At 39.1% G+C, this 144,179-nt stretch overlaps 10 protein-coding genes across 13 annotated transcripts in view; 4 read left to right on the forward strand and 6 right to left on the reverse strand.

Moving 5' to 3' along the window:
• Positions 1-6,662, reverse strand: part of LOC131929969 (uncharacterized) — a 15,386-nt gene extending 8,724 nt beyond the window's left edge. The window contains exons 1-2 of the mRNA XM_059286355.1: positions 6,595-6,662; positions 4,720-5,658 (exon numbers count right to left, since the gene is read on the reverse strand). Coding sequence (XP_059142338.1) covers positions 4,720-5,658; positions 6,595-6,642 — 987 coding nt within the window. The 5' untranslated portion in view covers positions 6,643-6,662. The remainder of the gene's footprint in view (positions 1-4,719; positions 5,659-6,594) is intronic.
• A 3,608-nt stretch (positions 6,663-10,270) lies between these two features.
• On the reverse strand, positions 10,271-28,477 carry LOC131929980 (protein dhs-3-like). The gene is made up of 8 exons (XM_059286367.1): positions 27,680-28,477; positions 22,893-23,045; positions 22,249-22,433; positions 20,539-20,670; positions 16,714-16,862; positions 16,467-16,562; positions 12,258-12,383; positions 10,271-11,496 (listed from the first exon to the last, which is right to left on the reverse strand). The coding sequence occupies exons 2-8, from the start codon at positions 23,032-23,034 to the stop codon at positions 11,403-11,405; spliced, it is 924 nt and encodes a 307-aa protein (XP_059142350.1). The 5' UTR covers positions 23,035-23,045; positions 27,680-28,477; the 3' UTR covers positions 10,271-11,402.
• Positions 28,478-30,943: 2,466 nt separating this feature from the next.
• On the reverse strand, positions 30,944-41,207 carry LOC131929983 (aplysianin-A). 2 transcript variants are annotated; one of them, XM_059286370.1, is made up of 10 exons: positions 41,075-41,207; positions 40,571-40,647; positions 39,843-40,079; positions 38,242-38,401; positions 37,841-37,942; positions 37,493-37,627; positions 34,389-34,475; positions 34,156-34,267; positions 31,945-32,030; positions 30,944-31,655 (listed from the first exon to the last, which is right to left on the reverse strand). In XM_059286370.1, the coding sequence occupies exons 2-10, from the start codon at positions 40,641-40,643 to the stop codon at positions 31,073-31,075; spliced, it is 1,575 nt and encodes a 524-aa protein (XP_059142353.1). In that variant the 5' UTR covers positions 40,644-40,647; positions 41,075-41,207; the 3' UTR covers positions 30,944-31,072. The 2 variants fall into 2 exon arrangements, with proteins under 2 accessions (XP_059142353.1, XP_059142354.1); XM_059286371.1 differs by having other exon boundaries at positions 41,001-41,160.
• A 2,822-nt stretch (positions 41,208-44,029) lies between these two features.
• Positions 44,030-51,391, reverse strand: LOC131929977 (L-amino-acid oxidase-like). Its single transcript, XM_059286363.1, has 10 exons — positions 51,283-51,391; positions 50,112-50,187; positions 49,056-49,292; positions 48,311-48,470; positions 47,643-47,750; positions 47,351-47,485; positions 46,805-46,891; positions 46,591-46,702; positions 46,248-46,333; positions 44,030-44,683 (listed from the first exon to the last, which is right to left on the reverse strand). The coding sequence occupies exons 2-10, from the start codon at positions 50,182-50,184 to the stop codon at positions 44,101-44,103; spliced, it is 1,581 nt and encodes a 526-aa protein (XP_059142346.1). The 5' UTR covers positions 50,185-50,187; positions 51,283-51,391; the 3' UTR covers positions 44,030-44,100.
• Positions 51,392-56,338: 4,947 nt separating this feature from the next.
• On the reverse strand, positions 56,339-62,864 carry LOC131929976 (L-amino-acid oxidase-like). Its single transcript, XM_059286362.1, has 10 exons — positions 62,741-62,864; positions 61,472-61,550; positions 60,748-60,984; positions 60,142-60,301; positions 59,722-59,826; positions 59,269-59,403; positions 58,085-58,174; positions 57,786-57,897; positions 57,548-57,633; positions 56,339-56,986 (listed from the first exon to the last, which is right to left on the reverse strand). Exons 2-10 carry the CDS (start codon positions 61,548-61,550, stop codon positions 56,410-56,412), a joined length of 1,581 nt encoding a protein of 526 aa, XP_059142345.1. The 5' UTR covers positions 62,741-62,864; the 3' UTR covers positions 56,339-56,409.
• A 6,184-nt stretch (positions 62,865-69,048) lies between these two features.
• Positions 69,049-76,952, forward strand: LOC131929975 (L-amino-acid oxidase-like). Its single transcript, XM_059286361.1, has 10 exons — positions 69,049-69,118; positions 70,416-70,522; positions 70,791-71,027; positions 71,619-71,778; positions 72,223-72,327; positions 73,162-73,296; positions 73,447-73,533; positions 74,139-74,250; positions 75,904-75,989; positions 76,165-76,952. The coding sequence occupies exons 2-10, from the start codon at positions 70,423-70,425 to the stop codon at positions 76,739-76,741; spliced, it is 1,599 nt and encodes a 532-aa protein (XP_059142344.1). The 5' UTR covers positions 69,049-69,118; positions 70,416-70,422; the 3' UTR covers positions 76,742-76,952.
• A 3,993-nt stretch (positions 76,953-80,945) lies between these two features.
• Positions 80,946-92,292, forward strand: LOC131929979 (aplysianin-A). Of its 3 annotated transcripts, XM_059286364.1 has the most exons (10): positions 80,946-81,047; positions 82,666-82,744; positions 86,078-86,314; positions 87,309-87,465; positions 88,382-88,489; positions 89,107-89,241; positions 89,863-89,949; positions 90,418-90,529; positions 90,962-91,047; positions 91,492-92,292. In XM_059286364.1, exons 2-10 carry the CDS (start codon positions 82,666-82,668, stop codon positions 92,072-92,074), a joined length of 1,584 nt encoding a protein of 527 aa, XP_059142347.1. In that variant the 5' UTR covers positions 80,946-81,047; the 3' UTR covers positions 92,075-92,292. The 3 variants fall into 3 exon arrangements, with proteins under 3 accessions (XP_059142347.1, XP_059142349.1, XP_059142348.1); XM_059286366.1 differs by lacking the exons at positions 80,946-81,047; positions 82,666-82,744; positions 86,078-86,314 and adding an exon at positions 86,350-86,401; XM_059286365.1 differs by lacking the exons at positions 80,946-81,047; positions 82,666-82,744; positions 86,078-86,314 and adding an exon at positions 86,442-86,495.
• Positions 92,293-94,762: 2,470 nt separating this feature from the next.
• On the forward strand, positions 94,763-116,008 carry LOC131929970 (sushi, von Willebrand factor type A, EGF and pentraxin domain-containing protein 1-like). The gene is made up of 10 exons (XM_059286356.1): positions 94,763-94,899; positions 97,250-97,813; positions 99,283-99,537; positions 100,426-100,623; positions 106,248-106,463; positions 108,763-108,971; positions 112,026-112,260; positions 113,546-113,710; positions 114,245-114,406; positions 115,806-116,008. The coding sequence occupies exons 2-10, from the start codon at positions 97,540-97,542 to the stop codon at positions 116,006-116,008; spliced, it is 1,917 nt and encodes a 638-aa protein (XP_059142339.1). The 5' UTR covers positions 94,763-94,899; positions 97,250-97,539.
• Positions 116,009-117,838: 1,830 nt separating this feature from the next.
• Positions 117,839-124,756, forward strand: LOC131929971 (hemicentin-1-like). Its single transcript, XM_059286357.1, has 8 exons — positions 117,839-117,951; positions 118,968-119,182; positions 119,768-119,953; positions 122,972-123,145; positions 123,450-123,629; positions 123,892-124,044; positions 124,306-124,378; positions 124,615-124,756. The coding sequence occupies exons 1-8, from the start codon at positions 117,839-117,841 to the stop codon at positions 124,754-124,756; spliced, it is 1,236 nt and encodes a 411-aa protein (XP_059142340.1).
• Positions 124,757-129,349: 4,593 nt separating this feature from the next.
• The window catches only part of LOC131929966 (uncharacterized), a 61,681-nt gene continuing 46,851 nt past the window's right edge, over positions 129,350-144,179 (reverse strand). The window contains exons 23-32 of the mRNA XM_059286351.1: positions 142,031-142,204; positions 141,721-141,879; positions 139,772-139,945; positions 139,226-139,435; positions 138,008-138,199; positions 137,598-137,675; positions 136,714-136,899; positions 135,177-135,287; positions 134,327-134,470; positions 129,350-130,789 (exon numbers count right to left, since the gene is read on the reverse strand). Coding sequence (XP_059142334.1) covers positions 130,203-130,789; positions 134,327-134,470; positions 135,177-135,287; positions 136,714-136,899; positions 137,598-137,675; positions 138,008-138,199; positions 139,226-139,435; positions 139,772-139,945; positions 141,721-141,879; positions 142,031-142,204 — 2,015 coding nt within the window. The 3' untranslated portion in view covers positions 129,350-130,202. The remainder of the gene's footprint in view (positions 130,790-134,326; positions 134,471-135,176; positions 135,288-136,713; positions 136,900-137,597; positions 137,676-138,007; positions 138,200-139,225; positions 139,436-139,771; positions 139,946-141,720; positions 141,880-142,030; positions 142,205-144,179) is intronic.

The following is a 144,179-nucleotide window of genomic DNA, read 5'->3' on the forward strand; positions in this document are numbered from 1 at the left end:
TGGCTGGAATATACACCACCGGGTGGCTGGAATATACACCACCGGGTGGCTGGAATATACACCACCGGGTGGCTGGAATATACACCACCGGGTGGCTGGAATATACACCACCGGGTGGCTGGAATATACACCACCGGGTGGCTGGAATATACACCACCGGGTGGCTGGAATATACACCACCGGGTGGCTGGAATATACACCACCGGGTGGCTGAAATATACACCACCGGGTGGCTGGAATATACACCACCGGGTGGCTGGAATATACACCACCGGGTGGCTGGAATATACACCACCGGGTGGCTGGAATATACACCACCGGGTGGCTGGAATATACACCACCGGGTGGCTGGAATATACACCACCGGGTGGCTGGAATATACACCACCGGGTAGGAAATGAGTTACCTCGCACCAACAACAGCGTCGAGGGTTGGCACCGTAAAATGCAAGCTGCAGTTGCTGCTGACCATCTAAATATCCGGCGCTTCATCAATATTCTCAAACGCGAGCAAGGTTTTCACAAAGTGGTCATCGGTCAGCGGCTGGGCGGACGACCAGTAGAACACCAAGAACAAAATAACGTAACACGAATTCTCGTATTTTTAACATCGTTAATGACTATGCAAATAGAAATCACATAGACTATTTACGAGGAATATTTTTCAATATTCAAATTTAAATGTTTATCAGTTTTCCTCCGTTTTCTAATTCAGAAATTTATATTGTACTAGCCGTCCCGGCCAGGCCCTGCTCTGGCTTCTGTGAAAAACCTTTCTGTTAAAGACCATTACCTGTGTGTTTAGTAATCATCATAAACCCGGCATTGCCCACCCAAACCACAACCAACCAAAACCAAAACAACAAAACGCAAACATAACGCTAACACAATTACAAATACAAACGAAAACAAAAACCTAACAACAAACCCAACCACAACCACAAACACCAATACAAACACAAAGAAAAAACAAACAAAAAAGCAAACGAAAACAAAAACCTAACAACAAACCCAACCACAAACACAAACACCAATACCAACACAAAAAAAAAAACGAAAAAGCAAACAAAAACAAACCAAATCCAAAAACACAAATACGTGGAAACCCAAAGAAAAAAACACAAACAAAAACGAAAAAAGAAAGAACAAAAACAAACCAAATCAAAACGCAACCACTAACGCAAACCCACCTAAACACAAAGAAAACACGAACGCGAACATAAACGCCCGGGGCGGAATCACCTGTTTTAGCTTAATAAACGACTATAGTACCCCAACTTATTCATAGTCTTTTGCACTCACTTAAACGAACGCGCCTGTTTCAATTTAATGAACAATTATAATACTCCAAGCTTATCCGTAAAATACCTACAACATTTACACTTGATCAATCCCCGCTAATTATGTAATTATTTTTTTCCCAACACCAAAACAAAGTAATTAAAAAGTAAATTCTTTTCCACTAATGCAATGGTTTTATAAAGGGAAGAAATTGTGTTTTCCTAATTTATCAAAGGGAAGTAAGTGCTATAGGACTAAATAAAGACATAATTAGAATTTTTGTAAAAGGTGATGCTTTTTTAAAACTTGTGTTTAATGAACATGCCGAAAATTATTACTTTCAGTTTGATAAATGAAAATTATTTCCCAAAACTTTTAATATTAATTTTTTAACTCATAAATTTAGATCATAAGGACTTTAATTATCTAACACTTAAATCCATCGAAGTATGTCAACGACAAACAAACAAACTTATTTTTACATACAGAACTGAGCTTTATATATTAGATTTTGTTCTTTTTTCCATTTTATTTATGTTAATATATTTAGATTTTTTTGGTATACATTTTTGGAATTTATGTAAGTTTTCCTTTTTGTTTTTTGATTCAGAAAATAATTTTTTAAAAAATATTTTATATTGTTCATTTTTAATTATATTGATGTTTGTACATTTAGATTATGTTGTATATAAAGTTTTTAGCGGGGGCTTGGATGGAAGGGGGGAGGGGGGATAATTACATAGGGGATAATTGACAGGGGTGTAATTGACAGGGGGTAAATACGGGAGGGAGAAGTGAAATGTGCTAGGGATAATTAGCGGGGGGTGGGGGTAATGTCCTAGACACATAAAATCAACGTATGTGTGTATCTGTTTGTTTTTCTCTTATGCATTACTACACCCTTAGTCTGAAAGGTTCGAAAATGGTTAAGAATACTCCTAGGGAGGTATTTGCATATTACGAAAATTTCAAATTTTAGGGACGGCACCCCGGCAGGGCGCTATTTGATTCTTCTTTATATCAGGTTTATAAAAATAAAAATCGATTGCGGTTCGACACCGTTCATCCGATCGCCATGAAACTTTGGGGAGATAATGGGAATAATTGCAAAAAAATCTTTTTTCAATTCCTCAAGGGCGTAGCTTCGGGAGGTTGCCATTTTTCTCTATATATGGTATGAAAGACACCGTTCATGCAAGTGTCAATAAACTTTGGGGAGTTGATGAGAATACTACCGAGATGGTTTCTCTAAAAAAAATTATTTCTTATGGGTGGCTTCCGGGAATGTGCGATTTTCGTCAATACACGGCTTGGTGCCCAGAGTTCCAGAGCGGCTATCTTAGCACTTGGTATCCATTATAGGGCGTCCTGCATAGAGGGTAAGGGGTTATACCACTCACTCGTCAGCCGATGTCATAAAAACAGATGAGCTCAGAAATCTCTAGAGCCTAAAACAACATACCTGTAATTTATTTCTAGAAATGTTGACCGTTAAATGTTCTAGATGGTTACAGGACACTACACCCCTCCATCAATTAACCCTCCCGGACATCCCCCCCAGTATTTACCCCCCGGCGAAATTACCCCCGTGTCAATTACCCCCCTATCAATTACCACCCCCCCCCTAATCAAGCTAGAATTCTTACTCTAGCTCAAATTCTATACCTATATATTACCTTAATCCTAACCTTAAAATAGGGCCAAAAACTAAGCATTCACCTCAGCCTAAAAGATAAAACAAAATCGAAACCAACTCTAGACATTTCTTTAAACCCAACCTTAACCCTAACCCTAATTCTAAAACCAAATCTAGCCCTAACCCTTACCCTAAAGCTAGCCCTAACCCTCACCCTAACCCTAATCCTAAATTTAACCCTAGCCCTAACCCTAGCCCTAGCTAGCATTAACATTAACATCAACATTAACATTTAACATTAACATTAACATTAACATTAACATTAACATTAACATTAACATTAACATTAACATTAACATTAACATTAACATTAACATTAACATTAACATTAACATTAACATTAACATTAACATTAACATTAACATTAACATTAACATTAACATTAACATTAACATTAACATTAACATTAACATTAACATTAACATCAACATCAACATCAACATTTAACATTTAACATTAACATTTAACATTTAACATTAACATTAACATTAACATTAACATTAACATTAACATTAACATTAACATTAACATTAACATTAACATTAACATCAACATCAACATCAACATTAACATCAACATCAACATCAACATCAACATCAACATCAACATCAACATCAACATTAACATTAACATTAACATTAACATTAACATTAACATTAACATTAACATTAACATTAACATTAACATTAACATTAACATTAACATTAACATTAACATTAACATTAACATTAACATTAACATTAACATTAACATTAACATTAACATTAACATTAACATTAACATTAACATTAACATTAACATTAACATTAACATTAACATTAACATTAACATTAACATTAACATTAACATTAACATTAACATTAACATTAACATTAACATTAACATTAACATTAACATTAACATTAACATTAACATTAACATTAACATTAACATTAACATTAACATTAACATTAACCTACGCATACGCATAGGCATGCGCATACGCATACACATACTCATACGCATAAGCATAAACTCACGCCATAACCTCAATTATGAACATGAACACGAATCAACCCTCACCACGAGCTTAACCACTAACATAAACATAAACTCTCTCCATCCACGGACTTACTAATACACCTAAAATAAAAAACGACGGATATTACTAAAAATTTGAAAGAAAGCAGAGTATTAAATATTTGACTTACATGTGAAATTTCATCTATCAGAAACAGTACTCAAGTTATAGGCTTTTAAAAAACCAAAATTAGAATAAATTCCACTTATTCCACCAAATATCGATTTTACTTGTGTACGATTACAATACTTTCTCTATATTATGTCGCATACGAGAAATTAAAAGCAGTTTAATATGCTTTGATAAAGGCAAAACACTTTCTTTTTTGCTTCAAAATGTAGAATTACATCACTAGAAAAGCAAAATTATGTTTGAAAAAATTGTTTGCAGGTGCCATTTTGTTCTTGTTTAATTTGAATTGTTGCATGTCGAATTCGTGAGCTAATAAAATCAAAACAATACCAACGTTTCAAAAAAGAATAAAACGTAATTAGAATTTTATTTTAAAATCTTAAATTAATATAGTATTATTGAAAGCGAAATAATAAACTGATTTTAAACAAATTAGATATAAAATAAGGAACATTCGAAGGACTGAAAATAAAAAGGTAACGAAGTAAGCTATGGCTGTTGATTTATCAAGCTAGTGTGAGTATTACAGTTCAACATGTTTTGTTTTGTTAATTAGACTTCATTACCGTGTAAATCCAATCAAGAAAAGCATACACGGATTCTGCAACTGAAGGAAAATCTGCGTTATCACACAATAATCCTGCAACAATGACGCCAACGACATAATATTTTCCATTTTCCTTACAGAGAAGAGGCCCGCCTGAATCACCCGAACAGATGTTCTGGCCTGGTTCGGTGTCGAGACAAATGTAGGTGTTATAATCAAACGTCGAGTTATACAGTTTAAGGATGTACATACACAGATTTTGATTCATGGGGTTCGTCTTGATTTGCATCAAATTGTTGGAATCTGGTCTATAATCTCCAGTCTTTCCAAATCCAATACTGAAACAGGTCTTAGAGTCGGACATGTCCTTATCAGGCAAACAGACCGGTCGTACATCATCTGTAAAAGTTATTGGAGCTTCAAGCTTGAGAAGCATTATATCATTTAGTACCATTTCGTCTTCAAGAAGTTTTGCGTTGTGAATACGTTTGACAGCCTTGATGTAATGGGTAGAGTTTATTTTAGATTTGCTGTACAACCCAAAGTAAACGAGCAGTGTAGCATTTCTATGAAGTAAACAATGGGCGGCAGTGAGAACCCACCACTCGTTAAGGATGGCACCCCCACAAAATGCCATGCCCATTTCAGGAACGTGTGTTTCAATATAAACATTCCAGGGCCAAGACTTCTCGGGAGCTTCCTCGCCCATGACAATAGTCTCCGACTGGTCAACTAAAGTTTGACCACACAATGGACTTTGTTCCAGCACGTTGTTTGGGTCAGGTTTTGGAATGTTTGTGTAGTTTACCCCACCGATCAAACTTCTATACTTTGTTTGTAGCTTGTCAAAACTCTCTATGACCTTTTCCAATGTGCAGACATTTTTAGTGATGGATTTTGTTTTTATGTTCCATGGACAAACAGCAGCAAGCATAAAAAATACCTGTGTAAAAAAATATTAGTTTTTATAGTGGTTTTTTTTTGTAATATTGCTTTTACATAAATGTAATTAATTAACAGTATTAATTACAAAGAAATTACAATTTCTTCACTGATCACGAAAGAGGTATTTTTTTTCTTGAAGATATCCAGATGTTTATTATTACATTCGGATGTATAAAAACAGTTGATTTGTAACTGCCCCATGTAGGCTACCTCTCACACATAGATAGATGAGTGCAATCTTAAACGTCTTACATTATATTCGAGTCATGAAAGATGAACGTTAGCAAAACCTGGACAATCTAGTTCATAAACCATACCAAATAAGTTAATCTTCTGTATTTTACATCATTTAATTTAGTAGGCGGAATACGTATAAAATAGTTTTTTTAATACGGACGTTAGATTCAATATAGTGTTTTTGAAATTTAATTTTAGAATAATGTATAAATACATTTGATATGTTTTCCTTTTTAGAAAAATGTTTTGTACATTGGAAGAATAGTAAGTTTAAAAAATTATTTGTACATTGGAAGTATAGTAAGTTTAAGACTGAACGTAGATGCGTCACTGAGTTCACCCAGCCCTTATTGGTACTTAGCATATGTGTTTAAGGTCCCTGAATTCATCCAGCCCTTTTTGGTACTTAACATATCTGTTTAAGGTCCCTGAATTCATCCAGCCCTTTTTGGTACTTAACATATCTGTTTAAGGTCACGGAGTTCATTCAGCCCTTATTGGTACTTAGCATATCTGTTTAAGGTCCCGGATTTGACCCATCTCTGAGTGATGCGGCATACTTGTGGTGGTGGAAAAAAAAGACAGCTGACTACAAACAGCAAGTTATACCACTCACTCGTCAGCAGATGTTATAACAACAGATGAGTTCACATGGGACTGTTAGAAACAGAAAATTCTAGAGCCTAATACAACATACCTTAAATTTATTTCTGTAAATGTTGACCGTTCTATGTTCCAACTCCATTTCTTGGGATAAGATCAAAAAAATTCTAATGAGAAGTTAAATTAAAAAAACAACAACAACATATTACTAGTGTATGTTCTGGTATAATTGTGTTGATAACTAATTTTGTTCTTGTGTTTCTGACGTTGTTATTTTTTAAAATTATTTTATGTTTGGTTTGTATTGCACTTCTCAAATAAATCGATATTATTATTCCATGTTTGATTTGTATTGCTACTCCACAAATCGATTTTATTATTTGCTGTTTGATTTGTACTGTTACTACACAAATCGATTTTATTATTTTATGTTTGATTTGTATTGTTACTAGTTCACAAATTGATTATACTATTTTATGTTTGATTTGTAATGTTACTCCACAAATCGATTTTATTTTATTTTTTGTTTGATTTGTATAGCTACTCCATAAATCGATTTTATTATTTTATGATTGATTTGTATTTCTACTCCACAAATCGATTTTATTTTATTTTTTGTTTGATTTGTATAGCTACTCCATAAATCGATTTTATTATTTTTTGTTTGATTTGTATAGCTACTCCATAAATCGATTTTATTATTTTATGATTGATTTGTATAGCTACTCCATAAATCGATTTTATTATTTTATAATTTATTTGTATAGCTACTCCATAAATCGATTTTATTATTTTATGATTGATTTGTATCGCTACTCCACAAATCGATTTTATTATTTTATGATTGATTTGTATCGCTACTCCACAAATTGATTATACTATTTTATGTTTGATTTGTATTTCTACTTCACAAATCGATTTTATTATTTTATGTTTGATTTGTATCGCTACTCCACAAATCGATTTTATTATTTTATGATTGATTTGTATCGCTACTCCACAAATCGATTTTATTATTTTATGATTGATTTGTATCGCTACTCCACCAATCGATTTTATTATTTTATGTTTGATTTGTATCGCTACTCCACAAATCGATTTTATTATTTTATGATTGATTTGTATCGCTACTCCACCAATCGATTTTATTATTTTATGTTTGATTTGTATCGCTACTCCACAAATCGATTTTATTATTTTATGTTTGATTTGTATCGCTACTCCACAAATCGATTTTATTATTTTATGATTGATTTGTATCGCTACTCCACAAATAGATTTTATTATTTTATGATTGATTTGTATCGCTACTCCACAAATCGATTTTATTATTTTATGATTGATTTGTATTGAAGTTCACAAATCGATTTTATTATTTTATGTTTGATTTGTATTGCTACTCCACAAATCTATCTAACGAGAAAAATGGCCCGTTGAGGAAGGGTACAACGGGCGCTAGGCTGATAGTGCTGTCTCTTTTCTCTAAACTAAAACCAACCCACCCCCCCACACACCACCCCCACCCCCCACCACACACCACCCCCACCCCTCACCCCCACACACCACCCCCTCCACACACCGGCCCCCACCCCCCACCCCCCCCCAAAAAAAAAACATGTCTACCGTCCCATTCAACGAAATATAATTATATACTTTTTCCAGTGTCCGCCCCCTCCCAGAAAATTCTACCCCCGCCCCCGAAAATTTCAAGTACCCCCACCCCTCTCCGGGGAGGAAAAAGTCTGAAAGAAACACTGAAACCAACCCACCCCCCACCCCCCACCCCCCCCCCCACACACCCCCCACCCCACCCCCCCCCCCCCTCCACCATCCCCCACCCCCAAAAAAAACATGTCTACCGTCCCATTCAACGAAATATAATTATATACTTTTTCCAGTGTCCGCCCCCTCCCAGAAAATTCTACCCCCGCCCCCGAAAATTTCAAGTACCCCCACCCCTCTCCGGGGAGGAAAAAGTCCCCCACCCCCCCCACCCCCACCCCTACACCCCCCCCCCCCCCCAAAAAAAAAAAACATGTCTACCGTCCCATTGCAAGAAAACCACTTTTTAGATTAGACACATTAATTAAGCGGTAATTTTATTATAGAGTATCGATGAGGAAATTTCTTTTGAGTTGGGGAGGGGGGGGGGGGGGCTCAGACGTTCTTACGCGGGGGGTGGGGCTTCGCCCCTACCCGAAGAATTGTATGCAAGAAACTCTTCACGCAAACCATTTAGATTAGACATTTCCTTTTTTTCAATGTTTACGCGAGAATCAATGACGTCATTACATTACTGTGTGCACTCTCTGGTTTGAGATTATGTTCTACTCTACGCTAAATGTGTCGACGTCATATTTCGTTTTTCGAATTACTGTGCATGTTTTTAAATTGCTTGTGTTTTCTCTAGAGCGTTCTTGTCAGACAGAGCGTTCTTGTCAGATAGACAGACAGCGAAACTATTAGTATTAATTATTTTATGTCTGATTTGTATTGCTACTCTACAAATGGATTTTATTATTTTATGATTGATTTGTATCGCTACCAATCTATTTGTTTCCCATCCAGAAACGAACGGTGAAGTACCAGATAGAACAGCTATAGTTAGCCCCATCAATATGTGAACCTAAATAAATCAGTGATAAACAATAGTAAGGCATTCACCGTACCGAATCTACTCTAGCTATCTTTATTATCCCTATCTTTATCCCTATCGCTGTTTCTATCCCTATCTCTGTTTCTATCCCTATCTCTGTTTCTATCCCCATCTCTGTTTCTATCCCTATCCCCACCCTCAAGCTCCTTCGATGTAACTCAAATCGTTTTGGGATAAAATACTCAAAAGCTTATCAGAGGCGTAGCGACCCTTCCCGGCGCCCGGGGACATACTTTCAATTTGGCGCCCCCCTCGGGAGCAAATTTTCGATTTGCACCCCCCCCTCTCAAACTTTTGATTTGCACCCCCCCTCGAACTTTCAATTTGGCGCCCCCCCCCCCTAAGGTCGGCGCCCGGGGACATATGTCCCCCCCCTCGCTACGCCTCTGAAGCTTATATCTCGTACTTCTACCTATTTTAAATTATATAATATCTGGTAAATTTTAATTTGCTTTTGTTTTACTTTAAATATATTATTGATCTAGAATTTAGTAAATTTTATTTCCTGTTTTCATATTTTCGCGGGCATTTTTTACTTTGTGAACATTTCAAAATCTTGATCCTTATATTTATCAATTCCAATTGTTTACACATACAGTTGTGTTTTAATCTAAATTAAAAAATAATGTACCACTTACACTTAGATCTAGGTTTAAACTTACCTACAGGTACCGAGAACCCGAAGTTTCAGAAATCAGCCTGTTCGAAGTTTGGTGCTACTGGGTGCAGTTTAGTGCGTTTAAGTGTACGCACTTATCACAATAAAGCACACGCTTTTTCAATTTTGTACCTTTATCGTTCTCACAAAAAATGTGGGCTACAAACTATAATGGAAGGATTATATTCGTGCGAAAAAAAAAACCGTGGTAGATTGTGACATAATTCAACGTTTGACATTTTTCTCAGTCGGATAAACTTAGTCTAGCAATATAGTCTTCGTGTATGTCAGTGAATACAATATCTTGAGAATAGTTTCAGTAACGTTGACGAAATTTCATATAAACACTGAATGCGTGTCCACAAGAATTCGTTAAGTATAGTTTATGGGAAATCTTCTGAACGCCAATGCAATATAAAACACAACTATGATAGGATAAAATATCTTTAGAAGTAGTTGTTAGTTTTATTTAATAGATGTGTAGGCCTACATTTTTTACTTACACATTAAAACACGGTGTCTGTTTTATGTATTTAATTTAAGTGTTGTAAAACTTTTCACTATAAATATACAGTTATAGATGTAGTGACTTAATGATGAAAAATACAATTTGTGAAATGAAAGTCTGATCAGGTGTATTCCACTTGGTAATAAATAATAACAATAACTGCCTGTACATTGCCAGAAATGCTATAAGTATAACAGTCACTGTTTACAAACAATCATGGCAATACAATAATGTGATGAGCAATAAACAAACAGGTAAAATATATCACCAATAGAGCAAGGTAATGAAACTTAGTATGGAATACCATTTCATTTAATATTACATTTACAGTGATCATTAGATTCAAGTAAAGAAAATAGTATGGAATACCATTTCGTTTAATATTACATTTACAGTGATCATTAGATTCAAGTAAAGAAAAAAGTATGGAATACCATTTAGTTTAATGTAACATTTACACGGACCAATAGATTGAAGAAAATAGCAGGGTGAGGATTTCACTACAATTTCCTCACCCCCCCCCCCTTCCATTTCTGGATACTAAAGGAGTTCTGCTTCCCAAGTTACCACAAACCAACATAAACAAAATACTTGACAGGGTCACATTGTTTAATTAAAAATTTTATTACACCAACAGCCACATGACAACCACTAGATAGACTGGGACAACTTTTACAAGGTTAGACATAGACTTCAATAACACTATACTGACTGAACTATCCTTCCCTAGCAACTATAACACTATACTGACTGAACTATCCCTTCTTCCCCGGCAACAATGACACTTCACTAAAACATCACATCCTTTCTTACACAACGTCATTATCATTTATTTACACACAAATATTTTACAACACACATGCCCTCACAATCATTCGATTAAATTCATAACACCTAAGTTATATTGTTATGAGTTATTTTGTCCATGTTATATTGGTCCAAGCATTTAATGTCCATGTTATGTTGGTACAAATAATTTAGGTCCATATTCTATAGGTCCAAGTGTTGAATGTCAATGTTGTTATGTTGGTGCAAATAATTTAGGTCCATATTCTATAGGTCCAAGTGTTGAATGTCCAATTATTTCTCTTTAGAGCGCCCCAAAAACTCGTCCATGGAGTCGTTGACCCCAAACAGCCTTGACATTGTTTCCTGAACTTTGACTGGTACTAGCCTGAGAGAAATTATATGGAAATTAGAGTTTCCTGAACTTTGACTGGCACTAGTCTGAGAGAAATTGTATGGAAATTAGAGTTTCCTGAACTTTGACTGGCACTAGTCTGAGTGAAATTGTATGGAAATTAGAGTTTCCTGAACTTTGACTGGCACTAGTCTGAGTGCAATTGTATGGAAATTAGAGTTTCCTGAACTTTGACTGGCACTAGCCTGAGAGAAATTATATGGAAATTAGAGTTTCCTGAACTTTGGCACTAGCCTGAGAGAAATTATATGGAAACCTACAAACATGTTCACTTCAGTTTGTTTACAAAGACCAGTAGAAACAACATTCCCCTACCATTTAAAGGATTTGTGACAGTATTAAATTAACAAAAAAAGATGTATACATTTTTAGAAACAAAATTCCTTAAAGATGAATTGATTGTTTAATCTGGTTGATATCTTATCTCACACACGTGATTTTATTTGAAAAGGGCTGTTGGCAACTTACAAAACTTATGTTTTATCTATTTGATTCTTTTCCTAACATTGTTTGAAAAAGCACAAACGCAAAGTGTCTGATCAAAGAGAGGTAACAAAGGAAAACAAAAACTACTTTCAATTTCTAAGTTATTTCCCTTGGGTATATTTTTCTTCAACTTTCAATGAAGTGTTATATTTGTAATTTTGAGACCATTTATGTTATGGTCATAAGATATGGAAAGAATAATGTGATTATAATTGATCGCTAAAGAGTGAACAAAGTAAATAACTAACCCTTTCATGTAGTAAAATAAGTAGGAAACCCTTGGTATAATCAGCATCTCCTGATTGGTTAGAACAGCATTTACTATCCTGTCAACAACTTCCTCAGGGTTCAAGATTGGCAGGATGTTGGGGAATCTGAAATATTTCAAACACTTTCAAGATTAGTGACATTTTTGGGAATCTGAAATATTTTAAACACTTTCAAGATTAGTGACATTTTTGGGAATCTGAAATATTTCAAACACTTTCAAGATTTGTGACATTTTTGGGAATCTGAAATATTTCAAACACTTTCAAGATTTGTGACATTTTTGGGAATCTGAAATATTTTAAACACTTTCAAGATTAGTGACATTTTTGGGAATCTGAAATATTTTAAACACTTTCAAGATTAGTGACATTTTTGGGAATCTGAAATATTTCAAACACTTTCAAGATTTGTGACATTTTTGGGAATCTGAAATATTTCAAACACTTTCAAGATTTGTGACATTTTTCAGAATCTGAAATATTTCAAACACTTTCAAGATTTGTGACATTTTTGGGAATCTGAAACATTTCAAACACTTTCAAGATTTGTGACATTTTTGGGAATCTGAAACATTTCAAACACTTTCAAGATTTGTGACATTTTTGGGAATCTGAAATATTTCAAACACTTTCAAGATTTGTGACATTTTTGAGAATCTGAAATATTTCAAACACTTTCAAGATTTCTGACATTTTTGGGAATCTGAAATATTTCAAACACTTTCAAGATTTGTGACATTTTTGGGAATCTGAAATATTTCAAACACTTTCAAGATTTGTGACATTTTTGGGAATCTGAAATATTTCAAACACTTTCAAGATTTGTGACATTTTTGAGAATCTGAAATATTTCAAACACTTTCAAGATTTGTGACATTTTTGGGAATCTGAAACATTTCAAACACTTTCAAGATTTGTGACATTTTGGGAATCTGAAACATTTCATGGTTGCTAATCCCAAACGTCCAGAGTTTGAACCCTCGGGCAATTGAGGCTAAATAGTAGGGGACAACAAAAAACCCATTTAGGAGCAAAACCTCAAAAATCAAACAACAGCTGCAAGGTAGTTTGTTGTGGATAGAAAAAGGCTATGGAAGCAAATCCAAAAAGAAAGCAGGCTGAAAACTGAGTCAATGGCCAAAATTGTGCATAACAATTTGACATGTAATAGTTAATTGTGTTGGAGAAAATACCTGGCCTATTTACAAATATGAACGAAGAGGCCATTGGAGATGTTTGTACCAGGTGAAAGATGTTTGTACCAGGTGAAAGATGTTTGTACCAGGTGAAAGATGTTTGTACCAGGTGAAAGATGTTTGTACCAGGTGAAAGATGTTTGTACCAGGTGAAAGATGTTTGTACCAGGTGAAAGATGTTTGTACCAGGTGAAAGATGTTTGTACCAGGTGAAAGATGTTTGTACCAGGTGAAAGATGTTTGTACCAGGTTAAATAATGTTTGTACCAGGTGAAAGATGTCTATACCAGGAGAAGATTTTTGTACCAGGTTAAATAATGTTTGTACCAGGTGAAAGATGTTTGTACCAGGTGAAAGATGTTTGTACCAGGTTAAATAATGTATGTACCAGGTGAAAGATGTTTGTACCAGGTTAAATAATGTTTGTACCAGGTGAAAGATGTTTGTACCAGGTGAAAGATGTTTGTACCAGGTGAAAGATGTTTGTACCAGGTGAAAGATGTTTGTACCAGGTGAAAGATGTTTGTACCAGGAGAAAGATGTTTGTACCAGGAGAAAGATGTTTGTACCAGGTGAAAGATGTTTGTACCAAACAATAGATGTTTGTACCAGGTGAAAGATGTTTGTACCAGGTGAAAGATGTTTGTACCAGGTGAAAGATGTTTGTACTAGGAGAAAGATGTTTGTACCAGGTGAAAGATGTTTGTACCAGGTGAAAGATGTTTGTACCAGGAGAAAGATGTTTGTACCAAACAATAGATGTTTGTACCAGGAGAAAGATGTTTGTACCAGGTGAAAGATGTTTGTACCAGGTGAAAGATGTTTGTACCAGGTGAAAGATGTTTGTACCAGGTTAAATAATGTTTGTACCAGGTGAAAGATGTTTGTACCAGGTGAAAGATGTTTGTACCAGGAGAAAGATGTTTGTACCAAACAATAGATGTTTGTACCAGGTGAAAGATGTTTGTACCAGGTGAAAGATGTTTGTACTAGGAGAAAGATGTTTGTACCAGGTGAAAGATGTTTGTACCAGGTGAAAGATGTTTGTACCAGGTGAAAGATGTTTGTACCAGGTTAAATAATGTTTGTACCAGGTGAAAGATGTTTGTACCAAACAATAGATGTTTGTACCAGGTGAAAGATGTTTGTACCAGGTGAAAGATGTTTGTACCAGGTGAAAGATGTTTGTACCAGGTGAAAGATGTTTGTACCAGGTGAAAGATGTTTGTACCAGGTGAAAGATGTTTGTACCAGGTGAAAGATGTTTGTACCAGGAGAAAGATGCTTGTACCAGGAGAAAGATGTTTGTACTAGGAGAAAGATGTTTGTACCAGGAGAAAGATGTTTGTACCAGGAGAAAGATGTTTGTACCAAACAATAGATGTTTGTACCAGGAGAAAGATGTTTGTACCAGGTGAAAGATGTTTGTACCAGGAGAAAGATGTTTGTACCAGGTGAAAGATGTTTGTACTAGGAGAAAGATGTTTGTACCAGGTGAAAGATGTTTGTACCAAACAATAGATGTTTGTACCAGGAGAAAGATGTTTGTACCAGGTGAAAGATGTTTGTACCAGGTGAAAGATGTTTGTACCAGGTTAAATAATGTATGTACCAGGTGAAAGATGTTTGTACCAGGTTAAATAATGTTTGTACCAGGTGAAAGATGTTTGTACCAGGTGAAAGATGTTTGTACCAGGTGAAAGATGTTTGTACCAGGTGAAAGATGTTTGTACCAGGTGAAAGATGTTTGTACCAGGAGAAAGATGTTTGTACCAGGAGAAAGATGTTTGTACCAGGTGAAAGATGTTTGTACCAAACAATAGATGTTTGTACCAGGTGAAAGATGTTTGTACCAGGTGAAAGATGTTTGTACCAGGTGAAAGATGTTTGTACTAGGAGAAAGATGTTTGTACCAGGTGAAAGATGTTTGTACCAGGTGAAAGATGTTTGTACCAGGAGAAAGATGTTTGTACCAAACAATAGATGTTTGTACCAGGAGAAAGATGTTTGTACCAGGTGAAAGATGTTTGTACCAGGTGAAAGATGTTTGTACCAGGTGAAAGATGTTTGTACCAGGTTAAATAATGTTTGTACCAGGTGAAAGATGTTTGTACCAGGTGAAAGATGTTTGTACCAGGAGAAAGATGTTTGTACCAAACAATAGATGTTTGTACCAGGTGAAAGATGTTTGTACCAGGTGAAAGATGTTTGTACTAGGAGAAAGATGTTTGTACCAGGTGAAAGATGTTTGTACCAGGTGAAAGATGTTTGTACCAGGTGAAAGATGTTTGTACCAGGTTAAATAATGTTTGTACCAGGTGAAAGATGTTTGTACCAAACAATAGATGTTTGTACCAGGTGAAAGATGTTTGTACCAGGTGAAAGATGTTTGTACCAGGTGAAAGATGTTTGTACCAGGTGAAAGATGTTTGTACCAGGTGAAAGATGTTTGTACCAGGTGAAAGATGTTTGTACCAGGAGAAAGATGCTTGTACCAGGAGAAAGATGTTTGTACTAGGAGAAAGATGTTTGTACCAGGAGAAAGATGTTTGTACCAGGAGAAAGATGTTTGTACCAGGTGAAAGATGTTTGTACTAGGAGAAAGATGTTTGTACCAGGTGAAAGATGTTTGTACCAAACAATAGATGTTTGTACCAGGAGAAAGATGTTTGTACCAGGTGAAAGATGTTTGTACCAGGTGAAAGATGTTTGTACCAGGTGAAAGATGTTTGTACCAGGAGAAAGATGCTTGTACCAGGAGAAAGATGTTTGTACTAGGAGAAAGATGTTTGTACCAGGAGAAAGATGTTTGTACCAGGAGAAAGATGTTTGTACCAGGTGAAAGATGTTTGTACTAGGAGAAAGATGTTTGTACCAGGTGAAAGATGTTTGTACCAAACAATAGATGTTTGTACCAGGAGAAAGATGTTTGTACCAGGTGAAAGATGTTTGTACCAGGTGAAAGATGTTTATACCAGGTGAAAGAACTCACCTTGTTTTGACGCCCTCAAACATCCCTGTATTGATGTAGAAAGGGCAGACAACTGTTGTGTTGACGCCATCTTTACCCAATTTGGACAGCTCGTTTCTGATTTGTGATCATACATATTTTAAAGATGAGAGAATTCAATGGTGAAAACCAAGTATGTGAAATGTAAAAACTTATTTTAAACATGGCTTCTCGCTTAAATTCATTTGGCAAATTCACATTTTCTCACCTGAGTGACACTTCAACTCACCTGAGTGACTCATCAAATCCCACAGCAGCAAACTTGCTGGCACAGTAGTCGCTGAGGCCACTGACACCAAACAGACCTGCAGAGCTGGCGATGGTCACTATATGGCCGTGGTTGTTGGTCAACATTGAGGGCAGGAAACATTTGGTGGTCTGGGGAGGGATGGGTCCAATATTAACATGTGGGCAGGGTTTCACAAAATGGCTATGGTGTTCATTTGCTTGTTGTTGTAGCCCAGGGGGAACATTCACATTTTTATTCAGTGGGTGGCGAAAGTCATGTGACTGGCCCACACAAAACCTTAGTCATAGACCCACACAAAATCTTAGTCATAGACCCACACAAAACCTTAGTCATAGACCCACACAAAACCTTAGTCATAGACCCACACAAAATCTTAGTCATAGACCCACACAAAATCTTAGTCATAGACCCACACAAAATCTTAGTCATAGACCCACACAAAATCTTAGTCATAGACCCACACAAAACCTTAGCCATAGACCCACACAAAACCTGTCATAGACCCACACAAAATCTTAGTCATAGACCCACACAAAACTGACTGGCCCACACAAAACCTTAGTCATAGACCCACACAAAACCTTAGTCATAGACCTACACAAAACCTTAGTCATAGACCCACACAAAACTGACTGGCCCACACAAAACCTTAGTCACCCACACAAAACCTTAGTCATAGACCCACACAAAACCTTAGTCATAGACCCACACAAAACCTTAGTCATAGACCCACACAAAACCTTAGTCATAGACCCACACAAAACCTTAGTCATAGACCCACACAAAATCTTAGTCATAGACCCACACAAAACCTTAGTCATAGACCCACACAAAACCTTAGTCATAGACCCACACAAAACCTTAGTCATAGACCCACACAAAATCTTAGTCATATACCCACACAAAACCTTAGTCATAGACCCACACAAAACCTTAGTCATAGACCCACACAAAACCTTAGTCATAGACCCACACAAAACCTTAGACCCACACAAAACCTTAGTCACCCACACAAAACCTTAGTCATAGACCCACACAAAACCTTAGACCCACACAAAACCTTAGTCATAGACCCACACAAAACCTTAGTCATAGACCTACACAAAACCTTAGTCATAGACCTACACAAAATCTTAGTCATAGACCTACACAAAACCTTAGTCATAGACCCACACAAAACCTTAGTCATAGACCTACACAAAACCTTAGTCATAGACCCACACAAAATCTTAGTCATAGACCCACACAAAACCTTAGTCATAGACCCACACAAAACCTTAGTCATAGACCCACACAAAACCTTAGTCATAGACCTACACAAAACCTTAGTCATAGACCCACACAAAACCTTAGTCATAGACCCACACAAAACCTTAGACCCACACAAAACCTTAGTCACCCACACAAAACCTTAGTCATAGACCCACACAAAACCTTAGTCATAGACCCACACAAAACCTTAGTCATAGACCCACACAAAACCTTAGTCATAGACCCACACAAAACCTTAGTCATAGACCCACACAAAACCTTAGTCATAGACCTACACAAAACCTTAGTCATAGACCCACACAAAATCTTAGTCATAGACCTACACAAAACCTTAGTCATAGACCTACACAAAACCTTAGTCATAGACCCACACAAAACCTTAGTCATAGACCCACACAAAACCTTAGTCATAGACCCACACAAAATCTTAGTCATAGACCCACACAAAACCTTAGTCATAGACCCACACAAAACCTTAGTCATAGACCCACACAAAATCTTAGTCATAGACCCACACAAAATCTTAGTCATAGACCCACACAAAACCTTAGTCATAGACCCACACAAAACCTTAGTCATAGACCCACACAAAACCTTAGTCATAGACCCACACAAAACTTTAGTCATAGACCCACACAAAACCTTAGTCATAGACCCACACAAAACCTTAGTCATAGACCCACACAAAATCTTAGTCATAGACCCACACAAAATCTTAGTCATAGACCCACACAAAATCATAGTCATAGACCCACACAAAACCTTAGCCATAGACCCACACAAAACCTGTCATAGACCCACACAAAATCTTAGTCATAGACCCACACAAAACTGACTGGCCCACACAAAACCTTAGTCATAGACCCACACAAAACCTTAGTCATAGACCTACACAAAATCTTAGTCATAGACCCACACAAAACTGACTGGCCCACACAAAACCTTAGTCACCCACACAAAACCTTAGTCATAGACCCACACAAAACCTTAGTCATAGACCCACACAAAACCTTAGTCATAGACCCACACAAAACCTTAGTCATAGACCCACACAAAACCTTAGTCATAGACCCACACAAAATCTTAGTCATAGACCCACACAAAACCTTAGTCATAGACCCACACAAAACCTTAGTCATAGACCCACACAAAACCTTAGTCATAGACCCACACAAAATCTTAGTCATAGACCCACACAAAACCTTAGTCATAGACCCACACAAAACCTTAGTCATAGACCCACACAAAACCTTAGTCATAGACCCATACAAAACCTTAGTCATAGACCCACACAAAACCTTAGACCCACACAAAACCTTAGTCACCCACACAAAACCTTAGTCATAGACCCACACAAAACCTTAGACCCACACAAAACCTTAGTCATAGACCCACACAAAACCTTAGTCATAGACCTACACAAAACCTTAGTCATAGACCTACACAAAATCTTAGTCATAGACCTACACAAAACCTTAGTCATAGACCCACACAAAACCTTAGTCATAGACCTACACAAAACCTTAGTCATAGACCCACACAAAATCTTAGTCATAGACCCACACAAAACCTTAGTCATAGACCCACACAAAACCTTAGTCATAGACCCACACAAAACCTTAGTCATAGACCTACACAAAACCTTAGTCATAGACCCACACAAAACCTTAGTCATAGACCCACACAAAACCTTAGACCCACACAAAACCTTAGTCACCCACACAAAACCTTAGTCATAGACCCACACAAAACCTTAGTCATAGACCCACACAAAACCTTAGTCATAGACCCACACAAAACCTTAGTCATAGACCCACACAAAACCTTAGTCATAGACCCACACAAAACCTTAGTCATAGACCCACACAAAACCTTAGACCCACACAAAACCTTAGTCATAGACCCACACAAAACCTTAGTCATAGACAAACACAAAACCTTAGTCATAGACAAACACAAAACCTTAGCCATAGACCCACACAAAACCTTAGTCATAGACCCACACAAAACCTTAGTCATAGACCCACACAAAACCTTAGACCCACACAAAACCTTAGTCACCCACACAAAACCTTAGTCATAGACCCACACAAAACCTTAGTCATAGACCCACACAAAACCTTAGTCATAGACCCACACAAAACCTTAGTCATAGACCCACACAAAACCTTAGTCATAGACCCACACAAAACCTTAGTCATAGACCCACACAAAACCTTAGTCATAGACCCACACAAAACCTTAGACCCACACAAAACCTTAGTCATAGACCCACACAAAACCTTAGTCATAGACAAACACAAAACCTTAGTCATAGACAAACACAAAACCTTAGCCATAGACCCACACAAAACCGTAGTCATAAACAAACACAAAACCTTAGCCATAGACCCACACAAAACCTTAGTCATAGACCCACACAAAACCTTAGTCATAGACCCACACAAAACCTTAGTCACAGACCCCCATACAACACAATAGACCCACACAAAATAAGTTATGAACATAAATCTCGCCCACACAAAACCTCACCCAAAAATGTGCGTGAATGTTGACCTGCATTGTCTTCTCACACAGCGCATCGGGACAGTCCAGGAAATTTTTGCCTGTCACAATCCCAGCGTTGTTGACTAGGATGTCAACATCACCAACATCAGCTTTCACCTGTAGGAAACATACATCAACCATCATGATGTCAACATCACCAACATCAGCTTTCACCTGTAGGAAACATACATCACACATCATGATGTCAGCAGCTTTTACCTGTTTGGGTCAGCCCATGGTTATATTTACATACAACCATTTCTCCACTATTTACTCAGAGGCTTTGAAAGAAGATCCCTCCAACGCATCCTCAGGATAAAGTGGGACGACAAAGTCCCGAACAAGGAAATATGGCGAAGGACAGGATTAAACGACATTGTCTCAGAAGTTAGAACGAGGAGATGGAGATGGCTGGGCCATGTCCTACGCATGAGCAAAAAAAGACTCCCCAACATGGCGCTGAAGTGGAACCCACCCGGAAAGAGAAGTAGAGGAAGACCACTGGGAACATGGAGGAGGGAGATGGAAGAAGAAGTACAGGCTACTGGCAAAACCTGGCATGAACTAAAGTGGCTCGCCCAGGACAGGGTGGAATGGCGGAGATTTGTTGTTGCCCTATACTCCACAGGGAGTGATGAGGATTAAGTAAGTAAGTAATTTCTCCACTATTTACTTACAACATTTCTCCACTATTTACTTACAGCATTTCTCCACTATTTACTTACAACATTTCTCCACTATTTACTTACAACATTTCTCCACTATTTACTTACAACATTTCTCCACTATTTACTTACAACATTTCTCCACTATTTACTTACAACATTTCTCCATTATTTACTTACAATATTTCTCCACTATTTACTTACAAACATTTCTCCACTATTTACTTACAACAATTTCTCCACTATTTACTTACAAACATTTCTCCACTATTTACTTACAACAATTTCTCTGTTATTTACTTACAACCATTTCTCTTCTATTTACCTACAACAATTTCTCTGCAATTTACTTACAACAATTTCTCTGTTATTTACTTACAACTATTTTGGTGATGGTATATGACTTTTATTTAGTTTGTTTCAATCTATTTAAAAATAAATTGTACATCACATCAACTTTGGATGACAGCTGCTAGACATACCCCCCCCCCCCCTACTTTGGATTATCAATCAAAAGTAATTAACGGAGCACTGATGTTAATTAGACATGATCTGAGGCTTGAGTGCCAACATGTATTAACAGTCACTAATTAATAATGTATTTGCTAAGTGATTAATTAGTAGTGTGTTAGTTATGTTTGATAACTAGTTATGTGTAACTAAGTCAAACCCCACTTTCAGACCTATAGAGCATGGGGCAAATGGAGTTCATGTTTCTTGCCTGCGCTACACCCAGCCACCTTTACATTCTCCACTGTAAATCAGGTACCCATCAGGGCTGGGTGGACACATGCATGTACCACAGTCCCAAATGTGGACAAAGATCCGAACCTGAGACCTTTGAGCTAGTAGCAGAATGCTCTATGATTCAACCACACTGTCCTCTAATGCTTAGCTACCTGACTAATAAGTAATAAGAAACTATTTCATTAAATTGTAATGTGTTAGTTTTGTTTCTTAATTAGTAATGAGAAACGCTAATTAGTAATAATTAGCTATGCCACTAATTAACGAGCTCATCATCGTTTACCTGGTCGGCCACCTTGTAGATGTCCTCCCTCTTGGACAGGTCCACCCTGTAGGCCTTGACCTTTGCCCCCATGGACCTGACCAGGGACTCTGTCTCAGTGTTCCCCCTCTCGTCAACGTCCCACAGGACCAGCTTGCACCCCAAAACTGCAAACCTCAGACTCATCAGACGGCCCAGACCACTGCCTGACACAGTTCATTCACAGGAAATTAGTTTTTAAAACCGTCCTGATTGATTACATAATCTGTCTAGAATCTTAGACTGAAATCTACAATAAACTGTGGTTTGGTTGCTATGGACACCCTCAAGCCTTGATTGAAGTTACATACAGATTTCTATTTTATAAGGTGCTAAATTAACCTCCAGAGAAAGTTATGTAACATATGCTACTTTATTTATGGTCTTAGCCAGCAAGAAATTACTTCATTTCAGTCAAATTTTAAAATTGATATGTAGTAATTTTACAATATTGCATTAATTTAATTTTATTTTCTCATTATTATGAACTAAATTAAACAAGTATCTTTATTTTTTTTTAAAGCCTTGATATCTTAACCACTAAGTAGTGAGTTTAACTAGATAGTAGGTGGTTGACTTAAACTTTTAACCAGTCTAAAAACTGAACCCTAACCCACACAACCTACCTGCCCCAGTAATGAGAACCACTTGACCTTTGACATCCTTTTGAACCTGGAACCTCACAGGGACGACGGCCTTGTAGATGGCCACGAGCCAGAGCCAGATGACCTTGACTAAGGTCAACAGTACCTCAACAAACAGTTGCATGTTCACTCACACTGTTATAAGGACAGGTAGGTGCACTGTTACTTGTGTTATAAGGACAGGTAGGTGCACTGTTACTTGTGTTATAAGGACAGGTATGTGCACTGTTACTTGTGTTATAAGGACAGGTATGTGCACTGTTACTTGTGTTATAAGGACAGGTATGTGCACTGTTACTTGTGTTATAAGGACAGGTATGTGCACTGTTACTTGTGTTATAAGGACAGGTAGGTGCACTGTTACTTGTGTTATAAGGACAGGTATGTGCACTGTTACTTGTGTTATAAGGACAGGTATGTGCACTGTTACTTGTGTTATAAGGACAGGTATGTGCACTGTTACTTGTGTTATAAGGACAGGTATGTGCACTGTTACTTGTGTTATAAGGACAGGTAGGTGCACTGTTACTTGTGTTATAAGGACAGGTATGTGCACTGTTACTTGTGTTATAAGGACAGGTATGTGCACTGTTACTTGTGTTATAAGGACAGGTATGTGCACTGTTACTTGTGTTATAAGGACAGGTAGGTGCACTGTTACTTGTGTTATAAGGACAGGTATGTGCACTGTTACTTGTGTTATAAGGACATGTATGTGCACTGTTGTGTTATAAGGACAGGTATGTGCATTGTTACTTGTGTTATAAGGACAGGTATGTGCACTGTTACTTGTGTTATAGGGACAGGTATGTGGACTGTTACTTGTGTTATAAGGACAGGTAGGTTCACTGTTACTTATGTTATAAGGGCAGGTATGTGCATTGTTACTTGTGTTATAAGGACAGGTATGTGCACTGTTACTTGTGTTATAAGGACAGGTATGTGCACTGTTACTTGTGTTATAAGGACAGGTATGTGGACTGTTACTTGTGTTATAAGGACAGGTAGGTTCACTGTTACTTGTGTTATAAGGACAGGTATGTGCATTGTTACTTGTGTTATAAGGACAGGTATGTGCACTGTTACTTGTGTTATAAGGACAGGTAGGTGCACTGTTACTTGTGTTATAAGGACAGGTATGTGCACTGTTACTTGTGTTATAAGGACAGGTATGTGCACTATTACTTGCGTTATAAGGACAGGTAGGTGCACTGTTACTTGCGTTATAAGGACAGGTATGTGCACTGTTGTGTTATAAGGACAGGTATGTGCACTGTTGTGTTATAAGGTCAGGTATGTGCACTGTTACTTGTGTTATAAGGACAGGTATGTGCACTGTTGTGTTATAAGGACAGGTATGTGCACTGTTACTTGTGTTATAAGGACAGGTAGGTGCACTGTTACTTGTGTTATAAGGACAGGTAGGTGCACTGTTACTTGCATTATAAGGACAGGTAGGTGCACTGTTACTTGCGTTATAAGGACAGGTATGTGCACTGTTGTGTTATAAGGACAGGTATGTGCACTGTTGTGTTATAAGGACAGGTATGTGCACTGTTGTGTTATAAGGACAGGTATGTGCACTGTTGTGTTATAAGGACAGGTATGAGCACTGTTACTTGTGTTATAAGGACAGGTAGGTGCACTGTTACTTGTGTTATAAGGACAGGTATGTGCACTGTTACTTGTGTTATAAGGACAGGTATGAGCACTGTTACTTGTGTTATAAGGACAGGTAGGTGCACTGTTACTTGTGTTATAAGGACAGGTAGGTGCACTGTTACTTGTGTTACAAGGACAGGTAGGTGCACTGTTACTTGTGTTATAAGGACAGGTAGGTGCACTGTTACTTGTGTTATAAGGACAGGTATGTGTACTGTTACTTGTGTTATAAGGACAGGTAGGTGCACTGTTACTTGTGTTATAAGGACAGGTAGGTGCACTGTTACTTGTGTTATAAGGACAGGTATGTGCACTGTTACTTGTGTTATAAGGACAGGTATGTGCACTATTACTTGCGTTATAAGGACAGGTAGGTGCACTGTTACTTGCGTTATAAGGACAGGTATGTGCACTGTTGTGTTATAAGGACAGGTATGTGCACTGTTGTGTTATAAGGTCAGGTATGTGCACTGTTACTTGTGTTATAAGGACAGGTATGTGCACTGTTGTGTTATAAGGACAGGTATGTGCACTGTTACTTGTGTTATAAGGACAGGTAGGTGCACTGTTACTTGTGTTATAAGGACAGGTAGGTGCACTGTTACTTGCATTATAAGGACAGGTAGGTGCACTGTTACTTGCGTTATAAGGACAGGTATGTGCACTGTTGTGTTATAAGGACAGGTATGTGCACTGTTGTGTTATAAGGACAGGTATGTGCACTGTTGTGTTATAAGGACAGGTATGTGCACTGTTGTGTTATAAGGACAGGTATGAGCACTGTTACTTGTGTTATAAGGACAGGTAGGTGCACTGTTACTTGTGTTATAAGGACAGGTATGTGCACTGTTACTTGTGTTATAAGGACAGGTATGAGCACTGTTACTTGTGTTATAAGGACAGGTAGGTGCACTGTTACTTGTGTTATAAGGACAGGTAGGTGCACTGTTACTTGTGTTACAAGGACAGGTAGGTGCACTGTTACTTGTGTTATAAGGACAGGTAGGTGCACTGTTACTTGTGTTATAAGGACAGGTATGTGTACTGTTACTTGTGTTATAAGGACAGGTAGGTGCACTGTTACTTGTGTTATAAGGACAGGTATGTGAACTGTTACTTGTGTTATAATGACAGGTATGTGTACTGTTACTTGTGTTATAAGGACAGGTATGTGCACTGTTACTTGTGTTATAAGGACAGGAATGTGTACTGTTACTTGTGTTATAAGGACAGGTATGTGCAATGTTACTTGTGTTATAATGACAGGTATGTGTACTGTTACTTGTGTTATAAGGACAGGTATGTGCACTGTTACTTGTGTTATAAGGAGAAGTATGTGCACTGTAGCTTGTGTTATAAGAGGTGTCACAGGTAGTGGTGTCACAGGTAGAGGTGTCACAGGTAACTGCCACAGGTGGATGTGTCAAGGTAGAGGTGTCACAGGCAAATGTCACAGGTAGAGGTGTCACAGGAAGAGGTGTCACAGGTAGAGGTGTCACAGGTAGAGGTGTCACAGGAAGAGGTGTCACAGGTAGTGGTGTCACAGGTAATGTCACAGGTAGAGGTGTCACAGGTAGTGGTGTCACAGGTAGAGGTGTCACAGGTAGAGGTGTCACATGTAGAGGTGTCACAGGCAAATGTCACAGGTAGAGGTGTCACAGGAAGAGGTGTCACATGTAGAGGTGTCACAGGCAAATGTCACAGGTAGAGGTGTCACAGGAAGAGGTGTCACAGGTAGAGGTGTCACATGTAGAGGTGTCACAGGAAGAGGTGTCACAGGAAGAGGTGTCACAGGTAGTGGTGTCACAGGTAATGTCACAGGAAGAGGTGTCACAGGTAGAGGTGTCACAGGTAGAGGTGTCACAGGAAGAGGTGTCACAGGTAGAGATGTCACAGGTAGAGGTGCCACAGGTAGAGGTGCCACAGGTAGATGTGTCACAGGTAGAGGTGTCACAGGAAGAGGTGTCACAGGAAGAGGTGTCACAGGTAGAGGTGTCACAGGTAGAGGTGTCACAGGTGGATGTGTCACAGGCAAATGTCACAGGTAGAGGTGCCACAGGTAGAGGTGCCACAGGTAGATGTGTCACAGGCAGAGGTGTCACAGGTAGAGGTGTCACAGGTAGAGGTGTCACAGGTGGAGGTGTCACAGGTAGAGGTGTCACAGGTAGAGGTGTTACAGGTAGAGGTGTCACAGGTAAAGGTGTCACAGGAAGAGGTGTCACAGGTAGATATGTCACAGGTAGAGGTGTCACAGGTAGAGGTGTCACATGCAAATGTCACAGGTAGAGGTGTCACAGGTAGAGGTGTCACAGCTAGAGGTGTCCCAGGTAGAGGTGTCACAGGCAAATGACACAGGTAGTGGTGTCAAAGGTAGAGGTGTCACAGCTAAATGTCACAGGTAGAGGTGTCACAGGTAGAGGTGTCACAGGTAGAGGTGTCACAGGTAGTGGTGTTACAGGTAAATGTCACAGGTAGAGGTGTCACAGGAAGAGGTGTCACAGGCAAATGTCACAGGTAGAGGTGTCACAGGAAGAGGTGTCACAGGAAGAGGTGTCACAGGAAGAGGTGTCACAGGTAGAGGTGTCACAGGTAGAGATGTCACAGGTAGAGGTGTCACAGGTAGAGGTGTCACAGGCAAATGTCACAGGTAGAGGTGTCACAGGAAGAGGTGTCACAGGTAGAGGTGTCACAGACAGAGGTGTCACAGACAGAGGTGTCACAGGTGGAGGTGTCACGGGTAGAGGTGTCACAGGTAGAGGTGTCACAGGAAGAGGTGTCACAGGTAGATGTGTCACAGGTAGAGGTGTCACAGGCAGATGTGTCACAGGTAGAGGTGTCACAGGTAGAGGTGTCACAGGTGGAGGTGTCACAGGTAGAGGTGTCACAGGTAGAGGTGTCACAGGTAGAGGTGTCACAGGTAGAGGTGTCACAGGTGGAGGTGTCACAGGTAACTGTGTGACAGGTAACTGTCACAGGTTGTTAAGTCTGAGGTAGAAGAGTCACAAAATGTATTATTCTAACACACCTCTAAGTCATTTAATTAAAATTATTCAAGTATTAAACATGCTCATTTAGATTTGTGGAAAAAGAATTAAAGCAGCACTTACAGATACAAGTTCGCCTACTCCAGAGTGTGAGGACTAAACAAAATATACCCAGCCACCCCTGAACAGTGTTTTCACTGTACAGCCTAGGTGAAAACAGGACAGCTTATCTGAAAGGTTCAAAGGTCAGAATATAATTCTACTTTTTTATCTGTGAGATTCACAAACCATAACCCAGGTATCTGGCCTTGAGACTCAAGTAGGGAAGGCTATGATTAAGGAAAAACATTCAATGACAGCTATAGTGAGACTGAAGTAGGGAAGGCTATGATTAAGGAAAAACATTCAATGACAGCTATAGTGAGACTCAAGTAGGGAAGGCTATGATTAAGGAAAAACATTCAATGACAGCTATAGTGAGACTCAAGTAGGGAAGGCTATGATTAAGGAAAAAACATTCAATGACAGCTATAGTGAGACTCAAGTAGGGAAGGCTATGATTAAGGAAAAAACATTCAATGACAGCTATAGTGAGGCTCAAGTAGGGAAGGCTATGATTAAGGAAAAAACATTCAATGACAGCTATAGTGAGACTGAAGTAGGGAAGGCTATGATTAAGGAAAAAACATTCAATGACAGCTATAGTGAGACTGAAGTAGGGAAGGCTATGATTAAGGAAAAAACATTCAATGACAGCTATAGTGAGACTGAAGTAGGGAAGGCTATGATTAAGGAAAACACATTCAATGACAGCTATAGTGAGACTGAAGTAGGGAAGGCTATGATTAAGGAAAAAATATTCAATGACAGCTATAGTGAGACTGAAGTAGGGAAGGCTATGATTAAGGAAAAAACATTCAATGACAGCTTTACAGAGGAGAATTATTGAAAGGGCTGTAGCTCTACACAGAGGGTTATAGTATCAGTGGTCTAGAGAGCCCTTGTTGTGAAAGTTCTAACGTACAAATTGTCTAAGGCAGATGAAAGCAAAACTGTGATAGGTGATAAATCCTGCAGTGGCTGTTACTGATTTTAAATGTATTTTTACACTTTACAACACTTCAACATTAGCTAGGAAAGAATTTTTCTTTTGAACATGAGACACAAAAAAAGTTTATGATTTGGCAACTTGAAATAAGTAGATGATGCAGATATCAAACCCATAAATAACCCTGGCCCTTACCTTACCATCTTGTAATGTATAAATTAATTAAATTAACCACTAGTGTTATTCCACCTACCTGGTAATTAAAATAAAACCATAATAGAGATACCCTAACCCAAAAGGTAAAAACCTGACAACTGATCATAATAAAAAATAAAAATGTGCATGGCCTACTCACTCGAATTTTCCGATTACAAACCAAATATATGCAGACACAGTAAAAGAGTGTCTAGTAGGCTATAAATGTATTTTTAACATAAGCATAGGCCTATGTCATTGTGTATTTTTAACAAAAGCGAAGGCCTATGTCATGTGTGTATTTTTAACATAAGTGTAGGCCTATGTCATTGTGTATTTTTAACATAAGCGTAGGCCTATGTCATGTGTGTATGTTTAACATAAGTGTAGGCCTATGTCATGTGTGTATTTTTAACATAAGCGTAGGCCTATGTCATGTGTGTATGTTTAACATAAGTGTAGGCCTATGTCATGTGTGTATTTTTAACATAAGCGTAGGCCTATGTCATGTGTGTATTTTTAACATAAGTGTAGGCCTATGTCATGTGTGTATGTTTAAGTGTAGGCCTATGTCATGTGTGTATGTTTAACATAAGTGTATGTGTTAGCAGCTGACCATTAAAGATGTGTCTTTACTTTACAAAAAGTGGAATAATGTAGGCCTATTTTTTTTGGTTAAGCTGGGTATGTAGGCATAGTATAGCGGCTATAGCCTATAGAAAAAGCAAAGATCCATTTGGGATAAGACATTGTTACTTTTGTAGATTGTAGACCTATACTTCTTGTTGTCTGACTAACTTGGATACTAATCTATTCTATCAGTGATAGTATCACTCAGTATCATACTATACTACACCCACTAGAGTCTAGATCTAGATCTAGTAGTACTAGTACACACTGTACTGACTCCTGTGACTGTACTAAGTAGTGTAGGCTAGATCTAGACTAGTAGCTTCCTAGATCTAGAGGTTATTGTTACGATTCTAGATCTAGTTACTAGATCTAGACTTTACTTAGATCTAGATTTCTAGTTTCTAGAGTCTAGATTCTAGATCTACTGAACTAGAAAGTTTGAGCACAATTGCCGGTGGAATTCTATTCTTCAATTCTACATTCAAGACTCTTATTAATTTATTATCTTATAGGCTGTCTAGACTAGTCTAGATTCAAATTACTTATAACTTAATTAAGCAAGATCTAGAGATTTGCTCTAGTTAAAATTCAATAAATTAACTTGCTTTTTGCTAGTTGGTAGATCTAGATCTATCATATGTCTAGATTTAGATAGAATTCTAGAGATTGTATTTTCTTCGGCTAGATTTTAGTCGAATTGATCTTTTGTTTACAAGGCAGAAGGGAATGTACTCTGAATTTTTATGTAATTTTAAGCTTAAAGCAGTAACGTCCCTTGAAGATCTGACTTGTATTATTGCATATTAAAAATCAACATTAGTCCTTATATTGTTTCAGCGAATTGAAAATAGTAAAGTTCCCCTTACAAACCTGACGGCAAGTGAAGTAGAGCTCGCTTGTTTCTGTGACCTCGGCATATGAAGAGATAGTGTGGTCAGCATTATGCACAGCCGCCTTTACTTTCCTTAACGGGAGTTAGGTACCCATAATAGCTGGGTGGACTCAGGGACAGTCTACTGGCTTGAACCCGGATTCGAACTCGAGAACTGCTCCACGATAAAAATTACATTTTATTTTAGTTAAAAAACCCCACACAATTAGAACTCTAAAATTACATTTCACACCGTGATTGTTAAAATTGTCAAATGACAAAAATGGTTGCAGATTCTATAAGCTCTGAGCTTAAAACTCATCCAAACCCTAACACTTAACATCCAAAATCTTTGCGCCTAAGCATGGTAAGTGGGCTGATGCTCTGTAGAAGTCCCATATCACCCCCCCCCCCCACACACACACACCACACACACACACATACCACAGATCATCAGTCTTTTTAAAAAGACTTTTTCTCCGAACGGGGAAGGTGGGGGGGGGGGGGGAACTTTAAATTGTTGTGGGGGGGGGGGGGTATAAGAGATTAGGGGAAGCCCCCCCCCCCCCCCAGAATTTTTTTTACATAAATACTGTGTTGTTTAATAAAAAATAAACCTCCAAATCTTGTAAAAAAAAAGTATGTTTCGTAATTTTTAATGTGAAGCATATATCTGATTGATACAACTTTTAGACAACCTGGTACTCCAGGCGCCTATGTGGGTCGGGCATGGCCCCATGTCCTCACCACAGCCCAGTTGCTATGGCAACTACGGTTTGACCACGCCCAGGTACTTGTGCAGGACGGTGTCCACCACCTCCAGCGCCCCCTCCGTCGTCCAGACCAGGTTGCCGAACGCGAAGTCGCTGTTGGCCACGTACACCTTGTCCACCAGGGACGGGCGCTGGACTACGGCGATGACGTCATCAAAGTTCCGGCGCGCCCTCCAGGTCGTGGTGCCCCCGGTGTGGGGCGGGAGCGTCCAGATTTTCCCAAGGGCCGATGTGGGCTGCAGCAGGGATTCGTCCTTGACCCCGTAGACCAGCTTGATCTGCTGGAGGATGTGCTGAGAGAGCGCGCGGGAGATGTTCATCCCGCGCCTGCCGTCCTCCTCCCCCACGTTCAGCCGCTCCAGGTCTCTGACGTCATCGCCGTCTGCTGCGCTGGTCACCACGATGTACTTGCCGGAGATTTCGGACCTGCCCATGACGTAGGACATGGTGATGTCAAGGTCGGTGAACCTGGCAACCTCATCGTCCCCCTCCTTCCAGAACGGCTTGTCGAACTCCATGGCAACGACGGCGGCCGGCACCGTGCGGACTGCGTCCAGCGCCTCGGTCACTCTGTCGGTTCTAGATCAACAGGCAGGACAAAAATGGCTTTAGGTAAACAAGGCGAGATCAGGCTAGTAATCAGTTCAAGAATAACTAAACAAATTTAAAAAGTAAAAGATGTAACTGTATTTTTTTGAGTAAACAAAAGATAGTGTTTTTTAGTTATAATTCTAATGATGCTAAACTTTATTTTTATTTTTCGTTTTGTTTTTGGTGGATTATAGTTGGAAAGATATCTGACACTTCAGTTGGAGAAAAAAATTGATATTTGAGATTAAATTTTTTTAACCGGCTGACGTGAACTTACTTGAGCTCTGACCACTGCAGGTGATCCATCGAGTCTTTTGGCAGGGTGAGGATGACCTGTTTGGCACACAGGAACTCTTCTAGACCCTGCGGACACAAGGCTGTGGTCAGACTCTGGCAGGGTCGGGTCGTTTGAAGGTCGGGTCATCTGGGTCGGGTCTTGTGGGTCGGGTCTTCTGGGTTGAGTCTTGTGGGTCGGGTCTTGTGGGTCGGGTCTTGTGGGTCGGGTCTTGTGGGTCTGAACTAGTGGGTCGGGTCGGGTCTTGTGGGTCGGGTCGTGTGGGTCGTGTCTTGTGGGTTGGGTCTTGTGGGTCGGGTCTTGTGGGTCGTGTGGGTTGGGTCTTGTGGGTCGTGTCTTGTGGGTCGGGTCTTGTGGGTCGGGTCTTGTGGGTCGGGTCGTGTGGGTTGGGTCTTGTGGGTCGTGTCTTGTGGGTCGGGTCTTGTGGGTCGGGTCTTGTGGGTCGTGTCTTGTGGGTCGGGTCGTGTGGGTCGTGTCTTGTGGGTTGGGTCTTGTGGGTCGGGTCTTGTGGGTCGGGTCTTGTGGGTCGGGTGGGGTCTTGAGGGTCGGGTCGGGTCTTGTGGGTCGTGTCTTGTGGGTTGGGTCTTGTGGGTCGGGTCTTGTGGGTCGGGTCTTGTGGGTCGTGTCTTGTGGGTCGGGTCGTGTGGGTCGTGTCTTGTGGGTCGGGTCGTGTGGGTCGTGTGGGTTGGGTCTTGTGGGTCGTGTCTTGTGGGTCGGGTCTTGTGGGTCGGGTCTTGTGGGTCGGGTCGTGTGGGTCGGGTCGTGTGGGTTGGGTCTTGTGGGTCGTGTCTTGTGGGTCGGGTCTTGTGGGTCGGGTCTTGTGGGTCGGGTCTTGTGGGTCGGGTCTTGTGGGTCGGGTCGTGTGGGTCGTGTCGTGTGGGTCGTGTCTTGTGGGTCGGGTCGTGTGGGTCGTGTGGGTTGGGTCTTGTGGGTCGGGTCGTGTGGGTCGTGTGGGTTGGGTCTTGTGGGTCGGGTCGTGTGGGTCGTGTGGGTCGTGTCTTGTGGGTCGGGTCGTGTGGGTCGTGTCTTGTGGGTCGGGTCGTGTGGGTTGGGTCTTGTGGGTCGGGTCGTGTGGGTCGTGTCTTGTGGGTCGGGTCGTGTGGGTTGGGTCTTGTGGGTCGGGTCGTGTGGGTCGTGTGGGTTGGGTCTTGTGGGTCGGGTCGTGTGGGTCGTGTGGGTTGGGTCTTGTGGGTCGGGTCGTGTGGGTCGTGTGGGTTGGGTCTTGTGGGTCGGGTCGGGTCGGGTCTTGTGGGTCGGGTCTTGTGGGTCGGGTCTTGTGGGTCGGGTCTTGTGGGTCGGGTCTTGTGGGTCGGGTCGTGTGGGTCGTGTCGTGTGGGTCGTGTGGGTCGTGTGGGTCGTGTGGGTTGGGTCTTGTGGGTCGGGTCGTGTGGGTCGTGTGGGTTGGGTCTTGTGGGTCGGGTCGGGTCGGGTCTTGTGGGTCGGGTCTTGTGGGTCGGGTCTTGTGGGTCGGGTCGTGTGGGTCGGATCTTGAGGGTCGGGTCTTGTGGGTCGGGTCGTGTGGGTCGTGTCTTGTGGGTCGGGTCTTGTGGGTCGGGTGGGGTCTTGAGGGTCGGGTCGGGTCTTGAGGGTCGGGTCTTGTTGGTCGGGTCTTGTGGGTTGGGTGGGGTCTTGTGGGTCGGGTCGGGTCGGGTCTTGAGGGTCGGGTCGTGTGGGTCGGATCTTGAGGGTCGGGTCTTGTGGGTCGGGTCGTGTGGGTCGTGTCTTGTGGGTCGGGTCTTGTGGGTCGGGTGGGGTCTTGAGGGTCGGGTCGGGTCTTGAGGGTCGGGTCTTGTGGGTCGGGTCTTGTGGGTCGGGTGGGGTCTTGAGGGTCGGGTCTTGTGGGTCGGGTCTTGTGGGTCGGGTCTTGTGGGTCGGGTGGGGTCTTGAGGGTCGGGTCGGGTCTTGAGGGTCGGGTCTTGTGGGTCGGGTCTTGTGGGTTGGGTGGGGTCTTGTGGGTCGGGTCGGGTCGGGTCTTGAGGGTCGGGTCGGGTCTTAAAAGGTCGGGTCGGGTCTTGTGGGTCTGGACTTATGGGTCAGGGGTTGTGGTTTATGTATTTTCGGAAGGTATCGTTAGGATTAAGAGTTGTAGTAGAGTTTAGGGCATTTGTTGATGATTGTCGATTATTTCCGTTTGATGTCGGTATATAGTTTAAACGACATATGTATGTATGTGTAAGTATAGCTGTATCTCACCGTCTCCCGAATTCGACCATCGACTGTTTTGGTCTCCTTCAGTTTGAGCAGGTACGTCATGTTAGACAGTCGCTGGATGGCTTCAAGTTTTCTGTTGAAGGTCAGCTTGTTCCTGGTCATCCAGATATTAGAGGGTCAGGGAGTTTATTCATTAAGAGATTATCAGAGAACATGACATTGTCACTAAGGCCTGACATGACATTATCTACTTGTGACTGACAAAACGTACTTACATTTCACTGGCTGCCAAGAAAAGTTTGACCGCTGTCTTAGGGATGGACTGCATGCCGTCCTTCACCTTGTAGAAGGAGGTTGATTCGCTGGAATAACAGGAAAATTGTGTGTACACGTGGAGAAATGGTCGTGTGTACACACGGAGCAATTGTCGTGTGTACACACGGAGCAATTGTCAAGTGTACACACGGAGCAATTGTCAAGTGTACACACGGAGCAATTGTCGCGTGTACACACGGAGCAATTGTCGTGTGTACACACGGAGCAATTGTCGTGTGTTTGTGTAGATACATCTGTCTACAATGTATGGTTGATGATGGATGGATGGGATTACTATAAGGCTAATAGGTGACGTTAACCCTTCATTTCATGTTGTATCAATTTTGATACAAAGTGAAATAACCCCCATTGAATCTACACACATGTTAAAATCTGAGTTTTTAATATGCCATACTCTAGCTTGATCACTTTTGACCCAAATTCATACCCGAAACAGATTATAGGTGTGTTTCGTATCACACAATTCGAGTTTGATTCCGTTTTTTTACACTGGTCGGACAGCTGAGATCGAGGTGTTTTTGAGAAAATAATAAAAATTCACAGGCCGTGTTTTTCTTCTTGAAAAAAATATTCACCAATCTCAGGTGAGTAATTTTACGTAAAAATAAGTTGTTTGCATACTATTTCTTTATATTTGAGCTGATAATGTCCAATTACGGTATGTAACAGTTTTGATACACCATGCAACGGTATGACCATGACATTAGCTGGGACTACTGTGTAGTGACTTTTCTGTAGTATAATAATTAGTTGATAGAACAATTCCTAACATCTAGTAGGTAGACTTTAGTCAACTGTTGGTTCTTACATTAGCTTAGGTTTGTTTTTCTTTCATATTTTTACAATAATAATATGTAAATTATAGAAGAAAAATAGTGTCAAAATCTGTAACAATAGTAACATAGTCAAGCTGTAGACTATTGTATACTAATTTTACTTAGATTTAGCACTTACTCAGTACTATATATATACAGAAGATCAATGTGCTACTATAATAAGCCTATAATAAAGGGTGTACAGTGTAGTGCTGCTATTGAAGACCAAAAAAGGTGTCATAATGTATAACAATAATAATATAGTTTTAGACTGATATTTACTAGCTGCTGCTTAGAATAACTTGCATATAATTCTCTAATCATACTAATTCATACACAGAGACAGTGTTTGGGTCTAATAAGCTTAGAAAGTAGTATAGTAATTATTATGGAAGAAAAATAGTAATAATATTAGGCATAGGCCTACATACTTAGGCTACTTATTATTTACCTCATACCGGTACGCAAACAGTAATAATTACCATAGGCAGTGGTGCTTTACTTATGTTTATAATAGTAATTAAAACTTAATTTATAAATCCATGAAGTTCATGAATGATTAGAGATTGTTTTGGTGCTGACATTGTTTTATTTATTTTTACAGGATCTCTTTTTGTCTAGAGCGAGCGATAAATTTGGTCGCAAAACTGTTCTGAATTAAATAGATGGTAGACCTCAAGGAGAATGTAAATGAAAGTGAAGTTGGTGTTATATTTGATTATTCATCTTATAAAGTTACAATCTAATAACTAGGCCTGTAGTAAATATTGTACTTATTACTTGCAATTATTGTTTTTAAAAAAATGGCATAATAATATTTGAATGACATTCTTGCATATAGTATTATAATAATACTTGCAAATAAAATCCTAATCCTCTAGTATATAAAAAGTAGCAGTGATACATTATTTATATTTAAATTATAATTTAATTTGCGCATGCATGAAGATAATGTAAATAAATCTAGAATAATATATAGTTTCTTTTGTAGTGAATTTTTTGTTTACAGGATGGGTAAAGATTCTCACAAAAGAATTCTGTCTGAAATAGAAACTGCATATTTCTTTGGTCACTAATGTCTAATTATTCATCTATTTATTTACCTGATGTTGAAGGTGTTACTGTAACTGAAATTGAACACTTAGAAAGTGATGTAGAGAGAATAAAGGGATTGGTTCGGAGAAAGTAAAGTGGTAGACTTTATTCTGATATACATTCATAAGCTGTAGGCCTACATTTATAACATGTACATTCATAAGATGTAAGCAGATGCTAGTCCAGCAAAGTGGTTAACTAAAACACATGAATGTTTTCTATTATTTGTGAGGAATAGGAACTGACCAATATAGTTTTTAGTGCAAGGCCTTCCGGCTGTTCAAGATTATTTTATTTCACACCATGGATAAAGACTATCTTAGTATACTGGGTGAAAGGATTTTCTAGATCTACATTGCACAGAGGAATCCAGATAAAGCTTGAAGTCTTTGATATAACAGAAATAAATCAATTCATTGGTTTCTAACAGTCATGTCTCTGGTTTCATTGCATAGGAAAAAGTTCTAATAATGGACAAATATCAGCATTGTAGATATATTCTAATTTCTTTAATATCAACAAGTTTGAGTCATTAAAAACTACTTTGCATTTAAAACAATAACAATTTCAAATTATACTATATAGAGGTCCTGCTGAGCAAAGTGATGCTGCTTATTTCACTGACACAATAAAAAGATGCATGATTACTAAGAAATATGACATAACTGGTAATAGCAATATTGTAAAAAAAATTAAATTACTATCTTGTAAATGAATTTCTGATGCTCCAGATTTGTGATGAATAAGTGTTTTACTCAAATTAATAATTACTCAATAAATTTTCAATGATAAGTAAAAAATATTTTTTTGTCAATTTTAACAAATTTTTACCCACCGTTGCATACTGTATCAAATCTGATACATACTGTTATTTTGCAAAATAAACATTATTTGATAAAATAATTCAATTTCCTCATTATTTATGCTCTCTACACACCTCAGCCCACCTTGTAAGATTTTTTTTTCTCAAAAAGCTTTCACAAAATTAATTCATTACGAAGTATGTAAAACTGTATGCATCTTTAGCCTTTCAAAAACGAAATAATTTAAACTTTTTAGATTTCTAGTGAGCGGGGGACTGTTCTGACCGGAAGTGAGGTCATGCATGTGACCGGAAGTTGCCAGAGACTTACTTGTTGTATTCCAGCTCGTTGGCGAAGATGAGGACAGCGCTAGAGTCTCTGTAGACGGCGTACCTGGTCTTGACGTAGTCCAGGAAGTACTCACGACCCTCGTCACTCGCCACGTAGCTCAAGGCCTCGTCGATGCTGCAGACAGAACAAAATCCGCTTCAGTGCCAGTAACTCAAAGCTAATGATCTACAGAATCCGCTTCAGTGCCAGTAACTGAAAGCTAATGATCTACAGAATCTACTTCAGTGCCAGTAACTGTAAGCTAATGGTCGTTGCTATGAAAGCTGCGATACTGGAGATGATCTAGTTACTATGTTGAGCTCTCTACTCAAAGACGACAATACTCACGTAAGCTCATAAAGGTAACGACCATCCTTGACCTTCAGAAGAAGGATTTGTTCTCTGGGTAGTACATCTTGGTCCCAGTCTGTCAGTTTCTTTAGGTAGTGCCTTTAATTAGTCAAATCATTAGACATATCTATATATGTATATAAATAAATAAATAAATAAATAAATAAATAAATAAATATATATATATATATATATATATATATATATATATATATATATATATATATATATATATATATATATATATATATATATATATATATATATATATGCCAAGATTTATATTAATATATCCATGAATGTCAACTTAAAGTCTCAACGACACATGGGAGTGTGAATTGCCACGTGACAGTCTGACCAGTCACGTGATTGCTTGACCAGTCACGTGATCTCCTGACCTGTTGATTTGTCCCTGGTTGTCCCTCTCCTCCTGGGTCATGTTGTAGGGCAGCCTGACCCCCCTCTGGATGTCCTCCTCTTGGAAAAACTGACCCCTGAGGTAGTAGCTGCTCTTCATCTCTATCGGCCGTCCTGAGGCTATCGGCAGTTGGCCAAGTCCTGGGGACAGACGGTTGTCACGTGATAAGGGTGGGCTCGTCCACTGGATACTGGTGTAAGAGTCAAGTGATTGCATCAGATCTATCCGTTTTTAAACCGTTGCACCAAGAAAGACGCGGGCTAACCTCACTATTTTGACGATTTTGTTTTAAACTTTGTTTGTCTGTCTTTAATTAGATGAAACAATTAGCTTTAATTTACCGATACAAACGGCAGACAAGATGTAATTAATATCGCAATGATGAAACTTACGTAACTAACTGACCAATTTAACATCTTCACCAAATGTATCACATCATCTGGTTTAGACATGAGCTGCTATTTGGTCAAGGGACAAATGACGGTCTTAAGAACAGGTTCCTACATCACGCAGACAACTCGACCACACAGCCCCATACCTACCTAGCTAGTTGACCAGTCAACATTTGACCTAGCTAGTTGACCAGTCAATAACTGACCTAGTTAGTTGACCAACAACTGACCTAGCTAGTTGACCAGTCAACAACTGACCTAGCTAGTTGACCAGTCAACAACTGACCTAGTTAGTTGACCACACTCTAACTCACCTAGCTAGTTAAGCAATAACTGACCTAGATAGTTGACCAGTCAACAACTGACCTAGCTAGTTGACCAGTCAACAGCTGACCTAGCTAGTTGACCAGTCAACAACTGATCTAGCTAGTTGACCAGTCAACAACTGACCTAGCTAGTTGACCAGTCAACAATTGACCTAGCTAGTTGACCAGTCAACAATTGACCTAGCTAGTTGACCAGACAACAACTTACCTATTACATAGCTAGTTAACCAGCAACTGACCTAGCTAGTTGACCAGTCAACATTTGACCTAGCTAGTTGACCAGTCAACAACTGACCTAGCTAGTTGACCAGTCAACAACTGACCTAGTTAGTTGACCAACAACTGACCTAGTTAGTTGACCAGTCAACAACTGACCTAGTTAGTTGACCAGTCAAGAACTGACCTAGTTAGTTGACCAGTCAACAACTGACCTAGTTATTTGACCAGTCAACATTCGACCTAGCTAGTTGACCAGTCAACATTTGACCTAGCTAGTTGACCAATCAACAACTTACCTAGCAAGTTGACCAGACAACAACTGACCTAGTTAACCAACAACTGACCTAGTTAACCAACAACTGACCTAGTTAACCAACAACTGACCTAGTTAACCAACAACTGACCTAGTTAACCAACAACTGACCTAGTTAACCAACAACTGACCTAGTTAACCAACAACTGACCTAGTTAACCAACAACTGACCTAGTTAACCAACAACTGACCTAGTTAACCAACAACTGACCTAGTTAACCAACAACTGACCTAGTTAACCAACAACTGACCTAGTTAACCAACAACTGACCTAGTTAGCCTGCAACTGACCTAGTTAACCAGCAACTGACCTAGTTGACCAACAACTCACCCAGTTCTTGCAGGAGACGAACGACCCTGGAATGGTGAGCAGCGTACACGGTCCTGCCCAGTTCTATGGGGATGTCAGGTGAGTCTGGGAATGCCGTGGTCAAGTGCCGGCCTCCCACCTGTTCGGACATCTCCACCAGTTCAATGACCTGCTGGCTGTCTTTGAGTCTGTAGGCGGCATATGCCCCTGATGCCCCCGCGCCGATGATGGCGATGTCTACCACACGTTGACAGTCATCTGGCAGAAAGATATGACATTTGACATGTGACATGTATAAAGGGATGTGGCATCAAACTGGCATATGAAACGACAAATGAAATTTGACACGTAAAGTGACATGTAATATTGAAAATGACATGTGGATCGAATGTGACACAAATATTGATGATTGTCTGACACCATAAAACAACTGACCCATGACAGTCAGACACCCTAAAAAAACTGACCTATGACAGTCATACACCCTAAAACAACTGACCTTTGACAGTCAGACACCCTAAAACAACTGACCTTTGACAGTCTGACAACATAAAACAACTGACCTATGAGACAGACAACATAAAACAACTGACCTATGACAGTCTGACAACATAAAACAACTGACCTATGAGACAGACAACATAAAACAACTGACCTATGAGACAGACAACATAAAACAACTGACCTATGACAGTCTGACAACATAAAACAACTGACCTATGACAGTCTGACACCATAAAACAACTGACCTGTTTGCCTACTGTTGGGGATACTCTGAGTCAGTGCTAGGCCAATCAGGCCGAAAAGTATCAGGGCTTTCATCTTCCTGGGAAGGTCAATTCAATCTTTTAAACTCCGTTATACAGGGTCAATTCAATGTTTTTTTTACTCCTTTATTTAACTCATTTAACTCATTGTCTTAAAAGGTAAATTACAATTTTAACAAACCGATTACTCTGCTTTAGTTAGCATTTTAAAAAGCAATGTCTTCATCTAAGATAAATGATCTATGACCCCCAAGAAGAGGCAATAATAAGCTAAACAAAAAACACTTAAAATGTTTGATTAGTTTAACAACGACCCCAAATAAAAACGAAACGAAATATAAGCCAGCAAAACGCTAAAATTGAAAAAAAAAAACATTCTATTACATATTACATATTACATAATATATATTACAAGGCTGTTGGAATGGCTGACACATCTTCCAGACGGCACTTGCAGAAGTAAACTGACCTCAGGTAAATACTCACCTTCTGTAAGTCTAGCACCTGTGGCAGACGACAGTGATACAGAATATCTACCACGTGGCAACGAGTGAATAAAAAAACTTGAACAGAACGAAACTTCTAAAATCTAATTTACTTATAGACTCTAGTTACTTACCTAATATCTAATTAACTTATAGACTCTAGTTACTTACAAACGGTTTTAGAAAACTTGCTGACACTATTAAAACCTAATTAATGAACGTAAACTTCATTGTCAGGTTTAATTAAGTTTCGAGATAATCAATACAAAATTAGGCAGATGGTTCTCATCCTTATGTTTGTATCTCACATCTCTTTAGCCCAGTATCCTGGTGTGTGCTCTGTATCCTAACATCGTGATGTCACACATCTCTATAGCCCAACATCCTGATGTGTGTGTCTCACATCTCTATCGAACAAGCATGACGATATTGTGGACAAGCCCTACGGTCAGCGTGAGTATTTCAAACAACATGCCATCACAAGCAGTGGCGTAGCGAGGTCGGGTGTCACCCGGTGCGGCACTTAATGGTTTCACCCCCCCCCCCCCCCAGAGGCGTAGCGACCCTTCCCGGGGACAAATTGCAAAATTTCGATTTGCATCCCCCCCCCTCTCAAACTTTCGATTTGCACCCCCCCCCCCCCTCAAATTTTTCTCTATATATTTTGCTATTTTTTGCTTTAGTGTCACCCCCTAAATGGTGTCACCCGGTGCGGTCCGCCCCCCCCCCCCTCGCTACGCCTGTGATCACAAGTCTCTAGTCAACTTGACGCCAAGTTTATCATCGATCGTTAACTGCGTGTTTCAGTGTTCCCATCTCCGTCATGTGGCCAGTACACTTCAGTGTTGAGAATCCCTGGATCATTTTGTCAGGTTAGATCAACACAAACACATTCACCCCCGCATTTGATCAATTCGATCGTGTGTCGGTGAAATACGCATGCGCAAGAACAGCAGTCATGCACAGTGAGGAGGGTTACATCGCTTACTGTATGTCGATTGGTCAACAAAAATCTTGTTAGCTTACACATAGCACTTACTCTGATCAACACGTACGACTAAGAAAATGTCTTAACAAAAACAAGAAAAACAGAATTCTTCTTTGAATTAGTTTACAAAAACTTTTTTTTTTTGAGAAAGGCGTATTGTTCGATTGTTTAGCTGTTCAAAACATTTTCAGTTTTGCTTACCGGAATGACCAATTCCTATCTCTAAACAATATTTACATGTCTCTGTCTAATCTACAGGCATGGGGATATTCTGATCATAACTTAAGCTTTGCTGGGAGCTAGAAACTAATTAAGTGGGTAGAATATATCTTAGAAACTATTGTAGTGGGCATAACATATCATAAACTTAAACTAATGTAGTGGGTGGAATATATACACAACTAATGTAGCAGACAGACCGTACCCTATAGTTCAACTAGTACCTACATCCTAGAGGTGTGATGCTATGTATTCTCCTCAACATTAGCTAAATTGAACTTCTGTGTTGACCTCTTGACCATGTGTGTTGAACTCTTGTGTTGACCTTCTGTGTTGACCTCTTGACCATGTGTGTTGAACTCCTGTGTTGACCTTCTGTGTTGATCTGTTGAACATGTGTGCTACCTGTTGACCTGTTGTCTAGATGTTGATCGTGTGTGTTGACCATCTGTAAAGATCAACAAAGCTGCCCCCCCCCCCCATGGTCAGGTTGGGATAGGTCACACAAGGACTGGGTCGTTGAACAAAAGACATGTTGTACCCAGCCATCACAGATGAGTACTCACGTTCACGTGACTGTACAAAGTTTATGGAGCCATCGAACATACATTGTTACAAATACAAGCTCTGGACATGGAGACAGAAGCAACCGGTTTTTATAAAGAAAAAAAGTTGATATGAGTCTACACGCCTACACTGTCTTGTTCTAACGTAACAAATTTGACGAGTAAGGACGGTGTCTAAATTTAAATGTGTAAAAAACTGAAGAATACGGAAGAACTCTGAAGAAAACCTAACGACTAAGGAAAGAAGACGTGATGTGGCTGTTTAGTGGAACAAACATTTATGAGATGGTTCTCGTCTAAAGTTGAAAGCATTTTAGTTGCATACTTCACAGCCAGTGTATGATTCTGTTTACACGGGTAAGCCACATACGAGAAGCCACTACTCAGAATGAGCCACATACCAACAAGAGTGATGTATGGCTCCTCTAGTAGCACATACCTTCTACTAATATAATGGGCCACATACTAATATGAGCCTCGTGGAGACTTTCTTGCCGGTGTTTACTATTAGCGTATTTCTTAAACTTACAACCCCAAAGGTTATCATCGACTCGACAAAACGTAAGGTATCATTTTACAAATATTGACTGTTAATATGGTACCTCGATTATTACTTCCCTTCAACAACTAAGTTCTGAGTTACAGATTTCACTCCCTTATTTATAAAAAAAAGTCCTGACAAAGACTTATCTTAAATACGCCATGAATATTTTGTTGGATAATTCAGGAATTGTAAAAATATTTGTTGTGATCTATTAAAATCGTATCGGTATTATTTTTCTTCTGTATCTAATTATAGGTATAGCAAGAAATGGATTCACAAACATCGCAGAGATGTATTGTTGGTTAAATCAAAGCATTCAGTATTTTCAACAATTTTTACCATTAGAAAGTTATAGAATTAAGATTCATGTGTCGCATCTTCGAAAATTGTGATCTCAATTTGTCGCTACTAGGTAGACATGATAGCGAATTATTTTTAAAATACTTTGGTATTTGTCTTAGCTAATGAAACAGCAATAGACTGGCTTTGTACATGAATAAATATTTTTTAAATATTTTGAAATATTTCACGTGTTTTAGAACAGAATTTTACAAATTTTGCTAAATTATTTTAAAAATATTTTACAGGAAAAAATATTTATAACAATGCATTTACAATACAAAAAAGAAGGAAAAATAATATATTTATATTTTTTTTATTTTTCATAAAATATCTGAATGAATTATCTCAAGAGGCAAGGCACTAGCTGTCTACTGGAAGTAGGTAGAGATAATGCTCTGGACATCGATGAGACCTCCCTCAGTCCAGGCTTGGCGGGCGCCGAAAGCGATGTCAGGGGTGGCGATGAAGACCTTGTCAACGATGGAGGGGCGCAGGAGAACCTTGCGGACGTCTTCGTAGTTGTAGCCGGCCCTCCAGACGGTGAGACCGCCGGTGTGTGGGGGCAGGGTCCAGATCTTGGAGACTGAGTACACGGGCTGGATCATCTTGTCGCGGCTGACGTCGTACATCTTGCTGAGGATGTCCAGGAGGGTGTCCTTCAGGACCTCGGAGACCTGGTAGACGCCTTGAGCTGAGCCGGAAGTGGAGTTACCCTGGAGGTTGAGCCTCTCAATCTGGCGGACCTGCTCGCCGTAGTTCAGTGAGGCCAGGAGGATGTACTTGTTGTTGGAGGCACCCAAGTCGTGGGCGGAGCCGAGGATGGTGTCGGTGAACTTGACCTTGGCCTTCTCGTTGGCGGTGGCCTGCCAGAAGGGGTAGGTGAAGGTCATGGCGACTTGGACCTGGGGGACTGTTCTGAGAGCCTTCAGGGCCTCCCTGTTCTTGTAGTCTCTGTCAGAGAAACATTGATTTCAATTAATCAACTGCCAAAAATTTCGTTCTCTCAGTATTAGATTGTAAAATTTCAATTAAACAACTGCCAAATATTTCTTCTTCTGAGTTTTAGATTGTAATATTTAAATTAAACAACTGCCAAATATTTCTTCTTCTGAGTTTAGGATTGTAATATTTCAATTAAACAACTGCCAAATATGTCTTCTTCTGAGTTTTAGATAGTAACATTTCAATTAAACAACTGCCAAATATTTAGTCTTCTGAGTTTAGGATTGTAATATTACAATTAAACAACTGCCAAATATTTCTTCTTCTGAGTTTTAGATTGTAATATTTAAATTAAACAACTGCCAAATATTTCTTCTTCTGAGTTTAGGATTGTAATATTTCAATTAAACAACTGCCAAATATGTCTTCTTCTGAGTTTTAGATAGTAATATTTCAATTAAACAACTGCCAAATATTTAGTCTTCTGAGTTTAGGATTGTAATATTACAATTAAACAACTGCCAAATATTTCTTCTTCTGAGTTTTAGATTGTAATATTTCAATTAAACAACTGCCAAATATTTATTCTTCTGAGTTTAGGATTGTAATATTTCAATTAAACAACTGCCAAATATTTCTTCTTCTGAGTTTTAGATTGTAATATTTCAATTAAACAACTGCCAAATATTTATTCTTCTGAGTTTAGGATTGTAATATTTCAATTAAACAACTGCCAAATATTTCTTCTTCTGAGTTTAGGATTGTAATATTTCAATTAAACAACTGCCAAATATTTCTTCTTCTGAGTTTTAGATAGTAATATTTCAATTAAACAACTGCCAAATATTTCTTCTTCTGAGTTTAGGATTGTAATATTTCAATTAAACAACTGCCAAATATTTCTTCTTCTGAGTTTTAGATAGTAATATTTCAATTAAACAACTGCCAAATATTTATTCTTCTGAGTTTAGGATTGTAATATTTCAATTAAACAACTGTCAAATATTTCTTCTTCTGAGTTTAGGATTGTAATATTTCAATTAAACAACTGCCAAATATTTATTCTTCTGAGTTTAGGATTGTAATATTTCAATTAAACAACTGCCAAATATTTCTTCTTCTGAGTTTTAGATAGTAATATCAGAGGGGATCTCATGCAAACCAAATAGATATTGCGTGTCAGCATGTTACTTCCAGATAATTTCAACAAGCATTTCTTGCTGGATTACTTTCAAATACAAACTGCAAAGCAGTAGATGTTTTTTTTTATGTCTCTCCTGGATGGGATGCTGTCAATAGCTAGCGTGGTTTATCTGCCCGAGGGTTTGAACGTGGGACTTTTCAAGTAGCGGTCTGGTTCTCACTCACCCCACCGAACCGTCCCTACTGTCGGAGTTCGAAACTTTCTCGATCGTGTCTCAGAAGTAAATAGTTAAAATAATTTGACATCATGTTTAACGTTTATTTGCCTTTAATGCGTCCTTTTTTGGGTGGCAGTGGGGTGGGGTTGTGGGTGGTGTGGGGTGGGAGGTAAGTCTTACTTGGTGACGAAAAGCTGATAAAAAAGTCTTACTTTGTGACGGACCATTGCAGGTGCTCCAGTGAGTGTTTGGGGATGGCCAGAATGATCTGTTGGGCACACAGGAACTCTTCTGGACCCTGGGGGAGGAGGAAATGTCGGGGGTGAGTCCAGGCATGAAAGTGGTTGTGTGCCGATTGTGTGAGGACTGTTGTTTAGAGTCACTTTGTACCATTTGTTTGAAGAATATTGTTTAGAATATTTTCCTGACGACATTTGTTACTGGAAACATTATTCCAGAACATATGTTTGAAAACTTTTGTCATAATAAAAAAAAAACAACATTTATCAATGAAGAATTGTCGGAAATTGTTTTTGGTTTAAAACGAGTACTCACGAGCTCAAAAGTTCTGCCATCGACAGTCTTGGTCTCCTTGAGTTTCAGGATGTAGGTCATGTTCTGGAATCGCTGGATGGCCTCGACTTTACGGTTGAAGGTCATGACGTTGCTGAGAAAAAGATTCGAGTTCGACAAATTAGTTTCGCTGCTAATCACAAAATGCATCTCAGTTTTTAAACTGCGGCAATTGTTTGCGTCTATAAGCACTCACCGTGGGCTGACATTGGTGAATTTCTCAATCAGTTTCTTGGGGATAGCGTCCATACCTTCCTTGACGCGGTAAAAGGTTGTGTTGTCCCTGAGATTTTACAGTTACAACTTAAATTGTGAGAGGACAAATATGAAACACGTTTTATATTGTTTATTTAAAACAAATTAACCTTATATAAATACGAACCAATGTTTAAATTGACGATGGATTATAAATTTTATTTTAACCGCTGGATAGTGGGTCTTCTATACTTATATGTAAAACACCGTGTCTGCATTCAAGTTAATGCATAATCAATCAATGGCTAATTATAAAAAAACCCACTGAAATAAGCCACACATTATAGCCTTACGGCAATAAAAGAATATTGGTTTGTCACCCAAAGTTTGTTAAGCTTATCTCCGTCACTACCCTAAAGCTGCAACCTTGAACTATCTACAACCTTAAACTATCTGCAACATTGAACTATCTGCAACCTTGACCTATCTACAACCTTGACCTATTAGCAACCTTGACCTATCTGCAACCTTGACCTATCGGGCTCACCTGTTGTAGTCCATCTCAAACCCAAATGGCAGCCAAGCGCTGGCGTCCTCAGACAGGGACCACTTGCCCTTGACGATGGCCTTGAAGAATTCCTTACCCTCGGGGCTGGCGACAAGGTCAAGAGCCTCGTCAAGTCTGCGGAGAATACAATCAGCTGATTGGGGATTGCGGTTCTAAAAAAACGTTCAAAGTTTAATTGAAATGGTAGCGTAGGGTATTTCAGACACGTGACTCCATCTTTTAGACACGTGATTCGATCTTTTAGACACGTGGCTTTTCGTCTGCTACTCACTTGTGCTCGTGCAGTGGGCGGTTGGTCTTGATGACCTTGACTTGCAGGCGCTCTGGCATGGAGAGTTTCTGGGTGAGTTCAAGGCCAGTCAGCTTCTTGTAGTAGTGTCTGTGAAATGGTTTCAAAACAAAAGGTGTCTGTTACATTTTTATTGAATGCTGAAGTTAATGTTTCTTATCATTATAGAATATAAAACAACTTGAAATAAAACATTCTTAAACCTTAATATTTTGTAAACACACTATAAACGAGCTAGCACAATAAAACTGTTTTAAAGGGAAATTGTTTTTTCTGTTCAACGTATATTTTATTTTGCTAAAATTTTAGAATAAAGAATCACAGGAAGTGTGTTATAGCTTCAAAAATATACGTCTTTAAGTGCTTTATTACGTTTAAATGTTTTTATACATGTTTTTATGGATGTTTTTATATATGTTTTTAAAAATGTTTTTATAAATGTTTTCATAAATGATTTTATAAATGTTTTTATAAATGTTTTTACATATGTTTTTAAAACTTTCACCGCAAAAAAAGAGAAACTATTTTTTAAAATTAAATTTGGACAAACTAAAATAAACAACATTTTCGGTCCCCTCATTAATTAAAAAAAATATTTAAACTTAATGTTAGACTAAAAGCTATACGATAGCAGCTAAAAAAGTATTTACTGGACGATTCTGCCCTGGTTCTGCTTCTCCTCTGGGGTGAGGGTGTAGGGCAGCTGGATGCCGCTGATGATCTCCTCCTCCTTGATGTTCTTTCCTCTCAGGAAGTAGCGCCGACTGCCCTGGATGCCGAGAGCCTCAGGGAATTCCAGGGGAGTCAGACCTGTGGGGGGAATTCCAAACTATTTACATACATACACACAGGTATGATCATAGGTAAAGCAACTAAATATTTATGAATATCACAGTATTTTGGTATAAAGTTGACCAGGTCACGTGGGAGTCATAGGATCACTCATCGAGTGTTGGAACTGACCATGTCACAAGGACGTCACTGACCACGTCACAAAGACGTCACGTGTTACGAGAACGTCACTGACCACGTCGCAAAGACGTCACTGACCACGTCACAAAGGCGTCACGTGTTACGAGGACGTCACTGACCACGTCACAATGACGTCACTGACCACGTCACTGACCACGTCACTGACCACGTCACAAGGACGTCACTGACCACCAGTGTTTCTTCCAGACTTTTTTCTCCGGGGGGGCACTTGAAATCTTCGGGGGGGGGGCGGTAAACTTTCTTCGGGGGGGCGGACACTGTTAAAAGTATATATTTTCTATATAAATTATATAAATTTCATTTCGTCCGGGGGGGCGGTAAAAATTTTTCGGGGGGGCTTTGCCCCCCCAAAGAGATGCCTGGAAGAAACTCTGCTGACCACGTGAAGGGGACGTCACTCACCGAGCTCTGGAACAATCTTCTGCATGATGTCGTGGATATCGGCGTAGGCCCTCTGACCGAGCTCAACTGGGACATCCGGGGCGCCGGGCATGTAGGCGGTCAGGTGGCGACCTCCGATGCTGTTGGACATCTCAACCACCTCTACGGCCAGGTTCTTGTCCTTCAGCATGTAGGCGGCGTAGGATCCAGTCGCTCCGGCACCGATGACGGCAACGTCAACATTTCGCTGGCACTGGTCTGTGGAAGGGCAAGGTCAGAGGTAATACTAACAAGGTCAGAGGTCATACTAACAAGGTCAGAGGTCATACTAACAAGGACAGAGGTAATACTAACAAGGGCAGAGGTCACACTAACAAGGACAGAGGTCACACTAACAAGGTCAGAGGTCACACTAACAAGGTCAGAGGTAATAATAACAAGGGCAGAGGTAATACTAACAAGGGCAGAGGTCACACTAACAAGGTCAGAGGTCACACTAACAAGGACAGAGGTCACACTAACAAGGTCAGGTAACACTAAACCAATTGTTAATACATTTCACAAGAAGCTTATCGGGAGACAATAACATCTCCACTTTTAAAGCACAATTTTGTGCATACACAATCAGCACGAACTTTGTGTGTTTTGTTTCGTAAACTTTGAACACGTCGGGCACATTAAAATGATGAGAATAAATCTACTCAGGCGGCCAACAATAACATAACCTTTTAAATGGGATCGTATGGTTAAAACTTTGATCTAATGAATAGATGATAATCACCCGAATTTTCCCCTTTTTGCGCAAAAGGCCTACTCATGGTGTAGAATAGTGTAGATAAAGTAAAGCTAATCAGCCACAATGAGCTGGGTATATGATGGATAATGTGGTCAGCACAAAGCCCAGCCGCCTTTGTTTTCCTAACGTGACAGCTACACATCCAAGTTGGGAGGACTATATCCTCTAGCCCGGGACCCGAACTCGAGGGTTAGTAGTCGTAAGCTAAAAGGTTAGGCCATTCAATATTTGATCCAATCGATAATTGACCAGGTAAATAAAAAGTTCGATGATAACTTTACCTGTGATTCTCCAGTTGGGATCAAGTTGCCCGAAGGCAAGGCCGAAAAGACACAAAAGAATAGTGTACTTCATTATCTGTAGAGAGAAATTAAAAGTGTACTTCATTATCTGTAGAGAGAAATTAAAAGTGTACTTCATTATCTGCAGAGAGAAATTAATAGTGTACTTTGTTATGTGCAGAGAAAAATTAATAGTGTACTTCATTATCTGCAGAGAGAAATTAATAGTGTACTTCATTATCTGCAGAGAGAAATTAAAAGAATAGTGTACTTTATCATCTGAAGAGAAAAATTAAAAGCTAGTACAAGATTGCTGCTAATGTTTAGTGTTGAATTACGGTTCAACCAGAATATTCTATGACAATATTTTATTGCTAAATGAAATAATTCGAAATACTTGGAAATAAAAACCCTAAACACTGGCCCCTACAAACCCCACTCAAGGAAAATCTATAAGGGACACCCGCTGATCTGGAGACCTCAGTCCAGTTCATACACGAAGTTGGGCTTGTTGTTTAAATCCTCCAACATATACTTAATATGGAGAAGAAGAAGAAAAAACCCCCAAACTGCTTATACCCGTTCGTTATACACCAAGCTATTGAGTTCATATTATCTTCAGCAAAACAAGAACTCGTCTTGATTATGCTTTCACATTTAGGATTTGTCCAATCCCAGTTTAAATTACTTGAAAGAAATTTTTTTAGAATCTGCAATACAATACTTATGAAAAACAAGCTTTGGAAGTATATTCCTAACGGGTAATTTCTTTTTGTTTTCATTTTTGGCACAATAAAATTTTATTGGAACTTGGCGTGCAAATATTAGAAGTTGACAGAAAGGCTTGTTATCTGACAGGTAGGCTTACTGTCAGACAAACACGATTTACGCCAGACAGACAAGATTTCTGTCAGACAGAGAGGTCTGCAGTACATCGGACATTGGCGAGACAAATGAATCCACAGCAAGATAGAGACAGGACAGCACTGAGAGAGAGACAGGTAAGCAGTGAGGCAGACAGCATTGAGACAGGATAGCACTAAGACAGGACAGGACAGAGACAGACAGGAACGCAGTGAGACAGGACAGCGCTGAGAGACAGGACAGCACTGAGAAAGAACAGTACTGAGATAAGCAAGACGTGCAAGCACGTGCTAAACAAAGTACTCACGTTTATTCCTGCAGATGGTCAAGCCGCAAAGTCGAACATGGCCTGACGGTCAGAACAGGGGGCTTTTATAGTCTGATGGCCACGAGAGTTAATTAAAATCTCATTAAAATTTTGCTGAAGATTGCAACATTTTCATATTCGTGTTTTATTCGGATATTTGCATGTCGTGATCAAGGATGTAAGATGTTTGGTAAGGGATAATGTGTGGGGTGAGGGGGGTGTTGATGACTTCACCGGGGGAGGAACATGTTTGGTGAGGGAGGGTGGTAATATCGTAAGGTGTACCATACATTTGTTGCTCATGGTTCTGCTGGTTTAAAAAAGACCCTAAACTAAAACGGGAAAATTGGGAAAAAAAAAAAACATTGGTGAAAAGCCAAAAAAGCAACTACGGGACCAAAAATTTATTCCATCTCATAAATATGGGACGTGCCAGAACTCTAAAATTAATTAAGTTTACGATAGAACTAAGTATATATTTCATTTTATGAATTGGCATTTATTCATCATGAATAAATCTAAAAATAAGTATTTTGCATGTTCCATGTGCTAAATAAAAAGTCAAGTCATAAGTTTCATTTAACAGGATGCTCTCAACCCGAGTCAAAAAACCGCAAGCCAGCAAAAGCTGACTTGGCCAGCATGACTTAAGTCAATACTTGCTGTCCGCTTGTTGCTGTATCCAATTAACTTGTGCTGAGTTATTGCCCTGTTTACCCCGTCCAACCTGCTCTCGCTGACCTCTCACGTGATCAACGACAGAATTTAAACTTTCAACTTTCAACTTTCAATTTTTAAACACTCATTCGATTTTATGAAGAAATATATAGGCCTACATGTAGAAATTATTTCAAACTATTTCTTATAATCCGATCATTTAACAGCAATTTAGTTATTAAGTATTTAAAATAAACTTGTAAACAACACTTCTCCAGATATTTTAGTTCAGTGAGCGATGTTCACAAATAATCAACAAATATTGATCAGTGAATGGATGGTACAGCAGCAAGTTTAGTTTCGTTGTACTTTTTGTTTAAACGTTTTAACGCGCTTTTAATGAAGTTTGTTGGCCAATACAAAAGTAGGTTTAAAATATCATCGTTGGTACGCATGTACTGATAACTCCATTTTGCTAGTCAATAGTACTACTTTGCTCCAGTGTTTCTTCCAGACTTTTTTCTCCGGGGGGGGGGGGGGGGGGAACTTGAAATTTTCGGGGGGGGGGGGGGGCGGTAGACTTTCTTTGGGGGGGGGGGGGGCGGACGCTGTTAAAAGTTTATATTTTCTATATAAATTATATAAATTTCATTTCCTTCGGGGGGGAGGGGGGGGGGGGGGAGGGAAGGGGGGCTTTGCCCCCCCCCCCGAAGAGATGCCTGGAAGAAACCCTGCTCTGCTCTAACTACTCTGCTAGGTTAGGCTAGGTTAGGCTAGGTTAGGCTAGGCTAGGCTAGGCTAGGCTAGGCTAGGCTAGGCTAGGCTAGGCTAGGCTAGGCTAGGCTAGCGTAACCTATGCAATGTAACGATCTAGCACGTAGTGAGCGTGACGCTAATTTAGAGTTACTTATTGATTGATAAAATATCTGTTGTTAAGGATAGGCTTATTAACACATTTCTGGGTGTTTAATAAGTTCATATGTTTATAGTTGTTAAACTATAGACAAAAATATTATATATCCGTCAATAGCAGTACTGGTTGCCATGGAAACCAAGAAAATGTGTGAAAACTAACACCTATTCAAACCTCTATAACTTTGTTCCCATAAGAAATTTTTAAAAGCGGATGAAAGATTTAGATTTCTCAAACCAAACTATACATTTCTTCTTTTGTTCATTGCGATAGCTAGTACTCAATTTTTAATACACATTTTTACGTAAATTTATGTACAAAAATTAGGGGGTGGTGCCACATAAATATCAATATTTTCTAAAGTATTGTAGTAAACTTAATCTAAAGTGTCAAGTAGGGTAGCCCATATCTCGTATTGAAATATAAAATATAAATATTTCAAACGAGTAAATTATTATATCGTTAGTTTTACATTTAACCCAAAACAGGCAGAATTTATAAATTTTTTTTTTCGTTCTTCTTATTACAGTCAAACTTATATTGTTATTACGATAGGCACCATTTGGGTATGAATGATTTATTTTTGTTTTATGTAATTATGTAAGGCTTGTGTAATGTCCCCTGGCTATCTAGCAGTTTATAATCAAATACGCTTGAAGTTTTTAGGAACGATAAGTATATTATAAGTGTCTCGCCCAATGGATTTAAGTAGGGGAAACAATTAAGTATATTACGGTTGATCTGGCTTGTCTCCCTTGAAATAAAATTGCTAAAAAAAATAACGCTAATAAAAAGCGCGTTCTGAATGAGTATTACCATGTTTATCGCTAACACGGTAATTTCAAGCAACGAAAGCGCCAACTCCTTCCAGAATACATAATTAGTTACATCCGGATCATTATTTTACACTTGACAATCCTAGATTGAGGCAAACAAATCGCTTTGGTCTGACGATATGGACCCGTTATTTACATACATCTTCTCATAGCCTTCCCATAACTTACTCTGACATCTAATCTGACATATATCTGAGAATAAATGTATAGTTTACACAAAGGTGGGTGTGTGTGGGGGAAGGGGGTCACTGTTTACATGAATAACCTGACATAGTTCTAGAAAGGACAGACTGAGTGAAGTTAACTCTTTGAGTCGCAAACAAATTGTAAATGTTTTTTGCATTTATCGGCAACTTTTTTTCACTTTTTAAAAATATTTTATTGCTACTGTTAAAAGAGGCAGGTATAAAAGGGGTGTATTTGAATTGGTGACCACTGGTAAACGCTGATGACCGCTGGTGACCACTGGTGACCACTGGTGACCACTTTTGACCACTGGTGACCACTAGTGACCACTGGTGACCACAATGACGAATCTAAAGATCATGTAGGGAACAAAACGAACTTCCATTTTGTTAATTCCAATACTGCTTTAACAAAAATATATTTGTTAAAGTTGCTATAAATCTTTCTTCTTTCATCTTACGCGTTCTTAAGTGAGTATTTCGGAGGATTTAAACGTCCAACTTCGTGGATGAAATTGGCTGTGGTCTCCAGGTCTGCATTTGGGATTGATTGTTTTTTATTATTCTTTTGATTTCTTTTGGATGTAGCGAGATTTCTGGTTGTTTTTTCTTTCCCCAATTTTTGCCAGTTGGTCCGCGATCTCATTTCCTTTGTGTCTGGCAGTGGCCCGGGATCCACTGCAGCACAATTCTGCTGCAGGTATTTTTTAGCCTAACAAGTGCTGTCCTGAATGATTGAGTATAGGATTCTGGATTTTTTAGGGACTGCAGGACATATTTTGCATTTGTAATAAAGACTATCGATTTGAAGTTTGCTGCATGTTCTAAAGCTTCCCTCTCTGCTCTTAAATTGTCAGATAGGCTGCCTGTGGCTATTGACATTACTAAGCTCTCTCCGTTTGGCCCCGCCATTTTTTGTGGCATCTTCAGCTGAGCCATCTGTGAGTACTCTTATCAAGGTACTGCTGGGGTACTGATCCTTAATGTGCTTACATGTTATTTACTTTAAATCTTCTTGATCGTTGTCAGATTTTTTTTCTATAGTATCTATTGAGTCACTGACGGTTATGAACGGTGAGAGATCCACGGCAGGGAGAGGTTTTGAGTTTTGATTGTTTCAGGAATGATATTTTCGATTTCATATTTCTTTTTTAGATTCTTTGCTTCTTTGATAAAAATGTTCTTTGAAGTCTGTTTGATTGGCTGGGCTTCTGGAGTTTGTGCTTTAGATTATGGTTATCCAGTGTCTTCAGCTTTGTGTATTGGGTGATGATTTTTAATTCTTTTCTTTCTTCTATTGAGCTAAGAGCGGCTATACCCCCCATAGCTTTTATAGGCATTGTTTTCATAGTTCCTGTCATTATTCTAAATACAATGTTCTGGACTTTGTCAATTTTGCTAATATTTGTTTTTGCTGCTGAGCCCCAAGTCGAAGCACCATATTCTAACGTAGGTCTCACATAGCTGGTGTAGGTTTTTTTCAGGATGTGGTGATTTGCTCCCCAGTCTGTTCCTGCCAGTTTCCTCAATAGTGCAAGTTGTTTGGTTCCTTTACTTTGCGATGAAAAAGTTGATGTTTATCAATATCGATAAAAAATTGAAGTTTATCAATTTCGATGAAAAAGTCGATGTTTACAAATATAAATGATAAAGTTGATTTGTACCAATATCAACGATGGTTGATGTTTATCGATAAACATAAACAGCCATACTACTATACTGTTACAACCCGTGTGATGGTAGATATTGATATAGCTGGTATGGCAGTGTGAGTCAGCATGATGTGTGCAACATCTTGATGTGATGATGTGTAGTGAGATGTCAGACATGATGTAGCTTATAGCATGTAGTCATCAATTTGTTTCAGTGTACAAAATATAACTCTCCGTTGTATTTGTGAAACTATTCTTGTGTGGGTGTCGTTATGTTTTAGAAGTCCTGTTGTCCGGCTGTTAATTAGAAGGACGGGTTGACCACTATCCGGTTGTATGGTTGTTTAGGCAAGTCGCTGACCACACACTTTTAGGTATTTCTCGATTGAATGGTGGCTGCTAAATCACATTTTGTTTGTATATTGTGATAGTTGGTCACTAAACCCACTGTAAGTAAAGCTAACAGTTTCCTCTAGAATGCTACTTTGTTTCATGTAATCGTTAAGGTAGTCTTAATAACATCTCTAGTTTGTGAGTTGTGGCGTTGCTGTTGAATACAGTTGTACAATTACTCGAGATTCTTTATTTATAGTTCTAAATTTCTGTGTGATTATGTGTTAATTTTTGATAGCCGAGGAATTAAAGCAAATTAACTAATTGCCCATTAGCTAGGTAATTCAAGTCAAATAAATTAATATTAATCTTACTTCAAGTGTCGTTACATTGGAATTTTAAAAAAAATATTTTGAAATGTATTACAGACATTCTACATAACGAGACAAACGTAGAAAGAAAATGTAAAAAAAAAAATAATTAATTCAGGATAACTTTATTTATCGTTTTGCCAAACAAAAAAAACATTGAACCACGAACATGTCGGCCATCTACAAGATGTACTTTTCCATGATAATCTCGACGTTCTCCAGACCACCCTCAGTCCAGGCCTGGCGGGTACCGAAAGCAATGTCGGGGCTGGCGATGTAGATGTTGTCAGAGAAGGATGGCCTGAGGAGGGTGTCCCTGATGTCCTCCCAGTGGTAGCCAGCCCTCCATACGGTCGACCCTCCGATGTGGGGAGGCAGGGTCCAGAACTTGGACACACCCCCGAGAACGCTGATCTGTTCCTTGACGCTGAAGATCTTGGTAAGTTCACTGACGACGCGGTCCTTCAGATCCACTGTGACTTGCAGGAGGCCCGGGACGGAGCCGTCGATGGCCTTACCCTGGAAGTTGAGTCGTGACATCTCGTGGACCTCCTCGCCGAAGTTGAGGGAGGTCATGAGGAGGAATTTGTTGTTGGAGCTGCCCAAGTCGTGGACGGAGCCGAGGATGGTGTCGGTGCACTTGACCTTGGCCTTGTAAGGCTCTTGTTGAAGCCAGAAAGGTTTGCTGAAGCTGAGGATGATCTTCTGCTCGGGGACGGGTTTCAAGGCGTTGAGGGCAGTGCTCAGTTTCCAGTTCCTGGGGAAGAAGTCAGTCTTAAGACACATGGCCAGTGGTAACGTTAGAGACACATTGGCCAGTGGTAACGTTAGAGACACATTGGCCAGTGGTAACGTTAGAGACACATTGGCCAGTGGTAACGTTAGAGACACACTGGCCAGTGGTAACGTTAGAGACACATTGGCCAGTGGTAACATTATAGACACATTTTATGCCATGAAAATTCACCGTTTGTAAACCTGCTAAATAAATTTACACTTAGAAACTTTCATTTTGTCTATCGTTTTATAACAAATAATATAATTTTTTTTATAACTAGTCATGTTCAGCAATTATCTGAAATTTTGAACTAATGTAGATACATAATTCCGTCTGGCTTTCAGTGATGAATACAATTGGTTTTATATTAAACTAAAGAAATATTGAAAAATGATATTTTGTTGTTCATATATTTGTCATGCAATTATTGGCTACTTTAGTTCTTCCTCAACAAGGATACACCTCGTTTAGGGTCAATACTTGGTAGGTAAGTAAATGAGAGATTAATGAATGATTAATGAGTAATTAATGATGTCATACTTGAGGATGGACCAGTTCAAGTGGTCAAGAGAGTCCTTGGGTAGGGCGAGGATGACGCGTTCAGCGCAGATGAACTCTTCTGGACCCTGAGGAAGGAATATTAGAGCAGATAAGAGCAGACGTCACTGTGACAGTGAGAGTAGGATCTGATGGGTAGCAACTAAATGAAAACTTGGGCGACAATCTGAACAAAAAGTTAAACAAAAATTGTTGACTGGATTGTAACTCTTGTACCAACCAGTTCAAAGGTTCTGCCACTTTCAGTCTTGGTCAGTTTCAGTTGCAGAACGTAGGTCATGTTCTGGAATCGCTGAATGCCTTCCAGTTTTCTGTTCAGGGTCAAATAGTTGCTGGAACAAACAAAAAATGTGGTTTATTTTTTTTTAAATTTCCTTTTTGCAAAAAGTTTAACCTACATCTATATCAACAATATAAAAATGTAAAAGTAAAACATATATTATGAAATATTTGATAGCATAACAACACGCAAACAGGTGGATTGAAATCTAGCATGTAAACACAAACTAATTTACTCACCGCTGGGGGTCAGACTTTAGGAATTTTTCGATCAGTTTTTTGGGGAGGGAGTCCATGCCTTCTTTGATCTTGAAGAAAGTGCTGTTGTTGCTGTAAGAACCAGACATAAATTATTTTTTAATTGAAAGCTTTAATTCAACGTAAGGTTTGTTACATCTTGTAACAATTAATGTATATGCGAGTACTATGACGTTATATGTGTACCATCTTGTTGTGTGAGTACTATCTTGTCATTTGAGTACTATACTGTTCGATAAGTACTCTCCTGGTACAGTACTGGGGTTATACACTACCAGAAGTCAGCAGTTCGTTCTAAATGTTTCCCCTTACAAATATCCCTAATGGGTTAACCGTTTATCATTTTATCTATAAAGTTTTATTGTTTATTATTTGTATTTACAGTTATGAGTAAATTGAGGTTTGAGTTTAAAAAGAAAGACATAGGCCCTACTAATTTTAAACCGTTATAGCTTTGATTTAGCTACATCTAGTACTATCGAACACCACCGATGTGTAGGACTCACTAAAGCATATCAGATCTACCTATAGTAGCCATACTTAGCCAGTCTCACTATAGCTACTTATAGTAGCCATACTTAGCCAGTCTCACTATAGCTACTTATAGTAGCCATACTTAGCCAGTCTCACTATAGCTACCTATAGTAGCCATACTTAGCCAGTCTCACTATAGCTACCTATAGTAGCCATACTTACCCAGTCTCACTATAGCTACCTATAGTAGCCATACTTAGCCAGTCTCACTATAGCTACCTATAGTAGCCATACTTAGCCAGTCTCACTATAGCTACCTATAGTAGCCATACTTAGCCAGTCTCACTATAGCTACCTATAGTAGCCATACTTAGCCAGTCTCACTATAGCTACCTATAGTAGCCATACCTAGCCAGTCTCACTATAGCTACCTATAGCAGCCATACTTACTATAGCCTAGTCTAACTACCTATTCTAGTCACACTATGGCCTATCAGACCTACATGTTGTAGTCTACCTGTACCCTACCTATCTAGTCTGGCCTACCAGTTGTAGTCTACCTGTAACCTACCTGTTTAGTCTGGCCTACCTGTGTAGTCTACCTGTAACCTACCTATCTAGTCTGGCCTATCACATCTACCTGTTGTAGTCTACCTGTAACCTACCTATCTAGATTGGCCTATCAGACTTACCTGTTGTAGTCCAGCTCGAAGGTGAAGGGCAGGAGAGCGCTGGAGTCCTTGTAGATGGAGTACTGGCCCTTGACGATGTCCTTGAAGAATTGTTTGCCCTCGGGGCTGGCGACCAGGTCCAGAGCTTCATCGATACTGGGGGGGGGGGGGGAACATCAGATTTATAAGGGGATCACAAGGTGGCAGAGGAAACACGGGGGGGGGACATCAGATTTATAAGGGGATCACAATGTGGCAGAGGAAACACGGGGGGGGGGGGGGGTTATTTCAGGTTTGTGAGGGGATCACAATCATTTTATTTTAAATTTGCAGTAACCTTTTGGGTGTAGACAACACTATGGACGATGTTGAGGACAGCTTTTGATAAATTATTCAAGGATTAGATTTGAAATTAGATTTGAGATTATAAGATTTAAAGATTACAGACGGCCGTCTCTAGGGAGGGATACTCACGTGTGTTGGTACAGGGGGCGGTTGGTCTGGATGACCTTGACACGGAGACGCTCCTCGCGGGTCATGTATTTCAGGGGACTTCCGGTCAACTTTTGGAAGTAGAAGCTGTTGAAAAAAATGTGGAGGAGTCATGGTTTTAGAAGTCTTGTACGGATTTCAGATTTGTGACATTAATCAGACACGAACAAACGCAACACACACTCGAAATTTTTGCTTGCAGCTTTTGAAGTTTTGACAGTGATACATTCCGTCTATCGGAAATAGTCGTTTAAAATGTGTCAATTGAATATTGCCAAAACATCGTCGACAAATGTATTTAAAGAGTGGTAAATTATTTTCCAAAAAAAAAAAACAAACAAAATAAAAAAAATAAATAAAAATAAAATAAAAACAACACACAAATAAACAAACAACCGTTACCTGACAATCTTGGCCTGGTTTTGTTTCTCCTCTGAGGTCAGCTCGTAAGGAATCTTGACACCCCTCTCCAGGTCTTGCTGGGTGAAGGTCTGGCCTCTAAGGTAGAAGCGGTTGTTTCCCTTCTCGCCGAGGGCGTCCAAGAACTCCTCTTGAGTCAGACCTAGTTTGGGACAAGTATTCTTGTTTTAACAGAATCGGCAGTTTGTTGAAAGAATCAAATCTAGTGGTGTATGAAGTGGAAAATGATAACTAATTCAGTTGTTCGTTAAAAGTGAATATCTGATGTAAGAGAAAAAACAACAAATCAAATCAGGATATTTTGTTTTTGGAAAACCATATAGAACAAAATGATTGTCTCAAAGAGAAAAATAAATATTGATAAATATTTAATTTAATAAATATTTAATTTAATTTATATTTTCGTTTAGTAAGATACTACCTGAATGGTTTAATAAGCCGAAATTGTTCATGTACACCAAAACTGTGTGAGTACACCAAAAGTGTGTGTGTGTGTAGATAAAAGTGTGTATATACCAAAATGTGTATGTACTAAAGGAATTGGAGACCTATGTTAGCTCTGAAGTTCCCGAAAGTCTCGTCACTTACCGAGCTCTTTGACGAGTTTCATCGAGATCTCGTGGAGGTTGGAGAAGACGCGCTGGCCCAGCTCGAGCTTGACGTCAGAGACATCTGGCAGTGTGGTTGTCAGGTGTCGGCCACCGATGCTGTCAGTCAGCTCGATGACCTCAATGGTCATCTTTTTGTCCTTCAGCTTGTAGGCGGAATATGCACCACTGGCACCGGCACCGATGATGGCTACATCTACAGAACGTTGGCATTTCTCTGTGGACAGATATCAGGTGTGTAGTCACGTGACTAAAGCAAGTGTGTATAGCGACGTGAAGTTAGGAATCTTTAAGAAGATTACATCTATGCGTTAACAGATGTGTATTTTTAGACACGGGTTTATAAATAAATAAATATAGATTATCCAATCGTTATTTTTAGATTACAGCATTAATCATTATTTTTAGAACGGAAGTTTTATTGGTCAAAGGGAAACAACCAAGTAAATATGTTTACTAAATCTTTTTAGCCTAGTTAGCTCCTCTGAATATTCAAAATTCAATATTCCTTTTTTTATTCTGTGGCCTTCAGGGGTCGTTTTGAGCCCCCCCCCTTTTTTTTTGGGGGGGGGGGGGAGGGGCGCTTTCCAAGAGCTTCTCAACAACTCGCCGAAATTTCACTTTTATATCGATAAATATAGCGTGAAATAGAGAGCCTCCCACCTGTCCAAAAAAAAAAAAATATAAGTGAAACCAAAACCTACCAACGATTCTCTTGGATGGGTTGTCTTGGCTCTGCCCGAAGGCGACGGCAAAAAGACAGAGAAAAGCGACGTAAATCATCTGCGGACGACAGGAAATCAAATAAAAAACATCGAATTCAACACACTTGCAATCTTTGCTAGCAGGTTTTGAGGTTTTGGACCATGATACAATCTGTCTGCTGTCAATATACTTTCAAAGCTGTCTAATTCGAGTCATTTTGTTCAAGCTTTCAAAAGATTACATCTGACGTTGTAGACGTACTAAGTTCAACTATGATTGGATTATTAAGACAGTACAGGTTTTTTGTTTCAAGTGTGATCGAGATGTTGAGGTTACTGCACGATTTTGTTGTGTTGAGAGCAAGCAGGTTCAATGTAGAGCTTCATCTTCTTCTTCTTCGTTCTTAGTTTTTAATGTTGGAAGGGATTTTTTCCAACAGAATTTACTATTAAGTGTCAAATTGTTATGCGCCATATAAGCCGTTAACTCCGATTTCAGCCTGCTTTTCTGTATAGATTTGTTTTCCATAGCGTTTGTTTAATCAATAACAAATTATAAGGCAGCAGTTGTTTTGACAACTCGACAACAAAGACCACTGAATGTAGAGCGGAACCTGGGGATCTCTAGGACACGAGCACCTAGCTAGTATTTTGGAGGGACACCTGGGTAAAACCTGGGGAACACCTGGGTAACATCTGGATAACACCGGGTTAACACCCAGAACACCCGGGTAACACACAGAACACCTGGGTAACACCCAGAACACCTGAATAACACCTGGGTAACACCCAGAACACCTGGGTAACACCTGGGTAACACCTGGGTAACACCTGGGTAACACCTGGGTAACACCTGGGTAACACCTGAGTAACACCTGGGTCATTCTCGACAAAAGTCCTGGTAGGCTGTTGGCTACACTTTACACAGGTATCCCTGTCAATACTAGTCGCAGGTAGCCCTGTTAATAACTGTCGCAGTTAGACCTATACTCCGGTTAGATCTGAACTTCTATCATCTACTTCTAGACCTATGATGTCCTACAAATCAACTGTTCATTAACTAAAAGACGTCCACATTATAAAATCTCTAAATCTTTCTACAGAAAACTCACAACATTATCTCATAAGTCGGCAATACCTAATAATCCCCTCCGACTAAACACTCTAAATAAATTAAACTTTATTTCCTCTAGAATTTGCTCAACAAAAACTCCGACACAACAAATCAACAAACCGCACATGCAAGCACGTGCTGAACAAAGTACTCACGTTTATCCCTGCAGATGGTCAAGCCGCAAAGTCGAACATGGCCTGACGGTCAGAACAGGGGGCTTTTATAGTCTGATGGCCTCGAGAGTTAATTAAAATCTCATTAAAATTTTGCTGATGGTTGCAACAAAGGTTAATTTGTTTTTCAAACATTGTTCGGTTAAACGAAATTTCCGTTAAACTAAATTTCCGTTAAACGAATCTAGAATACAATTTGTGTTTTATCAATCGATTTAGTATTTAGAAAAAACCTTCGTTTCATCAGAGAATTTCGCTGGATTTTAAAATGATCAAATAATGCATGTAAATATAAAACGAAAAAACTTCATGAAATGTATTTTCATGTCATTATAATATCCCTTATTGGTGGATATAATATGTCCGCATAAACCAGACAGCAGCTACACAATTATAAGCTGCATAAACTTGACAGCTTTCAAACAATTATAAGCCGAAATTTTGTTAGCAGACTCTGTAGTCTTGGAGTAGAAGAAAACTGCTTCATAAAGTAAGACAAGCAGACAGAAATGTGTTGACAACGCTCTTGGATTCTGTGAGACAGCAATGTTACAAACACGAGCGTCTGTGGGCTGCGGTTAGATCTGGAAATATGACTGATGTGGGTTGTGTAAATATGACTGATGTTGTTCTATATTTTACTTTAGAAGATGAAAGTAAAACAATATCCCAAAGGTACAGGGTAATAATTTTAGAACCCTTGACAGAAGTTTTCTTATATCCGTAGATCCGAATATCCGTATATCCATAAACTGGCTTTGAAAAGTGCTGGATAGTGAAAACTTTTGCCAAATTTGTAAACAAAAACGATAATGTGGTGGTCTCTTTGTTTCAGCAGCAAATTAACCTTTGGTCAGCCATGCATTGATCCCATCCTGTTTGGCCCTGCGTCCAATTAAACTCCTGCCAATTAGTCCTACCAATCAACCCCCGATAAGTTACTACTTTGTTTACCATTTCTAGCTTGTATCTGACCGACTTTTATAAAAATAAAATTAAAAAAGGTCGCTAAAATTCACACAACTTGTACCATAAAAAAATGTGTTTTATCAATTCCTTATGTCTCCTGTATATTATCATTTCTGTCTTATTCTTCTAAGTTTATATTTAATATTATTTAAATTTACCCACGACAAGGGGAGGTAAGAAGAAAAAACTGGCAAAAGCAAAGGGAAGTAATAATTGTTTGTAACATAATATAGGTTCATGAAGAAATTTATTAAGCTACATTAAAATGAAGCTTTTCATAAAATCTACTTCATCTACTTTATGGAACGTTAGGTCTGAAAAGTGAACTTTATTAAAGGTATGTTCTAAAGCCCTAGGGGTGGTCGTTAAGGTATGACTGGAACCCCCAGAACTTGTAAAAATACCTGGTATATTTTGGCTACTGTAAGGAATGCAGTTTTTTTTAAAAATCTATAATAAATTCATAAATAAAAAAAATTGAAAAAAAAAATGCTAATGGTGTAAATTATTTCTCGAACAACTGAATTTACAAAAGCAGTAAATATTTCTAGGGTCGAGTGTATTGACTTGATGCGGTTAGGGTTAGGTTAGGGTCCCGTCATAAATCTACGGACTTGATGCAGTCAGGGTTAGGTTAGGGTCCCGTCATAAATCTACGGACTTGATGCAGTCAGGGTTAGGTTAGGGTCCCGTCATAAATCTAAATTTGGCCTCATCAGTTACATTAAGGTGACGTTTTGGTGACACGGTTGGTGGGGGTCGACCTGAGGTCACCAGTGGTGAGCACGTAGGCCGCACGTGCGAGGTGGGTGAGCAGAATGACGCGCGGCTAATTTGTTATAGATTGGGTGGGCTAAATGGTGGGTCTCGTAGAGGTCGGAGGTCGGAGGTTAGATGTATAGGTCTAGGTTTACACCTACTGATGACGTGTTGATATGTACACATACAATTCTGATGATACACACATACAATTTTGATGATACACACATACAATTCTGATGATACACACATACAATTTTGATGATATACACATACAATTCTGATGATACACACATACAATTCTGATGATACACACATACAATTTTGATGATACACACATACAATTCTGATGATACACACATACAATTCTGATGATACACACATACATTGGACATTTACGCTAATTGATACATAGACTTAGATGTGTCCTATCTAAAAATATAGGTCCTATCAGGATGTGTGTCCTATCTAAACATAGGTACGATCAAGACATGATACTCATACAGGACATGATACTTTAGGACATGATACTCGTGTAGGATTATCCCGTACGTCATGATACTCTCGCGCGATGAGCTGTATTGATTTTATAGCTATTCTATGTACGTGTTGTGATGTATATATCGCGTAAAGCATATACCACCTTCCCTCGAGAGTTCTAAAACCTCTGTACCCACAACCCCGCCAACTGCAATGGTTAAAAAATCAACCTTCTCACTGTTGGTAATCCCGTCTAAGCCAGGGGTTCCCAAGATTAGTTAGGTGGCGATCATTTTTTTTAAACGCCCAATGTCCCACAACCAGTGTTTCTTCCTGGCATCTCCACGCTACCCCCCCCCCCCCGAACAAAATGGAATTTATATAGAAAATAAATATATTTTTTTAACAGTGTCCGCCCCCCCCACCGGAAATTATTGTCCCCCACCAAAACAAAAAATAATAATATCACGCCCCCCCCCCCCCCGAGAAAAAAGTCTGGAAGAAACACTGCCCACAACTGTGATATAATTTAAAAACCATTTTTGATTCGAACAGAGGCTATGGAAGCAAATCCAAAAAGAAAAGCAGGCTGAAATCGGAGTCAATGGCCTCAATGGCGCATAACCAGTTGACACGTTATCCTTAATTGTGATGGAGGCATGGTCGAGTCGGCAAAAGCTCATGGTTGATAAATTCGAAAAAGACTCGAGTTCAACCCTCAGGCAGATAAGACTCGATCTCTTCCAACACTAAACATTAAGAACGAAGAAGAAGAAGAAACAATGACTAGTTTTATTATGTGGGACGGAGTGGCCTAGGGGAGCTAGACTGCTAACCCGTGAGTCTCGAGTTCGAATCCGGGTTCAAGTCAGCAGACTGTCCCTGAGTCTACCTAACTCACGTAAAGGCGGCTGGGCATAGTGTTGACCACAATATCCCTTCATATACCGAGGTTACAGAAACAGGTGAACTCTACTTCACTTGCCCCGTAGACCGTCGGGCTTGGAAGGGAACTTTAAAATTATTATAATTTTATTGTAAGAATCTTAGTGTAATAACATTGCTACAGTAATTGCTTCAATATTATCGTTCTGTTGACGCCACACTCATACCATTTATAATCCCACGAAGTGTTGAAAATCCCCATCTACAGAGATTTGTAGACGCATATGGCAGTACAACTCAATAGGCAAGCATCGATACGTTTGTTATAAATGGTACCCACATCACAAAAATAGTCTGAGCAGTTTTTCATGTAACAAGCTACGTGCCGAGGAATCATTGTACAAATTCATGAATTCATCGGAAAATGCTTGCTCTTTCAAAAGAATCTGAGAATAGATTTCCTGTACATTTTTCCTCTGATTCCCGCACAGAGACAAACCTTTGGAGTTTCTTCTCAAATTATTCCGGATGTCCAATAATCTGCTCTTTAAATTTAAATTTCTTTCTTTTCCGCTCCGGATACATAACAGCAGATGAGATTTTCTCAAACGTTTATAAAATCTTTTTCTATTTTTTCTTCTTTGAGCTTGATTTACTGCTCTTTTCAATCAAGCTCTGTCACTAACGTATACTAAAAGATAGTGTTTCATTTGCACTTCCAAAATAAAAATAAAATTAAAAAAAATATAAAAATATTAAATCGTTCAATTCAAAGACACGATTCATAACATATGCTTTCGTCAACCGGCAAGCTCAGTATAAAAACACTTTCTTGATCAGAATATTCACGTCTTTGACCTGGTTTTCAAACAAACGGGATTTTTGATGTCATTTGCGATATATTTTAACAAATCAAGTAAGTCGTGCAAATAATGGCGAATTATGCAGTAAACGTCGGCAAAAACCCCACAACCCACTGTACAAACCCCACGACACCGACATCCGTAGAAACCCCACGACCGACCGCAGCATCCGCCCACGTCAGTCTGTCTAAATCGAAACGCCCGAGCGAAATTTCGGACATTTCTAATTGACAGATTTGTTTCAACGTTGGCACCTTGGTCAAAGCAACATGAAATTAAATTTGACTTAATTGGTTGCCTGATTAAGTTTTTATGAATTAATTTAAATTGTGTCCAAATTAGTAGGCTGTCTCATCAAACTATTCAGCATTATTAGACGCGCGTCATCACGTTCATTACGTGCGCATGGTTTTAGTCATGCAACTGTATTGTTAATTTAAAAAAAAATTAAGTAGCCTACTGAAAATAAATTCATAAAAAACGTTTTAATAACAAGCTTTTATGTAATAATGCCCAAACAAGTAGAAAATAAATTACACACTACTATTTAAATAACTGTAAAGAAAAGCGTGGGTCTCTTCCTAAATATTAGTAAAGGTATCCAATATATACTAAAGTGGCCCATGCTTTTCATTATAGGTATTTAAATAGTAGTGTATAATTTATTTTAAACTTGTTAGTGTATTATTACATGACAGTTTGTTATTGAAACTTTTATTTACGAATTATTTTCTTTATCGTAAAGGAGTACGGATGAAGTATTATAATCGTGCAAAAAGTTGAAATCAAGATTTTCACAAATCTCGTCGTTTACACCTTCCTGAGTCGGTAAAACATAGTTTTGCAATTTTATCCGCATGTGTGTGTGTGTGTGTGTGTGTATTTATGTATATATGTATGTGTGTATGTGTATCTGTCCGTCAACACGATAACTTGAGTACCGTTACAGCTAGGTTGATGAAATTCCATATATAAGTATTATATCAAATTTGTAGTTCTGTATCAACTTTTCAGCGATTTCCGATAAACGGATGTTAGCTTTTCAAAAGCCTTTAACTTGAGAAGGCCTACTGTTTCAAATTGATTAACTAAATATCACATATAAGTAAAAGATCTAATTTGCTGCCTTCTGTCAAATTTTGTAGTAATTTCGATTTTTCAAAAACACAAATGAATTTATAAAGTATTAATAATATTGCGCAATATTATTAATTTTTTATTATACATAGATTGTTTTGTGTTCACTTAGTGCGCAATTCTTTTTTTCTACGAGATTCTATTTTATTTTAAAAATTTTAAGTATTTAAAAATGGATTAAAAATTATGTCTATATCCCGAGTTGCCATCCCCCGTAGTGTTATATGAGAATATTCGAGAACGTTTAGGGGAGATCACTCCCGGTTTATTTCTTTTATAACGTTTTCTAGTCCACAAACAACACAAAATCTGGCTTATTATGATCTGCATGTCTACATATCGCTAGGACAACCCACTGTAGACAAGAGCTTACGTCTGTTGATCCGTCTACGTAGAACATTTTTTATCGATTCCTGCTCCTCTGCGTCATCAGACTTCTCTGTTATATGCCGTTAAAATTGTAATATTTAAAATTATTCGTTATATCTTTAATACAATCCTCAATAATTGCGTTTTCCACCTTCAACATGCATAATTGGATACGTTCTATTGCTCAAATTCTGAAAGACTTGTCTTCAGTGCGATTATACTTGATGCTAGCATTAGCTTCATGTTCATTTAAGTCTCTGACTTCAGCTTCTACTGTCGTGCTCTCCTAATCTTTTTAGCGAGTCTCTGAATGTTTTGTCTCACAATGACACCAGAGTGTACTGAAAGCATCACCTCACACACCTACCGTCGCCTTGGTCCAAGCAGCTGCATTCATTTGTGAATTCCAAGATTTCATCCGTGATATATATATATATATATATATATATATATATATATATATATATATATATATATATATATATATATATATATATATATATATCAGAACGTCAATGCCAAACTACTGCCATTTTTTTACTGGAACGTTACCTTTATGTCTTTAATATCAAGAAAGATAGTTGCTTTATCTTTGTTTCTTGGTGACTGTATTTTGTATAATTAGCAGTTATTATACTGGGTGCAGTTGGCACAAGCGATGGTGCTTTGTTGAAGACCAGGCTGTCGTCGTGTAGGTCAACGTTCATGAGGGCCGTGTGTGGCCCGCGGTCCGTGGGCGGGTCTACTGTGTGTTATGAGTGGCCCGCGGTCCGTGGCGTGTCTACACACCAGGTCTCGTGTCGTCTTGTCAGCTAATTTCTAATTAGTCAATTGAGGGTTATAAAAGCCCGGCCCCTGACTGCTGGGGTCTGAGACAAGACTACATCTGCCGCATCCTGTGAGTATCTAGGTTTTCTTGTAACAGTTGCTAGGGACGCCGTGTCTTAAAGGGTCTTACTTGGGGGGGGGTGTTCTTTCGTCGGTAAATAGGGTTTATCCTACTGTGGGGTGGGGTTTTCTTTTCGTCGGTAAAGGCACTCGCCTTGCTAGTAGCTGTTACTCTATTGGCTATGGTAAACTGACCCAACGTGGAAGTCGGTGACAATAGAGTAGATAGAGTCCGCCTGTAACTGATATAGACCCCTTTTATAAAACCCAAGTGTCCCACGACCCCTGACACAGTTGAAAAAGTCATATAGAACATTATTAAAAGTAAAAGTTGCATTATAGTAAATATCTTTTTAGTTAACTGTTGTCGAAGGCCCTACAGAAAAAGCTATCATGAGGCCCTTATAGATGGGTAATCGTGGCGTAGACGAATGCTAAAGGACTCGATCAATGAAGGCAGTTCCGCTCATGTAGAAGTTTTTTATTACTTGTTAGCTAGATACTTATTTAGTTCCCTCAAATAGAAATAGATTTTTCTTTAGTTCTAGAGCAAGTCTGTCTTTGATAGACGGAAAGTATCCTGTCAACATGGGTTCACCATGAGACAGATAGTATCTTTGTAAACATGGGTACACCATGAGACGGACAGTGTACATGGGTACACCATGAGACAGATAGTGTTCATGGGTACACCATGAGACAGATAGTGTACATGGGTACACCATGAGACAGATAGTGTACATGGGTACACCATGAGACAGATAGTGTACATGGGTACACCATGAGACAGATAGTGTACATGGGTACACCATGAGACAGATAGTGTACATGGGTACACAATGAGACAGATAGTGTACATGGGTACACCATGAGACAGATAGTGTACATGGGTACACCATGAGACAGATAGTGTACATGGGTACACCATGAGACAGATAGTGTACATGGGTACACCATGGGACAGATAGTATCATGTCAACATATTATGTACTCTCTTGTTTATCCCTGACACATTTAGTACAGTCAGTACTAGTGGGGAATGTGACATTTAAACATTTAGACTACCCTCTGCTCCTTGGACGTCCGCTAACATATCCCCAGTAGATAAACGGTTGAACGTCAACAGGGCAAACTGTAGTGGAGGGTGATATAATGAAATCAATTCTGACAGGCACCAGAGCCTATTTCCTGCTACTCACCTACATTTTTGTAAACTATAAAAATATTAAGGTGGAAAAATTCGTTAGACAAAGCGAAAAAAAAAACAACAGTTCGTTTTGTTTGATAATTGATTGATTTATTTTCAGAGGAAAAATGTTTTCCAAAGTCCTTGTATTCAGCCTTTTGGGCTTGGCTATCGCTCAGCAAATCTACTCCCCGGGGAATGAAGCGAACCCCAATAATGTAATCACAGGTAAGGAGCCGCTTAGCTAATTACTTCCTTAATTAATGGGGCCAGCCTATTAATGAATCGAGTACCATGCAGAACTGGACAAACAGAACACCAATTGACCATTTTTTAAAGTTGACAAAGATTTGACAAACAATAGTTCAGTCGCTAATCTCATCACACTGTATGTTTAACACCTAGAAAAAAATCTTGAGTTTAGTCTCAAAGAATACTGATTATGTTTTATTAATTAGTGTGTGTCTTCATGCCCCCCCCCCTCCCCCCACCCCAGAGTCTTGCAGTCGCAAGGTTGACGTGGCCATCATCGGTGCCGGTGCCACCGGAGCCTACGCCGCCTACAGACTCAGGAATGAGAGCCTGACCATCGAGGTCATCGAGATGTCCGAGGTGGTGGGTGGGCGTCACCTGACCGCCCGCATGCCAGGCGTGCAGGACATTCCAGTCGAACTCGGCGAGTCCATGTTCGCTGACATCCACGACACAGTCCAGCAGCTGGTAGAGGAACTTGGTGAGTAGGTCACGTGAGTAGATGGTCACGTGATGACCTCAGTGAGGTCACGTGAGTAGATGGTCACGTGATGACCTCAGTGAGGTCACGTGAGGACCTCGGTAAGTAGCTGGTCAAGTCAATGGCACGTCTGTTTATATCAGTGTCAAGTCACCACATATTGTTATCGTATTATATTTCACGATTGTCTAGATGAGTATTTGTAAAGGACACTGCGTGGTCGGGTGGTAGAGCTAACGCCTGCTGAAAGTCTCGAGTTCGAACCCCGTGCTCGAGTACGTAAGATGTCCGTGAGTGAACTAAGCTTGATGGGTACCTGACATATTAAGAAAACAAATCTAGCCTGCCATAGTGCTGACTGCACTCCCCCCAGTAAGCAGAGTTCATTGAGAAAGAACCTTACTTTATCTGCCTAAGGTTTTTAGTCAGGAACAGCAAAAAAAAAAAAATAAAAAAAATAATGACATATTTATTATTACATAACGGGTATTTAAAAATAGTCTTAAACAGTTATTTATAGATCTGATTGAGAAAGCTAGGAAAGTGTATCCTTCAGTAATGTGTTGATAAAAGTGAATGTTGTTTGACTAGACCTAACCTCCGAGGAATGCCCAATGGCCTACGGTATGAAGAACAAGGCCCGTTACCATCTGAGAGGTCAGAGCATCAGCGAGGAGGAGATAATCAGCGGCAAGCAACTCCCCTACACCCTGACCCCAGAGGAGAAGCAGAACCAAGGCCGTATCATTGAGTAACCGACATCTTTTTATTTTTAGACTTGTTTGTGTAATATTTGAATGACCGACAACTTTTGTTTTAAGACTTGTAACTGTTTGTGTAATATTTTAGTAACCGACAACTTTCGTTTTTAGACTTATTTGTGTAATCTTTGAGTATCCGACAACTTTTGTTTTTAGACTTGTAATTGTTTGTGTAATATTTGAGTAAGCGACACCATTCATTCGTATTTAGACTTGTAAAACGGTTTGTTTGATCTCTGAGTAACGGACAAGTTCTTTTTTAAAAATTGTAATCTACATTAACCAACAGTTTTTAGACTTGTCAATTTGTTTGAGAGATCCCATAATATAAACCAAATGATGGTTAAAACTGTAGAGTGACCGTACACTAATATCAACTACATGCTTTAGACGTGTAAAAAACATTGTGCTACAATTCTACTGTCTGGTGCCAGGTACGCCTTTGAGAAACTGACCGGCGAGAACTACGACCCTGACATGTCTAGAGAAGATCGCATCAAGCTGGAGACCAAAGAAGGCAAACGGCTCTCGGAGCTGACGTAAGTGGTGCTTGATCCGGTACGGCTAGCTGCTCGGTCCTCTTGGCTTAGTTCCTGTAAGAAAGACGAGAGGACGCTTGAAAGCTGTGTATTTGATACATGTAACGTCAAGAACTTTAATCGAACCTCACGGTCTATGGGACAGATGAAGTAGAATGTTAGTTCAAACATAAGCTAAAAGAGGATGTGTGTTGCTGTGGATGATGTGGATGATGTGTGTTGCTGTGGATGATGTGTGTTGCTGTGGATGATGTGTGTTGCTGTGGATGATGTGTGTTGCTGTGGATGATGTGTGTTGCTCTGTATGATATGTGTTGCTGTGGATGATGTGTGTTGCTGTGTATGATGTGTGTTGCTGTGGATGATGTGTGTTGCTGTGGATGATGTGTGTTGCTGTGGATGATGTGTGTTGCTGTGGATGATGTGTGTTGCTGTGGATGATGTGTGTTGCTGTGGATGATGTGGATGATGTGTGTTGCTGTGGATGATGTGTGTTGCTGTGGATGATGTGGATGATGTGTGTTGCTGTGGATGATGTGTGTTGCTGTGGATGATGTGGATGATGTGTGTTGCTGTGGATGATGTGTGTTGCTGTGGATGATGTGGATGATGTGTGTTGCTGTGGATGATGTGTGTTGCTGTGGATGATGTGTGTTGCTGTGGATGATGTGGATGATGTGTGTTGCTGTGGATGATGTGTGTTGCTGTGGATGATGTGGATGATGTGTGATGCTGTGGATGATGTGTGTTGCTGTGGATGATGTGTGATGCTGTGTATGATGTGTGTTGCTGTGGATGAAAGATCCGACTAATCACGTGACGTCCGTGTTTCAGCTTTGACGAGGCCATGGAGAAAGTCCTAAGCCCCGAGGGCAAGAAGTTTCTCGAGGACATCGTCAAGTCCAAGGTCTCCCTGTACAAGGACGCCAGCGCTCTGGAGATCTTCCACAACGAGATGGACTACCACAGGTACGCCAAACTTGGTTGAGTCCCTTGGCTGAGGTGTACAACTACACACGTCAGAGATTTTAGCTGAATTAGGAAGTTTTTAAAACATTTGTGATTGTACAGAATATCCCAGATAAAACTGACCAGTGTCCTGTTTTTGTATCCTCTCAGCAAGAACGCCACTCTGTACAAAATCAAAGAAGGCATGGATGCTCTCCCCATGACTTTGTTGGACAAGTTCCTTAAGGCCAGCGACAGGTCTGTCATCTGTCATCTGTCATCTGTCATCTGTCATCTGTTATCTGTTATCTGTTATCTGTCATCTGTCATCTATTATCTGTCATCTGTCATCTGTTATCTGTCATCTGTCATCGGTCATTTGTCATCTGTCATCTGCCATCTGCCATCTGTCATCTGTCATCTGTCATCGGTCATCGGTCATCTGTCATCTGTCATCTGTCATCTGTCATCTGTCATCTGTCCTCTGTCATCTGTCATCTGTCATCTGTCATCTGTCATCTGTCCTCTGTCCTCTGTCATCTGTCATCTGTCATCTGTCATCTATCATCTATCATCTATCATCTGTCATCTGTCATCTGTCCTCTGTCCTCTGTCCTCTGTCATCTGTCATCTGTCATCTGTCATCTATCATCTATCATCTATCATCTATCATCTGTCATCTGTCATCTGTCATCTGTCATCTGCCATCTGTCTTCTGTCATCTGCCATCTGTCATTTGTCGTCTGTCATTTCTCGTCTGTCATCTGTCATCTGTCATCCGTCATATGTCATCTGTCATACAACTGTGTGTTTTGTTCCTATTAAAGAAATATGTTATCTATGTCTGTTTTTATTTTCTCTAGCCACAATGTGACCTTGAACCGTAAATTGGAAGCCATCCAACGCTTCAGAAACATGACCTACATCCTGAAACTCAAACAAACCAGGACCAAGGACGGTCTTGTTGAACTTTTGGTGAGTGATTGGGGACTGGTTAACTTTTGGTGAGTGATTGGGGACTGGTTAACTTTTGGTGAGTGATGTGGACTGGTTAACTTTTGGTGAGTGATTGGGGACTGGTTAACTTTTGGTAAGTGATGGGGGACTGGTTAACTTTTGGTGAGTGATGTGGACTGGTTAACTTTTGGTGATGGGGACTGGTTAACTTTTGGTAAGTGATGGGGGACTGGTTAACTTTTGGTGATGGGGACTGGTTAACTTTTGGTGAGTGATGTGGACTGGTTAACTTTTGGTAAGTGATTGGGGACTGGTTAACTTTTGGTGAGTGATGGGGACTGGTTAACTTTTGGTGAGTGATGGGGACTGGTTAACTTTTGGTGAGTGATTGGGGACTGGTTACCTTTTGGTGAGTGATGGGGGACTGGTTAACTTTTGGTGAGTGATGTGGACTGGTTAACTTTTGGTGATGGGGACTGGTTAACTTTTGGTAAGTGATGGGGGACTGGTTAACTTTTGGTGATGGGGACTGGTTAACTTTTGGTGAGTGATGTGGACTGGTTAACTTTTGGTAAGTGATTGGGGACTGGTTAACTTTTGGTGAGTGATGGGGACTGGTTAACTTTTGGTGAGTGATGGGGACTGGTTAACTTTTGGTGAGTGATTGGGGACTGGTTACCTTTTGGTGAGTGATGGGGGACTGGTTAACTTTTGGTGAGTGACGGGGACTGGTTAACTTTTGGTGATGGGGACTGGTTAACTTTTGGTGAGTGATGGGGACTGGTTAACTTTTGGTGATGGGGACTGGTTAACTTTTGGTGATGGGGACTGGTTAACTTTTGGTGAGTGATTGGAGACTGGTTAACTTTGGGTGAGTGATGTGGGCTGGTTAACGTTTGGTGAGTGATTGGGGACTGGTTAACTTTTGGTGAGTGATTGGGGACTGGTTAACTTTTGGTCTGTGATGTGGACTGGTTAATTTTTGGTGAGTGATGGGGGACTGGTTAACTTTTGGTGAGTGACGGGGACTAGTTAACTTTTGGTGATGGGGACTGGTTAACTTTTGGTGATGGGGACTGGTTAACTTTGGGTGATTGATGGGGACTGGTTAACTTTTGGTGAGTGACGGGGACTGGTTAACTTTTGGTGAGTGACGGGGACTAGTTAACTTTTGGTGATGGGGACTGGTTAACTTTTGGTGATGGGGACTGGTTAACTTTTGGTGAGTGATGGGGACTGGTTAACTTTTGGTGAGTGATGGTACTGGTTAACTTTTGGTCAGTGATGGGGACTGGTTAACTTTGGGTGAGTGTTGGGTACTGGTTAACTTTTGGTGAGTGATTGGGGACTGGTTAACTTTTGGTAAGTGATGGGGGACTGGTTAACTTGTGGTGAGTGACGGGGACTAGTTAACTTTTGGTGAGTGATGGGTACTGGTTAACTTTTGGTGAGTGATCTAGTCTAGTCCGGCTTTTGGTGAGTGAACTGTTCACGTCAAACATTTGGTCAGTTGATACAGTTGTCATCCATCAAAAGTTGTGACTTTTCCACAGTGTGGGGCTTGTTATTGGTGTCTCATCTGTTGGGTTCTATAATAAAATCTAAAAGCAATACTGTCTATGCCTATACTGAAGTTAAAACGAGTTTATTTATGGTACACTACTCACACAGGGACCCGAGGAACACATCTGCGCAGAAAAAATTATTCTGGCTCTGCCAAGACACTCTCTGGATCATCTTCAGTGGGCAAACATGAAGTAGGTTTTTGTTGATCTTATAGCGGGCAAACATGAAGTAGGTTTTTGTTGATTTTGTTCATGCAACACCCATCTAAACATTCTGAGACTAGAAATCCTAACGTTGAGTGACCGTCTTATGATGGTAGTTTCTAAATGAGAAAGTTACTACAAAATACTTTTGTCCCTGTCACAGGAAATGGAAGGTTGTCGAAGCTTTGAACGCGGTCAAGCCTGTCCCTCTCTCCAAGGTCGTCTTGACCTTCAACTCCCCCTTCTGGCTAGTTGACCCCCAAAATGAGGAGAACAAGGTCAAGCTGACCGACACCATCCTGGGCCAAACCTACGACCTGGGCAAATCCAACTCCTCCGACAAGTACCTGCTGATGGCCAGCCAGGCTGAGGGTGAGGACGTGCAAGAACTCCTGAGGCTCAACCTGCAGGGACCTGCCATTCCAGGCTCCGCTCTGGGAGAGTACCGTGTCAGCCAACCGCTCTGGGAGCGCATCAAGAAGGAGCTGATGGCCGTCCACAAGATCAGCAGTATACCCGAACCTCTGTCCGGAGTGGCCAAGTTCTGGATCAGCCCACCCCACATCGGGAAAAATACCGTGTGGAGAGCTGGATACGACGTGGATGACGTACTGTCCATCACACGTCATCCGTCGCTGACAGACAAGGTGTACGTGGCCAACCCCGACCTGTCTAAGTACAACGGCTGGACCGAGGGCGGCATGGAGGAGGTGGACAAAATCCTGGAGAAATATTTTTAGATGGGGATCTGCTGGGGATCTGCTGGGGATCTGCAGGGGATCTGCAGGGGGTCTGCTGAAGACTTATGGCAGGAAGGCAAAGCTAATAAACAAAGATAGAATATCTTATCGGAAAAAATAAAATTCGTTTGTTAGTCAAGTTTTATTTTTAAAAAAAACTTGTCTCTGTCTGCCATTGGATGTATGGAAGTAAAGATTTTGTTTAAATTTATTTTATGCGTTGTCGTCAATTTTATTTTATTGTTGAACGTTGTACGTATGGCTTATTGCAATGTCACAACACGGTGTATAAAAACCCATTGGGCACACTACTGTCTCTCTCTCTCGCTCTCGCTCTCTCTCTTTCTCTCTGTTTGTCAGATCAGAATCTTTAGCAATAGCCTATGTGTAGAACTTAAAGATACGTAAGTTTATTTAGAATAATGCTGATTATACAGAATGTAAAAACGTAATTTCTATTAAAAGAAAGAAAAAAAAATAAAGGTATATTCGATCATAAAAACACATTTAATTACACAACTGGCGAAGTATTGCTTATTTTTCAACATTAGAGAAAATATGTCTCTACAAAGCAAACATGGCGTCCAATCAGGCATAAGACAACACTAGAGATTTCGATTGAAAAGTTTACTAATTAAAAGTGCATTCTTTTTCGGCTAATTACCTTTGAAATTCAGAAAAACGTTTTAATAACAAGCTTTTAAATAATAATGTACTAAAATGAGAAAATAAATTATTGTTATTAAATATATAACAATGCACCACTATTTAAATACCTTTAAAGAAAAGCGTGGGATACCTATTGGATACCTTCGCTAATATTTAGGAATAGACCAACGCTTTTCTTAATTTATTTTCTTAATTATTTAGCATTTAATAAAAATCTTTCCTTTTCTTCTTTTTATTGCATTATTATATAAAGGTTGTCATTAAAACATTTATTTTGAAAAAAAAATTCCGTACTTCTAAAATTTCAATACGGTAGAGTTGCATAACTAAAAAAAAACGCGCACCAAATGAACGTGATAATGCGCGTATAATTGTGCGAAAAGAGGCAGCCTACTAATTTCATAAAATTGTAATTAATTCATAAAAATTAAAGCGGCATCCAATTTGGTCAAATTATCATATTGCATTGTCTTGACCCACGTGCCAACTTTGAAACGTATCTGTAAGTTGGAAGTGCTCAAAATTTCGCTCGCACGACAGATAGAGAAGCAAGTTAAATAAAAGATGTTTAAAAACTTCATACAAAAATAAGCTTTTATGTAATAATGAAATAAATGGAGAAAATAAATGATTTTCTTTAAATCTATAATAATACACTTCTATTTAAATAACTATATAGAAAAGCGTGGGTCCCTTTATTATCTATTTGATACCTTTACTAATATTTAGGAAGAGACCCATGCATTTCTTTATTGTTATTTAAATAGTAGTGTATTTTTATATATTTAGAGAAAATCTTTACTTTAATCATTCCCTCCACACGTGACACCCTGCATCTCAGCAGGTAGCCGTGTGTTTATTTATCAATGTATCTGCATACCATTCTTTCTTAGCATTGAATATCTGTTATATATATATATATAATATTATATATATAACACACACACACACACACACATATATATATATATATATATATATATATATATATATATATATATATATATATATATATATATATATATATATATACATATATATTGCACATATCCGGTTTTGTTTCAGCAGCATCACGTCACCGATGCTTTTCAAACTTGCCAGTTTGGGACGAAGGGGTGGGGTGGGGGGGGGGGGGGGAATGTGTACATGGGTCGTTTAATGTTTTTTTAGGGTACGCAGGGCTGATAGATTGTCTTTTTTAATCCAATGGTTGAGCGATACAAAAATATAAGAGTAACGAGGCTCTGCTATGTCTACAAAAGAAAGATTGTTGGATCTATTGAAGCTCATCAGAGGTTCTTAACCTGGGTTCGACTGAACCCCAGTGGCTCGATTCTTCAGTCTCAAGGGTTTGGCGAACTATGACAGTTAAACACGACAGTTAAACACGACAGTTAAACAGGACAGCAGGACAGTCTTAAAGTGCGCCGGAGCGAGATAACACATTTCAATAACATGATGTTTCTATAACGTGGAAACCTTGACGTCAAAATACACGTATGTCATGAATCGTGTCAACGTCACATATACAGGCGCGCGTTGATAGGGTCCATACAATCACTACTGTGCTACGATATAGAAATAAAAAGTATTATTTCGATATCGTGCCACAGTAGTGATTGTTGTGATAGTATGTTGTGTTCTTTCTTCCTTAATATTTTGATCCCATCATACTATAGACCTATCGAGCCAAAATAAAATAAAACAAAAGTGGTCGGACGAATAAGTAAAATATGGATTCTCTTGTATAACGAAACTGGACGGGAGTCACCTTACTAACTGAATGATTTACAAAGCCATGTTGAAAAATCCTAGTCTGAAACCGAAAAAATTCTACCCCCCCTCCCCCCCCCCCCGAACTAAATGAAATGTATATAATTTATATAGAGAATATATACTCTTAACATTAAAGGAATGTAAAAATTCAAATTTTTTTAGGCAGCCCCCGAAGAAAGTCTACCGCCCCCCCCCCCCCCCCCGAAAATTTCAAGTGCCCCCCCCCCCCCCCGGAGAAAAAATTCTGGAAGAAACACTGATCGTTGGATTAAAGGAATGTAAAAATTCACATTTTTTTAGGCAGCCCGAAATGCAGGCTAAGCTTTATTTTTGTAAATTACATAAATAATTAGTTTTTAATTAAAGCACAGCGTCCAGTTAGAGATAATTAGCCACAACCAGAGCAGTCCATTTCAAAGTTTAAATCCTTATATTGCTTTATGTCGAGTATAGTTTTAAAGTAATATCTACTTTCTATTAGGTTCCAACCATATAGCCCTCATTTTCAATAATTTTATTGACATATCATTCAATTCGAGGATATGATATTTAATACACAAATGAACAATAGATTATTTTGTCTGCTAAAAACCAAAATTTTACTTAAACTTTAAGGGCACTCTACCAGCTTGGGAATATGATAAAGTATTTCATTGTACACTTTCATATTTGTATTTTTTTTTCTCTGAGCATGTACTCTAGTATATATGAAGTACACAAGTAAAATATACCAATGTTTTGAATTTGAAAAAAAATCGAATTTTGTTTTTTTCATATTAGAGGGTTCGGCGAATTCCCATATTAAGCTGTTGGAGTTGGGTACCTTAAAAAATATTTAGAACCGCTGATCTACAAACTCTCATCGTCGGATGTTAAACGATGAGGCTTAATTCTTAAATGTGTAAATCGATCGTCGGGAAGAGGGGGGGGGGCGAAAATGGAAGAGGGTGGGTGACTCGGAATAAAAGTGTTATTCTCAATTTATTGTAATTTTCACTATATATATATATATATATATATATATATATATATATATATATATATATATATATATATATATGTATATATATATATATATATATATATATACAAATATAAACTTTAAAACTATAAGTACTTAATTAAGCAAAATTGAAAAAAAAAGTGGATGAACGACCAAATATTAAGAAAGGCTTTAAACGGAGTTTAAAAAGTCTCAGAGCTAAAGAGTTAATTGAGTGTTAGACAGAGTTAAACGAGGGTCAAACTGAATGACCCGCCTGACGAAATGTTGTAAACAAGACACTAAATTATCTCCAGACGTTACTAAGTTAATTAGTTGCAGTAAAGCCCATGTTAATTAGCCACGGTAAAGCCCATGTTTGGGCCATTGATCTTCACGGGGGGGGGGGTGGTGAGTACTTTAGTCAGATATCTGCTGCATTGCAGTTTTTTATGTTGCCTTAAGTGTGTCTGGATACATGGCAGTCTCCGGTTAATTGACGGGGGAGTGGGGGGTGGGGGGTGGGGTCGTCACGTGATGTAGAGACTTTGGGACGTCTAGAAACATTCAAACCCCACCCGTCTGTGGAGTATTGAATACAGTGTGCTGATTGAGAAATGTTGTAACATTAGCTGTACAACTCACCAACCGACCCCACGAGCAAAAACTTTTCAAGCTTACGATACACCGATCATGTTGTTGATGTCATTAACCGACCGCCGAATAGATGGTACTCTCTATGATGGTGTTGTCTTTACTAAGCAGAAGTTTACTGCAGTTTAATTAATTAACTCTCGTGGCCATCAGACTATAAAAGCCCCCTGTTCTGACCGTCAGGCCATGTTCGACTTTGCGGCTTGACCATCTGCAGGGATAAACGTGAGTACTTTGTTTAGCACGTGCTTGCATGTGCGGTTTGTTCATTTGTTGTGTCGGAGTTTTTGTTGAGCAAAGTCTAGAGGAAATAAAGGTCGAAGTTTGTAGAATATGTAGTCGGAGGTGATTATTAGGCATTGCCGGCTTATGAGATAATGTTGTGAGTTTTCTGTAGAAAGTGTCTCAGAGATTTCATTATATGGACGTCTTTTAGTTAATGAACAGTTGATATATAGGACGTCATAGGTCTAGAAGTAGATGATAGAAGTTCAGATCTAACCGGAGTATAGGTCTAACTGTGACAGTTATTAACAGGGCTACCTGCGACAGGTATTAAAAGAAAATCCTGCGACATGTATTAACAGGTATACCTGCGACTAGTATTGACAAGAATACCTGTGTAAAGTGCAGCCGATTGCCTACTAGGTTTTTTGTCGAGAATAACCCAGGTGTTACCCAGGTGTTACCCAGGTGTTACCCAGGTGTTACCCAGGTTTTCCCCCAACAGAAAATACTAGCTAGGTGCTCGTGTCCTAGAGATCCCCAGGTTCCGCTCTACATTCAGGGGTCGGCGTGGTCGAGTCGGTAAACCTGCTGCTGCTCTATACTTTGTTCCTCATTAAACAAAGCCTAGGGAAAACAAATCTATACAGAAAAGCAGGCTGAAATCGAAATTAACTTCTTATTTGGCACATAACAATTTGACACGTAATACTTAATTTTGTTGGAGGAAATCCCTTCCAACTTTAAAAATTAAGAACGAAGAAGAAGAAGAGGCTCTACATTTAAACTGCTTGTTCTCAACACAACAAAATCGTGCAGTAACCGAAACATCTCGATCACACTTGAAACAAAACACTTGTATTGTCTTAATAATACGATCATAGTTGAACTTAGTACGTCTACAGCGTCAGATGTAATCTTTTGAAAGCTTGAACAAAATGACTCGAATTAGAAAGCTATGAAAGAATTTTACCATTGACAGATTGTATCATTGTCACATATTGAAAGTATGTTCGCGGTTGAATTTGAAATAAAGGTCCAAGTTTTTAGAATATGTAGTCGGAGGAGACTATTAGGTATTGCCGGCTTATGAGATAAAGTTGTGAGTTTTCTGTAGAAAGTGTTTCAGAGATTTCATTATATGGACGTCTTTTAGTTAATGAACAGAGTTGATTTATAGAAAGTGTTTCTGAGACTAGTTGACATTGACGTCTTCGGTCTAGAAGTAGATGATACAAGTTCAGATCTAACCCATGTATAGGTCTATCTGCGACAGCTGACAGGATTACCTGCGACAGGTAGAGACAGGGTTACCTGCGACAGGTACAGACAAAGCTACCTGCAATAGGTGCTAAAAGTGCCAGTTGCCTTCGAAGTCTACGGTTGGTAACGACCTAGTACTGCCCTAAAGATAGACCCAGGCTTTTACTTTTTTTTTAAACTCTACATTAACTTCACTTACCACACAAAGCCCTCCTAAACCAATCAACAACAGCTGGACTAAAACCCGTAGTATTTAGTTATCGATGGGCTGAACAAAATAACAAAAAGCCTCTTTAAAAAGTAATGAATATATTTCATTACAAAAATCTTCATCGTTTGTTTTTTCCTGTCGCAGATGATCTACGTCGCTTTTCTCTGCCTTTTCGCCCTGGCCCTAGGGCAGGAGTCAGAAAACCCATCCAGGAGAATCACAGGTAGGTGCTGGTCTTTAGCCGCTTGGACAGGTGGGGGCCACTAGGTTTATGTCTGGTACAGTAGATTTGCTACAGCTAACAGGTGGGACCCACTAGTTTTATGTCTGGTACAGTAGATTTGCTACAGCTAACAGGTGGGGGCCACTAGGTTTATGTCTGGTACAGTAGATTTGCTACAGCTAACAGGTGGGGCCACTAGGTTTATGTCTGGTACAGTAGATTTGCTACAGCTAACAGGTGGGACCCACTAGGTTTATGTCTGGTACAGTAGATTTGCTACAGCTAACAGGTGGGACCCACTAGGTTTATGTCTGGTACAGTAGATTTGTTACAGCTAACAGGTGGGGGCCACTAGGTTTATGTCTGGTACAGTAGATTTGCTACAGCTAACAGGTGGGACCCACTAGGTTTATGTCTGGTACAGTAGATTTGTTACAGCTAACAGGTGGGGGCCACTAGGTTTATGTCTGGTACAGTAGATTTGCTACAGCTAACAGGTGGTAGCCACTAGGTTTATGTCTGGTACAGTAGATTTGCTACAGCTAACAGGTGGGACCCACTAGGTTTATGTCTGGTACAGTAGATTTGTTACAGCTAACAGGTGGGACCCACTAGGTTTATGTCTGGTACAGTAGATTTGCTACAGCTAACAGGTGGGACCCACTAGGTTTATGTCTGGTACAGTAGATTTGCTACAGCTAACAGGTGGGGCCACTAGGTTTATGTCTGGTACAGTAGATTTGCTACAGCTAACAGGTGGTAGCCACTAGGTTTATGTCTGGTACAGTAGATTTGCTACAGCTAACAGGTGGGACCCACTAGGTTTATGTCTGGTACAGTAGATTTGTTACAGCTAACAGGTGGGACCCACTAGTTTTATGTCTGGTACAGTAGATTTGCTACAGCTAACAGGTGGGGGCCACTAGGTTTATGTCTGGTACAGTAGATTTGCTACAGCTAACAGGTGGGGCCACTAGGTTTATGTCTGGTACAGTAGATTTGTTACAGCTAACAGGTGGGACCCACTAGGTTTATGTCTGGTACAGTAGATTTGCTACAGCTAACAGGTGGGACCCACTAGGTTTATGTCTGGTACAGTAGATTTGCTACAGCTAACAGGTGGGGGCCACTAGGTTTATGTCTGGTACAGTAGATTTGTTACAGCTAACAGGTGGGACCCACTAGGTTTATGTCTGGAACAGTAGATTTGCTACAGCTAACAGGTGGGACCCACTAGGTTTATGTCTGGTACAGTAGATTTGCTACAGCTAACAGGTGGTAGCCACTAGGTTTATGTCTGGTACAGTAGATTTGCTACAGCTAACAGGTGGGGGCCACTAGGTTTATGTCTGGTACAGTAGATTTGCTACAGCTAACAGGTGGGACCCACTAGGTTTATGTCTGGAACAGTAGATTTGCTACAGCTAACAGGTGGGACCCACTAGGTTTATGTCTGGTACAGTAGATTTGTTACAGCTAACAGGTGGGGGCCACTAGGTTTATGTCTGGTACAGTAGATTTGCTACAGCTAACAGGTGGTAGCCACTAGGTTTATGTCTGGTACAGTAGATTTGCTACAGCTAACAGGTGGGACCCACTAGGTTTATGTCTGGTACAGTAGATTTGTTACAGCTAACAGGTGGGACCCACTAGTTTTATGTCTGGTACAGTAGATTTGCTACAGCTAACAGGTGGGACCCACTAGGTTTATGTCTGGTACAGTAGATTTGTTACAGCTAACAGGTGGGACCCACTAGGTTTATGTCTGGTACAGTAGATTTGTTACAGCTAACAGGTGGGACCCACTAGGTTTATGTCTGGTACAGTAGATTTGCTACAGCTAACAGGTGGGACCCACTAGGTTTATGTCTGGTACAGTAGATTTGTTACAGCTAACAGGTGGGACCCACTAGGTTTATGTCTGGTACAGTAGATTTGTTACAGCTAACAGGTGGGACCCACTAGGTTTATGTCTGGTACAGTAGATTTGCTACAGCTAACAGGTGGTAGCCACTAGGTTTATGTCTGGTACAGTAGATTTGCTACAGCTAACAGGTGGGACCCACTAGGTTTATGTCTGGTACAGTAGATTTGTTACAGCTAACAGGTGGGACCCACTAGGTTTATGTCTGGTACAGTAGATTTGTTACAGCTAACAGGTGGGACCCACTAGGTTTATGTCTGGTACAGTAGATTTGTTACAGCTAACAGGTGGTAGCCACTAGGTTTATGTCTGGTACAGTAGATTTGCTACAGCTAACAGGTGGGGGCCACTAGGTTTATGTCTGGTACAGTAGATTTGCTACAGCTAACAGGTGGGACCCACTAGGTTTATGTCTGGTACAGTAGATTTTCTACAGCTAACAGGTGGTAGCCACTAGGTTTATGTCTGGTACAGTAGATTTGTTACAGCTAACAGGTGGGACCCACTAGGTTTATGTCTGGTACAGTAGATTTGTTACAGCTAACAGGTGGGACCCACTAGGTTTATGTCTGGTACAGTAGATTTGCTACAGCTAACAGACAGGTGGGGCCACTAGGTTTATGTCTGGTACAGTAGATTTGCACAGCTAACAGACAGGTGGGACCCACTAGGTTTATGTCTGGTACAGTAGATTTGCTACAGCTAACAGGTGGGGCCACTAGGTTTATGTCTGGTACAGTAGATTTGCTACAGCTAACAGGTGGTAGCCACTAGGTTTATGTCTGGTACAGTAGATTTGCTACAGCTAACAGGTGGGGCCACTAGGTTTATGTCTGGTACAGTAGATTTGCTACAGCTAACAGGTGGTAGCCACTAGGTTTATGTCTGGTACAGTAGATTTGCTACAGCTAACAGGTGGGGGCCACTAGGTTTATGTCTGGTACAGTAGATTTGCTACAGCTAACAGTACCATTCCGGTGTATCGAACTGTGTGTATCTGATGAACATTGTGTCACACCCCCCCCCCCCACGCTAGTACATTGAAAATGTTAAGTTTAACCAAACGTTGACATGTATTGACTGGAGCTAGAGTTAACCGGAAGTTGACCAAAAGTTAACCGAAAATTAACATGTATTAACCCGACCAAAAGTTGACCAAACGTTGACCAAAAGTTGACTGAAAGCTGATGTTGACTTGGGCAAAAGTTGATAGACGACCAAAAGTTGAGAGAAATTTGACCAAAAGTTGACCAAAAATTGACTGAAAGCTGATGTTGACTTGACCAAAAGTTGACCAAAAGTTGACCAAAAGTTGACCAAAAGTTGACCAAAAGTTGACCAAAAGTTAACCAAAAGCTGATGTGTTGACTTGACCAAAAGTTGACCAAAAGTTGACGTCCACTCACCAGACCAGTGCCAGCGTACTGTCGATGTGGCCGTCATTGGTGCCGGCACCACTGGAGCCTACGCCGCCTACAAGCTCAAGGACCAGCAGCTCAAGGTCGAGGTCGTTGAGCTCAAGGACGTCGCGGGAGGTCGCCACCAGACCGTCTACCTGCCCGACGTGCCCAGCATCCCAGTCGAGCTCGGTCAGAGGATGTACGCCGACATCCACCCCATAATGCAGAGACTGGTTAGCGAGCTGGGTAAGGTCATAGATAGGTCATAGGTCATAGGTCAGAGGATGTACGCCGACATCCACCCCATAATGCAGAGACTGGTTAGCGAGCTGGGTAAGGTCATAGATAGGTCATAGGTCATAGGTCATAGGTCAGAGGATGTACGCCGACATCCACCCCATCATGCAAAGGCTGGTCAGCGAGCTGGGTAAGGTCATAGATAGGTCATAGGACAGAGGGTAGAGATAGAGCATTGGACTCAGAAGGCCTAGGTTCAAATACTGGTTGGGCGATGTAAACACTTGCAGAAAATAAGTAATGGTGTTCACACAGTGGTGAAAACTAAGGAAATTAAATAATTCACATTTCTTAATATTACTGAGCCACTGAGCATACTCTGCTTTAATAGAGTACCCAATAAAATTAGTTAAATCAAATTTCATTATTTATCCACTCAGTAAGCGTTTATGCGTATACCCCTGTCAAAAATAGAGTCCCTAGATTCCCTAATCATGAGATGATTAAATTACGCGTAGAACTTTCTTCAGTGTTGGTTATTTCTTTGCCTATCTTTCTGACAGTGGCGAGAAAGTTTACATAAATAAAACAAAGTGTTTTGAAAAATAATTGACTGTTATCCTATAGGCGATTGTTTGTGAAATAATGTTTTGTGTGTAACTTCCTTAAGAACTAGCCAGACAAAAGACCACCGCTGGTAACGTGTGAAATGACCACCGCTGGTAACGTGTGAAATGACCAGCTCTGGTAACGTGTGAAATGACCAGCTCTGGTAACGTGTGAAATGACCAGCTCTGGTAAAGGGTGAAATGACCACCTCTGGTAACGTGTGAAATGACCAGCTCTGGTAACGTGTGAAATGACCACCTCTGGTAACGTGTGAAATGACCAGCTCTGGTAACGTGTGAAATGACCAGCTCTGGTAACGTGTGAAATGACCACCTCTGGTAACGTGTGAAATGACCACCGCTGGTAACGTGTGAAAATTCCATCTTGTCTGTAGGTCTGACCCAGGAGGTTTTCCCCGAGGGCTGGGCCAACAAGGAAAGATTTTACCTGAAGGGACAGCACTACCGACAGGAGGACATTGAGAGCAACTCAGTTACACTCCCTTATGACCTGACCCCCGAGGAGAAACAGAACCAAGGGAACATCGTCAAGTAATTTACTCTCAATCTCACGGGAGCAGGGCATTACCCCCCCCCCCCCCCCCCCATCATCGTCAAGTAATTTACACTCAATCTCACGGGAGCAGGACATTACCCCCCCCCCCCATCATCGTCAAGTAATTTACACTCAATCTCACGGGAGCAGGACATTACCCCCCCCATCATCGTCAAGTAATTTACACTCAATCTCACGGGAGCAGGACATTACCCCCCCCCCCCCACTCCTCATCGTCAAGTAATTTACTCTCAATCTCACGGGAGCAGGACATTACCCCCCCCCCCCCCCATCATTGTCTAGTACACCCTCTCCCTCCTCCAATTTAGCGATAGGGTTAGAGTTAGGTTAAGTTTAGGTTTAGGGTAAGGGTTAGATGTTGGTTTAGAGTCTGTGTAAGAACTGATGATGGGTTGGGTTAGCTGTTTGTTTGTGGTTGGTGTTTGAGGCTAGGGTTAGGCTAAGAGTTTTCAGGATAGGGAGATGTATTTGACAGGGTGGTAATAAAGCTGGGGGGGGGGGGGTATGTCGGGGGGGGGGTGTAATGTCAATGGATTACTTGATTTAACGACGGACGGAAGGACGGGGGAGGGGTAATATCCTAGACCCAAATTACACATGTAAAAAAGATGGGCTATTCAGCATAAATTTATGCTCTAGACTTGCTTGTTTTATAATTTCATTAACAGATCATTCCATTTGAGACCGAATAGCTCTATACATTTTTAAACAATTGATTCAAGCTAACTTTATATTTCCCGTCCCTGTTTTATAATGTGTCCCATAGATATTAATATCTTGTGGTAATGTGCCCCCCCTCCCCCAGATGTTAATATCTTGTGGTAATGTGCCCCCCCCCCCCTCCCCCAAAAATTAATATCTTGTGGAATTGCCCCCCCCCCCTCCCCCCAGATTCTACTTCAAGAAACTGACTGGCCTTGACCTTCAGCCCCTGATGCCCAGAGAACAGCGTCTTCTCCTGAAGGTTATCAAGACCAACAAACGGCTCTATGAGCACAGGTAAGTAGCAGACGACTTTGTTTCAGCATCAGAACTGTCAGAACTGTCAAAACTGTCAGAACTGTCAGAACTGTCATACCTGTCATAACTGTCATAACTATCATAAATGTCATAACTGTCGTAACTGATTCAGCTAATCACATTAACCGCAGTATGTTTCGGCGTTGGCTGTTTCCAAATACGGACAAAATTATATCGATAACGCCACGTCATTTAGTTTGGGGAGTTTAGTTACTTTTAAAATGAATGAAAAGAAATGTGTCTTTTGAAAGTAACACCCTTATAGTTTTTTTTTTTTAAATATGATAATAATTATAGGAGATGGAGATTGCCCTAGAGTCGTCTGGTTGATTTCAGGTAATCGATACCTCAGAAATAACCTCCTCGATACTTAAAACCCTTATAAGTTTCGTCTGGTTGATTTCAAGTAATCGATACCTCAGAAATAACCTTCTCGATACTTAAACCCCTTATAAGTTTACAGCAACTCCATGGATGTATATCGACAAGGATATATGGGCGATACTAGTGTACACTTGTATACATGGAATCGTACAGCTAATGTTAGGTTTGTTACATGAAACGGTGGAGCTAATATTGCGATTTGTTTCTTGCAGGATCGATGAGGCCCTTGACCTTGTGGCTAGCCCTGGCGGCAAGGAATTCTTCAAGGCCATCGTCAAGTCCCGCTACGCCATCTACAAGGACGCCAGCGCCCTCTTGGTTTTCGGTGACGAGATGGACTACAACAAGTGAGTGCTCATACTAGCAGACGGGAAATCTGCTTCAGCAGACGGGAATTTCGCTTTAGCAGATGTAATTCTGCTTTAGCAGATGTGATTCCTGCTTTAGCAGAAGGGAATTCTGCTTTAGCAGACGTGAATTCTGCTTTAGCAGACGTGAATTCTGCTTTAATAGACATGAATTTTCTTTAGCAGACGGGAAATTTGCTTTAGCAGACGTGAAGTTTGCACAAAATTCAGAATTTTATAAAAACAAAATCAACGAAGTAGAAGTAGACTTCGCACAGGCAAGTGCCAGATGTGTTTGCTGATTAAAACTAATCTGCTAAACTTTTCATGGGACGGCGTGGTCTAGCGGTAGAGCGCTAGGCTGCTAACACGAATGTCTCGAATCTGAGTTCAAGTCAGTAGAACGTCCCTGAGTCCACCCAGGGAAAGTAAAAGTGGTCTGACCACACCTTCCCTTCATATGCCCAGATCAAGAAACATATGAACTCTACTTCATCTGGCCAATGAATGTATATGTATTTGTACATGCATGTGTACATACTTGTTCCATAAATGTGTATGTTCTTGTACATAAATGTGTATGTTCTAGTACATAAATGTGTATGTTCTTGTTTTTGCCAGCGCTAACACCACCCTGTACAAAGTCAGAGAGGGAATGGACTCCATCCCTAAGAAACTCATCGAGAAGTTCACTATGGCTAGCTCAAGGTAATATACAGTCAAATGTTAAGTCAGGTTTATTGTGATATAAAGTCACACGATTAGAATATGCTGTGTATCAAGTCAAGCGATAAGAATATAGTTACATGTTATATAAGGCTTGGTGGAATATAAAGCCATATGACTAGAATGTAGTTGCATGTGTGATCGGTCTTGCTGGGGGGTATAAAGTCAAGCGATTAGAATATAGTTACATGTTATATAAGGCTTGGTGGAATATAAAGCCATATGACTAGAATGCAATTGCATGTGTAATCGGTCTTGCTGGGGGGTATAAAGTCAAGCGATTAGAATATAGTTACATGTTTCTAAGGCTAGCTGTGAGATAAGGTTACACTGATGTTAATAGTTTTGGGTTAGGGTTGAATGCTGCAGTTGTGTTATACTCACACTGATGTTAATAGTTGGGTTAGAGTTGAATGTTGCAGTTGTGTTATACTTACTCTCTTGTCTCAGCAACAAGGTGACCTTCAACCGTAAACTCGAGGCCATCCAGCGATTCCAGAACATGACCTACATCCTGAAACTCAAGGAGACCAAGACTGTGGATGGCAGAATTATTGAGCTGGTGAGTGGTGTGTTAATACATGTCTGTTAGCCTTGTACATGTCTGCTAGCCTTGTAGAAATGTGACACCAATGTAAAGCCATCCGTTGTGTGATGTAATGTTTACTGTGGCACCGATGTCAAGCCATTCGTTGTGTGATGTGATGTTTACTGTGACAACGATATAAAGCCATTCGTTGTGTGATGTGATGTTTACTGTGACAACGATATAAAGCCATTCGTTGTGTGATGTGATGTTTACTGTGACAACGATATAAAGCCATTCGTTGTGTGATGTGATGTTTACTGTGACAACGATATAAAGCCATTCGTTGTGTGATGTTATGTTTACTGTGGCACCGATGTAAAGCCATTCGTTGTGTGATGTAATGTTTACAGTGGCACCGATGTAAAGCCATTCGTTGTGTGATGTAATGTTTACGTACACCCACAGGGCCCAGAAGAATTCCTTTGTGCCAAGCAGGTCATCCTGGCAATTCCCAAAGATTCTCTGGATCATCTGCAATGGTCTGGAACAAAGTGAGACTTTCTGGTTTTATTGTGGTGTCACACACACAGGCATACACAGACACACACACACTTACACATAGGCACACACATACACACACACAGGCAAACACAGACACACACACACACTTACACACCCGGACACACACAGACACACACAGACACACACAAAGAAATACACAGACACACACAAAGAAATACACAGACACACACAGATATACACACAGGCATACACACAGGCATACACAGACATACACACTGAAATACACAGACACACACAAGTATACACACAGGCATACACACACAGGCATACATAGACTCACACACTGAAATACACAGACACAAACTGGCATACCCAATGACACACTCACAGGCAGACACACACACACACATACACATGTATATAGAGGGTGTAACACCACAGTTCACCTGCACGTTTATAAATCTGTCCCCCAGGGGCTGGACCCAGAGAATGGCCCTGAACGCCGTCAGACCAGTCCCAGAGCACCGGGTGGTCATGAGCTTCAACGTCGACTTCTGGTCTGGCACCGACTTCCCCAAAATGACCAACATCAAGTTCACCGACACCGTCCTTGGGTCACTCCAAGCCTTGGGCAAGTCCAACAACCAGAACCTTCTCCTGGCCACGCTCAACTCCGGGGAAGAAGTTAGACAGCTGGAGAGACTCAACCTAGGCAGCCCAACACAAGGTTCTCTTAACGGCACCCTCCAGGTCTCCGAGGATCTCAAGTCAGCCATCGTGGACAAGCTGTTCGAAATCTTCAAGCTGCAGTCCAGGTCCCTGATCAACCCCATCAGTTCTGTGGCGAGATTCTGGACCGTGCCACCACACGTCGGCGGCGTCACGGTCTGGAGAGCTGGGTTCCACTTCGAGGACGCCAGACAGTCGCTCCAGCATCCTTCTTTGATTGACAAGGTGTACATCGTCACCCCTGACATCGCATTCGGCAACCGCCAGGAGTGGACCGAGGGAGGTTTGGAAGATGTCGACAGGATCATGCAGAAATACATTTTGTAAGAGCTGAGTCCAGACTCTACTCTGGAAACAACGACAGTTCTGGAGAAAAAAAGGTTTAAAAATCTGGCTAATGCAGACGTGACAAGGAAATGTTTGTTTGTTTGTTTGTTTGTTTGTACAGTCGTGAGTTATTTCTCTCTCCGGCACATGGTTTACTTAACTCATGGAATATATCCAAGTAGAATTGCGTGTCTAAATAAATTGAAACAAATTTCAAACTCTCGCATTGGTTGGTTCCTTATTTGTTTTTGTCATAATATGATATTTTTTTTCTAAGCGAACTACACTGAAAATATGAGTAAAAACTGTGATGTTTTGACTTTCACTCAAGCTGAAAACGAATTTAAAAGTTTCCCCAAAATTCACTTACTTGACGTAAGCGTCTTTATTCCTTGTGGAACAGAGTACCCAACCATATTGGGTCCCTGCTGTCTTCAGCTCTTCGAGAAAACTTTGCTCCGTCTTTCTTTGGCACCCTGACTTTCACATTCCCTGGGGGTCCCACATGTATACTGGAGGGTCAGATTCAAGTGAAATTTCACAATGTCGTTCCCCCCCCCCCACTCAGCGCCATTTCCCACTTCTTGTTTTTACTGCCAAGGAACTCTGCCTTATCCTTCTCAACAGCTCTCTGTTAAACTTACCTCAACAGCTTTCTGTTAAACTCACCTCAACAGCTCTCTGTTAAACTTACCTCAACAGCTTTCTGTTAAACTCACCTCAACAGCTCTCTGTTAAACCCACCTCAACAGCTCTCTGTTAAACCCACCTCAACAGCTCTCTGTTAAACTCACCTCAACAGCTCTCTGTTAAACCCACCTCAACAGCTCTCTGTTAAATTTACCTCAACATCTCTCTGTTAAATTTACCTCACCATCTCTCTGTTAAACTCCCCTCAACAGCTCTCTGTTAAACCCATCTCAGCATATATATATATATATATATATATATATATATATATATATATATATATATATATATATATATATATATAAAGTAAAGTAAGAAAGCGATAATCCGAAAAACTGGCATTAGATCAGTTGTGTATCCCGGTAATGACGTCACTAGGTGAGGTGTCATGGGGTAGCTACGAGTCTCACCCCACCCCACCCCACCCCACCCCAACAATCATTCATTAGGTGTCACACACGAAGTCGTGTCCTCCCTTTACCTGCCTCCATATTGTCCTGGCCACCGCAGTAGGTGTCTACACAATGCCGGCCAGGCTATACACTAGGTTCATCGTATAGAGAGTTTTCTCTCTCCGTCGTCGCTAAATCCAAACCAGGTGATGGAATACACCGTGGGATGGGGTAGCCAAGAGACAGTTAAAGAATTCAGTATAGGCGAAGCTAATCAAATTATTAAAATTATTCACATTTAGATCTACCCTAATATACGGAAGCCCATGTGCGCACTTCTCTCCCTCCTCTGGCAGCAACATTTTTGAGGTTATATGATCAGTATGTTCAGCGATTTATGGAGAACTTAAAGATACGGACTTTAGTTGAAAATAATATGGTGGATGTTTTAAATGTATAATCGAAATTATATTTAGACACAGAAAATAAAAATCAAGGCATATTTAAATGTAGAAACAAATTTTTTATTATGCAACTGGAAAAATGTTTATTGTTCTGAGTGATCTCCCCTAAACTTTCTCGAATATTTTTTTATACAACAACATGGGATGGGAACTCGGGCTATAGACATGATTTTTAATCCATTTTAAATACTTAAAGTTTTAAAAATAGAATAAAATCTCGTAGAAAAAAGAATCGCACACCAAGTGAACGCCAAATTAAAAAAAAGTGCATAATAGTGCACAATATTATTAGTACTGTAAAAATTTACATTAGTTTTTTGAGAAATCGGAAGTAGCGTAAATTACTACTTTCGTTCAACGGAAATTACTCAAAATTTAACAGAAGGTAGAGCATTAGATCTTATACTTAGATGTGAAATTTCATTTATCTATCTGAAATAGTACTCAAGTTATAGACTTTTGAAAAATTCAAAGTATAAAAAGTACCACTTCCGGTTATCGAAAATCGCTCAAAAGTTGATACGGATCTACGATTTTGATAAAATACTTATATATGAAATTTCATCAACCTAGCTGTAACGGTACTCAGTAATCGTGTTTACACACAGACACACACACAGACAGACAGACACACAGACATACGGACAGAATTGCAAAGCCCAGTTTTTCAGACTGGATTACGCATAAAACCTCTTAATTTTGATAAATCTGGATTGATAATTTTTGTCCGATTAAAATAAGTCCTTTATACTTCGGATGTGATGAAGGACTGAGGTGTAATAAGGTGAAAATTGCTAAAATTTCAAGTGATTTTTGTGCACGATTACAATACTTTCTCTATACTTCGTATATACGAGAAAGTAAAAAACAACAAAAAAACAAAAAAACAAAAAATCAATGACTTCACTTGTCATATGTTTGAACTACGGAAAGAACACAAATCTAATGGCATCATCTTCCAATTTTAGAATATGAAGAAATGAACTATTTCATTCAAATTTTATTTAGATCTATACATATAGATCTTCTTATCAAGACGTACGCTTTTATTTTTTTTTTTTTGCGGAAATTCCCAAAGAGATCAAGTACACAACATTAGCACCGAACCAAACGAACGCTAGACTCGATATTAAAAACTAAACAGAAGTGATTCTTTGTGTGATTTAAACAGAAATGATCTAGCCTAAATACAATAAGTCTAAAAATGTAAAACACATGGTATATATAGCTTACTATCTTGATGAAAAAAACGAACGTTTTTTAAGTGTTTAAATGAAAAGTAAGTCTTAGATATTTATAGTTTTAATAGATATGGTTTTATTTGCTTTTAAAACTAATGGGTCTAATGGAGACAAGCGAGTTGACGAGATTCCTTCCATAATGTTGTTGACATGGAATAAAAACGTGCTTTTTAGATTTAGACCGTAAAAAAAATAAAAAATAAAAACTTAAGCCTAAAATTAATTTAGAAATTTTATATTTTTAGAATAAATGCTATAAAAGTTGCAAATCCAGAGAACTTGAAAATAATTTGTTGAGTTTAAGGCTACATTTCTATTTATTTTCATCAAGCCTAAGTTATAACCGGATGTTTCACTTTCGTAACACAAATATTGATTGGCTGTACAGTAACTTAGTGATCGATAACTATTTGTTTACAAAACTTTGCAGATCAAGTTTTTAAATAACAATGCAAATTTAAAACCCCATGACCTAGTTTTCTATTTTTAGCTTACAATGTGTACAATAAAATCTATGGCGGCCTATCCAATAGCAGGATGCCATTGTTTATGTCGCCATTACACGTGAAAACCAAATTGTTTTTGCTTTTTTTTTAATTTTTATTTAGTTACCGAAAATATTATAAACATCAAATACATCCAATCTTTAGTAAAGTCCGAAAAAAACCAGACAGGCAGGATTTTATAACCATATTAATTGTAACTACGCTGTGCATGATTTTTAAATGAATTTATACACCTCTCAAATACCTTTGAGACTTTTCTCGCTGGTGTCCATTAGGTTTTTTATAGGTCAAGGTCTAGACATCTAGTTCTAGACTGTATACAAAATCAGTTTTCAGTATTAAAATCTGATTCAAAGGTAGTAGATCTAGTATTCACAACTGTATTTTGAATTTTACTTTTGCTTTGCAAAGACTTCTAAATGGTGTTTTAAAGTGAAATATGTATACTTTTAAAACTTTAAGAAAAAAAATAAAGTTGATTGATTTTCAAAAGAATAATCTTACCAAGATTCTAGATTCTAGATCTAGATTTTTTAGTCGTGATTAGAGAAGATTATCTATAGAATAGTATAGATCTATATATAAGTTGTCGGGTGCTGTAAAGCGCTGTAAAGTGGTAAAAACTGATCAGTCGTATTTCCATATAAAATCTTTGTAATTTATGTGAAAAATAGAGAGTAAATTCAACACTTATTTTCAGATACTTGCCGTCTGTACATCTGGCTAAGGGGTCATCCATAAATGACGTCACACTCGTAGGGGGGAGGGGGGGGGGGTCAGAAGTTGCGACGTCACATTTTTGCATTATAAAAAAGCAATGTTAGAAAACGAATTTAGACGTTATTTTGCATTTAGATAACTGTTTTAATAAATTGTAATAGTTTAGACACGATTTTAGAAAAATATCGATGTTTAAAAAAATTCAACAACAATTTTGAGGGGGGCTGTAGGTTGAGGTGTGACGTCATTTTAGGGGAGGGAGTCTTGCTTTTTGTGACGACGTGTGACGGAGGGGAGGGGGGGGAAGGTTAAAAATCGTCAAAAAAGCGTGACGTCATTTATGGATGACCCCTAACTTTTTGCATGCACCTCGGTAAATGGCTAGGTCGTATGGAAAACCTGTCGGTTAGACTCTAAGCCCTCGATGAGGGCTAAAAAAGTGACCGCGAGTGAAATTCTTGTAATATGAGCTATATTTCAAAAATTAAATATGCTCGAACCCCTATGCCGCTCCGCGAGGTCGTAGAACGACCCTGGGGGATTAAAAAATACTGTTCAAACTTAAGCACTCCACATTAAGGCCAATCAGCAATTAATTAATTATTCAAATTCTCAAGTGTTTTGTGAACCTAAGCGAAGCTAGGTAGTATGCCTAATAGATTAAAGATCCAAACCATGATACCTAAAGAAAGGTAACTAGCATAAATGTTTAGCCCAAAACGAGAGACACACAATGAATACATCTGTTAATTAATTAATATGTAGTTTGATTGTGACGTCCTCTAGTTATTTGATATACAGACCATGAACGCTTTATCCATGTCGATTTTTACCTTACCCAAAGATTCGCAGATTATAATTATTCACTAAAGCAATTAATGATAATTAAAGTAGTTTAGATCTATTTGACGAAATGCTATTACATGTCAATACTTTGAATGACTTTAAATTATATGTAGCCAATTAACCATCAAATGTTAATTATTCAAGGCCTGTATTCAATTTTAGCCAACTCCCCCCCCCCCCCAACAAAAAAAATTCGTATGGTGACACATTAATTTATCGTCGAGATTCTTACATTACCAGATGAGAATTCTTTTAAATTAAGGGTTGTGACTCAACTGGGTCGATTAGAACGTGTTGTCTCATTCTATATTAACAGAAAACCTGTCAAGACCGGCGTTTTCAAAATCAATTGAGAAATAAGAACCGAAATAAGGGCCACTTGCATGCACGCAACAGTATGGGAGCATTCTAGCAGTAGCTTACTCACCAATATGGAAGCATTCTGGCAGTAGCTTACTCACCAATATGGAAGCATTCTAGCAGTAGCTTACTCACCAATATGGAAGCATTCTGGCAGTAGCTTACTCACCAATATGGAAGCATTCTAGCAGTAGCTTACTCACCAATATGGAAGCATTCTGGCAGTAGCTTACTCACCACGAAGAGATGCCATCGACCTGCGTCAGGTCGGCACTGATCTTGGTCGGCTTAGTTTTGCTTGACCAGCCGCACGGTTCGTTAGGCACCGCGTGTAATGAGCTGCCAGCCGATCACAGAATCAACCAGAGAAGGTTCCACTGTTGTACGGATACGGACGAAGAGCTGATTTCCTGTCTGCTGCTGTGTGGGCCGGCAGGGAGTAAGCAGATAGAATTCGTCTGTAACCTGACATCCGGAGAGTGGAACCAGGCTTTTGACCCGTATGATTTTCAATGCGGCGGTAAGGTGTTTAGGTGTTTAAACGTGTTTAGGTGTTCAAAGGTGTTTAATTCTTCACCTGTTTCAGGTTGTCAGGTTTACCATAACCCTAATCCTAATCCTAACCATAATTCAACACTAACCCTAACCCTAATCCTAATCCTAACCATAATCCAACACTAACCCTAACGCTAACCATAACCCTAATCCTAATCCTAACCATAATTCAACACTAACCATAACCCTAATCCTAATCCTAACCATAATCCAACACTAACCCTAACCCTAACCATAACCCTAATCCTAATCCTAACCATAATTCAACACTAACCCTACTCTCACCACAACCCTAACCCTGACATTAACCTTAACCTTAATCCACTAACCCTAACCGTACCTCTTCATAACCCTAACCCTCACCCTCCTCTCACCCTAACCATAACCCTCACCCTAACCCCACCTCACCCTCACCCTGACCCCTATAATGTAAGTGAAATTTCAGAAGAGAAATTATATAAATTAAACACAGCTTGACAGTATGGGCGGTATGTATTTGACCAGACAGGCTGCTGTACGTATGGCAAGTGGTCATTTCAACTCTGTTCACATACAACTGCTACTTTTATTATGTTAGAGCGGGTTCTATGACATTACCCACCGCATGTTATCTACCCCCCCCCCCGGACATTACCCCCCGGAGACATCACACCACTGCAAATTACCCCCTCCCCCTATCAATGTCAGTTACCTCCATGGGTAATCACACACATACACATACATACACAGACACAAACACACACACAGACACACACACAGACACACACACTAACAATAACGCCAATAAGAACCCCAACTCTAACACTAGCTCTAACCTTAACCCTTATCCCTTAACCCTTATTCTTATCATATTCCTAATTTATCCTTAAGCTATCCATATTCTTTCTCTAAAAGACCGGAGTGGGGGGGGGGGGAGGGTAATGTCCTGGTGGTCGAGGGGCATAGCTTGGGGGGTCACTGAGTGGTAGTTGCTCCAGGGGAGGGGGGTATAGTGATGAGGGGGGTAATAGCCGGGGTAGGGGTGGGTAATGTCCTGCTCGCTGATAGGTCTACTGTCTGACTCAGTTCGTTCACTTATAAATAATTACACTATAAGCACTTTAACGCAATCTTGTTTCTTGTCTGGCAATTCAACAACACCCTAATGACAACGACCGACTGAATACCTGTATGGCAGATCTTATGTAGATGTCACTTCAAGTGGGGACCGTATGTAAGATGAAGTTACGATGTCAACCACACACCAAAGTCTATCAATAAGGAAGGCATAGACGATGTTACTATTTCGTTGAACATGTAACTTAAGTTATAAAGCGTATTAAAACAAAAAATTCCGAATTAAACACAAACATTTTTATCTGTTTATTATTTATTAAACATCTAAAATAAATTAATCTTATTCACAAATCTGATTATCTTATACGTCAATTTCAGAGCTCGTGGTTCCAGAATTCCCGGACGGCTGTCCAGCGAACTTAGAGGAACTGATTCTCGCGTCTGATAAGGAGGATGTCAGTGTTATCTATCCTCTGCCCAGAGCCATTGGCTCCTCCGGTGGGTATGTGCAGGTCCTGGGCTCCCCTGCCCCTGGGAGCGTCTTCAAGCTAGGGACTACCAATGTCACGGTCACAGCTATAGATAGACTGAGCCAGTTAAACCAGACCTGCACATTCGCCATCCGTGTCAAGAGTAGGTTGTGCTTCTACATCATGTCTCATTGGGTGCATGTAGAGTAGGCTGTGCTTCTACACTGTCTCATTAGGTGCATGTAGAGTAGGCTGTGCCTCTACAAACTGTCTCATTGGGTGCATGTAGAGTAGGCTGTGCCTCTACAAACTGTCTCATTGGGTGCATGTAGAGTAGGTTGTGCCTCTACATACTGTCTCATTGGGTGCATGTAGAGTAGGTTGTGCTTCTACATCATGTCTCATTGGGTGCATGTAGAGTAGGTTGTGCCTCTACACTGTCTCATTGGGTGCATGTAGAGTAGGTTGTGCTTCTACATCATGTCTCATTGGGTGCATGTAGAGTAGGCTGTGCCTCTACACTCTGTCTCATTGGGTGCATGTAGAGTAGGCTGTGCTTCTACACTGTCTCATTGGGTGCATGTAGAGTAGGCTGTGCTTCTACACTGTCGCATTGGGTGCATGTAGAGTAGGCTGTGCTTCTACACTGTCGCATTGGGTGCATGTAGAGTAGGCTGTGCTTCTACACTGTCTCATTGGGTGCATGTAGAGTAGGCTGTGCTTGTACACTGTCTCATTGGGTGCATGTAGAGTAGGTTGTGCTTCTACACTGTCTCATTGGGTGCATATAGAGTAGGCTGTGCCTCTACAAACTGTCTCATTAGGTGCATGTAGAGTAGGTTGTGCCTCTACAAACTGTCTCATTGGGTGCATATAGAGTAGGCTGTGCTTCTACAAACTGTCTCATTGGGTGCATGTAGAGTAGGTTGTGGTTCTACACTGTCTCATTGGGTGCATGTAGAGTAGGATGTTCTTGTAAACTCTGTTCAATTTTTAGAATTGTAAACATTATGAGAAGTTTAGTTCAAGCAATATGTGACTCTCACACCAGGGCTTACCTGTGATTTTCATGAACTGAACAAAGCTAAACCGAACTACGTAAAGCGTGACGATGTCTATCAAGGTACTGACTACTATAAGTTGACCTGTCCATCTGGCTATGATCTGTACGGTGGCCCCTTCGCTATCTGTAAACTTGACATCCACACGAAAACAAAGAGCTGGATGCAACCTGTACCGTTTTGCCACAGTGAGTAAAAACACAAAGTTCCACCACTTGTTTGAAACCGTTTACTAAAATGGTAAGCGTTACGTTTGTAGATGTTTTGAGACCATACGATGATTAGTGTTTAAGACCAAAGCCTATTTCTTGTCATTGTAATTCATAGGTCAGCTTACATATCCCGCTTCCCTTTATAATGACGCAGATATAAACTAGTACTCTTGTGTTTGTGTATTGTTGATATAAGACCAAAGGAAGGACACAATCAATAAATCGTCTAAATAGACGCAAACACTAACTTGTCTAAATAGACATAATCTCCAAGTTATCTAAAATAACACAACCATTAACTTTTCTAAATAGACAAAATCACTAAGTTATCTAAAATAACACAATCATTAACTTGTCAAAATAACACAATCACTAATTTTTCTAAAAAAAAAACAAAATCACTAACTTGTCTACACAACAACAATCACTAACCTGTCTAAAAAACAACAATCACTAACTTGTCTAAATAGAAACAATCACTAACTTATCTAAAATATTTTTCCCCATATACCATTTTTTTTACATCAGTTTCCTGTATGTTGCATATTTTCACAAAACTCACGCGTCTCTCCCCTCCCAATAGAACAATGCCACGTATGGCGATCAGCAAACCGTCTTGTTTATCTGTATAAATAATCAGTGCTTTTTGTAAAAACAAATAGGTGCCTGTACTCAGCGATGGGTTACCTAACTTTTAACTACCAGTTCGCAATTCGATGCAGGCTAAATCACAACTGTAAAGACACTAAAATTTAATGTTTAAAACAATTTAATTTTATTATTAAACAACTTAAATTGTTTATTATTACTTTATTAATATACCGTATACATTTGTTATAATTTATAAATTTTAACTAACAATTTATTCAAGTTATTCTTGATTTACTTAAAAAAAATTGTGTGAGGCTCTCTTGTGTTATCTAGGAATTAACTCTGTTAAAAATGAAAATAAAATATTGGTGAATAAATTATTCCTAATACATTTCAAAGTTTAATCAAGTTATCATCTGCTGTATACTCCCGTCTGCGTTCTCTGCTGTTGGTATCTGTGGTTGATTGTCTACGTTCTCTGTTGTCCGTATCTGTGGCTGAATGTCTAGGTTCTTTGCTGTTGGTATCTGTTGCCGAATGTCTACGTTCTCTTTTGTCCGTATCTGTGGCTGAATGTCTAGGTTCTTTGCTGTTGGTATCTGTTGCCGAATGCCTACGTTCTCTGTTGTCCGTATATGTGGCTGAATGTCTAGGTTCTTTGCTGTTGGTATCTGTTGCCGAATGTCTACGTTCTCTGTTGTCCCTATCTGTGGCTGAATGTCTAGGTTCTTTGCTGTTGGTATCTTTTGCCGAATGTCTACGTTCTCTGTTGTCCGTATCTGTGGCTAAATGTCTAGGTTCTTTGCTGTTGGTATCTGTTGCCGAATGTCTACGTTCTCTGTTGTCCGTATCTTTGGCTGAATGTCTAGGTTCTTTGCTGTTGATATCTGTTCCCGAATGGCTACGTTCTCTGTTGTCAGTATCTGTTGCCGAATGTCTACGTTCTCTGTTGTCCGTATCTGTGGCTGAATGTCTAGGTTCTTTGCTGTTGATATCTGTTCCCGAATGGCTACGTTCTCTGCTGTTGTTATCTGTGGCTGAATATCTGCCTCTAAGCAACAATGAATCAACGTATCTTGTAGGGTCAAAACGTAGGAGTGGTGGTCCAACTAAGCTGATAAATAACAGGGAAGAAACCGTTGTTGACATCAATGAACTTCTTGTCGGGGTGATAATAAGATTTATTTGCGAAAATCCTCTTTCGGCTTTACATGAACAAATCGGGATTGTACTGGAAGCAATTGCAAAGGAAGTAGTTTATTCGATGAAATATTCACTAAATCGGTGAATCATTATTCTTTCGTTTAATTGCAATCTTGTTGATAAGTTTCTAATGACTGTTTTTCCAAATGTTGAATGAGTACCAATGTTTTCCGGCCATTGCTTTGTATAGAGCACTCGAGCACAATATGCAACTCAGCATCTTCACTAGAAAGCAATCTTTGTTCAATTGATTCTTTTAGTTTTTTGTAAATATTTTTACGTCAATTAGTGGATCACAGGTACAGTTTTTGGTGTGAAGTGAAACTCCTTTGAAAAGTTTACGATCTACAGCAGAGGCCGTAATTTTTATAATAAGGGCCTGGAATAATTTGCCTTTCTTAAAAAATCTGTATAACAGCCTTGATTATTTGATCTGCTCTGTAGATGTCTATGCTGCGCTCTTGCAAATCCAAACTTAACTCTGACAATTCTTGGAGCGCATCGCACATCATCCGATGTCTAGTACACATTCAGTAAAAGTAAACTTTCGCTGCAAACCTCCATACTTGCATTGATCTATTTTGTCTCTGGCTGAGTCAAGTTTTGCTTCTTCAAAATGTTGTACTAAAATTTCATAATCTTCCCAAACTGCTAAAACAGAACGGAAGCTTGATGCCACCCATCGCGTGCTTAACATTCTTCCAATTTTTAACAACTCAGCCTCTCACAAACGAGCACATATATGCAATTCCCTGCAATTTTTGTGTAAAGAATGATAAACTACATACAGTTTATCACTGAATGCCTTAAATCTGTTGATCTCTGGAACTTGTTTTACGACATCCCCAACGGAAAGTTCCAGTCGGTGTTTTACACAAAGCCAAACCAGAACCGATGGAAACTTTTGTCTTGAGGCCACTTGTGGTTAGCACAATACCAAACCAGAACTGATGGAAACTTTTGTCTTGAGGCCACTTGTGGTTAGCACAATACCAAACCAGAACTGTTGGAAACTTTTGTCTTGAGGCCACTTGTGGTTAGCACAATACCAAACCAGAACTGATGGAAACTTTTGTCTTGAGGCCACTTGTGGTTAGCACAATACCAAACCAGAACTGTTGGAAACTTTTGTCTTGAGGCCACTTGTGGTTAGCACAATACCAAACCAGAACTGATGGAAACTTTTGTCTTGAGTCCACTTGTGGTTAGCACAATACCAAACCAGAACCGATGGAAACTTTTGTCTTGAGGCCACTTGTGGTTAGCACAATACCAAACCAGAACCGATGGAAACTTTTGTCTTGAGGCCATTTGTGGTTAGCACAATACCAAACCAGAGCTGTTGGAAACTTTTGTCTTGAGGCCACTTGTGGTTAGCACAATACCAAACCAGAACTGTTGGAAACTTTTGTCTTGAGGCCACTTGTGGTTAGCACAATACCAAACCAGAACTGTTGGAAACTTTTGTCTTGAGGCCACTTGTGGTTAGCACAATACCAAACCAGAACTGATGGAAACTTTTGTCTTGAGGCCATTTGTGGTTAGCACAATACCAAACCAGAACTGTTGGAAACTTTTGTCTTGAGGCCACTTGTGGTTAGCACAATACCAAACCAGAACCGATGGAAACTTTTGTCTTGAGTCCACTTGTGGTTAGCACAATACCAAACCAGAACCGATGGAAACTTTTGTCTTGAGGCCACTTGTGGTTAGCACAATACCAAACCATAACCGATGGAAACTTTTGTCTTGAGGCCACTTTTGGTTAGCACAATACCAAACCAGAACTGTTGGAAACTTTTGTCTTGAGTCCACTTGTGGTTAGCACAATACCAAACCAGAACCGATGGAAACTTTTGTCTTGAGGCCATTTGTGGTTAGCACAATACCAAACCAGAACCGATGGAAACTTTTGTCTTGAGGCCACTTGTGGTTAGCACAATACCAAACCAGAACTGTTGGAAACTTTTGTCTTGAGGCCACTTGTGGTTAGCACAATACCAAACCAGAACTGTTGGAAACTTTTGTCTTGAGGCCACTTGTGGTTAGCACAATACCAAACCATAACCGATGGAAACTTTTGTCTTGAGGCCACTTTTGGTTAGCACAATACCAAACCATAACCGATGGAAACTTTTGTCTTGAGGCCACTTTTGGTTAGCACAATACCAAACCATAACCGATGGAAACTTTTGTCTTGAGGCCACTTTTGGTTAGCACAATACCAAACCATAACCGATGGAAACTTTTGTCTTGAGGCCACTTGTGGTTAGCACAATACCAAACCAGAACCAATGGAAACTTTTGTCTTGAGGCCACTTTTGGTTAGCACAATACCAAACCATAACCGATGGAAACTTTTGTCTTGAGGCCACTTTTGCTTCCCAACATTACAGCTGCTCCATCACATGCAGCTGTCCAAAAGTAACAGAGTTATCAGCAGCGATATCTGACGGTTCCGATAGTTCCATTAGGATTTCTTCTGTGACATTTGCTTCTGCCGTTATTTCGTAAGTCAGTCTGGTTTTCTGATATACCGGCAAAGTCCCAGCCGGAACTACGCTCATTTTAATTTCTTTAAGTCTTAATTATTACATTCAAATTTGACTGTGTGCGGAAAGCAGTTTCGCATTTTATATTTAAAATCGTATTGTGTGCAATTAAAAAAAAATCAATTTTAACAAATTAATATAATTGAGGTTAAAATACAAGAAAAGTAATAATCCCCCCCCCCCACACGGATAAAGGTGCCGGTACACCGTAACTGTGCGTAGCGTCACAAAAAAAACACTATAAATAATTACTGAAAATATATACATTTTCACGATTTTAAAATGTATTTAAAAAACATGGTTTGAAACATTTTTATATTTTTTATTTCACATATAAAAAAAGTTTCTTTCATTTGAAATCAAGGGTCGGCGTGGTCGAGTCGGTAAAGCTCATGGTTGCTAAACCGAAAAGTCTCGAGTTCGAACCCTCGGGCAGATGAGGCTCGTTAGCTGGGGACAGCCACTCTTCTAGGAGAGACAACTCCAAAATTAAACAACTGCTGCCTTGTAGTTTGTTCTTGGTTGGACAAAGGCTATGGAAGCAAATCCAAAAAGAAAAGCAGGCTGAAATCGGAGTCAATGGCCTCAATGGCGCATAACCAGTTGACAAGTAACGCTTAATTGTGTTAGAGGCGTGGTCGAGTCGGCAAAAAAGCTCATGGTTGATAAATTCGAACAAAAGTCTCGAGTTCAAACCCACTGGCAGATAAATCTCGATCCCCTTCAACACTAATAATTAAGAACGAAGAAGAAGAAGAAGAAGATTTGAAATCAATCCCAAATAAAACGTTTAACTTGATGTAGGACTCGGATATAGGCCTACATGAACATATTAATTTTATATAAGGGAGGCAACTTGTCCCGCCTTGGATCAACACATTTATTGTTTTTGTAGGCTTATCTTCACATTTATAGTTTGAGTAGACTTATCCACACATTTATAGTTTGTGTAAGGTTATCCCCACATTTATAGTTTGTGTAGGCTTATCTACGCATTTATAATTTGAGTAGGCTTATCTACACATTTATAGTTTGAGTAGGCTTATCCACACATTTATAGTTTGTGTAGGCTTATCCACACATTTATAGTTTGTGTAGGCTTATCTACACATTTATAGTTTGTGTAGGCTTATCCACACATTTATAGTTTGTGAAGGCTTATCCACATATTTATAGTTTGTGTAGACTTATCTACACATGTATAGTTTGAGCAGGCTATTCCTATAGTATGTATTTTAAAATAACTTATTACAGACTGTTTACCACCAAGGAAGCCAAAAAAAGGAGATGTTGACTGTGGTAGACGAGAAGACGGAGGTGTAGAATGCACTTTAAAATGCGGTGCCACATTGATCAAGCCTACAGCACCTACAGATGCTACGTGTTTAGATGGTAAATGGAAACCATTTGGGTACCTGACTGGCAGGGATATAGAATGGGATCCATTTAGCTTTATCCCAGACTGCATAGGTAAGCTGTATTAAAATAAATTCACCTACATGTTACATCTGCTGAGCTAAGACTACCTGTGATGTATTATGAGGTGTATTATGAGGTGTATTAAGAGGTGTATTATGAGGTGTATTATTAAAGTTTTAAATTCTACATTGCCGTGTCATATTGGCGTGTCGTGCCATATTGGCAAATCATGTCGTATTAGCGTGTCGTATTGTGTGTCATGTTGACTTGCCATTATAATGTGTCATGTCACATTAGCGTGTCATGTTGACTTGCCATTATAATGTGTCATGTCACATTGGCGTGTCATAATTACATGTAATCGTGCTGGCTGAAACAGATCTTTAATCTAGTATCCCAGCAACTGGTTGCTACATTGGTAAAACATCATCAAGACAAGACAGCAACTAGTTGCTACATTGGTAAAACTTTATCAAGACAGGACAGCAACTGGTTGCTACATTGGTAAAACATCATTAAGACAGGACAGCAACTAGTTGCTACATTGGTAAAATATTAGCAAGACAGGACAGCAACTGGTTGCTACATTGGTAAAACGTCATCAAGACAGGACAGCAACTGGTTGCTACATTGGTAAAACATTATCAAGACAGGACAGCAACAGGTTGCTACATTGGTAAAACTTTAGCAAGACAGGACAGCAACTGGTTGCAACATTGGTAAAACTTTAGCAAGACAAGACAGCAAATGGTTGCTACATTGGTAAAATATTAGCAAGACAGGACAGTAAATGGTTGCTACATTGGTAGAACATCATCAAGACAGGACAGCAAATGGTTGCTACATTGGTAAAACATCATCAAGACAGGACAGCAAATGATTGCTACATTGGTAAAACATCATCAAGACAGGACAGCAAATGATTGCTACATTGGTAAAACATCATCAAGACAGGACAGCAAATGATTGCTACATTGGTAAAATGTTAGCAAGACAGGACAGCAAATTATTGCTACATTGGTAAAATGTTAGCAAGACAGGACAGCAAATGATTGCTACATTGGTAAAATGTTAGCAAGACAGGACAGCAAATGATTGCTACCTTGGTGAAATGTTAGCAAGACAGGACAGCAAATGATTGCTACATTGGTAAAATGTTAGCAAGACAGGACAGCAAATGATTGCTACATTGGTGAAATGTTAGCAAGACAGGACAGCAAATGATTGCTACATTGTTAAAATGTTAGCAAGACAGGACAGCAAATGATTGCTACATTGGTGAAATGTTAGCAAGACAGGACAGCAAATGATTGCTACATTGGTAAAATGTTAGCAAGACAGGACAGCAAATGATTGCTACATTGGTGAAATGTTAGCAAGACAGGACAGCAAATGATTGCTACATTGTTAAAATGTTAGCAAGACAGGACAGCAAATGATTGCTACATTGGTGAAATGTTAGCAAGACAGGACAGCAAATGATTGCTACATTGTTAAAATGTTAGCAAGACAGGACAGCAAATGATTGCTACATTGTTAAAATGTTAGCAAGACAGGACAGCAAATGGTTGCTACATAGGTGAAATGTTAGCAAGACAGGACAGCAACTGGTTGCTACATACATAAAATGTTAGCAAGACAGGACAGCAAATGGTTGCAACATTGTTAAAATGTTAGCAAGTCAGGACAGCAACTGGTTGCTACATTGGTAAAACTTTATTAAGACAGGACAGCAAATGGTTGCTACATTGGTAAAATGTTAGCAGAACGACTGAAAGAGCCGAAATTGTGGGAGTCTGTCTAAACTGACAGTCAGTCTAAGTTGACAGTCACTTAACGTTGACAGTCAAATTTGACAGTCAGTCTAAGTTGACAGTCACTTAACGTTGACAGTCAAATTTGACAGTCAGTCTAAGTTGACAGTCAAAGTTGAGGGGTCGGCCCCCCCGAAATTTTTTTACCGCCCCCCCCCCCTCCCGAACGAAATCAAATTTATATAATTCATATAGAAAATATATACTTTTAACAGTGTCCGCCCTCCCGAAGAAAGTCTACCGCCCCCCCGAAAATTTCAAGTGCCCCCCCCCCCCGGAGAAAAAAGTCTGGAAGAAACACTGGTTGATAAATTCGAACAAAGTCTCGAGTTCAAACCCGCTGGCAGATAAATCTCGATCCCCTTCAACACTAATAATTAAGAACGAAGAAGAAGAAAGAAGTCTAAGTTGACAGTCAGTCTAAGTTGACAGTCAGTCTAAGCTGACAGACAGTCAAACTTGACATTGAATGAATTTATACATTGAATGAATGGTATACTGAATTATTTGAAATTTTATTTGTTCAATGAATTTAGCGCGCCTTAGGTCCAGTGGTCTATATATTGAGGTGAAAATCTACAACAAAGTTCCGGTGTGCAATGAGGAGAAAATGGCTGAAGCCCAACTAAAATGGTCAGCAATGCTACCCAGCATTAACTTCACAGGCGCCTGCAACAATACTCCCTGTGTAGCCACCTTTAGTAGTTCAAAATGCCTTGATGGAGTTAACGGTGTTAATATCGAGGTTAGTCTCTCCAAAGCTTAGTTCTAGTTTCACAGTTCATCAAGAAGTGACTCACCCTATCGAAGCTGATTCAACCTATTGGAACTGACCAACCCTATTAAAACTGACCCACCCTATCGAAGCTGATTCACCCTATCGGAACTGACCAACCCTATTAAAACTGACCCACCCTATCGGAACTGACCCACCATATTAAAACTGACCCACCCTATCGGAACTGACCCACTTTATCCCATTAAGTTAGAGGCATCACGTGTTTTCTGACAATGTTAGTTTCAACATGGCTCCATCTATAGAGTCCTTTCATATGACGTCACGTCCGTTCGCGATACCTACGTCCGCCGCCACGCTGGTGTACACCAGACGTAAACACAATCAGCTGTTCACCAGCGCTGGACGTGTTCACTGTATGTAAAGAACCGCACCCGGTGAAAAGGAAAAATGCGTTAAAATACTCTTAGGAATTGAAGATCCTTATACTGTTATTGACAGTTTCGTAGATAATATAAATATGTGGCCAAAATTTCTAAATAAAAATACTGTTAGTAATACTGTTTGCGTTTAGAGTTTAAGTAGACGAATCTGATCAAATGCAGTTCTCGATACTTTGTTTCAGGTAAGGACAGTAAAATAATAAACTTCATTTTAATTATAAAAGATAACGATTAATAAAACAAATATGCTCGACCTTCACAAATACTAATAGTAAAAGACAAAGTCAAAAGTAATAATAAGAATAATAAGATCTAATAGTAGGCCTAATAATAGTGTTTTAATATCTAGATCTAGAATCTAGCTCTAAACATGGCGTAAACAAAATTCGGACCACAGATCTAGATTCTGGATTTAGGGTGACTGACTCCGCTGGGTAGACATAGAATCTAGAATCTACTTCTTTACTTAAATTTAATTACAAAATTTAGATCTACATTCGATTCAAAACACACCCATAATAAATCAAAAGTAGTCATAATAGGCCTAATAAAGCATTTAATTGTCTCTAAGATCTAAAATCTCGCTCTATAATCTAATCATTTTTTTAGCAAACGAAATTTTCTGAAATTGAAATAGATTGTATGACTAGACTTAGATCTAGAATCTGCTACTTAAATTAAATTTTAAATTTTTTTATACAAGCATGTAATTGATATTATTGTAGTAGAAGGCTTTAATAAATTACTAAGGACTACCTACTTTGTGTCTTTTTACAGCAATGTGTATCTGATACTGGACTGAGTTTAATTAAATTAAAATGCATATCTAGTAATTAGTCTATTAAGTTTATGTAGCCTAGTAGTAGAATCTAGATCATACCAGCCAACAACAAATAACCAAATTATTATTAATTGGTTAATGATTAGGCTAATTTTTTTTAATCCACTGTTTATAAAAGAAACAAATCAAGCTAGAAACATTATAAGACTGAGATGGTTTAGAATAATAACAATAGACCCAGTCTACAATTGATACAATTGCAGGTCTACATAGGGCCTACAGTCTAGTAGTTTACAGTAGGCATCTAGTGTGTAGCTAGTATACTAGTGTTTATCTGCCCTCCCCTGAAAATTTCTCACCTCCTTGATACCCTCAGGGCCCAGCAGGGAGAACAAAGGGGAAAGTTCCACTGCTCTCCCCTCAACATTTCTCACCTCGATGTCATGTTATGTCATTTATAGCACACACGGCTTATCAGGGGAAAGCATTAAGAATCTTAACTCTGGACAGCTAAACACTAGTATACTAGCTACACACTAGGTGCCTACTGTAAACTACTAGACTGTAGGCCCTATGTAGACCTGCAATTGTATCAATTGTAGACTGGGTCCAATGTTATTATTCTAAACCATCTCGCTTATAATGTTTCTAGCTTGATTTGTTTCTTTTATTAACAGTGGATTTAAAAAAAAAATTAGCCTTATCATTAACCAAATAATAATAACGTGGTTATTTGTTGTTGGCTGGAATGATCTAGATTGTACTACTAGGCTACAAAAACTTAGTAGACCAATTACTAGATATGAATTTGAATTTAATTAAACTCAGTCCAGTATCAGATACACATTGCTGTAAAAAGACACAAAGTAGGTAGTCCTTAGTAATTTATTAAAGCCTTCTACTACAATAATATCAATTACATGCTTGTATAAAAAAATTTAAAATTTAATTTAAGTAGCAGATTCTAGATCTAAGTCTAGTCATACAATCTATTTCAATTTCAGAAAATTTCGTTTGCTAAAAAAATGATTAGATTATAGAGCGAGATTTTAGATCTTAGAGACAATTAAATGCTTTATTAGGCCTATTATGACTACTTTTGATTTATTATGGGTGTGTTTTGAATCGAATGTAGATCTAAATTTTGTAATTAAATTTAAGTAAAGAAGTAGATTCTAGATTCTATGTCTACCCAGCGGAGTCAGTCACCCTAAATCCAGAATCTAGATCTGTGGTCCGAATTTTGTTTACGCCATGTTTAGAGCTAGATTCTAGATCTAGATATTAAAACACTATTATTAGACCTACTATTAGATCTTATTCTTCTTATTATTACTTTTGACTTTGTCTTTTATTAATAGTTATCTTTTATAATTAAAATGGAGTTTATTATTTTACTGTCCTTACCTGAAACAAAGTATCGAAAACTGCATTTGATCAGATTCGTCTACTTAAACTCTAAACGCAAACAGTATTACTAACAGTATTTTTATTTAGAAATTTTGGCCACATATTTATAATATCTACGAAACTGTCAATAACAGTATAAGGATCTTCAATTCCTAAGAGTTCAAGTTTTTTAACATATTTCTCCCTTTCCGCGGGTGCGGTTCTTTACATACGGTGAACACGTCCAGCGCTAGTGAACGCGTCCTGCGCTGGTGAACAGCTGATTGTGTTTACGTCTGGTGTACACCACTGTGGCGGCGGGCGTAGGTATCACGAACGGACGTGACGTCATATGAAAGGACTCTATTGATTACTGTATAGGCTTAGATTGTATGCCATACCAAGTCACCAGGTTAAATCTAGGCTGACAGAAGCTGTCTGTGTTCTCAGTATATCCTTGACGTAATGGTCAAGACGATCAAACATTACAACAACGACTATGCACAAATCAAATCTTATTACGCTATCAGTCAGTACTTCTGTGCTTACATAAGAAATCATCAAGCTACAATCACTCTCCCTGTACTCAGTGCCGAGCATACCGCTACGTTTAGTATCTACTGTGACGTTTATACAACCTGCTCAATTCCTGGGACTAACCCGGTATTTAATTCCGATGCATGCGGTAAGTTTTCTTTTAACGAAATAACTTAATGTAAAATAAAATGTTTTCTTTTGAACCTCACGATGGGACGGAGTGGTCTAGCGGTAGAAAGCCGGACTGCTAACCCTTAAGTCTCGAGTTAGAAACCGGATTAAAGTCAGTTGACCGTCCCTGAGTCCACCCAACTCTGATGGGTGCTAACTCACGTTAGGGAAAGTAAAGGCGGCTGGGCATAGTGCTGACCACACTATCTCTTATGCCGAGGTCACAGAAACAAGTGAACTCTACTTCACTTGCCCCATAGACCCTTTCAAGTTTGAAAGGGAAACTTTTTGACGGCCCACGGGGCTGGTGAGTTAACCTATTTCTGCAACCTCGGCAGAAACTATTCCTAGTCGCCTTTACTTCCCCTAACCTAAGTCAGGGACTTATCAGAGTTGGGTGGACTCAGGGACGCTCTATGACTCTAGATAAGGACACGAACTCGAGACTCTCGGGTTAGCAGTCGAACGCTCTACTATTCGACCGCGCCCTTAATTGCCCTGACTTTTACATTAACCACTAATTGAAAACAGAAAGATCTAATTTGGTGTTTAATTTATATTTCATTAGGAAGTGTTTGAGTCTATTTTTAGTAACTATACAATCATCATTCTTAATTTAAACTGTGAGTTCACATCTTTATAATTGTTATTAAAATAGAAGGACTCTTACATTTATTAGACAATTGTAAATCTAGATTTAGTATGTTCAACTATTTCTTCGTGAATGTTGACGGTTCGTATTCTGACTTCTCATTCCGTTACTGGCCAGGCGTTGTTCCATCCATTTATAGCCATGTCCAAATGTAAAGATGAGCGCAGACGTGCGGGTGTATGTTTGATTACAAAATGTTTTAGAAACATTATATAGGCTCTCCTGATACAATTAAAATAAACAAAAATAAAAAAACGGAATAGTATCATGTAAGAGTAGGGTTAGGGTTATCATGTAAGAGTAGGCTTGTGTAGCTGCTTACTCAGTAATAGCATATACAATGTAAGAAAATGTAATAGAGCGTTGTACACATACAGCATAATCTATAAACAATAAACACTTTAGTTAGAAATGTGTTTCTACATTCGCATATGTCTTTATTTTTTATTTTCCGTCTTTAAAAAAAAATTAGTTTATATATTTATAACATCCACCATCATATTTTCAACTAAAGCCCGTATCTTTAAGTCCTCCATACAATTAGTGAACACACTAATGACGTTTTTTACTAGTCGTGTAGCCACATCTCATTCTATTTAACTTTTTCCAGTTGGTTGTGGCCAAGGTTACGTGCAAGACATTTATAGATTTGGTGGATGCGACAAGTGCCCGCCCAACACGTACCAGGGCCAGGAGATAGGATTGGCTTGCACCCCCTGCCCAGGAGCTACCGTTACTATAAATAGAGTCGGCTCATCGCTTTCAGATTGTAAAGGTCATTTTTAGTTTGATCTTAGTTTAATGCAGTAATCTTTTGACATGCAAACTAACATAAACATGGGGTATATTATGTCATATTCATACAATTATAATAATTAAAGACCTACTTATCAAGTCAAATATTAATTATTACTTAAACATTTGTTCTTCTGGGTTTTATTTTCAAAAATATTTTATTTTATTTTGACAAAGTAATATTAGCAATGTAAGCTAAACGCACACAATTTTTTAATTAGTTTAACTTAAATATATATATTAGTGATGTTTGATAAAAACTTCACATTTTTTATTGCGGTTAAGTTAGACGAATAACTTATGGCAATTGAAAACAATTTTAATTTGTTAAAGTGTGCCAAATTATATCATTTAACAAATAATCAGGCGCGAATTTTATTGGTGTTCCAAGAAACTTAGTTTTTAAAAATATGTACTTTTGGTATTCCATATCCCTATATCTGCTGTTGATGCTTAAATACACGTGGGTTTAATATTTAGCTCAAACATGAATCCATAAATGTGTGTTCGCCAGATGGGTGTGGCCTGGGAATGTGGTTAAATGTAGCACAGACATTGTGTCTACCATGCCCGAAAGGTACCTACCAGGACCAAGACGCAGCTACTAGCTGTAAGCCATGCCCACCCCCTGCCACCACACTAGCAGAAAAGGCAGTTGCCTTGTTGGACTGTGTCGGTTAGTAAACCGTTTGTTGTTGGACTGTGTCGGTTAGTAAACCGTTTGTTGTTGGACTGTGTCGGTTAGTAAACCGTTTGTTGTTTTAGGGATTTGTTGCCTTGTTGGACTGTGTCGGTTAGTAAACCGTTTGTTGTTGGACTGTGTCGGTTAGTAAACCGTTTGTTGTTTTAGGGATTCGTTGCCTTGTTGGACTGTGTCGGTTAGTAAACCGTTTGTTGTTTTAGGGATGTGTTGCCTTGTTGGATTGTGTCGGTTAGTAAACCGTTTGTTGTTTGAGGATTTGTTGCCTTGTTGGACTGTGACGGTTAGTAAACCGTTTGTAGTTTTAGGGATTTGTTGCCTTGTTGGACTGTGTCGGTTAGTAAACCGTTTGTTGTTTTAGGGATTTGTTGCCTTGATGGACTGTGTCGGTTAGTAAACTGTTTGTTGGTTGAGGATTGGTTAAGTCATGCCCTATAAAGTGACATGACGCAGGTTTAAACAGGTCAAACAGGAGAAAATGTCAACTAGCCAAAGGTCAAACAAAAAGAAGAAAATGTCAACTAGCCAAAGGTCAAACAGAAAGAAGAAAATGTCGACTAGCCAAAGGTCAAGCTGACGGGTTAGGTAGATGAATAGGTAGGAACTAATGAGATGCAAGAAGATGACCGGTCACGTGAGACGGTCAGGTGACCATGAAGGGTCAGTTGGGAGTTAGGAGATGACAGCGTGAACAGTTGGTCATTGGAGCTTGTAGCGGAGCTTCATGTGTTAGAGAGGCGACTTAGGCTAGACATTGTTAGGAAAGAGTTCCATTGGATTTGGAGATTAATTAGGGTAGAGTTCAATTGGATTTGGAGATTAATTAGGGTAGAGTTAAGACAGTAGAACTAGTGTATAGTACAGCAGGGGGGGACTAAGATATTGATATGTAAAAAAAATGAAACTAGAATACATCATACATTGATCTTGTGATTTGATTTCATAAATTGTGTCAGGCTATAGATAGATAAATCCCCGAACTAGAATAGATTATATATTCATTACGGAACGTATATATATATATATATATATATATATATATATATATATAATACACATAACATACAGAAATAGTGTACTAAGCATTCTTATATTTTCTAATTTTAAATAATTGATTTTAATGAAAATATAATAGGCTAATATGCTAATTAGCTAATTATATGCTAGATATATTGAAAAGATCAAGTGGGGCTTGTACATTCAGATCTCGATCAATGCTTAGATTAGTTGTGTTCTTCACTGTGTTGTTGATGTATCTAATGACTTTTACGAGATGACTGATATAAATAATGTGTTTTGTTTATTTATGTTGTAAACTGTCACTTGGAAACTTGGAAAATGTTTTGTAAATTCTGTAAAAAAATGTTCTCTCCAGAGTTGTGCCCCCCTGGCCAGTGGTCATTGGATGGGGCTAAACCCTGCAAGCCGTGTCCTGTAGGGACCTACCAGCCCGAGGGTGGGGCCACTCAATGTGTCGCCTGCCCATTTGGCATGTCCACGCTTGCACCTGGCCAATCATCCATTGACGGTTGTGTTTGTAAGTGTCACATACTTCACGAGAAGTTTATTTACTCGTAGAAAATATTAATGAGTTGTTTACAAGAATTATTGAGAGTTGTAGAAGCATCAAGGGTTCTGAAAAGGGAGTTGTATCTTTGATGTCAAACAACAGCTGAACTAGTAAAAGAATGTAGATCTAGATAAAGGCAGAAAATATATGAGACGACAACACACAAAAAAACAACAACCATCAACTTTGGATTAATTAAACGCACATCAATACACACTTTTGTGGTAGTTAAAGGATGATAAAAGATTACCATTTAAAATATACTGTTCATTTTTTATCAATAATTATATATACAGCGCATTGCGCATTATTATTTATATATTATTGTGCTGTCATTGACAATCAATTATTTAAATTTTAAAAACAAAATGAACAAACCACTAATCCAAGACATCTCTTAATCCCAGTTTTTGACGTCAGACTGTCAGACTTAGGACCCGCGCCGGTCATAGACAATTTGGAAGTTCTACCTATTAAATTCACGTGGATGGTGTGGATAGCACACGTGTGGTCGTACCACACCGTCACGTTCAAGTTTTCTTTGAGTGTTGCACCGGTCCGCCCCGACCCTGGGGATGCTTACATAACTATAGACAAGCTCGTTATGATCATTAAGACCGGGATGTTAACACCAGTTGTTAGGTATGTCATGTCCCAGTACATCGTACTTTAAGAACTTTTGGCTTGCTTATGTTGTCAACAGGGATATTAACACTAGTGGTTAGGTTTGTCATATTCCAGTACAGCGTACTTTAAGAACTTTTGTCTTGCTTATGTTGTCAACAGAGCAAAAGTTATATCGTATGTCTGTTTTTTAAGAGGCAATGTTGATGGCTGTTTTATAAGATTCATGGTTGTAGTCGGTTTTATAAGATCATGGTTGCTGTATGTCTGATTTATAACAGTTATTTTATGTGTCATGTACGTTGGCTGTTTAGTGTGATGGCGATGCTGTGTAGTGTGTCTGATGGGTAATAATTGTTTTGTAAATGGTATTCGTTGTTTTCCTGACAAATTGATTTTCGTTTCAATCTCTGGCAGAAAATGGAACCATGTTGCCATCCTCTATGCTGAGAATGTTGCGACCCTTTATGTGAATGGGCAGTTAGAAACCACGACTAACCTACATCAGGATCCGTTCGACAGCTTAGACTACAAAAAAATTCTCTTTAAGGGATCCGACAGTATCAAATGTAAAGCCGTTTTGAATTCGTTACTTTAGGTCTTCAAGCTATGTAGTTTGTCATAGTAATTCAATGTACTCTATATTAATTGTTACCTAAGATTGACTTATTGAAAACAATCAACACAGCTGTTATACATTTCTGAATAATGGACTTAGTAAAAAGCGCTTTGCTTTTCTCAAAGTGCTATGACATGTAACAGCACCAAAACAAAATATGCTCGATTTACTTGGAGTGTATTAATTTGATGAAGAATTTACATTTTATGATTACAACAGTAAAAAAAAAAAAAACAAATGTATACACTCCCCCCCCCCTTCTCTGCGCCCCATTTTTTATGATCTTATACATCTATGTTAATATTATTGTGATTAAAGATTCATCATGAATTTAGATGGATTTTTCATGTTGCTTTTTACAGTTTATTGTAATAGAAAATATGAATATCTTGTTTTTAATTTATTAAATTGTATTAGAAAATATCAATATTTAGTTTTTAATTAATTAAATTTAATAGAAAATATCAATATCTAGTTTTAATTAATTAAATTTATTAGAAAATATCAATATCTAGTTTTTAATTTGATGAGTACACTTAATATGCTTTATAATAGTTCTTAAAATGATGCAGCTATTTGGGCAAGTGGTATGCAAATGACTTCGAAAGTTTTGACCCAGCAAGAGTTAACAGATTTTGTTTCATCCTGCGAGAAAACATTGAATAAAAATGTGTTGACCTCTGGCTCTGTGGCAGTGTTGAGTTCAAGGTCATGTACAGGTAGGTGGTTTTTTGAAGTTCAGGTGACATTTACTGAGGTAAGTGACACTGTTGTCATCTAGATCTAGGTCATGTACATATAGGTGTTTCTAAAAGGTCAGGTAAAACTTTACCAATTATTGTATCCACTGCTGGTGGTATGCAGTTGGTGATGTTACAACTTAGCATCCAAGTGATGTTACAACCTAGCATCCAAGTGATGTTACAACCTAGCATTCAACTCATGTTACAACCTAGCATCCAAGTGATGTTACAACCTAGCATCCTACTCATGTTACAACCTAGCATAAAAAGACTGCATGAAACACATAGCAACATGTCTATGATTATTATACAATTGTGGTTAATTTTGTTTATATAAATCTCTCTTTGTGGTTAGCCGGTGTGATATGACTGTTAGTTTGTAGTACCTATATATTTGATTCTCTGCATGGGGACCATGCGGGATACCCCGTACGCGCACCGAACCGCCCCCTCCCTTACTCTCCAGGCATGCTGAACAAACCCTAGCGCTATCACCCCACATCATCGAGTCTGGTGAGCTGTGGTTTACGCCGATTGTTTACAACCGTAGAGCCGGGTCGAATTAGTGACGGCTATAAGGGGCAGATAATTTAGTTTTTAAACGATTTGAAACTGAGAGGAGATAACAAGTTCTGCTTGATCTTTTTATTGTCGTCTGTAAACTGTCGTCAAGGACGGCTGCTTGGGGGGGGGGGGGATAAGGGAAGGAGGGTGTGGATAATCGTCCTTCACTAGCTACTGATAGCGTTTCAAAGCAACACATTTTCCGTCGCAGCATTGGTAATTATGAATTACTGGAAAGGAGAAGATAAAACAACTTAATAGCGGAGTATGTTAAGCCGCGGTCCTAATATGAGACAGCATACTATGGTTCTAATTCCTGTATTTAATTAATATATTATTCATATTTAGCGTGCAGTCACTACAAAGTCAAAGTATGATCATAGCCCACTATCTATGAAAGATTTAAACATGTTGTAGGCATCCATGGTGTAGTGCTAGTAATCACAGCCTTAAACGTGGGGCCATCAACGGTTTCGATCTATCTACAGCAAAAAACTGGTGCGCTGACAAGCCTTGTGGCCCCAATAGGATCTGCTACTCTGATATTGAAGGCTATGTCTGCAAGTGTGAAGCCCCTAGGACAGGCCCTGATTGTGAATTACCGAGTCCGATCAGTCATTTATGTGTACAAGGTTTGTGGCTATAAAAAAATCAATGTTAACAGATATTTCTATTTCAACACAGAGGTAGGTACTGGTACAGAATATAGTCCGAGTAAAATAGAGCAATTTTCAACAAGTGGGACCCGAATCTACCACACCAAGCGGCATAAATTCGCCTCGCCGTTCATGCATCAAGTCAGACGTGTAAACACTTTTACTAACATACAACTGCTTTGGTTGACCACTATAAGCGAATAATAATAGTCCTTGTTGTTATGGGACCAGGGGTCGATTAGTAGATTTCGGGGTCAGAGTTCACGCCCGCCCTCGTCTTCCGCGTACAGGCTATATGTGTGTGTGTGTGTGTGTGTGTGCGAGCTTGCGTGTGCGCGTGCGTATGTATGTGTGTGTGTGTGTGTGTGTGTGCGACATTGTTAGATTGCCAAGTGTGTGGTATTTATTTTAAAACTAATTTTAAACTACATGCTTACATTAAATGTATAGCATATTCAGAATCTAGAGTACATGTATAACCTATGGCTGTCAGTATGTAGGTATGCATATATTTATTGATGCTGTGTTTATTGACGCTGTATATACTTACGTCTCCTGTAGCTGTTGAATATGCCTGGGGATGGTGGGGACAATGGTCAGATGAGTGCAGACGATGTGGCTCGTGCAGAAGACGAAGAACCAGACGGTGCTTCAGCTTCGGTTCACCAGAGCTGTGCGAACCCCCGGGGGGTGGTCCAGTCGAGGGCAGTGTGGGAGAGGACACGTACTACAGGGACTGCAATAAAGGTTGGTATGTTATGGCTGCGGCTTTACTTAGGTCTTTGGTGGAACTTTGTTGGCATGTTATGGCTGCGGCTGTACTTAGGTCTTTGGTGGAGCTTTGTTGTCATTTTCTAGATGCGGCTGTAATTAGGTCTTTGGTGGAACTTTGTTGGCATTTTCTTGATGTGGCTGTAATTAGGTCTTTGTGGAATTTTATTGACATTTTCTAGATGCGGCTTTACTTAGGTCTTTGGTGGAACTTTGTTGGCATTGTCTAGATGCGGCTGTATTTAGGTCATTGGTGGAACTTTTTTGGGATTTTCTAGATGCGGCTGTATTTAAGTCATTGGTGGAACTTTTTTGGGATTTTCTAGATGCGGCTGTAAATAGATCTTTGGTGGAACTTTGTTGGGATTTTCTAGATGCGGCTTTACTGAGGTCTTTGGTGAAATTTAGATGCATTTTATAGATGCGGCTGGACTTAGGTCTTTGGTGGAACTTTTTTGGCACTTTCTAGATGCGGCTGTAAATAGATCTTTGGTGGAACTTTGTTGGCATTTTCTAGATGCTGCTTTACTTAGGTTTTTGGTGTAACTTTGTTGTCATTTTCTAGATGCGGCTGTAATTAGATCTTTGATAGAAGTTTAGTTGCAAGAACAAGTTGCTAAACATTATACTTCTCTTATTGTTTTGAAACACAGAATGAATGAAAAAAAGTAAAATTAAGATTGTTTAAAATTTACCTAATTTTAATGCATAATGTCTTACATTTACATTTCCTTTTCTCCATATTTAGTCGTATCTTTGTGTAACGTTTCAATAGTTTAAGAAAAAGATTAACTTGATATTACGTCATTATAGATTCTTCTTTAGCCAGTCCCGGCACATTAACCTTTATAGAAAGCTAATGTGTTTGGCCAGTATGTAGGCGGGGGGGGGGGGGGGGACACTTCCCCCCATGGACCTCTCTGTTAAAAAAGATTACTGTCATAATAACACAGTTATTTATTTAAATATATTACTGAATCAGTATATATTTATAATTGTATATATATGTTTAGAACATTCATCTTATAATTGACGCTATGTTCACTCTGAGTTGGTTATTCTACCCCCCCCCCTCCTCACCACCTAAAACGGGACAGGCCGTAATTGTGTAGAGCGACATTAATGTCACACCTAGATATACGCTGGATTGGATAATTGACCCAAAGTGACCGGAGATTGGTGAATAAAAAGAACCCCTCCCACCCCCAACCCATCCCCATCTGATCTGTTAGGTACCATGCCGTCAGAATCATAGTTTTTGAATCATGTAAAACTTTGTAAATATTGTTTTTGCAATTACCAGGAAAGAGTTGTGTGACCAATACAGTGATCTAACGAATACCTTATCATTATGTTAAAAAATGATCTTTAAAGAACACAAAAAAAACAGTAGCTAATTAAATAAACCGTGAGTGATCTCCCCTAAACTTTCTCGAATATTCTTATTTAAAACAAACGGGAATGGCAACTCGGGATATAGACATGATTTTTAATCCATTTTAAATACTTAAACTTTAAAATAGAATAGAATCTCGTAAAAAAATTGCACAACATATGAACGCCAAATAAAATGTGCATAATAGTGCGGGATATTATTAGCACTTTATAAATTTACATGCGTTTTTTTGAGAAATCTGAAATAGCGTAAATCACTACTTCCGGTCGATGGAAATTACTCAAAATTTGGTGGAAGGTAGAGAATTAGAACTTTTACTTACAAATAAAATTTAATTTATCTATCTGAAATAGTACTCAAGTTATAGGCTTTTGAAAAATTCAAAGTAGAAAACGTTCCACTTTCAGTTATCGGAAATCGCTCAAAATTTGATACGGATCTACGATTTTGATATAATAGTTATATATGTAATTTCATCAACCTAGCTGTAACGGTACTCAAGTAATCGTGTTTACACACACACAGAGACAAACAGACACACATACACACAGACATACGGACAAGATTGCAAAACTGTTTTTTCGACTCAAGGAGCCCTAAAACGTCGAGATTTGCAAACATCTTTTTTTTTTGTTGCACGATTAGACTTTCTCTATACTTCGTATATAAGAAAAAGTAAAAATGAATGATGTGAACTGCAAGACCAATATTTTAGTTATATGTAAGATATTCTTCAGAATGTTCCACCTATTAAATTTAGTTTTTCTATTACACATACCAACTCTGATTTAAAAAACTTTCATTATTCTGTAACATTTTAGCATTCATGATGACAATATATTTAATTCTGATTTTCGACAAAATATTTTTGTAAAAACGAATAGTGTTAAGCTACCACATTACATACACAAGTAATTATTGATCTGTTTTGACATTTACAATTAAATTTGCAGGAATATACATATTTATATGACGAAAGTGATTATTTCCACTAGTCTTGTCTTAATTAATATACTAGGAATCATTGTCAAATTGTTTTTTACAAGGATTACAAAACAGTTTGAGTTGCTTTCAGTGTTTCTGGTTGTATTATGTGTATATTGTGTTTGTTTTTTGTTTACATTGATACATTGTTTTGTTTTGTCGGCCTACATCGAGTGTTTTTTTTTTATTTCTTCAGAGTACTACTTTAAATTTATTTTACATCATAGCAAAGCAATGACATACAGCTAGTATATATATATATATATATATATATATATATATATATATATATATATATATATATATATATATATAATGGAAAAATACAGACCCCCCCCCTTCCGGTCAGACGATTGTGGCTACACCCTTGTGTTTGGCCATTAAAGAGATTTGATGTTTAAGGCCATTAAAGAGATTTGTTGTGATAGGTTTGGCTGGTTTAAGATCAATGTATCAATGAATTGCTATTTGTACAGATCAGCTGGACAAGATCAATGTATCAATGAATTGCTATTTGTACAGATCAGCTGGACAAGATCAATGTTTTAATGAATTGCTATTTGTACAGATTAGCTGGACAAGATCAATGTATCAATGAATTGCTATTTGTACAGATCAGCTGGTTGCCTCAACATGGTTGGTGTGGGGTGAGTGGTCTGCGTGCTCTGGTCCGTGCTCGGGCCTACACGTGAGGTCACGTGTCTGTGAGAACCCCAGACCCGAGTATTATGGAACATTCTGTGCTGGTCAAAGCTATGAAACCCTTAGATGTGACTCTACGTGCCCAGGTTAGTCATACCATGGTAGACTCTACTATCTTATATCTGATATATATATATATATATATATATATATATATATATATATATATATATATATATATATATATATATATATATATATATATATATCAGATATATATATATATATATATATATATATATATATATATATATATATATATATATATATATATATATATATATATATATATATTATGAGTAGAAATTTGTGAATGTATGTTGATATTCTATAGATGTTAGACTAGAGTAAGTAGTACTTACCAACTAACCATATGTTAAACGTGTCCAGACAGACCGCTTGTTGATGGAACTTGGGGCGACTGGTACAACTGGACCGGATGTTCTGTGTCGTGTGGACCTGGGACTATGCTGAGGCGGAGAGAGTGCGTGGGAGACAGGGGGGAGAGGGGCTTGCACTGTGAGGGTGCTGGTCATAAGGCTGTCTCCTGTACTGATGCAGAGTGCAGAAGTAAGCTGTTGTATTCGTACAGTGCTGTTGTCCGATTGTAAGGCTGTCTCCTGTACTGATGCAGAGTGCAGAAGTAAGCTGTTGTATTCGTACAGTGCTGTTGTCCTGTTGTTTATAGCAAAGCTGTATGGAATGTTATTGTGTTTTGATAAGGCCATGTGGAAGGTTACTTGGATTTGGTTAGCCACAGTTTTAAAAACTTTTATGCACAAATAAATTGAAATTAAAAAATGTGATCATTGAAATATTTTGGCTGATTTAGAAATCATCACCTGGGAACCTTGGCTACAGTGGGCGGAGTGTATGAACATGGATAGTGTTCTACAGAGAAAGAGGATTAGACACTGTTCTGCGCCCTACCCTCCAGTAGATGAGGCCTGCATTGGGTCTCCAGATATGTGGGAGACATGCCATGGTACACGAGGACGTTTTGTATTGGCTAATCGGTGACAGATTGATTGGTTTGTTGTATCAGCTGATCTGTGACAGTTGGATTGATTGGTTGTTTTAAGTTACAGTATTCAAATTTAGCGTGGGGTGATTGATTATCAAATCTACAGCATTTAACTGCCGGGGTTTGAATGATTAAGTTACATTTGTTTAACTGTGGTATTGCTTGATTGCTTTAATTCATTAAAAATATTTAAGTATGGTGTTGTTTGATTGCTTGTTTCAGAAACAAAATTTAACTGGCTGTTTCCCATTCTAAGCGCTCTTTTCCTGGCTCTGATGCTGTTTGTAGTATTCTTGTGAGTGTGTTTTACATCATTGAATTTTTTTTTACTAGATCGGGGTGTAATTTTGGAATGTACATATTTTAATAAAGCATAAGTAAAACTTTTGTATCCGATTTACACATAATAAAAAAAATGTCAGTGTTGTTACCTGCAGGTTCCACGGCACACTTAGGTTGATAGTACCTGGATTTTTACCTGTAGGTTCCATGTCATACTTAGGTTGACACTACCTGTGTTTTTACCTACAGGTTGTATGCCACATGTAGGCCGAAAGAATCTGTGAGAAACGTGGTTGTGGACAACCCGGCGCCAGCCCACACAACCAGCACCAACAACCCTAAGGTCACCTTAGGGACACTAGAAGAACCTGACCAGTCCAGCGCTCTTTGATGCTGCCACGTCTAACAGTAAATATATGTTATGATTGCTTTGGTGTGTATGCTGCCAAGTCTTACAGTAAGGATTTGCTAGGACTGCTTTAGTGTGTATGCTAAGCCTTACAGTAAGGATTTGTTAGGACTGCTTTAGTGTGTATGCTGCTAAGTCTTACAGTAAAGATTTGTTAGGACTGCTTTGTTGTGTATGCTACCAAGTCTTACAGTAAGGATTTGTTAGGACTGCTTTAGTGTGTATGCTAAGTCTTACAGTAAGAATTTGTTAGGACAGCTTTGGTGTATATGCTACCAAGTCTTACAGTAAGAATTTGTTAGTACTGCTTTGATGTATATGCTACCAAGTCTTACAGTAAGAATTTGTTAGTACTGCTTTGGTGTGTATGCTGGTAAGCCTTACAGTAAGGATTTGTTAGGACTGCTTTGGTGTGTATGCTAAGTCTTACAGTAAATATTTGTTAGGACTGCTTTGGTGTATCTGCTAAGTCTTACAGTAAGGATTTGTTAGGACTGCTTTGGTGTATCTGCTAAGTCTTACAGTAAGGATTTGTTAGGACTGCTTTGGTGTATCTGCTAAGTCTTACAGTAAATATCTGTTAGGACTGCTTTGGTGTGTATGCTGCCAAGTCGTACAGTAAGAATTTGCTATGCGTTGTCAAATAAAGTAATTTGTGACAGATCTGACTGTGTACATTATAATTATTCTATTCCAACTATTCTAAGTTTTTTTAACATTTCGTCATTGATTATTGCTAATATTGAAAATAATCAAAATATGTCATTATGGTAAGTGTAAATTAAAAACAAAATAAATACAAAAATGATACCTATTCGTTATGTTACTTTCTTTTACGAAAGAGGACACGAAATGTGTATGTTATTTTCCGTGTGAATAGTCCCATATATGTAGGCTTTATGTTTATCCTTAACAAAGTTTAGATTTTTTACTTAAATTGAAAACGTAAAATCCCTCAAAGCATGACATGTACATTTTAGAGTGTTTCTGTCAATTTTTTTCACGTAAATTAATTAAAATTAAGATTTACAAAAATATATCAGCTAATTTTATTTTAGACAAGAAACTTTAATTTATTTTATATGAATACATGAGAATATTTAAACTTTATTTAGCGGTCATTTGATAGGGGTTATTTTTTTTTTCAAAATCAAATATTATGTCAACATTATCTCTGATTTTATCTGCATGATCTTTGGTATTAAATTCTTTTAAATTGTGAAAACAAATATAGTTTCTATGTTAGTTAAATAGTTTATATTAATTATCCTATGTGCACTATAAGCACAGTCCCTTGTTTTTGAAACGCTCAAATTAATCGATGTCTAACATATGGAGATGTTGAACACATAGCGGTGATAAAACAGTCCCAGTGGCGAAACGAAGTGGTTTTTGGTGTATGTCTAAGTGTCTAGTCGTTTAATGATAAAAATATAAACCATTGGTTTTAGGTTTTGTTATAGAATATAAACCTATCAGTGAACATACGTGAAGCCTCAGACTTTTATTTTTAGATATACCAACGTATAGCTATAGCAAGGTTACGTCAAACTAAATTTTTTTAGCGCAATTTCCATTCTGGAGAATTGCGTTTATTAACCCGTCATTTCTGGATGGATGAATGGATGAATGGATGGAAGGATGAATGTATGAATGGGTGTCCGCAGCTTTAAGTCGTATCACCTCCTCAACGAAGCAATATCGATGACTAGTTCCAAAAGCAATTATGTTAAGCAAGTTACGATGATGAACATAGGCCATAAAAATTCCGGGTTTCTTTCATGGATTTCCCGGAAAATCCAAAAAACCTCGAAAAAATGCAGTTTTTGGCCCATATCTCGGCAACCAGACCACTTAGCGACTTGAAACATGTACCAATCGATTCCTGCCATAATTTAGAACAATATTGCTTAAGAAAGTTTTCAAAAATATCCTTTCGTTCGGTCACAAACAATTTTTTTAATTAATTAAAATTTGGACCGAATTATCCAACCACACCACACGCGTCATCACGTTCAATAGCTGCGCCATCACTTTCAATGGCTGCGTCATCACGTTCAGTAGCTAGGCGCGCAATGGTTTTTAGCCATGGAACTCTATTGTAAATAAAACATGTAAAATACTGAAATTTTTTTAAATAAAAAAACGTTTTAATAACTAACCAATGGTTTTACTAACCCTGCTCTTGATTTACGCTACGACAGAGCTATTTTTAGATAACATAAGGAAATTGCGCTAAAATTGTCACTAGACTTTTTAATTACCTTGTTTCTAAAAGCTTTTACTTGTTAGTCAATTACAAACAGTTTAATAATGCATCGATTTAGTTCACGCTCTCTAGATACGTTCTTCTTTGATCACAATGCAAGGATATATATTTTAAATCTATTTAAACATTAGGTTATTCTTTAAAACATGTAAAAATTATTGTATTAACAAATAAAAGGGGGAGGTAAACTATCAAATAAAAAATAGGTAGGTAACAAAATTAAATTATAAAAGGGGAGGTAACAAGATTAAATGCTACGAGCCGGCCCGCGGCATAACATACGCCGCTATTTAGTTGTTTCTAATTTTCAATAATTCATAATTTGTGAATTCGACAGTACCAACGCTGACACTGAAAATATTTCTTTAAAACACTATAAGTAGCTCGTTAAGGACCATAACCCCCCCCCCCCCCCCATTCCTTCCCCCCCTCCCCCCCTACGTTTAAAATCGTTGGCTCTGCTTGTAAACATTTAGAGTGAACACAGCTCACTAAAACCATGTAGGGGTGGGGAGGTAGGGAGAGCGTTTGCAGCTTGTTTTCTAACGGCTCGAAGAAGAGAATTATATATATAGATTGCTCGCTTATAACGAAGTCGAAGGTGAACTTCTTGTCACGGTTGGCTGAATTCTCACCCTTGCGTTGACCACGAACTCGGTTGTCTAAGTAGGAGCAGATAACTTTGAGAACATCAGCTGTATACAGAGAAAGGACCTGACGCATGGCCTATTCTCTTCTGGACTTCAGGGTTTTGTTTGTGCCTTGCTATCCAATGTGCAAGACTGCAATCGCCCATATTGTTAAGTTATGACTCTATATAAATTGGGCACATAATTAATTTTTTAAATTATTAAGTTTTGAACAAAAAAAGCTAGAAAATACCGGTCATTCTATGGTAGAATTGCTAGTAATCAAATTAGATGAAGCTGTAAAAAGCATATTGTACCCAGGTGTGGGGCTAAGAGAACAGCTGGCCAATTCCTGTGTCCATAAAAGTTTTTTTAATCACATAACAAAAAGAAATTTACTACAACAAGAAGGTTCAAGATATAGGCCAACACACGTGTGTCAAATATAGGGCCAGTCTGTGCATACTGAATGCTTTATTTTTACTTTCTCATCTACGAAGCATAGAGGAAGTATTCTAATCTTACATAACAAAACCTGAAATCAAGATTTTTACAAATCTCGACGTTTCACACCTCTCTGAGTCGAAAAAACTTAGTTTTGCAATTTTGCCCATTTGTCTGTATGTATGTCTGTGCACACGATAATTTGAGTAGGTTGGTAAAACATCATATATAAGTATTACATCCAATTCATAGTTCTGTATCAACTTTTCAGAGATTTCCGGTAACCAAAAGTGGAATTTATTCTACTTTCTGTTTTTCAAAAGCCAATAACTTGAGTACTGTTTCTGATAGATAAATGACATTTCAATAAGATTTAAAAGATCAATTCTCTGTCTCCTGTCGAATCTTGAGTAATTTCTGGTGACAGAAAGCAGTAATTTATGCTATTTCTGACTTCTCACAAAAAAAAAAAAAAACGCATTTAAATTTAAAGAATACTAACCGTGTTTATTCCCGACTTTTTTTCACCGGGGGAGGGGGGGGGGGGGGCGGAAAACACTTTCCGGGAGGCGGGGGAGGGGGGTAAAAGTATATGTTTTTTATATGAATTCCATTTTGTTCGGGGGGGGGGGGCGCTATTATGCCCACATTATTTGTCGTCCATTTGATGCGCAATTCTTTTTTCTACAAGATTCTATTCTATTTTAAAAGTATAAGTTATTAAAAAATGGATTAAAAACTGTTTCTATATCCTCACTAGTTTTACATAAGAATATTTGAGAAAATTTATTGGAGATCACTTCCGCTTTATTTTAATTAACAATTAATTGACCAGTTTATTACTGACAGTTCAATTACTTTTTATAATGTAACTAACGTTGTGTGGCAAGTGTTTGATTCCGTTCAATCCATAAGTTGCTCTCCTGTGATACCGAACATCAGAGGCAGAGTACGCTTGAGAAAGGCTTCATTTGACGTTTGGTTGAAACTATCGAACAGATTAGCTAGACAGGCATTAGACTGGTATCCCAGAAAGACGGAGTGAGTACGCCAAAACAAACATGGTTGTATCAGTTGTCTTTGAAGCTCTAGCAGGTAGAATGTAATGGAGACTAATGGAAACAAGTCAGAGTACGATAAATAGGTGTTTATTCCGTACTTCCACGATGAATAGGTGAGTCCTTAACTCTACGATAGGTTCACAAGAAAAATTAGAATCATTAAGGATATTAAAATGTATTTTGAAATGTTGACCATATACTGGCATATCTACCTGTGAAAATCGTTTCATAAAATGTTCATTCAAGTGATGAAGAAATAGTTATTGGATTGATATAAAGCAAAAGATTTTGTTTGGATACATTTTGTTTTTTAATTCTGGGTGTTCTACATTCATTTTTAACTGAAAATACAGCTAATAACATAAAAAAATATTAACAAGTGCCCATAGTTTTATTGATAACATGCAGTGTTTAAATGCCACTAGTGCAGGGGAACACTAGAAGCATCAATATCAAGGTTATACTTCTGTGCAAATTAAACAATGTGTTTAATATATTTGCAAACATAGTGTTTATTAGCAAGTGAAACAAAAACAGTATACCGTTACATAGTTTCTAAAATTTCATACACTGGAATAAAATTTAAAAGATTTTTAGAACATTTAGGCACAGGAGATGATATCACCATATCTTCAATAACGTAAAATTATTTTTAAATATAAAGATCAAACTTGATTTTGAATATCTCCCTTTGTCAGACAAGTAATGTTATGAAAAATTTAAATATTATCAATACTGAAACATTGCATCTTCTTAGTGTAGTGAGTAGCCTATACATATTTTTTTTTCAAATTCATAAGATAAAGGAAAAACAAATATTTATTTTATTGATAATATATGATAAATATTTTCATTAATTCTTTAAAAAAAAGTTATAATTACAAACAGTTTAAAATTTTTCACTTAAGTAGCCTTCATTTAATTTGAATGTGTATCCAATCTCTTTTCTCGCACACTATATCAATTTCATTTGATAGTAACCAGAGATACACCTGGGTTCAACCAACCAAGACGGCAGCTGTTGTCTAGTTACCCGACTTAACGTCCTTTGGTGTAGTCTTCTGCAGTTTGCGTTGAGTTGACGCCGGACTTGATCGTGCAATTGGTGCACTAGATGTCACATTTCGTGACACATCCGCTGTAACTATGTCCGCAACGTTCTTACCACATTTATTGCCACAGATTGTGCCACATTGTGTGCCACAGGTAATGCCACATTTGGCGCGCCGTTTGATGTACCGGTTGGTGCCACATTTGTCCCCACATCTTGCGCCACACTTAATGCCACACCAGACGCCACATTTGGTGTCCCACACTTTGTCCCATGTGGTGCCACACTTTATGCCACACTTAATACCACACCTCCTACCACACGTGGTTCCACACCGTGTCCCATACAAGGTGCCCCAAAAATTGTCCTCCTTACTGCCACATGTCACGCCACATCTTGCTCCACACGTTGTGCCACAATCATAGCCACACTTGTTGCTCCATGATATCACATATTCTGTCACAATTTCTGTCACATTTTCTGTCACATCTTCTGCCAAACTCGTGTCCACACGTGTCGATATTGCCCAGCTTTCTGTTGATCTCATTATTTCAAATGTATCTAGTAAGCACAGAGAAACGGTTTTGTTTTACTTGTAGGTATGTTCAGTGGTAGAGAAACTCTTAAAACATCTTAAGTTTCAAAGACACAACTTTTTAAGGGGTTGATATTGAATGGCGACCTTCGTTTCATGAATTAATTGCGTGAAAGCTTTTTCAGAAAAGATTATTTGACAGGCTGTTGTGTGTAAAGAGCATAAATAATGAGGAAGTTGCATTATTGCTTTTCTTTATAGTTATTCAAATAGTGGCGCATTATTAAACATTTAATGAATGTATTTTTTTTCCATTTAAGTACAAAATTATATAAGAGCTTGTTATTAAACGTAACGTTTTAAATGATTTGACTTTATTAAATAATCTTTATTTTCCAAAAAAAAAAAAACAACATTATGTAGCAATTTTGCTACATTTTTTTAACAATTGGAAAAATTAAATAAAGATACACATTGATAAATTAGTTGAGTAATTATTGGTTTCAGTAAAAACAGATATTTATTTTACCTTCGGAGCATTAGAAATTTATTTACTAAATAAAAATTCACATCTCTATCACAATTTAGGTAATATTTCTTTAAAATCACGCAAGTTTGTATTGGGTCAGTCAATAAGTAGCCTCAGTGTGCTCAGCAGGACCTCTGTCTAGTATAATTTGAACTTGTTATCGTTTTCAAGTGGTTTTCAACCATTCAAACGTTTTATAGGAAAGAAATTAAACTCTCTACAATGCTGATATCTTGTCCTGAACAGAACTTTTCTTGAGCAAACAAACTCGAAGCATGAACCGTTAAATGCCATTGAATTGATTTACATCTGTTATAGACTTCTGTTCGCATATTATACTAACAGTCTCTATGAATGTAATTTTGGAAAATATTACATAGTGTGAAATAAAACAATCTTCAAAAGCCACAAGGCCTTGAGCTTAATTTTTTTTTATCAATTCTTATATTTCCTTCATTTCAAATACTAGAGAACATTCATATGTTATAGTTTACCACTTGCTAGACTAGCAACGTCTTATTATCGTACATCTTATAAATGTAGAACTCTTAGAATAAAATATGCCTTTTTACTTGGTCCGAACTAATACAATCATTCTATCTATATCACTTTATATTGAGTCCAGTAACAGTAACACCTTCACCATCAGATGAATCAATAGATGGATAGTAGACATTAGTGGACTAAGAAATATGCCATCTCTTTTTCATACAGAATTGCTCTGCGAGAAACTTTGCTCATTTTAAGCATCCTGTAAACAAAATGATTTCACCACTGAAACAAGCGATGAATTATATCTTGATCTATTAACTTTATCTTCACACATGCACTAATTAAATTATAATTGAAATAAAAACAATGTATCACTGCTACTTTTATTATACTAGAGCAGGGGTTCCCAACCTTTTTTTACTCTAGAGCACATTCTAAAATATCGGTAGGGTGGCGGACACCACCTATTTTAAATCGACAAACTCCTTCCAGAGGCGTAGCGACCCTTACCGTCACCCGGGGACAAAACTTTCGATTTGTAACCCCCCCCCCTCAAACTTTCGATTTGCATCCCCCCCCTCAAATTTTCGATTTGCACACCCCCCCCTCAAACCTTCGATTTCCATCCCCTTCAACCTTTCAATAATGTTTATGAAAAAAATTCTGTCTCTGTCGAATAGTGAGAGGCGGGCACATACGAATCGTTCGGCGGGCGCCATGGCGCCCACGGGCACGGGGTTGGGAACCCCTGTACTAGAGGATTCTGATTTTATTTGGATGTGTGAAGTACTATGTAAGAATGAAAGTAAAAAATTATTTTACCATGGTTTTTCTTCAACAATAATTACCAGTGCACTATCAACTATAGTTACTAGGTTTTAACTTCTTAAGATAAATAATAAAATATTACAACTATATCACTTTCATTTAGATTCACCTTGAAGGCTACCAGATCAATTCAGTCAGAACTGTCCTCGACATCTGAATCAGTCATTCTAGACACACAAATCCTGTAAAAATAAATAAAACAATGTCTACACTAAAATAATCTCTAACCATGGTTTTATTAATTACATTTTTAATTACTATTATTAAAATAAGTAAACCACTGCTACCTTTATAAGTGCATTTGTAAATAATATGAAGGCTAAGTATGTAGCTATATGCCTAATAGTATTATTATCTTTCTTCAATAATACTTACCATACTCCTTTCTAAACTTATTTGATCCCAACACTGTTGATATGTAAGAATAAGTATGAATAAAAAATGTATGTACGTTATTCGAAAGGAATAATTAGTAAATATTAGTCTAATGTTATATTATCATTTATAAACATTATGACACTTTTTTCTTCAACAGTAATTAGAGCTAAAATGTACTCCCTTTATTGTAAGCTTATCTGTATGCATAGATTACTTTGTAAGTGCTAAATCTAACTAAAATTAGTAAATACTAGCTAAAATCCCGACTACATTACTATTGTTACATATTTTAACACTTTTAAAAAATATAATTTACATATTCATTATCTTTTCCCGTTTGTGTCCCAGACACATAGAGTAGGAATCTAAATCTAGTTTCTCTGTTTCAATGACCTCGGCATATGGGAGGATATCGTGGTCAGCTCTCTGCCCAGCCGAAAGTGTACATATTATTATTATAATGGAATGAAAAACTAAGCTAGCGTAAGAACCAACAGATGACTAGAGTCTACCTACTAAACGTTAGAAATCGTTCAATCAACTAGTTATTATAGTACAGAAAAGTCACTTTATAGTAGTGCAAGCTGATGCCATGATCGTACTGTTGCATAATGTATCTAAATTGCTACATACTGTTATAAGATATCATCAGCACAAATATAGCAAAACAGTATACAGACAACTTAATTTTTGATAAAGTTACTCACCTAATGTTGTGACAAATATTGTCTTGAAGAAAAACACGGCCAGTGAATTTAAATTATTTTCACAACAAACAAAAAACCGCCTCAATCACAGCTATCCGGCCAGTGTAAACAAACGGAAATAAAATTCAGACTGAGTGAATCGAAACACACCTGTGTTGGGTGTGACCCGGGGTCAAACGGGATCTCGCTACTAGCAGGAGTGAGGCTCACGAGCTTTTACATGTGTGTAGATTCATTTGGGGTTATTTCTTACTTTGTAGCAAAAATACTAGAATGTCAAATGAAGGGTTTTGGTGTCTATCTGTCTTGTTAAATCCTGTTTCATATTTTTACCTATTTCTAATTTTAAAATATTTTCGATGACAACGTAAGAAATTATTTTACTTCTGCAATCTGTTATAGTCTTCAAAATTAATTTTATGAATACTATATCCAACTAAGTAATTGATAACTAGGTTATATAAACAAGCTGAGATTGTAAATCTTTTTTTTAAGATTTCAGGAGAGTGGTAAAAAAAAGAGGACGAACGCTTTTATATTTACTATTAACGTAAAAGAACATGTACAACAGACTTGTTATTTGTGTAATGTACTCTTATTATAACGTTTTGTAATCCTGGTTTTATTACCTGATTTGTTCTCTGTGGTCGTCAAATTTTCAGACGCTGTTGTCAACTCGCTCTCAAATGCTAGAGGAAATACGTCTTCGTAGCGTACAGGTGTTGTAGTGCACTCATTCATGGAGTAGGCGCCGACACCAGAAGTGGTCGTGTCTGGTATTAACGATTAAAATAAATAAACATTCAGAGCAAAAAAAAAAAAAAAACAACAACAACAAATTTTGTCCACATAGGGAAAAATGCATTTGCATTTCTGATTAGAATTTCATATTTCATAATTACGCATTTTGAGCATCGCTCTTTATGTTCAACTAAACACAATTAAATAGCCAAACCCTCGACAGATTGTATTTTTGGGTATGATTTATTATATTGTAATTAGCATGAAGTTGTATAAAAGTAGAGTAACTGGCCAACGGAATGACTGTGTGAGCGACTAGTCATGTTTTTCCATGCTTTTTGTTCGATCGCTCACCGACGTTAGGGGAGAGAATGTAGGGTATAAAAGGGGAGCGTAAGGTGGGCTAAGTGTGCCTGTATAGTGCCTGTGTAGTGCCTGTATAGTGCCTGTATAGTGCCTGTATAGTGCCTGTATAGTGCCTGTATAGTGCCTGTATAGAAGAATGTTGTAAGCTGTCACCACGTCACTCTGTTTCTGGGTTGTATTTTGATTGCTGTTATTCCACTATGGATTTTCATAATTAATTCCTATGGATTTATTTTATATTAATGTGAATAAAGTATTATGTTGAAATTCGTTGTTATTCGTATTCGTTGAAGAACTCACAATAACACCGTATTGTCTAATCTACAAATACATGTTGTTACACAAACACATCTACAACTGACCAATACTGACCGTTTGGACACGGCAAACACTCGGACATCTTGGCCTGGTCCTGGTAAAAACCTTTCTCACACAGCAGACATGAGCCGTTTCCGGTGGAGTAACTTCCGGCTGGGCAGTCAACTGAGGACACAAGTTAGTGAATTCACACATAAAGGTACGCCACACAAAACACATACATCACATAACACATAACATTAATCCACACGCTACATCAAGCCACACACCCCACACCACATAACCCATACACCACACAAACCCAAACACCACACAAACTCACACAAACTCACACACCACACAAACCCCCACACCACACAAACCCACACACCACACAAACCCAAACAAACCCATACACCACACAAACCCACAGCCCACACAAACCCACACACCACACACACCACACAAACCCACACACCACACAAACCCCCACACCACACAAACCCACACACTACACAAACCCACACAAACCCAATAACCACACAAACCCAATAACCACACAAACCCAATAACCACACAAACCCAAACACCACACAAACCCCCACACCACACAAACCCCCACACCACACAAACCCCCACACCACACAAACCCACACACCACACAAACTCACACAAACCCACACACAACACAAACCCAAACACCACACACATTCACACACCACACACACCACACAAACCCCCACACCACACAAACCAACACACCACACAAACCCCCACACCACACAAACCCCCACACCACACAAACCAACACACCACACAAACCCACACACCACACAAACCCACACACCACACAAACCCAAACACCACACACACTCACACACCACACAAACCCCCACACCACACAAACCCACACACCACACAAACCCACACACCACACAAACCCACACACCACACAAACCCACACACCACACAAACCCACACACCACACAAACCCACACACCACACAAACCCACACATCATACAACCCCACACACCACACAAACCCACACACCACACAAACTCACACACCACACAAACTCACACACCACACAAACCCACACATCATACAACCCCACACACCACACAAACCCACACACCACACAAACCCACACACCACACAAACCCACACACCACACAAACCCACACACCACACAAACCCACACACCACACAAACCCACACATCATACAACCCCACACACCACACAAACCCACACACCACACAAACTCACACACCACACAAACCCACACACCACACAAACATACACACCACACAAACCCACACACCACACAAACCCACACACCACACAAACCCACACACCACACAAACCCACACACCACACAAACCCACACACCACACAAACCCACACACCACACAAACCCACACATCATACAACCCCACACACCACACAAACCCACACACCACACAAACCCACACACCACACAAACCCACACACCACACAAACCCACACACCACACAAACCCACACATCATACAACCCCACACACCACACAAACCCACACACCACACAAACCCACACACCACACAAACATACACACCACACAAACCCACACACCACAGAATCCATGTAAAAACCCCGATCCTTCTTGACATGCCACCACCGCCTGAAAGGTCTCCACGTGACCTTTGAACTCGACCCCGTCCACGACAGGCGAGAACAAAGTCTCGTTCTTGTCCGAGATCTCCTTGACCATCTTCTCCAGCGTGTACAGGTGCTCCATCTGGCGTTCTGCTTCTTCTTCTGTGGAGTTTTTAATTTTTTGTTTTAATGTAAAGAAACGTAATGCAACAGCCACTACGGATGAAATAAAATAGGATCATTTACTTTGAATGACACCATGTATATACAAGCTTGATGTGTCTTCATTAAAACATGTGTTTGTTTTTTTAAACCAATGTTCTTTGTCTGGAAAACCTTATATTTATTCAATTTTATCAAATCATTTATGCCCTGAATTTCGGTAGCTTTCTTTTTTTTGGGTGGGGGGGTCGACTGTTTTCCGCTTTTCTACTTGAATGACCGTTGTACAAAGTTAAATAGTGGAATAGTAAAATCCGTTTTAAGACTGTTCTGGCGGAATCGATGGCTTGATCATCTAGTCGCCCTGGATACACAGGTTCCTGCACACTTACCTGTCTCATGTAATTATGATTAACATAGGTAGCTGTTGCCGTTTGTAATGACACCTTTATTTTGGAATTACATCATCTTTATTCCATTGTCAAAGCGTTGCAATATACGGTATAACTGACACACCACACTATACGGTATAACTCACACACCACACTATACGGTATAACCCACACACCACACTATACGGCATAACTAATAGAGAGCATCGAATATGCCCGTGTTGGTGGTACTTATCTAATGAAAACAGTATGCATCCAGGAATGCACGTACGAAGATAAAGTGAAGATAAAGTCAAGAGCAGCTACCTGACAGTTGGCTAAAATAGTCGGCCTTGACATCATCAAATCCCAGCACCTCAAGGTCAACAGTCATGACTAAAACACCTGGAGATATAACAAAAACATCATTGATACATCTATACACCTACACCCAGAGTTCTAGGCATACACTCTCGTAGACACACTCAAGCACTCTTATAGACACACTCAAGCACTCTCATAGACACACTCAAGCACTCTCATAGACACTCTATGTGTGCACCGCTCTCAATCACAACAACGCGTACACAATGGCTATTGTTTTGAGCGTACTATTGGTCAGTGGAGATATTTCACTGACCACTAACCATTGCAATCTTCGTGGAAGTGAACCTAGGTATGGGCAAGTGGTATAAACAGTCACACCATCAAACTCGCGGTGATAAAAAAATGTATACCTGTTGATCGCTTCCTGCCACACCTTCTCTCAGACTTGATGACGTAACCACATTTGTTCTCCCTCCTACACTCCAGGCCACCTATTCGATTACTCATTGCCTCCTCAAACCGTTCTGGGGTAGGGCTGTCGTTACAGTTAACGTCAATGGTCACAGTTATCTGTGGCTTGATCGACTGGGGGATTTTACGGTCTAAATAAAAGAAGAAAATACTAGGAATCGTTGTCCTGATTTATTTGTCCGTGAGATATTTTGTCTGGGAAATTTTGTCTGAGAAAGTGTTCTCTGATATCATTTGTCCTGTCAGGTATTTAAAGGCGTGGATTGGAATATTGTGGATTTAGGTGTTACTCAAGTAATTTATGATTTTCTGCCAACAGGCCTTTACTAAGTGGCTAGTTTACGTTATTTTTTTTTTTGCACTTCGGATACTGTGAGTATTTTTTGTATTATTTGTGTTTATTTTCTTTATCATTTCAGTTATACAGCATCGTATTTTTTTTTTGTAAACACTCTGACTAAAGTAACTTATCGCGACGAACAATAATAATCTCTTTAAATAAATGCTGGACGTCGTGCACAATGGTTTGGTTAAGGGGGTAAGCTCCGGAAAAAAAAAATAACTTCTTAACTAACAAGTCTTCTTTATTTGTGTGTATCTAAGTTAGGGTACTTAAAAAATATTTGAACGCATCAGGCCATCTTGAATAGCCTTTTGTTCGAAAGTTCAAAACTTTACATATATATATATATGTTGATCATATAATTATGTACAGTCTGACACGTACCCTGAAAGATACGCCCCCTCCCTATATAGTCTGACAGGTACCCTGCAAGACACGCCCCTTATCTGTAAACTCTGACAATTACCCTGCAAGACACGCCCCCTACCTGAACAATCTGGCAGGTACCCTGCAAAACACGCCCCTTACCTGTAAACTCTGACAGGTACCCTGCAAGACACGCCCCTTACCTGTAAACTCTGACAGGTACCCTGCAAGACACGCCCCTACCTGTAAACTCTGACAAGTACCCTGCAAGACACGCCCCTTACCTGAACAATCTGGCAGGTACTTCGCAAGACAAGCCCCTTACCTGTGCAGTCTCATAGGTACCCTGCAAGACACGCCCATTACCTGTACAGTCTGACAGATACCCTGCAAGACACGCCCCTTACCTGTACAGTCTGACAGTTACCCTGCAAGACACGCCCCCTACCTGTGCAGTCTGGCAGAATTCCCACCGGGTTGACCACCGTCTGCTGTGACCAGGTGTAGTTGGTGGCGAACCCACAGATGAAGATGTTGTCGACGTCCTCCACGATAGCCATGCCAGGCTTGCACACGATGTTGCAGCTGATCATGTCGCCGTCTTGGTCGGTACAGTTCCAGGACTTCCAGTTGGTTCTAGGCTCTGGTACTGGACACACTGGTGGACAGAGATCACGTGACTGACAGGACACACTAGAGGACATCATGTGACTCACAGGACATCACTAGGGGACATCACGTGACTGACAGGACAGAGGACATCATTTGACTGACAGGACACACTGGTGGACATCACGTGACTGACAGGACACAGTAGAGGACATCACGTGACTGACAGGACATATTAGAGGACATCATGTGACTGACAGGACACACTGAGGGACATCACGTGACTGACAGGACACACGGGTCGACATCACGTGACTTACAGGACACAATAGAGGTCATAACTTGACCCAACACAGTAAATAACGTTTTGGAAATTTATTTTTACCTCTACACGTCTGCTCATTGCACGTCCGGCTCTCCCTGGCCAGTGAGTGAGTACACGGCAGTCCGCCATTTTTGGGAGGAGGGTTGTCACATGCACGTGACCTAGAGGATACGCCCCCACCACACGACGCTGAGCACTCGGACCACGGTGACCAGTGGCCGAACTGACCATTCACTAATACAGAAAGTTGGAACACAGACATAACATGTATTGTAAGTTCTGCGTTGAATGATTTAACCCTTTATTTACGGAATTAGGTTCCGAATGACATTTTTTCTTAAACAATGTGTCATCATATTGCTTTTGGCACATTTAAAGCATATGTCGAAGGAAATTTTGTTTCATAAATTTTTAAGGGCCCAAAAATGTATTGGTACTTATAGGTACCGTCAGGAATGTAGGACATTTTTTCCAAAAATTAAAAAATTTACAAAACAGGAAAAAACGATACAATTTTTTAACTAATAACATGGCAATCATTATAACAATCATTTTTGTAATTTTCACACATAAATACAGCACAAAAGTATATTTTGAGTACGATTTTTACTCGATTTTCTATCGGAACACATCTTAGACCACAAACACAGCAAAAGGTGCTGACATGTCATGCTCCCTCATTCCTCATTCCTGAGACATTTTTGTCTATCGTCTTTCTGGTGTGACAACAGTTGCCCGAAAGAACCTGCTTTTGCTGGAGGCTTCCAATAGCCATTACAATGAACCGCATAAACAATTATTTTGAAAACGAAATCCTAGTCATTCAGTACACTACTAGTAGTAATGCCAGTATAATTGTAGCCTACTAGAATGTTATGACAAGTCTACACTACAGTGTAAAGTTCATAAATAGAAGTGAGCTCAATGTGTTTGGAATAGCCGTAGTGGCCTACTGTTTTGTGTTTACTGATTCAAAATTACAAAACCATCTATACTGCATGCAGATGTATGGACTATTACTAGTCTACATGTATACATTACGTACACGCTAGCTATTGTATGCAAGACAGTTTTTTGCAACAAATATAACTTACAAATCTTACTTCTAGAACTAGACTTGGGTATACAAATAACGTATACTAAACCTAGTAAACGAGCCTGCAACTGCCACCTCTATACTTGTTATTCTTTTACTACTAGAAATCTGCAATTAATTACAATATTTATGAGGAAAACCTTATGCTAACCTTCTTATAAATGCATAAATATATTTTTTTAAGTACATTTCTATAATTAATTATCAAAATAATATGTATGTCACTCCACATCGAAAATCAGCAATTTCCAAGAAATCCTTAAAAAATGTCCGTGTGCCCTGACGGTACTTATTAGTCTACTTGTAGACATCGATCTATTACAAAGACAATTTGATAAAAATTGTATAACTAGAAGTTAAACGCATTTTCATGACTATTAAAGATGCCAATACAAAATACTCGGTGTTGAAAACGTGAAGAATATGGTAAAACAAAGGGAAATCAGGAACACATGTGAGATATGTACAGAATAATTGTGAACTATCGATACAGGTAGAGATTGAAAATGGCGCCACACCAGTAATTTTAAAAAATCATCGTTCCCTCCACCTACCTGTGACTCAAGGGAGATAATACTATCAATTACATCAATAATTTTTAAAATTCGTCTTAAATTAAAAATAATACAGGCGCTTAATTTAAGTGGTACTTATAAGTACCGTCAGTAGATAAGAATTGAATCATGTATTATCAAACAAATGTTTTTTTATAATCAATATGTATTACATTGTGTTGTGTGGTGTGTTAGTATATCAGTCAGTTTTAGGTGCATGAGTTTTGTCAGGGCAAGATTTCCTGACTAGTGATAGCTTCAGAGTTTGGGATATATTATGGTTACAGCCATATCTAGGGTCATGCACAGAGTAAAGTTTCTAAACAAAAATAAAATGAATGAAGCAAACTCTAAAATACCTGGACAGTCTGTTAAGTTCAACGTTTGATATTCATGTGTATGACCATCGCACTTTGACCCGCCATTGACAGCATCCGTTTTGTTTCTGACACGGCCTTGAACTCCACTCCCACAGGTCACGTCGTTCGTCCAAGCAGACCAAGCTCCCCACTGACAATCTGAAACAGGCGAGGGTTATTTGTTGCTACGACACAACATCTGACTTTCTAGCTATTAAAATAACATAAAGCTACAGTTGAACGTATTTTGTAAAACAGTTATTTACGACAGTATCGAGAAAGTTTTTTTTTTCTTTTAAAAAGTACCTACCCTGGCAGAAAATTGTGCAAACGTTTTTCTCATGATCTACACCAATACAATCTTCTCCGCCTCCCCGGGGAGCAGGGCTGTCGCACACTCTCGTCCTTGACCTCTGTCCTGACCCACACGTGACGGAACATTCTGACCACTCGCCCCAACGTCCCCAGCTACCGTGTATTATTTCTGTGTAGTCGTAAAATAAAGATAGTTTTACAAGCTTTTATTTAAATCTGTCGTCATAGATCGAAACGGGCGAGCGAAATTTATGACACTTCTAGTTGACAGATTCGTTTCAAAGTTGGCACACGGGTCAAGACTTGAAAACAATGCAGTCTGACATCTAATATAACTTTATTGGATTGCTAATTGAGTTTTTATGAATTAATTAAAGTTTTCTGACATAGGCAGGCTTGTGCTTCTCTTTCCGCACTATTATACACGTGTTATAATGTTCATTTGGTGCGCAATTTATTTTAGTCATGCACCTGTATCTATAATAATAGTTTCGCTGTCTGTCTATCTGACAAGAACGCTCTGTCTGACAAGAACGCTCTAGAGAAAACACAAGCAATTTAAAAACATGCACAGTAATTCGAAAAACGAAATATGACGTCGACACATTTAGCGTAGAGTAGAACATAATCTCTAACCAGAGAGTGCACACAGTAATGTAATGACGTCATTGATTATCGCGTAAACATTGAAAAAAAGGAAATGTTGTCTAATCTAAATGGTTTGCGTGAAGAGTTTCTTGCATACAATTCTTCGGGTAGGGGCGAAGCCCCACCCCCCGCGTAAGAACGTCTGAGCCCCCCCCCCCCTCCCCAACTCAAAAGAAATTTCCTCATCGATACTCTATAATAAAATTACCGCTTAATTAATGTGTCTAATCTAAAAAGTGGTTTTCTTGCAATGGGACGGTAGACATGTTTTTTTTTGGGGGGGGGGGGGGGGGGGGGTGGAGGGGTGGTGTGTGGGGGTGGGGGGTGGGGGACTTTTTCCTCCCCGGAGAGGGGTGGGGGTACTTGAAATTTTCGGGGGCGGGGGTAGAATTTTCTGGGAGGGGGCGGACACTGGAAAAAGTATATAATTATATTTCGTTGAATGGGACAGTAGACATGTTTTTTTGGGGGTGGGGGGTGGTGGAGGGGTGGGGGGGTGGTGTGTGGGGTGGGGGGGGGGGGGGTGGGGGGTGTGTGGGGGGGGGGTGGGGGGTGGTGTGTGGGGGGTGGTGTGTGGGGGGGGGTGGGTTGGTTTCAGTGTTTCTTTCAGACTTTTTCCTCCCCGGAGAGGGGTGGGGGTACTTGAAATTTTCGGGGGCGGGGGTAGAATTTTCTGGGAGGGGGCGGACACTGGAAAAAGTATATAATTATATTTCGTTGAATGGGACGGTAGACATGTTTTTTTTTTGGGGGGGGGGTGGGGGGTGGGGGCCGGTGTGTGGAGGGGGTGGTGTGTGGGGGTGAGGGGTGGGGGTGGGGGTGGTGTGTGGTGGGGGGTGGGGGTGGGGGTGGGGTGGGGGTGGGGGTGGGGTGGGGGTGGTGTGGGGGGGGGGTGGGTTGGTTTTAGTTTAGAGAAAAGAGACAGCACTATCAGCCTAGCGCCCGTTATATCCTTCCTAAACGGGCCATTTTTCTCGTTGTATTAAATAAAATTAATGAAAAAACTTTTCAATAACAAGCTTTTATGTAATAATGCACTAAATAAATGATTTTCTTTAAAGATATGATACACTACTATTTAAATTACTATAAAGAAAAGCGTGGGTCTCTTCCTAAATATTAGAAAAACTAATCAATAGATAAAATAGTGACGGACTCTTAAATTAGAGGAGTTTACGCTTCAATAGTGTTATTGTTTATCGTTTTCTGTTTTCGATTCTTAATTTCATTTTTCATTCAACAATCAATGACGCCATTCTATTTTGTGCTTAGACGATGAAAGTGGACATTTCCACATTACTTTATCTGGTAACCTTGATCTGCACGTACTTACTGCACATTGGTACTAAATAAAGTCGTAGTCATACCCCACAAACCTTGAACCCTAGCACATACGCATGTCTACGGTGGGGGTATATATAAGTACGCATTACTACATTCTACACATACTGCCCATTTTCTGATCTTGAGTTTGGGACAAACTAAAAAATACATCA

The sequence above is a fragment of the Physella acuta genome, unplaced genomic scaffold (genome assembly GCF_028476545.2).
Source record: "Physella acuta isolate Inbredline_101_S28 unplaced genomic scaffold, ASM2847654v3 ptg001700l, whole genome shotgun sequence".
In the NCBI taxonomy this organism is placed as follows: Eukaryota; Metazoa; Mollusca; class Gastropoda; family Physidae; genus Physella; species Physella acuta.

Coding starts and splice junctions, on each gene's coding strand:
- LOC131929980 (XM_059286367.1), bottom strand. CDS start 23,034: ATGCAACTGTTTGTTGAGGTACTGTTGACCTTAGTCAAGGTCATCTGG. Junction 12,384..16,466: donor TTTGAGGGCGTCAAAACAAG/GTGAGTTCTTTC, acceptor GAAATATTTCAG/ATTCCCCAACATCCTGCCAA. Junction 11,497..12,257: donor TTATTTTACTACATGAAAGG/GTTAGTTATTTA, acceptor AATTTCTCTCAG/GCTAGTACCAGTCAAAGTTC.
- LOC131929983 (XM_059286370.1), bottom strand. CDS start 40,643: ATGAAAGCCCTGATACTTTTCGGCCTGATTGGCCTAGCACTGACTCAG. Junction 37,628..37,840: donor CGTTACCTTTATGAGCTTAC/GTGAGTATTGTC, acceptor TTCTGTCTGCAG/CATCGACGAGGCCTTGAGCT. Junction 32,031..34,155: donor ATGGTCGAATTCGGGAGACG/GTGAGATACAGC, acceptor TTGTGTCCGCAG/GGTCTAGAAGAGTTCCTGTG.
- LOC131929977 (XM_059286363.1), bottom strand. CDS start 50,184: ATGAAGTACACTATTCTTTTGTGTCTTTTCGGCCTTGCCTTCGGGCAA. Junction 49,293..50,111: donor TCCCAACTGGAGAATCACAG/GTAAAGTTATCA, acceptor GCCCTTCCACAG/ACCAGTGCCAGCGAAATGTT. Junction 46,892..47,350: donor TTTGAGATGGACTACAACAG/GTGAGCCCGATA, acceptor GTAAAATCTCAG/GGACAACACAACCTTTTACC.
- LOC131929976 (XM_059286362.1), bottom strand. CDS start 61,550: ATGATTTACGTCGCTTTTCTCTGTCTTTTTGCCGTCGCCTTCGGGCAG. Junction 60,985..61,471: donor CCCATCCAAGAGAATCGTTG/GTAGGTTTTGGT, acceptor ATCTGTCCACAG/AGAAATGCCAACGTTCTGTA. Junction 57,634..57,785: donor GTGGCAGAACCTTTGAACTG/GTTGGTACAAGA, acceptor TTCCTTCCTCAG/GGTCCAGAAGAGTTCATCTG.
- LOC131929975 (XM_059286361.1), top strand. CDS start 70,423: ATGTTTTCCAAAGTCCTTGTATTCAGCCTTTTGGGCTTGGCTATCGCT. Junction 71,028..71,618: donor GCAGCTGGTAGAGGAACTTG/GTGAGTAGGTCA, acceptor TTGTTTGACTAG/ACCTAACCTCCGAGGAATGC. Junction 72,328..73,161: donor AAACGGCTCTCGGAGCTGAC/GTAAGTGGTGCT, acceptor TCCGTGTTTCAG/CTTTGACGAGGCCATGGAGA.
- LOC131929979 (XM_059286364.1), top strand. CDS start 82,666: ATGATCTACGTCGCTTTTCTCTGCCTTTTCGCCCTGGCCCTAGGGCAG. Junction 89,242..89,862: donor GACGAGATGGACTACAACAA/GTGAGTGCTCAT, acceptor TGTTTTTGCCAG/CGCTAACACCACCCTGTACA. Junction 90,530..90,961: donor ATGGCAGAATTATTGAGCTG/GTGAGTGGTGTG, acceptor GTACACCCACAG/GGCCCAGAAGAATTCCTTTG.
- LOC131929970 (XM_059286356.1), top strand. CDS start 97,540: ATGCCATCGACCTGCGTCAGGTCGGCACTGATCTTGGTCGGCTTAGTT. Junction 99,538..100,425: donor ATTCGCCATCCGTGTCAAGA/GTAGGTTGTGCT, acceptor CTCTCACACCAG/GGCTTACCTGTGATTTTCAT. Junction 113,711..114,244: donor ATCGCTTTCAGATTGTAAAG/GTCATTTTTAGT, acceptor TGTGTTCGCCAG/ATGGGTGTGGCCTGGGAATG.
- LOC131929971 (XM_059286357.1), top strand. CDS start 117,839: ATGACTTCGAAAGTTTTGACCCAGCAAGAGTTAACAGATTTTGTTTCA. Junction 119,183..119,767: donor CAGTCATTTATGTGTACAAG/GTTTGTGGCTAT, acceptor CGTCTCCTGTAG/CTGTTGAATATGCCTGGGGA. Junction 123,630..123,891: donor TACTGATGCAGAGTGCAGAA/GTAAGCTGTTGT, acceptor TGGCTGATTTAG/AAATCATCACCTGGGAACCT.